Source organism: Artemia sp. Qi Xiang Cuo, chromosome 10, assembly GCF_049724085.1.
Source record: "Artemia sp. Qi Xiang Cuo chromosome 10, ASM4972408v1, whole genome shotgun sequence".
In the NCBI taxonomy this organism is placed as follows: Eukaryota; Metazoa; Arthropoda; class Branchiopoda; order Anostraca; family Artemiidae; genus Artemia; species Artemia sp. Qi Xiang Cuo.
This window is the reverse complement of record NC_142803.1, coordinates 70662038-70788125: the sequence shown is the minus strand read 5'-3', so window position 1 is coordinate 70788125 and position 126088 is coordinate 70662038. Positions and strand designations below refer to the sequence as shown.

At 35.5% G+C, this 126088-nt stretch overlaps 2 protein-coding genes across 2 annotated transcripts in view; both read left to right on the top strand.

The window, feature by feature from the left end:
* Nucleotides 1–6019: 6019 nt before the first annotated feature.
* LOC148948116 (uncharacterized) lies at nucleotides 6020–63770 on the top strand. The gene is made up of 4 exons (XM_089095698.1): nucleotides 6020–6120; nucleotides 34740–34863; nucleotides 47327–47541; nucleotides 57503–63770. The coding sequence occupies exons 1-4, from the start codon at nucleotides 6020–6022 to the stop codon at nucleotides 58503–58505; spliced, it is 1443 nt and encodes a 480-aa protein (XP_088951824.1). The 3' UTR covers nucleotides 58506–63770.
* A 56710-nt stretch (nucleotides 63771–120480) lies between these two features.
* Nucleotides 120481–126088, top strand: part of LOC148948115 (aminoacyl tRNA synthase complex-interacting multifunctional protein 1-like) — a 35888-nt gene continuing 30280 nt past the window's right edge. The window contains exon 1 of the mRNA XM_089096102.1: nucleotides 120481–120657. Coding sequence (XP_088952228.1) covers nucleotides 120481–120657 — 177 coding nt within the window. The remainder of the gene's footprint in view (nucleotides 120658–126088) is intronic.

The window sequence follows — 126088 nt, the reverse complement described above, 5'->3', positions numbered from 1 at the left end:
ATAAGAAATAAATATATGCCATTCAATCATTGCATTTTTTCTACTCGTAAACTAATTTTTTAAACTAAATAGTTACTCCCGCCCTCCTCCCTCAGAAAGTTCAGAAAAACACAATAGCCTTATCTGTAGTAAAGCATTTTTGTACTCATAAAATAATTTTTTAAAATAAAAAGCTAACCCCACCCTCCTCCCTCAGAAATTTCACAAAAACACAATATCCTTTTCTATAGTAAAGCATTTTTGTACTTGTAAACCAATTTCTAAAACTAAAAAGTTACTCCCGCCCTCCTCCCTCAGAAAGTTCAGAAAAAAAACACAATAGCCTTATCTGTAGTGAAGCATGTTTCTACTCTTAAAATAATTTTTTAAACTAAATAGTTACCCCCGCCCTCCTTCCTCAGAAAGTTCAGAAAAAAACACAATAGCATTATCTCTATTTATGCATTTTCTAGTAGTAGACTAATTTTTTAAAATATATCGTTACCCCCGCCCTCCTCCCTCATAAAGTTAAGAAAAACACAATATCTGTTTATCGCGTGAAGCATTTTTACAGTCGGAAACTAATATCTAAAACTAAATAGTTACCCCCACCCTCCTCCCTCAGAAAGTTCAGAAAAACACAATAGCCTTATCTGTAGTGAAGGATTTTTCTACTTGTAAACTAATTTCTTAAACTAAATAGTTATCCCCGCCCTCCTCCCTCATAAAGTTCACAAAAACACAATAGCCTTATCTGTAGTGAAGCATTTTTTCTACTCATTTGTTTCCCGAATATTTAACACATACCATTTTTCCATACCATCCAACAAAACCCAGTTCATCCTATCATTTTTAAGTACACATTCACGTATAAGTTAGAGCTAAAATATATAAATATACAAATTCAGACTGCACTTGTACGTCTGAAGTCCCTGGCATAGTATGAAGGGGGGGCTTATTCTGATCTCGAGCAGACAAGACCGATGAAGTATGAGAAAGTATCAATTCCCTTTTGGATTTTCTAGCTGGTTGCATCGTGGTTTGTGCAGAGCTGGCATGAGAGGGTCCCGGCTGATCCAGAGAACTTGTAATATAGCTAGCATATCTGATGATGGATGGTCTTGCAGCTTGCATCGATGTGGTATCACCCCATCTTGGTCTCTTTTCGGGGGGAGTGATTGTAGGAATCTTCCTCCTTCCTTTAAAATGAAGAAAAATTTAGTAAGGAAAATAACATGCCATTTACAGATAAATTGTTCTCTTAAATTTATTGTGATGTTTGTAGTGCTATAATTATTAGCACTATAGAAATATTTAAAAAGAAAAGCTTTTAGTAAAATTTTGGAAAATTTTTAGTTTGAGGGGAAGGGGGTTTCATAAACATCTCCCCATGAGATACATTGGCCTATATAGCAGATTCTGAGATTACTATCGCTCCGTATTTATTATCAATTTGTACACTATTATAAAGTATTATAATATAAAATTTTTATTATGGGGGGAAGGAGGATTTCAGAAACAACTTCCCATAATAAAATATGGTCTATACAGCAGATTCTGATGTGACTATCGATATGTATTTATTACGACTTTAGAAACAATTAAAAAGTCTTCTAAAATTAAATTTTTAGTTTGGGGGGAAGGGGGATTTCAAAAACATCTCCCCATAATATAATTTGACCTATAAAGTCAATTCTGATATTTCTAGCACTCTATATCTATTAGCACTTTAGAAATAATTAAAAAGGCTTAGATAAAAACACACAGAATGTGGCATCGTTCCATCTTGCCCCCCTATCAATTCTGAGTTTTTGGCTAGAATTAGACAAAGCCCATCTTAATCACCAAGCTTTTGTTTTCAGATACGACACGTTAAAGTTTGGTTCCAAAAAAGGACCCTTTTCTCTAATTATAAACACATATGGTTTTAATCTCTGTGATAGCAAGAGCCGGTGAAATTTGATTCCCAAAACTGTCACTTCCTTTGTAACACCGAAGCTTTCCATTTAAGCAGATAAAGAAAACGCATTTTTGATAACTGGAAAGAAGGACATTTTTGGAACGAAATAACTATTTCTATAGAGCAGGGTGGGGGTGGTTTTTGTTTACATAGAGGAAAAAAGCGTACTTTGCGTTTTCTAGCGAGTATACTCATTATATTTTAATGTTTTGCATTGTTGGAGAGGAGGGGGCTAAGTTCCCCTGAAATTTGAATTTACTAGTAAAACGATTTTTTTTTGGAAATAAAGAATGAAAGTGTACTCACATTGAAAATAGAAATATCCATTGTTTCAGAGTTAATAAAATCCAGTGTACTATGCTCAATATGCTAAAACATAATGAAAATTAAATTCCAATGCATGAACATTTTATACGGGGTTTCAAGGATGAATAAAAACGGATGTTGAGTTACATAATTTCATGCATGCCCTCAAAACATGTTTGACTACTTTATATCATACCAGTTTTTTTAAGAATGTGCACATGATGTCATGACGTACATTCATTGTGCAATTGACAACAGAAACAGAAAAAATCCTGTTTGGCCACATTATATTATTACGACCATACTCTCAAAACATGTATGACCACATTATACCGTGCCAAGTTTAAAAAACCTCGTCTTTAGTTTCATAACATGCATTATAGTGTGCCAACTTTTAAAATATTCACGCGTGAGTTTAATGACACAACCATGGGTTTTTCTTGCGCAATTCCAATGTATATTTTCATGTAGGTTTTCAATCTATTACACTTTTAACCATATTCTTGTAGGATTGAATGTAGGGTTGAAACCTTATACTAGGTAACTACTAATATATCCAAACAACCATAAAAAAGAAATCAATCGCCAAACAACAAATAAAAATAAAAAGAGACCATACCTGAGGCCTGGGAGTTATAGCGCAGAGAAGACCACCATAAAACAGAACTAAACATTTAGAACTAAACATTCAGGGGACATCAACTCCACAAAAAAAAAAAATTCTGTTTGATTCTTACTAAATGATCCTTCAGAATTCTCTTGAAAGTGCCAATTGAGTGGTATTGTTGTAATGAAGAAAATAAGGAGCTTCAAAACTGACTAGTGATGAGAGTACGGAAATCTGACCGCCCAATGGGAGTAGGATGAATGCGGATTTTATTTGACCAACAAAGAACATATGGAGCTGAATCAGAAATAAACTGAGGAGTTTTTTGAAGAGATTTTGGAAGATTGCCATGAAGCTGATGAAAAACAAAAGAAGCACAAGAAAGAATGTAGATAGACTGTAGATTTAGAAGCGGTGTTGGTGAATACCGGTTGGTGTCCATAACCAGACGCCGTGTTTTATAATAAATGACAGAAAGCGACCGCAGTGTAGAAGGAAAAGTAGACATCCATACTATGGGGCAATAAGAGACATATGACTGGACAAGGCAGAAAAAAAGAAGCTTTAGAATAGATCCAGGAAAGGTGTGTTTGAGTTTTCGAAGGACGCCCGAACTCCGTGAGACCTTAACCCTAATCATGGCTATATGGTGTCAAAACGAAAGTTTTTCATCAAGCAGGATACCAAAATACCAGATCAACTGATTCTCTGGTCTACACAAGGAGCACCTGAAGCTGTGTCAGTTGAAGAATAGCTACACCAATTCGAGAAAAATAAGAAAATGTGACTTCGTAACATTCAAGGCCAAGTAATTCGCCTCAAACCATGAAACTGCTCTCTCAAATATTGCCACCAGATTAGATCTGACATCACATTCCATCCTCCCTAGAGTCCCAAAAGTGCTGTCGTCAGCAAAAGCAACGAGGCAATCTTCATTAGAAGTAGCATTGGAACACGAAGGAACATCCGGATGACACAGATTGCAGCATACTAGAGGACTGATGTTCTTGACTGCTGAAATCAGATCATTGACATAAATCAGAAATAAAACGGGGCCAAGAACAGATCCCTGGGGGACGCCATATTCTAATTCACAAGGGCTCCGGAAAAGCGGATCAATTGAAATAAATCTACCAGAAAGATGTGATTCAAACCAAGAGAAAACATTTGATCTTATACCAATATGCGATAATTTCCAAAGAAGAATCTGATGAGTCAAAGAATCAAAAGCTTTACGAACATCCAAAAATAAAGCTGCCGGGATAAGACCAAAATCTATTGCCGAATGAATGAAATTCAAGAGAGATGCGCAAGCATGCTCTGTAGAGTGATTCGCTTGGAATCCGAACTGGAAATTATGGAAAAAATTTTTGACATATGAAAACTAAGAAGCCTGGATAGCATAGCCTTCTCAAAAATTTTGCTGAAAACAGATAGAAGACAAATTGGCCTATAATTATTAGGATCACTCCGGAACCCACCTTTAAACAGCACTATAACCTTAGCTCGCTTTAGTGATTCAGGGAAAATTCCTTTCACGAAAGACAGATTGACAAGCTTAGTCAATGGTGACAGAATAGCAGGAAGAACGGCACGGATAACCCTTGTAGGAATTCTGTCTGGCCCTGAAGACGATGAACCTTTAAGTGCATTTACGATCCGAGCTACCTCAAACTCAGAAACAGGGTTCAAGACCATTGACTTTAAACATGGGGGTCCAAGATAGGCTCTGAAATCGCAACGAGGAGTTGTAGAGCTCACAGATGAAGCAGTCGTTTTTCCTATATTATCAAAATAAGAAGTAATCTCTAGCTGAACAATTTCTTATCCTTTGACAATTTTAACGTCAACAATAAGCGTTGTTGGAACTGAAGGCGGAGGGGGAGTAGGTTTAAGTACAGAATTAATAATTTTCCATGTCTTCCCAACATCCTTTCCACACTCGGAAAATTTCCTGTGATAATACTGAGACTTGGCCTTCCAACACAGAGAATTAAATATACTCCTATAGGCCTTGAACCGCTGATGATGAGAAGCAGATGACGAAGCCTTGTATAGTTTCCACAGATAATTTTTCCTTTTCCAGATTTTATGGAGACCTGGTGTCATCCACGGATTCAGCAGTACTCTCCTTTTCGAGGCATGAGGCTTTGGATTCTGGTGGCAAACTTCTAGGATGCCTTCTTTTACTGAATCATAAAAGAAATCAAAAGAGCGGTTAAAATCCGATTCAGAATCCAAACTATCCCATGACTGATCAGTCAAACGAGATTTAAGTAGACTGATCTCACTAACACCAAAACGAAAAAATGGGAGATTAGATGGCGAAACTTTACGCTGCGATCGATTAGCAGTCCTATATTGTGAAATAGCAGGAAAATGATCAGAAATATCACTAACCATCACCGAATTATCTAAGACATCTAGTGACGAAAAAACATTATCAATAAGTGATGCATGCATCTCAGTAACTCGGGTTGGTATACAAACTGAGGGTAAAGTTCCCGCGGAAAGCATCATTGACAAAAATCTGCAGCCGAAGCAGAATTTTGATCCAGCAGGTTAAGGTTGAAATCCTCAGTAAGGATTAGTTCGCAGGGATGCTTTTGGACTAAGTCCAAACCCTCTTCCAGAATTTTCATAAGCGAAGGAATAGATCCACTAGGGGATCTGTAAACCAAACCGACAACTAAATTCTTACAACCTGACTTAATCTCAATAAAAAGGGATTCAAAGATTCCTTCCTCATTTCTACTCAAATCACTTCGAAAATTATATACAAGATGATCGGCAATATACAGGACAAGGCCATCTTTCGCCATCTGTTTCCGGTTCATACTCTCCACCCTAAATCTTTGGATATCTAAAAGAATATCCTTTTTTGAATCCAGGAAAGTTTCACATAATTCAATAACAACCGGAGTTCCACCACTGACGATCCGTTTCAGCTCATCAAAAGAGGAACAAAGTCCCTGAATGTTTAGGTGAAGCACAGAGAAAATACCATCTTGTTTAGAAGAAAATCACCACCAACATCTTTTTCTTTAACCAGGTGTACTCGACAGGTAGTACAAGCGATGTCTCTGGTCAGTTTTTTTAAGTGATAAAAATCTTCTCCATCTGCTTTCTCTGAGCCAGAAATATATAAATGACTTTTTTTTCAGAGTATGGACTTATTCCTTCAATGTCTACTTGTTGTTACAATTGGAGCTGGAGTTAAGGGTCATGGAAGGCTGATCGATCCCCCATCGAGATCATCTGCTTGGAGGTAAGAGAAATTTGACTACTGGTAGAGGTTGATTTTTAACTGCTAGGGGGAGATTAGACCCTTTGAGACAAAGAACCGATGTCCCACAGAGGTTGAGCATATAATAAACACTAGCATGTTTCACGTCTTTCATATTTTGTTATCTTCTTCAAGTCTTATTAAGAACGGGCAAGTATAGAAAGCTGGGAGAGGGCTCATTCGATTGCATATCGAAAAATCTGAAACCCTATTAAAGGCTGAAACTGATCGAAGGGCAATCAACCATCCTCTATTCTACATTTGTGGGCTCGGTAGTCTCCCAGCCCAAGTGGAATCCTATAAAGACTTCAACATCGCCATTTTAATCAGAACTGTCAAACGATCCACAAAATTTGGATATGGGGGTGAAATTATGCAAATAGACCCTTTAAAATAGAGGCTTTAATAGGCAGGTGGACATATTCCACCTTGTTGAAACTAATTTCATGCAAAAATTTTTGTGATCTGTGTCCTTAGAGGGCCCAAAGTAAGGCAGTCACACACAGTAGTTAGTTTTCCATATTAACAAATGGTGAATGCTGTATGGTCACCGAAATGGGTATTGTAAGGGTTTTTGAAGCGTAGTTGAGAGACTTTAAACAAAGATAAATAAAATACATAAATGAAATTGCAGATCATATATTTCACAAATGGCTTTCACTATCTTTACTGGTTTGCAGTAAAGGGTTTTTTAATTGAATTGGTATTTAATTGAATTGAGCGGTATTTAATTGAATTGAAAGGTATTTAATTGAATTGGTATTTAATTGAAAGGTATTTTAATTTAAAATCTAATAATAAACTTGAGCCTGAAATCACAATAAAGATGTCCAATTGGAAAGTACAGTAAGTCAATTTTTTCATAAATGGGACATTATGTGACATAAAAGTGATATTAGAGAGGGTACTGAAGACTTTTTGAACTAATGTGAGATTAAAAAATTGTTGCGCGAGCGTCTCCAAAACCAAATAGAATATTAAAAAAATAGAGTATTCTTAGGAAATGACTTCCGATTCTTAGCACAATAAAGTTTTTTTAGGGGTTGGCCCCTCCTCAACGCCTCGCTCTTTACGCTAAAGTTTTTTATTGTTTTAAAAAAAGAGTTGTGAGAAAGAGTCTAACTTTAGCGTAAAGAGCGAGGCGTTGAGGAGGGGACAGCCCCTTTCATATACGAAACAGAATAATCTCTGTTTGTTTTAAGTTTTAATGTTGCTCCTTACTTTCAGTTAAAAAAAACTTCATCACAAAACTCACCGTATATGATTAATGAAAAAGAAATTGCATATTAATTTTACTTTTATTTGGTTAAATGGCTTTCTCGAAAGTTGTTTAATTTTATTTACGAACGTTTTTATTAGTAATAAATATACGTAACTTACGAATTAACTTACGTAACGAACTTCTATATCCATATATTTTTAATACGTATATTAGGGGTTCTCCCCTCTAGTCAATACCTCGCTATTTACGCTAAAGTTCGAATTTTGTTCCAATTCTTTAAAAATAACCCATTAATCACAAAGGCCGTTAATTTGAATAAATAGCTCTTATGAATGTACTGAAAAATCTTTGGCTTACAGAGCGAGGTATTGACTAGGGGGCGAAACCAATCATATACTTAATAATTTCTGTTCGTTTTAAGTTTTGATGTGGCTCCTTACTTTCAGTTGAAAAACTTGTTTTTCTTTTTATTTAATTTCTGATCGTTTTTTGCTGGCGCCCCCTTCATAGCAATGCCCTTCCCCCATGAAAACTTCCTGCATGGAAATATCCTCCCGCATAACCCCCACCCCCCCACACTACCAGAAAAAAATCCCCCTTGAAAACGTCTGTATACTTCCCAATAACCAATACTAGGCTATATGTAAACATTGGGTAAAGTTCATAACTTTCAGCCCTCCCCCCGAGGACTTTGGAGGATTAAGTCATCCTAAAAGACGTATTTATTATATTTTCGACCATGCTGAACAAAATGGCTATCTAAAAATTTTGATCGGGCGACTTTGGGAAAGAAATGAGCGTGGGAGGGGGCCTAGTTGCCCTCCATTTTTTTGGTCACTTAAAAAGGACACTAAAACTTTTAATTTCCATCTGAATGAGTCTTCCCACGATATTCTGGGACCACTGGGCCGATACGATCATCCCTGGTGAAAAAAACAAACAAAAAACAAAAGACAAATAAACACGCATCCGTGATCTTTCTTCTGGTAAAAATTCCACTTTTTTTGCAGATAGGAGTTTAAAGCCTCTACAGTAGGTTTCTCTGATACGTTGAATCTGATCGTGTGATTTTCATTAAGGTTCTATAGTTTTTAGGGGGTCTTTCCTCCTTTTTTCGAAGATCAGTCAAATTTTCTCAAGCGTAACTTTTGATGGATAGGACTAAACTTGATGAAAATTATATATTTGAAATCAGTATTAAAATCTGATTCTTTTGATGTATCTATGGGTATCAAAATCCCGTTTTTTAGAGTTTCGGTTACTGTTGAGCCGGATCGCTCCTTACTTACAGTTCGTTACCACGAACTGTTTGATTTATTTTGCAGGATTTTTTATGCTGGTGATTACTAATCAAAGGTTAATATTAAGGGGATTCAGTACCTGAAAATCATTTGGTGAGCTTCAGCGTTGGCTGACTGTCTCAAAGATAAAGAACCCGAAGGCTTCCGGATGTTAAGCCGAAATATTTGGACTTTATTATTAGTTTTGTGTCAAAGGTTTTTATTTTATTTTCATTCTCTAATAAAAAGATTTTAACCGTTTCTAATAAATTTTTATTACAGTTGGAAAAGTAAGGAGTAAATAAACCTGTGACCAACAGAAATAGCCATAAAGCCATAGAAACGAGCAGATTTGACTACCAATAGGCCTAATTGTGGTGTAGCCGCCACATCTAATCTCTAAAATGACTCAGGCTAATTTGTGCTTCTACTGAAAACAAAACATTGAATAAATCGTTTTGAATAAATTGCTTATTGCACTTTTCCATTTAGATGGTAATGCTTTTTTCTGTAAGCGTGTTCATAACAAATTAGTTGTTCTGGCCATCAGTGGTATCTTTAAGACCAAGGAAGAGAATCTTGTGATTCTCTGTGACTAGCAGACAGAAAAAGACCGGTTCTGTGGTTAGCAGACAGAAAAAGAACAGTCACACAAATATTTCGCCTGTATCCAACAAGACATCCTCAGTATTGAAAAAGAAAGAATTTAAGACAAATGATTTAAAAAATAAAAGGAGAAATCTAAAATCAAAGAGGAATGAGAAAACGATCAAGCCAAAATATACAATAGTTGCTTTATGACTAAATCATGGAAGTACGGAGATTCCGTGGTTTGATATTTAATGTTACAGAACGAAAAAAATTGATACTTTTAACCAGGAGTGGAACCAGAATTTGTGTTTAGACGGGGGGTGGGGAGGCTGGGTTACCAACGAGATTTGAGATTCGCCATTTCTCATAACAAATCTCTTAAAACTTTCTCGCATGCCGACCAATGGTCTGCATAGCGGAGGTAATAATCTTCTGATTTTCTACCTTTGGCCGAGAGTGCGCCGCGTGGTTGGGGGCAAATCATCCAACGCTTCTCTAGTTTTTCCCCCACATCTCTACAAGTACCAATTTAGAGGTGGATTGACTCTGGCTATGCCTATAGAGTCACACCATTGACCTCCGTTCCAAACCAAATAACTAGCGACACCAAGACTCGAACCTCTGTCCTCGGAGTTTCAAGTCTAGCGTGCTAACCACTTGGCTAGGACTCGGCTCGACTAGAATTGTTAATCTCATACCAAGATTCATAATAAATGATTATTGCTCCCTATCTAGAAATCTCTATTTATCAAAAATTCATTTTTAGAGACTGTGTCATGGTGTTAAAAGTTATTTTAAATCATCTCAAAGGTCATTTTCGCGTAAAAGACAATTTTTAAAAATCGCGTAAAGCTATTTTCAGGAATTGCTCTGGTTTCAAATATTAGCAAGAATTCTAGCGTGAAGAAAAATAAAACAAAAAACAAACAAATTGGAAGTGACATTTTTTCCAGTTTTAAATATTAATACATATTCATAAATAATAAGGCATTTAGACAAGCATTTGGTGACCTAATTAGAAATGAAATCTGTTGCTTTAGTATTTAGATGGTAATGGTCTAAAATATAAAACACACCCGAGAACTTGTATTGCGAATACCCAGTTTTTCACGCTGTGTATACCAGACAATAACCTTCTGCTCGTTGAGAAACCAAATTATAGTTTTTTTTAATTAAATATTTTGTTTTTTATTTTGTTGGTATTTTGGTATATATTTGGTAATACCAACTATAAACAGTTGGTATTTTGGTCAGGTTAGGTTATTTTAGGTTGCACGCTCTGGGTGGCTCCCCTTCCATAATTTTTTGTGGTAGTTTGATGTTTGTTTTATATAATAAATAAGTACCGTTTAGATTTCCGTGGAAAATCGAGTGGGCCCCTACTTTCAGAAATCATATACACTAATTAGCGCGTGACAAGCATGGAGAAAATCTGGCAATTGTCGCGAAAACTATGCCAAGTGTGGCAGAAACTGTGTCCAGCGTGGCGGAAACTGTGCCAAGTGTGATGGAGCCCTGCGGCCATGTAGCATTCTGAGATGCCCACTAGGTTGCGTAAAATGGCCACGGCCGTGGAGAAAACTTAATTGGTGATTAATGAGTGACTTCGAACACGAGTGGTAATTTACGAAAATTTGGGGAGACAAGGATTTTTTCCTGTTTTGTCTCATGAAAAACAAAAAAAAAGATAGTTTTCAAAATCTAGAAAGGGCAATTTTGTTTTAATTTCGATGTTTTAAATGAAAATATAAAAGACCTATTTTTCAAAATCTAGGAGGGTAGTTGTCACTCCCCTCTGTCCTCAATTAGCCTCCCTAATTTCTGAGCACATAGTTCTTCTAGCGAGTATACATTTTATTGCCCCCTCTTAGTAAAATCCACGCGGGCAACGTTATCATTTTTTGATGATGTATTCGTTGTTTTGATAAAATATCAAACCGACACGTCTGCGGCTATTATCTCCTCCTTTTTAGGATGAGGAGGAGCGTCTGCGGCTCCTCCGATACGATGCGTCTGCTCCTTTTTATAGTGCAGTGCAGATAAGCACCCAGATCCGGTATTTGCCGAAGGCAGGGTTGCCATCGTCCGGGATTAATCCCGGTTTTCCGGGATTTTTTTTTTGCAGTCAGGGATTTTTTTTGTGTCCGGGATTTTTTTAGAAGCAAAATCGGGATTTTATTTTTGATCCGTTGGCAACCCTGGCCGAAGGTTCAAACGCGTCGGGAGAGGGGGAAACCTGAAAAGGAGAGGTGAGGGGGGAAAAGGATGGGGGAACCTGGAAAAGAAAAATAGGGTACTTATGCATTATGCAGTACCCATTACTTTAGACTGTACAAGGAAATACTAATGGGAACCCCTCAAACGGGTACTTGCAAGAGGTAAATTGATCGCAAAGCGTGGTTTCTCTTTGAGTTTACAATATTTAAACTGTTGTTTTTTTGGTTTTAGGGGGGGGGGTACCTAGGTTAGGTTCCGTATTTAATATATTTTATGCTTTACCCCCCACCCCCTAATGTGAAAATATATAGCCCAAATTTGTTTCTAAACTATTATATATTCATCCTATTTTATTTCATTAGCATTAACCAAACTTGACTTCTTTCGTGGGTACCGTATAATGCATAAGTACCAAAAATAGCCACATTCTGAAAAAAGTATGTCAAATTATGGGAAAAATTGCAAAACTATTGATATTTAGACAGTACAGACCCATAAACACCATATCCCCCCCCTGAACACACGCCTGGTAAAGTTAATTTACGCCTCGTAATACAACAGGACATCAGTACTATATCTCTGTGTTAATTATTTATGCATCGCAGCTGATTTAATTGTTTTATTGTGATTTGTTATAATAAAAATCAATGTTTTGAAAATATTATATTTTTCAAATAGTGCAAATAGTATTTGAATACTGCGCCAAATCTGAAACATGAAGCAAAACCAGGGGTTTTAGAGACATTTATCTCCTAGACATACAATAAGTCCATTTTTCGGATTTTTAGGCCTTACCTTTCTCATGAAAAGACATTTTTTAAAGGCTTAGTCATCCGTCCCGAGCAAAAAAACAAAAATTAAGCTTTAAAAACAATAAAAATGTCAAATTTTGTAAATTATACTTGAATGCAGTGCCAAATTCGGAAAATAAAATAAAAAGTGGGTGTTTCCGCATAGCAAGTTTTCCAGACATAATGCATCAAGGAGCAATTTTTTTCCGACTGATAAGGCTTTAACTTCACTGATGAAAAATGATATATTTTTAGTGTACCTTAGTCACAAGGCCCGAGAACAAAAAGTGCCAAAAAATCAGCTTTAAAAACACGCAAAATGGTAAACCATTCAAACAAGGTTTGAGTTAAGTGCCAAGTTCAGAAAAATTAAATATAAAACGGGTATTTTTGCAAAAATTTTTTGTAGACATAATGCAATATTAGGTATTCTATAGACTTTTAAAACTTTATTTCACTGATGAAAAATTATGTTTTTCTTTTTTTTACTCGGGCCCTAGTTAAGAGAAACTAGCAAAAAAAGAAATTATCTGCGCAAACCCTGGGCGAAAGTAGAACAAGTTAGGCCTTTTGTAAGAAGGGGAAAAGCTCAGTAGTTTGTTGAGTCGAAAAAGGGCCCAATGTAGAACTTCCAAATAAAGCTGTGGGCCACTAACCTTTAAGGAGTTTTTAGTTTGGAAGCCAAATACTTTATATTTAACTACTTGTGATGTAATTATTTTGCAAAAGGAAGTTACTGAAGCTTCCTGGTTGAGTTTATCTTCACGAATCGAATATTTTGTAAAAACAAGATTTTTTTCTTTGTTTTGTTAAAACGATTCAATTGCAGATAAAGGATATTTAAAAATATCCAACAAGCCTACTGCAAGCCCAATTCGCATCTATTTTTGGCCTACTGATATATTGGCAGCTTCCAACACCACTTTTATTACTTTGTTGTTAATTATATTTCTTGTTTGCTTAAGAAGCTAATACAACTGGTTTCCGGGCCCCACTAAGATCTATTGCGGCTGACACAAATTTTTAGTCAAAGGGAAAAAAAATGAAAAAAGGCACATAATGTATTCTTTCATTTCTTTTAATGACAAAATTGCAGTGATGCAATTTTTTGCAATAGATATTACAAATGAAAGGTGGCTAGTCTACTTCTCTAATGTGTTTTTAGTTACGAATTCGATTTCCTAATATTTGGTTTTGATACGGAATCCCCAAGTAGATGTCTGATATAAGATAACGTCGTCATTCCCTTTTATTCCAATAAAATCAACCAAAATCATGACCCGTAAGTTTGCCAAAAAAGTTAAATTTTGATACGTAGTATTTTTTGATTTTTTTAAATTTGGCTATTTTATTTGTTATTCTTTTTATCTTTTTATAATATGACCTATAAAATATTTTATAATTATGACCTATATTTATGACTTTTGTATTTTCTGACTGTTACCTGTTGTGTTTTGTTAGAGTGTTAACTATATGTTTTTATTGTATTTTTTTTAATTTATTTACTTATTTATTTATTTTTTTTTTACTAAGAAGTATGAATTCGGCCTACTATAAAAACTATATAAAACAGAAGTATGAATTCGGGTTTGTGATAGTCTTTTTGCCAATAAATATCTATCTTATATATATGAGCGAAAACACAGTGAAAACACAATTGTCGAGCAAAAATACGTTGAAATGTAGTGTTAAAAAACAAACCGCTCTGAGAAATGTACTGATTTGAATAAAACAAATGTGCAACCACAATAAGAAATAATACAAAATCTGGAAATGTTCGTTCTAATATAATAGGCGCTGCCTGGCCCTGCCGTGATGCCGCAAATTCCTCCCTTCCTCCCGATTCAAAGTTTCTGCCATGCTTATCTTCCCAAAAATGCAAGGATTTTGAACCTTTTTTTTAAGATCACGGAGATTGAATACGGGACCGAGTTCCAAAAAGGAAGACCACTAACGCCATCTATCCTTTGACGATTTATTTCTTTTTTAAACTTTACCAAAACAGTTTGATAGTTATTATATTTTTTTCATTTTAAAATATAGGAGAGGTTCAAGATAGCAGAATTTGGTCACCAGTAGGCCTACTAGCTTAAACTCAACTAGTTTAAGCAACCTGCCAATAATTTCCAAAACTTGCGAAAGCCTACTTTGTATAAACTGTATTTTAACCATATCACTTACACAGAAATTACCACTTCAATCCTGTAACGTTGTAGATTATTCAATATTTTTTTCAAAATTATTTTTTTTCATTATTTTTTCAAAATCATTTATATTTTCAAATGATTATTCAAAATTATTCAATATTTTTTAAAAATTTGGTAGTTTTTTCATAAAGTTGCCAGATTTCAGGCGCCAGATGCCATATTAAGTTGCCAGATGTCAGAGTGCTGGTAGTTTCTAATCCCTATATTACTGGGACGTTGGCTGGGGGGTCAGGGCCCACCCCCTGAAATCATAAATTTTTCCGTATTTCTTGGCAATTCCTATTCAACCCATTAAATAACATTGTTATTTTATTATTGGCCTCCTCCGAGGGAAAAAAAAATCGTATGTACGTGCCCATAAATTGCTGAAGATCTAATAACTAGTCTAATTTCTAATTGCCTTTCTAGTTTCCTATTCTAATTGCCTTTTTTTGTAATATCATCCCAGGCCTTTTCTCGTGAAGGTTACATAGCCATCATGGTTGCAGCGGTCGCTGCAACCTAGTAAAGAGCGAACCACAGCCCATAGTAACCGAAAGTAAAAAACTTTTTCGAAAAAAACTGCATGACGAAAAAAAATTGCCATCTGACACTGACTCAGGAATGGTAACTTATTTTGTTCGTCTTAAAAGTAAAAGTTTATTGCGAAAAGAAATTTATGGGGATTTCGAAAAAAGTCTGAAACCCCTCAAAAATGGCGTCAGATCAAAATGAAAAGTCTACCATTAGAATCAGCACTGTTAAAAACCTAGTTATGGGAAATTACAACCCCCCTCCTTCAACAAAAAGGAAAGTGAATTTTTTGCATGGGTAGCACTGATATGTCTCCCGTTTTTTATTTATTTTTGTTTTTCTAGCAGGGCTAAGGGGTGACCTGAACAACATAGAGAGATGTATTATAGACCATTCCAACGGAAATTAAATTTGCTGGTGCCCTTATTAAGTGACCAAAAAGATTGGAGGACAACTAGCCCCCCCCCCTCAAAGGCATTCAGTCACAATTTTGAGATAGCCATTTTATTCAACATACTTCAAAGGTCAAATATCTTTGGTTTTGGTGATGATATGACCCTCCATAGTCCCTGGGGAAAGAGTTGCAAACTGTATCGGTATCAGATGTATTTATATCCCGCGTATCGATATGAACGTATTTTTATTGGGCGTATATGTATCGCAGGTATCTAGATAGATTTTTAATAGCTAAGATAAAAGAAATTACTCATATCTACGTCCAGTGGCGTAATTTCGTCAAATTCCTGGAGCGGGGGGCAAGTTGGAGCCAATTTTACCTAATCAAGGGAAAATGATAGTGAAAACTGAAAAATGAGCCATATATTACCATAAAGACAAAGATATACTTAAGAAAACTGACCTGTTTCTCTGGATACTTGAATTATGCAGGCTTATCTTAGTTTTGGCAAGATTTTTTACAGAAACTAAATTTCAGCTGGGGGGCAAAATGAGGTCTGGGGGAAAACTTGGGTTTAGAGGGGTAGTTGCCTCCTCACTGTCCCATAGAAAATTACGCCCCTTTTTACGTCCTTCCTATAAATTCCACCATCAGCAAGCTCCAAATGGCACTAAAAACAGCACTTTGGGTCCCATGTCTCAAGTGGAAAAGCTGGGGCTAGTGGGCTACCAGAACTTTTTAGGGTGACGTTTAGTGGCTCATTTAAAAGCTGTTGCTCATATCTATATTATGTTTATCATTTCTACCATCCGTAAGTGTGATATAGCACTAAAACAACACTTTTGCATGTCACTTCTTAAGTAAATTAGAAATTATATAAAAAAATAAGTTTTCAATTAAAACTAAGGACCAACATTAAAACTTAAAGCAAACAGAAATTATTCCGTAAAAATAGAAAAGGTCATTGCAGTGGTGTTTCTAAATTAAATTTTAATAAAACACGATCATAGGTTAATTTTAAAAAAACAAGTTTTTCCGATGGAAGAAAGAGCGAAGTTGAAACTTAAAACGAACAAAAATTATTACTTCACGGCCTATCTAACATATATTAATAAAACTAATGCAAATAAATCAACTGGCGATATTTCCCTATGTTTGTAGAATTACAGAAAACTAGCGCTTTACTGAAAACACAAAACAGTATAGGAGTTTTGATATGGTAAATGAAACCTCTTAAAGACATTTTCAACAGTATAAAAGTAAAACTTTTTTAAATTGTTGCCTTATTTATTTTTTTCGTTTAATTTGGCATCACTTTTTTACAATGAGCTCAGTTCAATGATTGACTGTCATTTTGGATCTGAAAAGGACATTTCATGATTAGTTTGTAGACAAGTTCGAAGTTAAGGAACCTTATTAGTATTAGGACTACAGACTCGCTTTAGAATTTGTGTCACAACTTAAAATCTTCCGTTTTATAGAGAGAAGTAACTGGATTTCCAGAGTTCATATTACGCTTGATATGTTCTTTATTTCGAGTAATACCAGGTGAGAAAAGGATGTTACCTGATAAATCAATCCATTATTTTATATGCTGTGTAATGACTTTAAACTTATTATTTTTTTGCCTAAGTTTTTAAGATGATTTTAATTGTAATTTTAATTAATTAGTTTGTTGTTGTGATGCTACGTATTTACTTTTGACTCCTAAATCAATATTCTTGTTTTATACTTGGGTTTTGTGTTTTCAGTAAAGGGGTAGTTTTCTGTAATCCTACAGACATGGGAAATGGCACCAATTGGTTTATTTGCACTCGTTTTATTGATATATGTCAGAAAGGCTGTGATGTAATAATTTTTGTTCGTTTTAAGTTTTAACTTCGCTTTTCACTTCCCTGAAAAAACTTTGTTTTTTAAATTAATCCTTTTAAAGGAAGACTACCTCAAACAGTTCATGCGATGATAACGAACTGCAAGTAAGGAGCGACCCGGCTCAATAGTAACCGAAACTCTACAAAACGAAATTTTAATACCAATAGATGCATCAAAAGAATTGTATTTGTATGCTGATTTTAAATATATAATTTTCATCAATTTTATTTTTACTTATAAGAAATTACAAGCCAGTAAAATTTGCATAATTTTCAAAAAAGAGGCAAACACCCCTAAAAGTCATAGAATCTTAAATAAAATCACACAATCAGATTCAGCGTATGAGAGAACCCTACTGTTAAGTTTTCAAGCTCCTATTTGCAAAAATGTAGAACTTAGTATTTTTTGCCAGAAGAAAGGTCACGGATGCGTGTTTATTTGTTTCTTGTTTTTTTCCCCGGGGGTCATCATATTGACCCAGTGGTCCTAGAATGTCACGAGAGGGCTCATTCGAACAGAAATTAAAAGCTCTAGTTCCCTTTTTAAGGTACAAAAAATTGGAGGGCAACTAGGCCCCCACCCACGCTCATTTATTCCCAAATTCACTGGATCAAAATTTTGAGATAGCCATTTTGTTCAGCAAAGTCAAAAAATTAATAACTATGTCTTTGAGGACGAATTAATCCCCCACAGTCCCCAGGGGAAGGGCTGCAAGTTATAAACTTTGCCCATTGTTTACACATAGTATTAGTTATTGGGAAGTCTACAGACATTTTCAGGGGGAAATTTTATGGGGGGGGGGAGGGTTTTACGTGGGAGGATATTTTCATGGAGGAATTTTTCATGGGGGAAGAGAATTTCCATGATGGGGGTGCTGGATTTCCCAGCAGTATTTTAAAAACAATCAGAAATTAAATAAAATAAAAACAAGTTTTGCAACTGAAAATAAAGAGCAACATTAACTGAAAATAAAGAGCAAAAAAACTAAAACCGAACAGAAAATATTACGTATATAAGGGGCAAGGCCGTATCCAGGGGGGGGGGGGGGCGTTCCCCGGTTCCGCCCCCCCCCCCCGAAATTTTTGACCGAGTCGAAAATAAGTCGAAAATTAGTAAAACCTAGGCAAAAATCAGCAAAATTAGTAGAAAACTGAGTCAAAAATTATTAACCCCCCCCCCGAAAAAAAATCCTGGATCCGCCCTTGATAAGGGGGGTTGCCTCTCCTCAATAGCTCGCTCTTACGCTAAAGTTTTTTTTTAACTTTTTAAAGAGGTTATTATTCTAAAACAGCCTTTGTGATTCAGGAGTCCTTTTAAATAACTGGAACAAAAATCTAACTTAGGTTATTATAAGGTTATTATAAGGTAAAAAAAATTAATATGCAAATTTCGTTTTAATTATTCATGTACGGTGAGCCAAATTAAAAAAAAACCTGCATTAATTCAAAAACGTTAAGAAATTAAATTAAAAAAAGCAAGTTTTTTTAGGAACGACATTAGAACTTAAAACGAACAGAAATTATTCCGTATATGAAAGGGGCTGTCCCCTCCTCAACGCCTCGCTCTTTCCGCTTAAGTTTGAATCTTTCTCACAACTCTACTTTTCAAAACAATAAAAAACTTTAGCGTGAAGAGTGAGACGTTGAGGAGGGGACAGCCCCTTTCATATACGGAATAAGTTCTGTTCGTTTTAAGTTTTAATGTCGTTCCTTACTTTCAGTTAAAAAACTTGTTTTTTATTTATACCTTTAGAAGACTGCTGCTACAACCAACGTTTTTGGAAGCCTGGTTTTGATAAAATTTCGCCTCTTTTCGCACGCCAGGGCAATCAACCGTGTTCGTGGGTGTCATGCTCCTATAAAGTACGAAATTAAATATTTCCGGTAAAGCCGTCACAAATCGCAAGAAGTCATGAAATCTTAAGTGATCTGTCATTATCTTTTGTTTTTACTTTGTTGCTGATAAGACTGATAGTGAAATGCCGATCAGCAAACACTTTACTTGAGCAAAATTACGAATTGTAAGGATTGTCGTGTACATTTGTAGAAGAAACATATTAAATTCTCCTATTTAAGTTTCCCTATCCCAATGCTCGAATAGAATTCATCTTCTTCCTTTAAAAGTTTAGGTTAATTTAGGTTTAGGTAAGGTAAGGTAATTAGGTTTAGGTAATTTAGGTTTAGGTTTAGGTAAGGTAAGGTAATTAGGTTTAGGTAATTTAGGTTTAGGTAAGGTAAGGTAATTAGGTTTAGGTAATTTAGGTTTAGGTAAGGTAATTAGGTTTAGGTAATTTAGGTTTAGGTTTAGGTAAGGTAATTAGGTTTAGGTTAATTTAGGCTAACAAAAGCAATTCATAATTTCAAATATTATACTATGGCTTGGCAATCTAAGAACCGCCAGAGTAGGTGTGTACGATAGAAGGGAATCCTTTGGGTGCGTATCTCCAAAAAATCAAGATTTTTAGAATTGTTTACAGTTTTCCTACTGCCATAATAAGTTCCCTACAACGGAATGTTAATGAAGATAAATTCAGTGTTCTCTTAAAGAAAATTTACTTGCTATTTTAAATGTTAATTAGCATGCTCTGTCAGAGTATGTAGATTCGCAAAGTTGTTACTAGTAGCTTTGCACTGAGAAAATTCCCCACATCCTGTACTTACGATGCAGTAATCTGGAATCATTTTTTTAACAGCATAGTCATTGACTAGACTATCGATAAATTAAATAGATTTTGGGTGGCTTGTATCCCTCCTATTAAATATTTATTTTGCCTCTATAATAATGAGTAAAAAGCATGGAGCTTATAATATTAACCCCTTCCGTCACCGTGACCAGTTAGTTGGACAAAATTAAAAATGCTCTTCTTTTCCTAACTATTAGGAATTTCGTAAATATGATCGCACTAATATATTCTCCTGTTCGCTGGCTACAGCCTCAGGGGTGTAATCGCCTCAGTTTATCGCTAATTCTCACCCTGACAGCACGTGAACATCGACTTTATTGGAAACAATGGATTGGGAAAAACCAGGTAAAATAATTTTTTTCTCTGCTTCAAAAAGACATAAAATGATCGAAAAAAATTATTGTGTCAAAATATGGATCATTAGAAATAGACAGGTATTTTTTTATGGCCGAAATCACTTGAAGTATGTGCTTGAGGCTATGCTGAAGTTCTGTCCAATTATCTGGACTGCGCGACTAGGTTTAGAGAAATAAATGACGCATGGCTTGGTTTTATGGTAGTTTGGATGCCATCTACTATCTTGAAAAACGAATATTTTTATCGGAAAATTGAACAGATGTCATTGCTGCTTGTCATTTATTCCCCTTGTCCAGTTAAGTGGACAACGTGACACGTGCTCTTCCAGCGCACGGAAGAGCACGTTTGTTATGGCAAAAATGCCATAACAAACCCTCGGACGGCAAGTATTTTCCCCAAACGTCACTCCCCATCCAGACTACGGCCGCCTCGAGCTGTTTCTGAGCCCATCCCTGCGTTGTCCCCCATTCGCTGCGTTACTTCCAGATACGAAAGAACTTTTATCCCCTTCATTACAGAGAAAATGAATAAAATGTCTCAATAGTTTCTTTTTTGCCCTCTTTTGTTGTTTATTAGCTGATGGTCCTGCCCAGGTTCTTGCGCTCTGTTGCTTGCCCCCCCTTTCTTGACCAGCTTTTATTGTCTTTAACTCTTTTATTGATTTACTGTAGTTTAATTGCTGACACTTTCTTAGTATCCCTTTTAATTTAAATGCATTTATGTTTTGTGCTAAGTTTAGTTTGACCAGTTTTTAATGCATTTATGTCTGGCTCTAAGTTTAGTTTGACAAATTTTTGCTTTTTTTTAATTTTTTTATTGACTTTTTAAAGTTTTAACTATTGACTTTTATATGATTGTCATTATGGTTTTCTCTATTTCGTTGTTGTTCTTTGCATTTTCAGTGTAACCATTTATTTGTTGTTGACTCCAAACTCCGAATTCGGCCCTTTGTGGGCTTGTGATAGCGACTTTTTTGAAATAAATATCTCTCTCTCTCTCTCTCAGCGCCGCAACCAAACTCTACTTTTTGTAGGTTCATCAAGACGAAATACCATGCGCATCCAGCCAGATAAACTACTTGATTTCTTCGATGCAATTGGCAGTGACTTGTCACATATGGAAGTATCTGAAGATGACGATGAAGAATACTTATCAGAAACAAATGGAACAAAACTAACACCACTAAAGACACTCGATCCTTATGAAGTGTCTTCTGATTCAAGCGACCCCGATGATATGCCACTCATATCCCAGGCTGGGCCTAAGACCGTTACTCAACAGCGAGTGATATGGAAAAGAAAACGGTTTATCCCGATCATTCCAGCTTGGTCTGATACTGCAACAGCTGCCAACGAACAACTATCAACACCCTTTCAATACTTCTGTAAGTACATTGATAGCGATTTCTTCGATTTGGCTGCCATCGAAACAAATAGATACAGTATTCAGCAGAATGTAAATAATCCCATTGTAACCAATCCTACAGAAATGCGCAAGTTCGTTGGCATTCACTTGGTGATGGGCTGCATGAAATTTCCAAGGTACCGATGGTATTGGAGCCCGGCAACTAGGGTTTCCTCATTGCGGATGCCATGGGTCTAAACCGTTTTATGAGGCTGAGAGCCTGCTTTCACTTGGTTGACAACGAAACTGCCAAAGATCCGAACAACCGTCTCTGGAAAGTTCAGCCAGTTATAGATAGGGTGCTAGCACGATGCCAGCAGCTGCTTTCCCATGAAAATGTTTCTATAGATGAGCAAATGTGCCCATTTACAGGTCAGCTTGAGATTAAACAGTACATTAGAGGAAAGCCCTGTCCATGGGGGATCAAGCTGTATTTACTCTGCAATTCTGATGGCTTGGTCCTAAACTTTGACGTGTATCAGGGAAAGACGACAATCATTCCTGAAGAATACAAGGCATTGGGGGTTGGGGGTGGCATTGTCATGAAGCTTATGACAGGAAGAAAGATTCCAAAAGGGACCAAGCTCTACACCGACAATTTCTTTACGTCAATCCCCTTGCTCCAAGCTCTGAGACAGGAAGGATGGTATGGAACTGGTACTGTTCGCGCCAATCGAATGACTCGGTGCCCCGTCAAGCCAGAAAAAGAGATGAAAAAAGAAGGTCGAGGAGCAATGGAAGAAATTGTACTAGGTGCAGACGAGCTGGTTATAGTCCGATGGCTTGACAACAACATCGTTTCTATGGCCTCAAACTTGGTTGGGATCGGTGAAATAGGACATGCACGACGGTGGTCGAAAGCCGAAAGTAGATACATACAAGTTCCACAACCAGAAGTTATTAGAAGATATAATACCAGTATGGGTGGGGGTGGATAAAGTCGACCACCTGATGAGTTTGTATCGTACCTTCATCCGATCTCGAAAGTGGCCACTGCGATTGATTTTTCACATGATTGATCTAGCAGTCACAAATTCATGGATGGAATACATCAGAGACTGCCAATCCTTATCTCTGGGTAGAAGAGACAAGCTGGATCTTGTTGCTTTCCGGAAGGAGGTCGCCTGTGCCCTAATACAAGCACACACGTCAACACTTCGATCAGTTGGTCGACCAAGGGAATCAAACGTGGAAACAGAAGAGCAAACAACGGTAGGGAGGAAGCGGAAGATCAGCTGCAAGCCTGTGTCTGATGTGCGATATGATGGATATCATCACTGGCCTGTACATACAGGGGACAAGCACGCCCAGAGATGCAAGATGGACGGCTGCAAGCTAAAAACCACAACTAGATGTCAAAAATGCAATGTCGAGCTCTGCTTTCGGGGCGAAAGAAATTGTTTCAAGGATTTTCATGTAAAGTAAAGTGGTCACGTTGTCCAATTAACTGGACATCTATTTTCGTCATCCTAATAAATGAATTTGAGCAAATCACTTCGGTAATGGCTTACTTATGCTCTAAATAGTAGGTTTAAATCAGGGAATAATTTTTTTCACCTAGGAAAATAATTCGTGACGGAAGGGGTTAATGTTCTTTCTATCCTTACATACAGTTTTGCAAAAATTGGAGTATTAATGCACAGTTTGAAAGGTGAGTAGGTGAGTCAAAAGATTTTGCAACCTGAGACAGGGTTGCCACCCTGACCTAAGAATTTACTAAATACTCAACGAAAAATTTTAGATCGCGTGCGGCTACGCCACACGCGCACCATCAAGCATCGATTTTTACTATAGGAGGATAATCAATACGATTTTCACAATCTTTTTCCTTTTTTCTTTCGTTTTTATAGTATGATTGAAAATTCCGGAAACCTACAAGTTCAAAAATCCTGTTTTTGGATATATATATACATATATATATATATATATATATATATATATATATATATATATATATATATATATATATATATATATATATATATATATATATATATATATATATATATATATATATATATATATATATATATATATATAGATATATATATATATATGTATATATATATATATATAATGTTACATTTCTTCTTACTTTTAATTTCTGTCAGGAGGCTCCTTTTTGCTCAATAAAAATTTTGAAACTGAGGAGATTCACCTAATGATCTTGGGTGGTTGGATCTTGTTTTAATTCCATTAGACTCCCGATGATCAGAAATACAAGTGTCACTATAGCTTTATTTTTTGTTGGTAAGATTTGATACACAAAAAGCTGATTTTGTCGACCTTTAGACGTCGGAAGTGAATTATCTGTTTATGGAAATAGGTGACTGCTTGTCTGTCTCTGAAATAAACAAGCAAAGTTGTCAATTTCAAAACAAACAAGCAAAAATTGAAAATTATCACACGGTTACGATAATTTTTTTCCCTGAATTCATAGAGAGTAAAACAAAAGTTTTGTTTACTTATAAATCATGACTCTCTATCAGTTTTTACTAAATTTGGGGAAATTTACTAGATCCATTAAATTTACTAGATTTTTTTTTTTTACTAGATCTAGTAAAATCCTACTGACGGTGGCAACCCTGACCTGAGAGTGAATCATTCCTACTGCTCGAAAACTTGAGAAGGCGTCATAATATCTAACCGTCAGAACCACTGACGTCAGGACATCGACAATCCGTCATAACATCGACAAATAAAATCCGTTAGAACCACTAACCGTCAGGACATTGGCGGTTAGTCAAAACCGTCACGACATTGACGGTTAGTGACAGGACAAAAGACGGAAAAACTCGAAGTTCGGTTTTTAGTTCTCTGCTCTCCTCTAGCTGCGCATTTTTAACTTAGCACATTTTGAATTAGATGCCAGGTAGTGTGACCGAGATAGTTAGGCTCTGAGTTAACTTCCACCCCTCTTCACTGGAAACAAAAAATATACCTAAAATAGCACTTTGTGCTATCATTGGCACTTTTGGCACAAAAATTGCTTTTGTGCCATCATTAAATGGATGCGAACGTTCGCTTTTATTAGTTGTCCCCTCTTCCCCCAGGAAAGAAATCGAATCTGGATCAAACTAAATCCTGGATTCGCCACTGGTGTTAAATTTTAAGAGAATCAATAATTTAAGTAAGTGCAGCATATCAAAAATGTGCATGTTGAATTTTATGTATATTCTATCAAGACAGGTTTATTTCCCACTTATTTTAAAAGATAAACATTTTAAAGGAAAGTGTAAAAAAGAACACAAAGCAGCCCCCCCTCCTGTCTCTCACTCTCAATAATAAGCGTTCTCTCTTTTTAATCGACACTGGATGTAATCAACTGCCTTAATAGATTACTAAAAATAATCGAACTTCGATATATTTTCACCAGATTTTTTTCGTCGCAACTCATTTTTGTGAGATTTATTCAAGCCCATATTTTCCACTGACGATTTTCCGAAGGTCAACATATCGATTCAGCCATCTAAATCTAACTGGCTAAGTACCTTTCTCATATTGAAGTTTAATTACAAAACCATAATTTTTCATGCAAGGTTTGAATTTTGCCTGTAATGTCGGTTTTCACCATGTAATCGGTATTTTCACAATAAAGTATTATCCTATTTAAATATTGAATATTTCGTAACTAACATATTCAAAATTGATGATGAGTTGGATACTTTAAACAACAGTTGAATGCCTACTTGCAAAAATATGGATTTTTGAATACCGTATTATGTTTAACAGCTTTCACAATTACATTTTTAAAATCGCCATTTGGTATAGAAAAAGTTGTTTGACCAATTACAACCATTCCCTGAATGACCCCTAAAGAACCATGAGTAAAACCAGTTCAATATTTAAAAGTAGTGAGGGAGAGAATTTGGACCCCATGACTTTGCCCTCCAGCATACAGACTAAAACCAACCAAATCCTTCAATACGAGCTTCAGTTGAAATAGAACACCATGTGCTATATATTTTCATATCGGGTTTCAAACAGTTCGTGGTAACGAACTGTAAGTAAGGAACGACCTGGCTCAATGGTAACCGAAACTCTAGAAAACGGTATTTTGATACCAATAGATACATCAAAAGAATTAGATTTTAATGCTGATTTCAAATATATAAGCTTCATCAAGTTTAGTCCTCCCCATCAAAAGTTACGCGCCTGAGAAAACTTGGCTGATTTTCGAAAAAAGGGGGAAAGACCCCCTAAAAGCTATATAACCTTTAAGAAAATCACACCATCATATTCAGCGTATCAGAGAACCCTACTGTAGAGGTTTCAAGCTCCTATCTGCAAAAATGTGGAATTTTGTATTTTTGCCAGAAGAAAGATCACGGGTGCGTGTTTATTTGTTTTTTTGTTTTTTTTCACCAGGGGTGATTGTATCGACCCAGTGGTCCTAGAATATTGGGGGAGGGGGTCAATCGAATGGAAATTAAAAGTTCTAGTTCCCTTTTCAGTGACCAAAAAATGGAGGGTAACTAGGCTCCCTCCCACGCTTATTTTTTCCTTAAAGTCACCCGATCAAAATTTTGAGATAACCGTTTTGTTCAGCATGTTCGAAAATATTATAAGTATGTCTTTTAGGATGACTTAATACCCTGAAGCTCCCGGGGGAAGGATTGAAAGTTATGAACTTTACCCAATGTTAACATATAGTATTGGTTATTGGGAAGTATACAGACCACAGTTTATATAATTATCCAGTAAGCTTATCGCAGATCATTTCTGGTCTTCGTTCTCGGTGCGAACAAAAAGCTCCTCCCACTTCTTTCTTCACTTATGGATCAGTGTGTTTGCGTGTATCAATGAGAAATGGTTACAAAGTGCATTATTCGTAATAGCGGGTTTCCACTTGTTTCCGATTGTTTCGCGTCTGACTTGTCTACCCGTGAAAAGATCTGATGTCGCTTATGTTTCTATCTGCAAAAACGTTCTCCGGAGCATTCGCACCCCGGTCTGGGTTTTTATAATGGGTGAGATAGGGAATGATCATACTGGATAATTATATAAACTGTGATACAGACGTTTTCAGGGGATATTTTTTCTGGTAGTGGGGGGGGAGGGTTGGTCGGGGGTTATCTGGGAGAGTCTTTCCACGAAGGAAGTTTTCATGGGGGAAGAGACATTGCTATGAAAGGGATGCAGGACTTCCCAGCATTATTTAAAAAAGGATCAGAAATTAAATATAAAAAAACAAGTTTTTCAGCTGCAACAGAAGCAACATCAAAACTTTAAACGAACAGAAAATATTACATATGTGATTGGGTTCAACCCCTAGTCAATACCTCGCTCTTTAAGCTAAAGATCTTTTAGTACTTTCATAAGAGCTATTTATTCTAATTAACGGCCTTTGTGATTAAGCGGTCATTTTTAAAGAATTTGAACAAAATTCAAACTTTAGCTTAAAGAGCAAGGTATTGACTAGAGAGCGAACTCCCTAATATATGTATTAAAAATGTATGAATATAGAAGTTCGTTACGTAAGTTAGTTTGTAAGTTGAGTATATTTATTACTAATAAAAACGTTCGTAAATAAAATTAAACAAGTTTTGAGAAAGCCATTTAACCAAATAAAAGTAAAAATTAATATTCAAATTTTCTTTTAATTATTCATGTACGGTGAGCCAAAATCAAAACCTGCATTAATTCAAAAACGTTCAAAAATTAGAAAAAAAAGAAGTTTTTTTTAACTCAAAGTAAGGGACGAAGTTAAATCTTAAAACGAACAGAAATTATTCCTCAAGGAGGCACACTTGTGCCTCTATAAAGAGGCGACCCACCACAATGTTAAGCGATTTCAGGTCCTAGAGGTCGCAGAGAGACGGCGGTAATCGTATTTTGTAGCCCAAGCTCAAACTAAGAAACTTGCAAAATTTCATCCTCCTCCGACTTTATCTTCATGGGGTAAACTGGGCCGGAAGTTTCGACCCTCCCACCACAGCTCCCCTTTAACGTTGTCCGATTGGGCTGAAATTTAAAAGTTAAGCTTTACTGGGCCCAGGGAGCTTATCCTCGAAATTTCAGCTCAATCCGATCACTCCTTCCCTGTTTTCAAAAAACCAAATCTAGCCAATTAAATTTTATCATCATCATTTCTTTTTTTTCTTAGCCACGCCTACAGGCCCCAGTTGGCACCGGAGCCGGTTGAATGAGGACTCATTCGAAGCAGAATTCGACCTGTTAGGGCCTTTTGATATTTTCAGACCGAAAATATTATCCCCCGAATTTACATTTACGAAAAACTTCGTTTTCCTATAATAGCCCATGTTAATTTTTCCCACCACAACTCCCCTTTAACGTTGTCTGATCGGGCTGAAATTTAGAGGATAAGGTTTCTTGGGGCCTGGGAGCTTATCCTCGAAATTTCAGCTCAATCTGATCACTCCTTCCCTGTTTTCCAAAAACCAAATATCAAGTTTTGCTTGCGTCAAAAAGATTCATCACCTTACTAAAAAACAATTTCAGATATGTGTCTTTAGTGTAGCGGTGAGACTCCTGGCTGTCAGGCGGAAAACTCGAGTTCGATTCACCGTTAGATCAAATTTTTTATATACTGAATTTAAATTTTAAAAAAAAAACTCAGTTTCTTTTTTAAATTATTTGAAAAAAATTATGTTTTCTAAAGAGTTAAAGAGGCTGAGTTACAAGGTCGACCCTTAAAACACCCTGTCGAGAAAGAAAAGAATAATACACAATCATCTAACAGTTAGTCAAGCAATAATAAGTAATAAACTGTACAAAAACGTGCAGAAATTATTTGAAAAAAACTACGTTTTCTAAAGAGTTAAAGAGGCTGAGTTACAAGGTCGAACCTTAAAACGTACAGGGATTAGGAGGCACAGTTGGGGGGCTGCCGCCCCAAACCCCCGCTTTCACAGCCTTTACATAAAAAAAAGTTTTTTAAACTGAAAGTAAGGAGCGACATTAAATCTTAAAACGAACAGAAATTATTCCGTATATGAAAGAGGCTGTGCCCTCCTCAACGCCTCGCTCTTTGCGCTAAAGTTTGACTTTCTCACAACTCTTTTTTTAAACAATAAAAACTTTAGCGTAAAGAGCGAGGCATTGAGGACGGCACAGCCTCTTTCATATACGGAATAATTTCTGTTCGTTTTAAGATTTAATGTCGCTCCTTACTTTCAGTTTAAAAACTTTTTTTATTTAAAGGCTGCGAAAGCGGGGGTTTGGGGGCGGCAGCCCCCCAACTGTGCCTCCTAATCCCTGTACGTTTTAAGGTTCGACCTTGTAACTCAGCCTCTTTAACTCTTTAGAAAACGTAGTTTTTTTCAAATAATTATATGAAAGGAGCTGTCCCCTCCTTAACGCCTCGCTTTTTACGCTAAAGTTTTACTTTCTCACAACTCTATTTTTTAAACAATAAAAAACTTTAGCGCAAAGAGCGAGGCGTTGAGGAGGGGACAGCCCCTTTCATATACGAAATAATTTCTGTTCATTTTAAGTTTTAACGTCGTTCCTTACTTTTAGTTAAAAAAATTTGTTTTTTTTATTTAATCTGATTTAGGATCGTCTTCTGATCATATAGGGCCATGTTATAAATGATTGCTGAACAATGGGAGGGCCATACTCTATATTTGTGAACTCGTATGGGGGGTGTGCCACCATTTCGGTGAATCGTCACAAGCGCGAAACGTCATAACATCGAACCGTCAGAACCTCGAACCGTCATAACATCTTAACAAGTTTATAAGTTTATATAATAGTAATAAGTATATAATAGTTTAGAAACAAGTTTCGGCTATATATTTGCACATTCGGAGGGTGGGATAAAGCATAGCATATATTACATACGTAACCTAACTTAGATACCTTTCCCCCCCTAAACCCCCAAAAACTAAAGTTTTAAAATTTTCGATGTTATGACGGTTCGAGGTTCTGACGGATTTTTTGTCGATGTTATGACGGAATTTGTACTGCTCCTGACGTTCGCGCTTCTGACGGTTCGATGTTATAACGCCTTCCCCTCGTAGGGGTAGACACGGTCTCCAGGGTCCGGCAGTAAGGCTGATCAAAATCTATACGAGATCTTGATGTCAGTCGACAAGGTGTATTCTCACCATTCAACTTGAATTTAACTAAGAAACCCTTGTTTTAAAAATATTATTTTCGATTTGTCTGGGGCCTTGTCCAAGGCACTGCAGGCAAATATGTGCCCTTATTTTTAATTTTAACCTCAAATGCTTTATTAGTCTTCCGTAAACTCTTGACATACCAACGGTGGTGGAAATCAAGCATCATTTGTGAACTATGTATTTAGCGTGTTTTGATACAGGATGGTCATCTGATCATCTTAAATTAGATTGCTTCCTAAATTATCCCAGAAAGATCGGGAATTGAAAGGCCTGTAAACCGTTTCCATTTAGGAAATTAAGGAGGGGAAGGGAGGGTATAGAGAGATGTTAAGCCATGCCTGTTATTATGTAGAATAACATCTTTGCAAGATGTAGGATTCCACAAAGTATAACACGTTCTACCTATTGAGTAAAAGCCAGTCTCCATTTGACAGATTCTGCCATTCTGCCATCTTGCAGAAAAGGCATCGTCGAAGGTTGCAAACTGCCAAAACGGAGCCAGAAAAGAAGTCTCCGTTGAAATGAAATTTGCAGATTGGCGGTGCAGATTCGCAGAATCTGCCAAATGGAGACTTGCTTTAAGATTATTTATGAAGCCGTTGTTTTAAAATGAGCTATTTCGGCAAAGAGGTGCACGTATCTCGCTTCCTTCTTAGGTTTATTGTCATACTTTCAAAAGAAAATTGTGATATTTCTTTTTTTTTAGTTTTAGTGAGAGGCTCATATTCGGATGTAGGAAAACCCAGAGAAACAAAGGGAGCGGGTTGGTTGTGTGCTATTCAATCGGTTTCGTCAGCAAAAAGGGCATAAGATCTTAGAATTTAGGGTTGAATAGGTTCCTCCTCTGTACTTCTTATGAACGTCTGTTCTATAGGATGATGTTGGAACAATAACAAGTGAGATAATCGCTCTTTACTAAGTCATCCCCGTTGTGTTAACTGTGACTACATCTTGACATATATTAAATAAAAAAAACAAGTTTTTTTAACTGAAAGTAAGGAACGACGTTAAAACTTAAACGAACAGAAATTGTTCCGTATATGAAAGGGGCTGTCCCCTTCTCAACGCCTCGCTCTTTACGCTAAAGTTTTTTATTATTTAAAAAAAAAAGAGTTGTGAGAAAGTCAAACCTTAGCGTAAAGAGCGAGGCGTTGAGGAGGGGACAGCCCCTTTCATATACGGAATAATTTCTGTTCGTTTAAGTTTTAACGTCGTTTCTTACTCTCAGTTAAAAAAACTTGTTTTTTTTATTTAATTTTTGAACGTTTTTGAATTAATGCAGGTTTTGATTTTGGCTCACCGTACATGAATAATTAAAAAAAAATTGTATATTAATTTTACTTTTATTTGGTTTAATGGCTTTCTCGAAACATGCTTAATTTTATTTACGAACGTTTTTATTAGTAATAAATATACGTAACTTACGAATTAACTTACGTAACGAACTTCTATATTCATAGGGGGTTCGCCCCCTAGTCAATACCTTGCTCTTTAAGCTAAAGTTCGAGTTTTGTTCCAATTCTTTAAAAATGACCCCTTAATCACAAAGGCCGTTAATTAGAATAAGTAGCTCTTATGAAAATACAAAAAAATCATTGGCTTAAAGAGTTAGGTATTGACTAGTGGGTGAACCCAATCACATACGTAATATTTTCTGTTTTTTTTAAGTTTTGATATTGCTCCTTACTTTCAGTTGAAAAACTTATCTTTTTTATTTAATTTCTGATCTCTTTCTTCAATAATGCTGCGAAATCCTTCACCCCCTTCATAGCAATGTCTCTTCCCCCATGAAAACTTCCTTCATGGAAAGATCCTCCCATATAACCCCCAACCCCCCCCCTCCACCTACCAGAAAAAATACCCCCTGAAAACGTGTGTATACTTCCCAATAACCAATACTATATGTTAGCATTGGGTAAAGTTCATAACTTTCAGCCCTCCCCCCGGGGACTTCAGGGGATTAACTAATCCCAAAAGACATATTTATCATCTTTTCGACCATGCTGAACAAAACGGCTATCTACAATATTTTATCGGGTGACTGGGAAAAATGAGCGTGGGAGGGGGCCTAGTTGCCCACCATTTTTTTGGTCACTTAAAAAGGGCACTAGAAATTTTAATTTCCGTTCCGATGAGCCCTCCCACGATATTCTAGGACCACTGGGTCGATACGATCACCCCTGGGAAAAAACAAATAAACACACATCCGTGATCTTTCTTCTGGCAAAAAATGGAAAATTCCACATTTTTGTAAATAGGTGCTTGAAACCTCTACAGTAGGGTTCTCTGATATGCTAAATATAATGGTGTAATTTTCATTAAGGTTCTATAACTTTTAGGGGGTCTTTCCCCACTTTTTCTAAAATCAGCAAAATTTCTCAGCTCTTAACTTGTAACGGGTAAGACTAAACTTGATGAAACTTATATATTTGAAATCCGCATTAAAATTTGTTTCTTTTTATGTATCTATTGATATAAAAATTCCGTTTTGTAGAGTTTCGGTTACCATTGAGCCGGGTCGCTCCTTACTTACAGTTCGTTACCACGAATGTTTGATGTCTACTAATATAGCTTAGGTAGCAATTTCAAAATCTTTGTTTTTCGGCTTATTTGAATTCTCAGGATTATGAAAATAAAACTAAACCTTCTTATTTTGTCTTATTATAGTCATTATTTTGAAAGTTAAATCGAACAGTTCGTGGTAACGAACTGTAAGTAAGGAGCGACCCGGCTCAATAGCAACCGAAACTCTAAAAAACGGAATTTTGATTCCAATAGATACATCAGAAGAATCAGATTTTTATGCTGATTTCGAATATAATAATCAAGTTTAGTCTTACCCATCAAAAGTTACACGAAAATTTGCCTTAGTTTCGAAAAAAGGGGGAAACAACCCATACAAGCCTGAGAAAATTTGTTTTAAAAAAGGGGGAAACAACCCATACAAGTCATAGGACTTCAATGAAAATCACACCATTAGATTCAGCGTATTAGAGAACGCTATTATAGAAGTTTCAAGCTCCTATCTGCAAAAATGTGTAATTTTGTATTTTTTGACAGTAGATAGGTCACGAAGTTTGAATCTGTCACACAACATTATTTTTTAAAACAATAAAAAACTTTAGCGTAAAGAGGGAGGTATTGAGGAGGGGACAGTCCATTTCATATACGGAATAATTTCTGTTCGTTTTAAGTTTTAAAACGTTTTTTTTTATTTAATTACCATGTAGAAACAACTTTAACAGTCAACACCAACATGCTTGAGTTTTTTAAACGCTAGAATAGGCCATGTGTAGATATTAATACCTTCCTTTTGAAATCTATTTGGATTTACTTGATTTGCTGTTAGTGATGAAAATGATGACTTAAGTTTAAGGAGAATAAGTTTAAATTTAAACACAATATGTCTAATGGGTACTTATGCATTATAACTAAACCAGCGCTATACACGAAAGAAGTCAAGTTTGGTTAAAGCTAATAAAATAAAATAAAATAGGATGAATACATAATAGTTTAGAAACAAATTTGGGCTATATATTTGCACATTAGAGAGGGTGGGGGTAAGAATAGCATATATTAAATACGTAACCTAATCTAGGTACCTCCCCCCTAAACCCCAAAAAAGAACAGTTTAAATATTGTAAACGTAATGCGAAATCACGCTTTGCAATCAATTTAGATAGCAAATACCCGATTGACGGGTTTCCATGTCTGGTTTCCTTGTACAGTCTATAGCGCTGGTTTAGTTATAATGAATAAGTACCGTCTAATGTTATAATGCTGTATATGTTTTAAATAGCTAACTGACGACTCTGTACCTTTTTCATGCTTAAACTAGGGTGCATTGGGTTCCATCCCTTATTTAAACTAGTTCTTATGGCCTCTCCAGGGACGTACGCAGGGGGGGCCTCCGGGCCCCCCCCCACCCGAAATCTCACGTTTTTTTTCATTTTCCCATAATTTTCTTATTTTTCTCACAGAATAATGGGTTTGAAGGATTTGGCCCCCCCGAAACAAATTGGGCCCCCCCGAAACAAATTCCTGCGTACGTGCCTGGGCCTCTCCTTCCTTGAAAAATCAGAAAGTAGTTTGCTTGAAATTCACTCGTTTCGCACATAAGAGCCTTCCATAGAACTCCCTCCCCCAACAAGTCCTTTATCGCTCCCCCCTAAAATGTTGGCTATGTGCATCTATATTTCTACTTTTATGAGTTTCGTCTCCGAATATGGGACTTGTTATGGGGTTCAATACAAAGACAGTCTTTGGGGGACGGCCAAGGGGTCGTGGTCTACCACGGTTCAAAATTCATGAAGCATGGGTCGCAAAGAGAAACACTTTCAGATATGGAGTAAAACTAGTTTTTAACGTATCCTTACTCCCCTAGGAACTCCCCTACTCGTTTTTTTTAATCCCACCCCTTCCCCTGCCAAAAAATTATTTTTCTTGGAACAGATTAAAGCGTCTGTGCGTTAATTCTGCCTTAACATAACCCGTTGGGAAAACCATTATCTCATAAATCATGTGCTATAGTCAAGGCTGTACCCAAGATTTTTTTTCGGAGGGTGTTTTACTCAAAGATTTTTTTTTCGTGGGGGGGGGGGAGTTTACACAAAAAAACTAAAAAAACGCACATAAAATTTGTTTATTTCCATATTTTTTACGTTTTTACAAGCTAAAAAACATTTCGGGGGGGAGGGGTCAAACCCCCCTAACCCCCTTCTGGGTGCGGCCTTGGCTACAGTTCAACAAAGTAGTAGGGGATTCAGATTTGATTAAACCTGATTATTTTTACTGATACCAAAAAGAATGTTTTTTTGGGAAACACGGATCTTTTTTTGACATTTTTTCTTTGATCTTTGACTTTACAAAAATATGATATATTAATAGAGCGTTATTTGATTATTCATGAGATTTTAACTAATACCAAATTTTTAAAATAATTTTTGACTAACTCACCCATTTTTTACATTTTTCTTTTAGGTATGGATTCGGTACGCCAAATAATTTCAACGATCATGAAATCTACTGTGGTGGTTTTTCCAGACAACATTCTAAAAATAAAGGAAAATGCGGGCCCTGTGGAGACGCCTGGGATCTACCGGTGGTAAGTCGATGAACACTTGCTTACCGTTCAAGGGGTTGCCGACACTCCATCATCCGGTGTACAACTAGGAGTTCTACACCTGTCACCACGCCACGCCTCTTTGCACCAGACGCTCATTCTGCACCATGCTTGGCATGTGCGCCTTGGTGTACACGGTTTTTAATGTGGGTAACCCCTCCCTTAGAACATTTCAACTTGGCTATAAATCGCTTCATAGTCGTAGCTTTGATTATATTTGGTAAAACGAACATTTAGTCACATGCAGATAAACCGATGAATTACTCGGGAGAAATTGAATTACTTGGGGGAAACGGGGGGGGGGGCGGGGGAATTACTTGGGGGAAAAATACTTAGGCTAAACGGATTAGAAGTGAAGGCTGCTTTCTTTAGAAATCTTATTTTCTGGTCATTTTAAATTCAACGCTGAAGCTGCTCATTTAAAGGGAATAATTTTAGAATTATAGTAGCTCACCCCTGCTCTTTTAATTATTTTTTTTTTGGGGGGGGGGCAACGGTTTTTAGAAAAAACGGTACTTGTGCATTGTAACTAAACCAGGGGTATACACGAAAGAAGTCAAGTTTGGTTAATGCTAATGTAATAAAATAGAATAGGATGAATATATAATAGTTTAGAAACAAATTTGGCTTATATATTTGCACATTAGGGGGGTGGGGGAGCTGGGTAAAGCATAGCATATACTAAATACTCAACCTGACCTAGATACCTCCCCCCTAGACCCTAAAAAACAATCGTTTAAATATTATAAACGCGATGAGATCCACGCTTTGCCATCAATTTACCTAGCAAATACCGGTTTGTCTGGTTTCCTTGTACAGTCTATAGTGCTGGTTTAATTATAATGCACATGTACCGAAAAAACATATTTATGTCAATCTCCAAAATATTAAATGTGGTGTATCAAGCTAAGAGAGGAAAGGAAATAATAAATGATAAATAAAACCAAAAAGGGTGAGAAAACGAGGATTTTGTCAGCTAGTGGTAAAATATGAAGACGAAAAACCAGCAAATATTTCGACTAGGACCTCCGCCAAGTCGTCCTCAGTGCTAAAAAAAAACAAAAAAAAAAACAACAACAGGAATCTCACCTTTTAGAGTGTTTGTTCAGTTCTTGTAGAGTGAACTCTAAAAGGTTAGATTCTTGTTGTTTTTTTCTACTTTTGTTTTTTTTTAGCACTGAGGACGACTTGGCGGAGGTCCTAGTCGAAATATTTGCTGGTTTTTCGTCTTCATATTTTACCACTAGCTGACAAAATCCTCGTTTTCTCACCCTTTTTTGGTTTTATTTATCATTTATTATTTCCTTTCCTCTCTTAGCTTCATACGTCATGTATAGCCAGTGTGGTCTTAGAAAGTATTAAATTTGGTGCCTAGAATATTAATCGCTGAAGTCTACAAAGAAACACAATTGAAGCTCAATTTTTCAGTATGCAGGAATTCAGTTAACAGGGGTCAAAATCGAAAAAAAAACATAAAAATTACAGTAAAAAATAATTTTAACCTGATGAACTTTCGGCCTATCAAATATTCAGTTTGATTTTATTAGTTCTATCCAAGGCCGTCCAAGACAATTCGTTTTTAATTCGTTTTCAAAATGGACTAAAAAGTCGAAAATAATTTTCTCCTTGAGAATATATACATAAGTAAAAAGGAGGGGTGCAAAACAGATTGGACTTTACATAACTTGACCTTTTTAACTAGTTTTCCTCAACTCACTGACTTTTTTCATTTATACATTTGTAACTTAGATCAATTTGATATCTGTGTTATGTATAGCCCAATCCATTCTGTGCCCCTCGTTTTCACTTATATTTATAGACAGACCAGGATTAACTAATAAATCCACTAAACCCGGGCCGAGGGGCGCACAATGCCAGGGGGCTCAATAATTTATCACTGAGTGATTTTTTTGTTGACAAAACTGGACTGATATGATTTATCACATCAGTCTACCGGCGCAGTGTGCCATAGGCGCACTCCGCCGCCGCGCTGCTATTCACAGAAAAGTGATTTTAAAACAATACATAAATTCCGCGGCCGCCTATAAACTCAAACGCTTCATAAGAAAGGCAGCTGAGAGTTCGGTATCACCTCTTTTTCATTACTTTTGGCTCATCAGTTCAGTGCTTCCACTATCTCCGAATTTTCGGGGATTTCCCCGAAAATCTCGCAAAAATGGAGCGGCAAAAACGCTTGGGCCTAGATGCGTAAAGATAAGATAAGATAAGTTTTATTATTCATTAGATACACATACAATATTACGTGTTATTATTGCCCCAAAGGCTCATTGGCCTGTACAAAGGGGGAAGACATATGAATTGCATACTCAGAGATAAAAAACAAAAGAAAATTTAAAATGATCACTTACTCACATACGAAGGAGAAGAAAAGAAAATATGAATAAAACGAAAAGTATACAAAAAATAAAATAAATAAACTAAAATAATTAATTAGATTAAATAGACTCCAAAAAAAAAAAAAAAAAAAACGTAAATAAAAATAACTTCTACGAAGCCAAAGATTTTTAACAATTTTTTTAAACAAACCGAATGAGTGGCACCCTCGAGCTGATTCAGTCAACTTATTCCAAACAATATGACACGCCATTAGAGGATTAAAATCTGACCTTATGCAAGGCGTAAATGGAGTAAAAGCTATAAAACCGGCCCTGTTTATAGATGTTTCTATAAACAGAATTTTCTAGTATCTAAAAATGTAATATAATTATAATAAATAAATTATAAAAATAATATAATAAATAAATTATAATATTATTTACTTATTTTATTCAGTAAATTATACAAATTATAGAAAATATTATAAAAATAATTTAGATTCTGGAGAAAAAATTATTGTCTACTTTTTAGTCCATTTCAAGCGAGTTTCAAAATGTTTTGATATATTTATTATTATCTACATTTATTCTACATCTATTCTCTGATAATATGATGCAACTTCTAGATACAAACGTTCGGACAACTCAATGATCAAATTAAATATTTTTAAGATCAAGGTTAACTACCAGACATCCTTCATTAACATTTCAATACTCTGCTATCCTCTGCATTCAGTGAATTATGATCCAGTTGGAAACTATTTCGCGTATTATTTTTTTTGTAACGAAAGTAAACATATAATTAACCCTCAAGAGGAAAAAATCTGCTCAGGATGGGTAAACATACCAGTGATTCACCGTACACAAATTTGCTTCCGGCAGACGCTTGGGGTAAAAGTCGTTTCACTTCGGCTAAATTTAAATGCATACTTGCGGTATCTGAGGGTGTGTTAGTTACAAGTAGAACCAAAGAGTATGGGTCACCTATAAGGATGGGAACCGGTGCTAGTCTCGAAAAAAGCTACCAACGCCATCTAGCGTTTGGTGACACTCGGCATTATTTCAGTATAATAAGGAGGTACTAATGCATTATACGGGCCCACAAAAGAAGTCAAGTTTGGTTAATGCTAATTAAATAAAATAGGATGAATATATAACAGTTTAGAAATTTGGGCTATATATTTGCACATTAGGGGGGGGGAGTAAAGCATAGCATATATTAAAAACGTAACCTAACCTAGGTACCTTCCCCCCTAAACCCCAGAAAACAACAGTTTGAATATCGTAAACGCACTGAAACCCACGCTTTGCATTCCATTTCTCTATAGCGGTCTCTTGCAAATAACCATTTGGCGGATTTCGTCTCTCGTTAGTATATAACAGTGCCCACATAATGCACCAGTACCATATATTCTTTGGTGGGCCCGTATAATGCATAAATACCAATAAGGATAATAAATTTAATTTGTGTAATTGGAAAAATTTGGGGGTACCTTTGTAGAAAGCGGTAAGTCTATTTCGAAAACAGATACGGATTACCCGGTACTTATAAGAGCAGCTGTATAAAGATAGGCATTGCAAAAGGTTTCTCACTCCCGGAACTATATTTAAACTTAAGTTTTTTGGGGTTTAGGGGACTAAAAGGTACCCTAGGTTGGGTTAGGTTACGTATTTAATATATGCTATGCTTTACCCCTATCCCCCCTATTTATAGGATAATTTTGTTCATAAACTATTATATTTTCATTCTATTTTGTTTTATTTCTTTAGCATTAGCGAAACTTCAATTTTCACGCAATTACTGCTTTCTAAAAAAGTACAATTTGGGTAATAATAAGTATCTGATCTCAGTTTCTGACAAAAAAATGAGTACAGAGCTTGAAAATATGCCAATTTTCGCCTCCCGCTAGATGGTGTTGATAGTTTTTTTTGTGAACAGTAGCGCCAGTTCCCGCTCTTCTAAGCTACCCATACTCTGTTAATAGGACTACAATAGTTGAACACATTGTATCTGCTACATACGATTTAAAGAACCAAAAAATAATTTTTGCTCCCATTGATCCATCTTAGGTCTATTCATACCTGAAAATGTGAATTTCTAAAAAAATTCGGTACTTGTCTAGAATCCAGAAAACACGCGAGAAGTGAAGTTGCGTTGATTTTAATGAAATAAACCAAAGTAGGATGAAAATATATTTGTTTAGAAACAAATTTGGGCTATATACTTGCACATTAGGGGGGGGGGATAAAGCATAGCATATATTAAATACGTAACCTAACCTAGGTACCTTTTTTGCCCCTTCAACCCCCCCAAAAAACTAAAGTTTAAACGTTTTTCACGGAGTGAGCAATACCTCACAAGCAGCGGAAACCTGTTTTTCATTAGGATTTCGTTAGATGCGGTTCTTCGCGTGTTTTCTGGATTCTAGACAAGTACCGAAATTTCTTTTGGTTGTTTCAAAATTATAAAGTTATTAGGGAAGATCCATATTTTCGTCAGTGTTGTCACGTTCTATTATGAAAATAAATAAGCAAACTGAGCAATTAAAATTGATATTCCTTTCCGTCTGTGAAAATTCAAACATAACAGTCTGTGTATTGCAAAAAAGAAAACTACACCGGAATCGAAAACTGAACGGAATGTTACACATTACTTAACTATTCGATGCAGGCACGTAACCGGGATCCTTTTGGGAGGGGGAAATTATAAAAGAAAATCTTGGGGGAGGGGAGCAATCATATAAATTTATTTGATAAATTGAATAAGATTTACCCATGATTGCAAGAAAATTTAGGATTTCGTAGTAGGAGGCCGGGCCTCTATGTCTCCCTGGATACGCCCCTGGTGTGGTCGCTTATATTTTTAGCTTATTTTCGGTCGATTTTTCATTCATATTTCTTTTTGTAATTTTTTACCGGCTATTACCTAATACTGCCATAACTGCTTATGGAGTTCGATATGATTGTCCAAATTCAACTTTACCAACTCATATACTCATTTTTCATTTTCTCTGTCGTCAGTACTTTAAGAAAATAGTGAAAATTAGAATAGTTTAGATCATCAAACCAAAATATAATAACTCCATAATTTTGATTCTCGGAAAACAGCAATTAAAACATTTCAGTCTCCAGATTAGCTAATTATTCAGGCATAAAAAATGTAAACACATTCCGTCAACTTCTTCAAGAATAATAAAAACAGAAATTTTGCTCTCATGACATTTCTGTTCATGCCCAGATTGCTATATTTTCTCAATTATGATATTAAGTCATTTAATGTCGATAGTTCTAATTAAAAATTTATTTTGCTTAACTATTAGTGTAATATTGATTTTTTAGTAATTTTTACTTATGCTAGTTTTTTTTTTTACAACAATCGCTTTTCGCCCTCAACATAACGCGAATCGCGATCTCCTCTATTTTCCGGGTTCCACCTCGAACTACGAGTAAATAAAACAAATCCGACACATCATCTTATCCGTTCATTTCCTATGAAGAATGTGAAAAGAAGTAAAAGAAGTAATGTATGTATGTGTATTGAACAAGAAGAAAAAAATGTATATATATAAATAACAACAAATAATTAGTAATGTGTAAATAATAAATACGAATGCATAAATAAGTAATACTCGTACCAATACTCAAAACAATAATGATAAATAATTCAAATCAATATTAAATAGTATTACTTAGATATCGCTTTACTTTGAACAGTTCGTGGTAACGACCTGTAAGTAAGGAACGACTCGACCCAATAGCCACTAAACTTTAAAAAACGAAACTTTCATGTCAATAGATGCATAAAAAGAATTGGCATTTTATGCTGATTGCTAATGTTTAAATTCAATAAGTTTAATGTTACTCATCAAATGCTACAAGCCTGAGAAAATTTGTTTGATGTTCGAAAAAGGAAGGAACACCCCCCAAAAAGTCGAGCGATCTTAATGAAAATTAAATAAAAAAAACAAGTTTTTTAAACTGAAAGTAAGGAGCGACATTAAAACTTAAAACGAACTGAAATTATTCCGTATATGAAAGGAGCTATCCCCTCCTCAACGCTTCGCTCTTTACGCTAAAGTTTTTTATTGTTAAAAAAAGTTGTGAGACAAACTTTAGCGTAAAGAGTAAGGCGTTGACGAAGGGACAGCCCCTTTCATATGCGGAATAATTTCTGTTCGTTTTAATTTTTAATGTTGCTCCTTACTTTCATTTAAAAAAACTTGTTTTTTTTAATTTAATTTCTGATCGTTTTTTAGTTAATGCGGCTTTTATTTTGGCTCACCGTCATTGAATAAGTAAACAAAATTTGTATAAAAATTTTACTCTTCTTTTGCTAAATGGCTGTCCCTAAATTTGGTTCTGACGTAATTTACAAATTAACTTACGTAACGAACTTCTATATTCGTATATTTTTCTTCTGGCCAAAAATACGTTGCAGATATAGTTGCAGATATGAGCTTGAAACCTATGTAATAGGGTTTTTTGATACGCTGAATCTGACAGTGAGATTTTCATTAAAATTCTTTCACTTGTAGGGGAAGTTTCCTCCCTCTTTAAAAAATTTCATGAGTAATACTAAACTTAATAAAAACTATAAATTTAGAATCAGCATTATAAGCCCAATCTTTTTATACATTTATTGGCATCAAAATTCCGTTTTTAAAGTTTCGATTACTATTGAGCCGCATCGCTTTTTTTACGTATATGTTATTAGGTATATGAAGGGGTTCTCCCCTTAGCCAATACCACCCCTACTTTCACCTCCCCTTACTTTCAGTTCAAAAACTTGTTTTTTTATATTTAATTTCTGATTAAAAAAAAAATAATGATGGGAAATCCGGCGCCCCCTTCATAGCAATGTCGCGTCCCCCATGAAAACTTCCTTCATGAAAACATCCTCCCATATAACCCCCGACCCACCCCACCCCCCACTACCAGAAAAAATTAGCCCTGAAAACGGCGGTATACTTACCAAAAACCAAAACTATATGTTAACAACGGGTAAAGTTCATAACTTTCAGCCCTCCCCATGGGGGCTTTGAGGGATTAAGTTCTGTTATTAAGCCATTCAGATAATTTGTAAATTGTTTGCGGATTTTTTTCAATGCTTAAGTTCCATGATCTTTTCGCATTGACAACACGCCCATCCTTGAAGCAATTTTAAGAAGAAAAACGTGACTAATGCAATCATAAGACTCATTTTGCTTCCTTCAGTAGGGAGCTATCGAATCCGAACTGAAACCAAAAGAATCATTCATCAGCAAAAAAAGGAAAAAAAAAAAACAATGACGAAGCACGTCTATGTGAAACATAAAGACGGTTTAAATCCTTTCTTTGTAAACGAATAAATTAAGTCAAATAAATCAAGGCTTTTAATTAAGATGAATTAATAAATGCAAGAAAAAAAACATTTACGAAATTTCAGACGGAAATTAGTCAAGTGCAAAAAAGCTTTCTGCAAAGCTATGGTGCCATAAATTGCCGTATAAAGTTAAATTCCGTTCGTTTTGCGTGTTGATACTTCACAAATTTTACTTCACCAGCTTTTACTTCACAAACTTTGTTTTTAAATTAATTTACTTTTACAATGGAATATTGGAATTCCTTAAAGAATGTGGATCGAAGTCTGGAAAGGTTGCAAAAATGAAACCCCTGAAAATGACGTCAGTTTTGCTGTGACGTCGTTTTCGAAGGGTTTCAGCTCTTTTAAAAAATTCCTGCAAATTTGTTTTCATAATAGCATTTCACTTTTGAGGCTACTGTAAATAATACTTACCATTCCTGAATCAACTGCAAATGGAAATTTTTTCTCACCAACCATTTTCTTATACAATTTCTAACTTATGGGCTGCTTTGGGTCCTTTTAGCCCCTTAAGGGCTCAAAATGGGATTCCCCCTTGAAGCAATTACTGAATTACGAAAGAGCATAAAAAAGCATCAACTGATGTGCCCACTTCCATCCTGGCTAAATTATTTCGAAAACAGCATATTTACCAATTCTTGACCGTTTTTCAAATCATTCCAGGAAATCCTCTTCCCTCCCGTCCCCCTGTAAAATTTATTCTGAAAAATGTTGCTCCCAGCGGAAAATTCTTCCGTGTAAAATTGCCCCTGCAGAAAATCCCCCCCCCCAAAAAAAAACCTATTTCTCAGTAGTAAATACTTTGTGCTATTAGTACAGGCAAACTAGCCAAAAATATGTGTCGACCCCAAACAAATTGCAACAAAAATGATTTTTATACCATATTGTAGAGAAAAAAAAAACAACTTGCCAACATATCCAAAGTTGCACATTCTAGGTCGACGCAAAACTAATTTTTTTTTTGCTTTGGATGTCAATTTTTTCAATTTTTTCTAAAAAATGAACTATCGATAAATCTTCGTTTTTCTGTATATGAAGTACCGTCCCGATGTAAAATGAAAAGCTGAGCCCAAAAATGAAAGCAAATTTATGTACAATGTACCAGAAAAAGTTTCATAATAATCAATATGTGATTCTACCCTTCTCATCATTGTGGCCTCTTTTTCACCATACTATCAGAAGACAACTATTCTGACATAGAAGGATGAGCTGAGCCTAAAATTAAATTAACCTGATGTAATTTCTACTTAAAAAAAAATGTTTCATATTCATCAATTTGCACTTTTTGATTTTCGTTTGACATGTTTCTTTTAGCACTTATTGTCCACCAATTTGTCGATTGTTGGTAAAAACAAATTGCAACAGAAATGATTTTTACATCATGTTGTAGGCGAAAAAAAGTTTAACAAAATATTCAAATTTGCACATTCTAGGTCGACGTAAAACTTTTTTTTTTCTGTAGTTTCCTAATTTTTTAGTTAGTTTTTTAATTAGTTTTAAATTTTTAATTAGTTTTAATTAGTTTAAATTTTTTAATTAGTTTTCCCACTTTCCTAACAAAAAAAGATTAAGTTCCGGTAATTGTTCGTTTTTCTTGAATTAAATTATTATTCCGATGTAAAAAGACGAGATGAGTGCGAAAATGGAGTCATCAATACGAGATTTTTACGCTTGTCGTCGTCGTGACCCCCATTTTTCTTTTACCAGACCATCTTTCGCGGGCTAAATTATCGGTTTTGAGATATAATAATTAGTTAGCCTGAATCTGATCGTCGCTGGCTCCATCACCTGATGGGTCGGCCTAAAAAAGTGATTGCAAGGTGTTTATTAGAACATCAAAAATATTAGAAAAGGGAAATCATCTATGAAACTAGTGGACATTTGAAAGACAGAATCAAACTCCGAATAGTATTTACAACTTAATCTTTTGATTTATATGTCTAGACCTCGATTTTTTCTTCATCGTTATAGCCTTGAAGTCTCGGAGTGGTAGAGCATGCTATTACTTTACATGTTTCACATGATAAAGTACAAGCTATGTCTTTATTAAAGAAGTTACTCATTGACCTACATTCTAGTAGACAGGAGCACTAGTAGACATTAGATTAGGTTAATTTGATTTTTGGGTTCAGCTCATCATTTTATGTCAGAATAGTTGCCTTCTGATAGTATTTTGAAAAAGAGGTCACAATGATGAGAAGGGTAAAATCGCATATTGATGATTATGAAACTGTTTTGGTACATTGTACGTCAAACTTGCTTTCATTTTTGGGCTCAGCTTTTCATTATTCGGTACTTCATTTACAGAAAAATGAACATTTACCGACAGTTCATTTTTTTTAGAAAAAAACTGAAAAATTGACATGAAAAGCAAAAAAAAACTAGTTTTACATTGACCTAGAATGTGCAACTTGGGATATGTTGTTCAGCTTTTTCTTCTCTGCAACATGGTGTAAAAATCATTTCTGTTGCAATTTGTTTGGGGTCAAACTCTAGTTTGCCTGTTCTATATGCAAGAAGTATTTGCAAATTCTTTTACTATGGGAAAATCTCTTATTTTACATCCCTTTCCCCAGGGACCTTGGGGGTCATTTAATTCCAAAAGGCCAAGTTATCGGACATTTCAACTATGCTGATCAAAAGGGTTGTCTCAAAATTTTGATCGGATGTCTTTGAGGTAAAGGGGCGTGAGGGAGGGGGGGGGCTTCTTACCCTTGAATCTTTTTGATTCACTAAAAGGTACTATAACTTTTGATTTCCAATCAATAATAATAATAATAATTTATTACAAACCCGCTATAAAAAAGAAGCATGAAGAAGCGGAGCAAAACAAAAGAAAAGAGAAAATAAAAACGAACACAAATCAACCGAACATAATAATCTACTAAATACAAACAAATCACACTTCAACTATCAAGCAAGAAAGTCGCTGGGAAATCAAATAATAGTGCCCTGTGTTTCACGAGAGCTTGTTTTTCAAAATTCGGCATGAACTCAACAGGATCAGGTATATGATACTTTTCTAGCAGACCAGTGTTACGGAGGTAAAGTGGCAGACCAAGCAGAAACTTTAAATATTTGCAAAAGCCTGAACGGATTCGCAACATATCCGAATTCGATAGCCAATGCCAAACGGGTGAGATGTAGTGAGCAAAGGGAAGAGCGACGGCACGATACAACCTAGCAAGGATATGCTTATTAAATTTAAACTTCAGGGCTGCAAGTCTAGCATACCCAGACCGAAAACCCGACAGAACCTGGTCAACAAATAGAGCACGCGAGCTTCTGAGGTCGCTTCCATATGTGATACCTAGGTACTTCAACTTGCGGCTTGGAAGTACTACTTGCCCTGCAACGGTAACACGGGTAGCCTCGCGACGGGCAACTTCAGACGGCGCACGCGGGGGTTCAAATACAAGAAATTCTGTTTTAGCAGGGTTAATAACCAGACCAATATTAGTATAACCTCGACTTAGGAGATCGATATTAGCTTGAAGGTTACAAAGCGATGTGCTCACCAGTAATATGTCGTCTGCGTAGCACAGTAGGCTCACATCCATACATTCAGTGTTAAAACCACCGTTAATCTTTTTTGTTACCGACGAGGTTAGTGAATTGAAGAGTACAGGGCTTAATAACCCTCTCGATCTTCTAGGATCACTGGTTCGAAACTATCACCCCTATTGAAAACAAAACAAACAAATGAACACACAGCCGTGACTTTTTTGTGGCAAAAAAAAAATGCAAATTCCACATTTTTAAAGATGGGAGCTTGAAAACTCTACAGTTTAGGGTTGTCTGATATGCTGAATCTGATGGTGTTGTGATGGTATATAGGAGCTTGAAAACTCTACAGTTTAGGGTTGTCTGATATGCTGAATCTGATGGTCCGCCACAACGTTTTCGCCGGTACCTAAGGTTCACATGTTTGGCCCTACTTTTAACAGCAACTACTACAAAGAAAGGGAGATATTGTTTGCAAGTCGGGGTTTAATAATTCCACCAGTTTGGCTAATTCGCAACAATGTAGGGGGATAAAAAAAAATATTTCACTTTTTTTTTTAAATGAAGATATAAAACATTTTTTCAGAATATAAGGAACTGCAAATGCACACACCCTTCCTCAATTGGCACTATTCCACCCCTTTACTCTTCTCTTACAGCTATAGCTCTCAAATGTTTTCCAACTCTGCACCCCTTTGATTCTCATAATACGACCTCGCACCACCATTAAAGTAGGTTACATAATTTTTTGTTAAAATACTGCTTTGTTTATGTACAATAGTATGTAATTGCATAGAAATACTCTCTAAAACGATCCCCAGGGATTTTTGTTGCACCCAGTGATCCTTTTTGCACCCCATAGGTACTTATGACGCTTGTTGGGAACGCTTTCCTTTTATGGTGCAAAACTGTAAACAATTTGCGAAACTCAGAGGTCCTTGGTAAATGTTTGAGCACAAGTCCTTTTTCATAAGTCTAGTCAAGGAAATACGTAAAGGACGTTTTGAATCATCACAATCATCATTGAATCATGGCGTCTGAAGATTTTTCATGTACCTATAAGCTTTCTGTACCCTCTCAGAGTTAGAGGGTAGGTCAGGTCCGTATGTCCGATACATATGTATTTTCTTTTACAGAATTCTTTAGTAAATTTACAAGACCTTCCGTTAATATGTCCTCCTCTAAAGGAGAGGTTACTCAGCCATCGCATAGGGACAAGATTTTGATTTTATCATATTTTTAGCCTCGCCCCAATGAAGGAGGAGGAAAATATGGAACTGGAACAGTTGTGCGAACATATCAAAAAGGATCTGAAGTCGAATTCGGTATAGAATTGACAGCAAACCATCATGGACATTTCGAATTCCGAATTTGCCAAACGGAAAATCCTAGAGAACCAGAAACGAACGAATGTTTCGATAAATATGTACTGAAAAGAGCAGATGGAGAAGGAGAAAAGTGAGCTTTTATTGTATTTATCAATAAGACAAGGGGACTAAAAGGTCCCCCTTAAGAATCGCTTTAGAATAATTAAATGACAGACAGGTTCAACAGTGGCGGTTCTGGCTTCTCCTGTACCCAGGAAAAAATCTTGATTAGCACCCCACCCCCTATCTCCTGCAAAATTTTCAGGCCAAATTTTAAGAGAATTCCTATTGAGATGAGAGGGGTTTTATTTTCAACTAATAATTACATCATACTTAACTGGCACTTACCACATTTTTTAAATAACATTATCAACCAAACGTAGAAACGATAAGAACGTGTGACGTGCTATTAAGCCACTATTGTGGCTTGACAAGCGTCTAACAACCTTTCATCATAAACCAAACTCATTCACTCTTCTTACTCTTTTCTTACCACTCAATACAATTTAACTCTCCCGAATAATAAAAAAAAAAAATTATTAACAAAATTATTTGCGAATGAAAGATCTTGCCTTAAATGGCCTTAAATCAAAATGGCTTTAAAGATCTTGAAGATTCTTAAAAGATCTAAGTGATAAATGATCTTAAGAATCTTCAAAATCTTAAATGGCCTTAAAGATCTTTAGCCGAACTGGCCTTAAATCAACGAAGCCTCCTTCATAAATCCTGGCTTAAGTTTTAAGTTCTTACCACTTAAAGGGTTACCACCCTTTTTTTCTATAATTATTAGCTCATTCAAGTTGCTGATGGCACTACGAGTCCTGTTTAAAATCACTAGCTGCTTTTTAAAAAAAGGTGGTATTTTAAAATGAGTACTTGTATTGATGTAATTGACAAATTGACAAAAATAATAATCTGTACGAATGTATTGTATTGGTCAACCTACCAACGTAATTAATTTTTAATTAAAATTAATTAAAAATTAATTTCTAACTGGAATCAGTTGGCTGTCGAGACCCGACAAAAAAATCGTATATGATCCAAAATAAATAAGGAATGATACAAAAATTATTAAATATTTTTACTAGTAAAAGAAAATCCTTTAAAGGGGAGGATGTGGGGAGGGAGAGCGAGCACTACGATGGGCCTATTTTAGGTTTTAAATGAAAGGCTTTCTCATTCTCCTCTTTTGGCACATTTTGAAATGCTTTTTGTTTCCCAGGGGCCATCGTTCCCTGGGATATGCCCATAGCGAGGGTGCATCGTACTTATTCTCCATCAAATATTAGTTTACAATAAATAAAAGAATAAAAGCAGAATAGAATAAAAAAGAAAAGCGTAATGGTAACAAATATGCCACAAGTGTTCAACCACATGCCACCAAATGTTCATCAGAGAGATGCCACAAGCCAGGCACGTATTAACATTTCTTAGGGGAGGGGAATGATAAAAAAGACAAATTTTATTTGATAATTTAATTACGAAATCACTAAAAATTTTGAAAAAAAAAACTAGAAATTGGGAGGGAGCCTAGGTCATGATGTTAACCCCCTGCGCACGTCCCTGCTACCAGTCTAATCAGGTTTCAGCACTTTGGAATTATAAATCAATAAAAAGAAATATATATATATATATATATATATATATATATATATATATATATATATATATATATATATATATATATATATATATATATATATATATATATATATATATATATATATATATATATATATATATATATATATATATATATATATATATATATATATACATATATTTGTATAACACTTAATAAGAAGGAAACATTAGGGTAATAGGGTAGTTGTCTTTATCGTCACCGTAAAAATAGGAGTTTTTATCTCCCTCATAATTTGAAAAAAAAAAAATAGTTTGATTACAGATCTAAAACCGCATGCAGGGCTACAGATTTTTAGACCTTGTATGATCTTGCGAACTAATCCTTTTTTTTTATAAAGGATTCGGATTACAAAATTTCAAGCCGGTTGCGCCATCTCATTTTAATTGAAACCAAACTTAATATTTGGCTATTCATCAGAATTTGTATCTAGTATTACTAATAGCCGAGGGATTGGTAACTCTCCATGACCTTGTTTGCATCACGGAGCGCCCGTTGTTCTGCTATGTGTAGCACACTCAGCGCCCCGCGTAGGAACACTCCTCCCTTGCTGCTTCGCGCCAAAGTATTGTACAGCGCAGTTCAGATAAGGTTTTACGCATTGTCACAGCATATATCCCTATACCTATTCTGTGGCATGGTGTACAAGGATTTTGAAATCGGACATCCCATCACTAATAACAGTATATTCCAAATGTGAGTTACATTTGAAAATCAATAATAAAATTTTTTTTACGGTAAAAAGAGTAGTATTAAGACAGGTGTCATTTTCATTATCGTAGATAGAAGAGTAGTAATCTCCTCATATAATTTGTTATCAAAATACCCGTAAAATGAGAAAACCACAAAAAAAACTAAAAACAACATTCAGCTAAGTGGCTTTAGTGCACAGTTATAATGTCCGTGACACGTGGGAATAATCCACGCATAGTAAATGAAAAAGAAAATTTGATTATTAAAATGAACATAGGTCTTACGGATAGACCAGCCCTTTTTCAAATATTTATAATCAGGGACACTTCTTAACAGAAACCTAGGGAGGCTGTCTTCAAGTTAGCCTGCTAAGGTTCTTACCTCAAAACATTCAAGTTATATGTAAAAATTAATTAGTAAAGAAAAACATGCAATAATATATATATATATATATATATATATATATATATATATATATATATATATATATATATATATATATATATATATATATATATATATATATATATATATATATATATATATATATATATATATATATATATATATATATATATATATATATATATATATATATATTAAAATGCTTTGGTGTATTGTACAAAACAATGAAGTCGGTTAAATGAAGCCTACAAATAATTTTCTTTCATTTTCATAGCTGTTCATTTCGCATGGACACTGTAAATAGTATGAACTTAATAAAACTGGGATGGTGAATGTGTAGCCTTTTTATTGTTTTAAAGTGTACACAACTAATCTATTTACAAACTTATATAGAACAAAGATTACTTTTAGCAACCATCGGGCCAAGGCAACAATGCACCTGATAAATGGCGGCTGCAAATGCAAGCCTCTAATTCTCAATAGAATATTCATTTATTAAAAAAAAAGTCCTGTTTTGTATCGATTTGAATTTATTGAAAAAAGACAAGAAATATAATAGTGAATACCAAGATCCACGGTAAAAAGCACACAAAAAGCACAAATATTTCAACATAGTCTCCCCCGCAGTGCGTATGTTTGGTGCCTTTTTCTACGTCTTGAGACCTTGAGACTTTTTCATAAAAAAATCGATTTTCGTCATTAATTATACATCATCATTCAAAAACAGTTTTAAATCTACTTTAAATAAACCAATTGCCCCCCCTGAATCTCAGTTGACATATTATTCCAAATTTGGAGAAATAAGTAACGGAGAGTGGAGCCAATAAGTTGGCTGTGGTAATTAAAAAGGCGACATACACCATCTTTGGTACTTTCCAGGGGTGCTAAAAACGGAAAAATTGTCGGCTGTGGTCACTCTGAAAAAAGAGGCTAATGGAGATAAAGGGAACATATCTTAAACAAAATTTTTATACTCTTTCAGTGGTATAGATTAAATTGAAGTGTTCCGAGCGAATTCAATATTTTTGTCATTTTATTGTGTATGTCTCCTTTTTCCTTGACAAGAAAAGGAGACAAACGCCAGGTCTCCATGTTATAGCCCATAAGATAGTCCTCTTCTGTCATTCTGAATTGAACCAAGACCTGATAAAAAAAAAACACACGACCAAGGACGTATCCCGGATTTTTTTTTTAAGGAGGGGGGGGGTACACAAAAAAAGTAAAAAGCGCATTAAAGATTTCTTTATTTCCGTTTTTGCTACGTTTTACAAGTCAAACAAATATTTCGGGGTGGGGTTCAAACCCCCTAACCTCCCCTGGATACGGCCTTGGACGCCACTTAGAGATATATATCTCTTTTTTTCTTCGTAACGGTACGAGATTGGATAATTCATACTACACCATTTGATTCCCCGTGCTGAGTGTACCCAGAACAATTACATAATTCATTTTCGACCGAAATGACATATGTCACCCTTTTAAATCACGGGCGACGTGTGGGTGGTACTCGAGCAAAAAAAATTATCGGCATTCCTAATGTTATATGAGTGAAGGGCACTATTAACACGAACGAAATGACCGAGGGCTAAAGACAATGATTATTCCAGCATGGATATGCAAAAATTGGAGTCCGGTAGTCACGGGATGCTGTGTCATTAACACTTTCAGCATAAGTTCGCAACAATTGAACGGCTTTATTCTGTGGAACTTGCAATCTTCTAAAATTCCCATAAGAAGCACGTGACAAAAAAGCACAGTACTAAGAAGTATAAAGGCTTACCATTGCATAGTATAGTGTTAGACGGGCTAATAACGGTTAATCATGCTTCAACCTCCGTGTAATACTTCAACTTCTTGCAACTTCTGCTACAATTATTGCATGTCTCATAATTATCACTGGTTATAAATTAGGTCCCATTCGGACCAAACTGTACTTTGTGGTACAAAATGGTAGAAATTAAGGGTTCGTTGTTGTACAATCTCTTTTACTACTTAAAAAATGCATTAGAGTTTAAAATTACCTTTCGAATTATGCCATTTCAGGTATTCCACAATTACTGATTCGATACGTTTTGACACATATTGATAAATAGATATTTATTCAGATATAATAAACAAACAATAAAAAAAAAGGGATATACATCGCCCACCAAGGCTCAATGGCTGGAAAAATTGTTGGGTTGCACAAAATTCTCTTTATTATGATGTGATGTCTTCTGATGCATAAAAAGTGTGATAGAGTTTTAAGTGTTCCTACTAATGAGCCCTCTTCTAATGTCCTATGGTTGCTGGTCCAGTGGCGTGAATTCACCATTTTTTTTGGGGTGGAAGGGTGGGGGGTATAATTTTCAGTATCTAGGACCAGCAACCATATCATATTTGTTGTTTTTTCAATTTCTTAGATGAAAATACCATAATTTTTCCATTTTTCCGTAAGAAAAACCAAAAAGGTTTTTTTTTTTCAAGATATAGACGGAACAGAAATATATAAGGGGAGAACAGGTTACCTCGCTCCCCTCCCTTCTTTCCAAATGATCACCACTGTGTTGATTTTGATATATTGTATTCTCATAGGAAAGGGCGGATATTTTCTTTCAAGGGTTCTCAGACATATCTAATCTACGGGTGCAATTTTCGTAAAGAACCCATCCCTTTGGTTTTTTTTCTTTTTCCTTCTTTCTTTTGGGAGTGTTTTTCCCTTTGATGTAAAGTTATAAATACATTTTTATGCTAATTAATTTAGATGGGTAACTTTAAACCTAATAAATCTTATATATTTGGAATCAGTATAAAGTTGTTTTCAAACATCAGTTTAAAAAAAAATTTTGCTACCATTTTTTACCCCCCCCCCCCCCCGTTACTTCAACGGGAAAAATATTGAACTGAGGTTCAAAAAACAGATTTTATTAATTTTAGATTAATATTGGATTTAAACTAATATCTATTTTATAAGCATTAGCATTTTGTTTATTTAATTACCGTTTACCCAGTATCATATCAGTAAATGGGTTTATTTGCTTGTGGTTCATTGATACTCTTCAAATTTATCAGCAAAGTAGAGCATATCCTCGCAAACTATAATTATAAAGTCATTATTATCCAAAATTCAAAACAACTTTACCGTTAAACTTAAGGCTTTAATTGCATCAAGAGTCAAATATTTTGAATTTCTCATTTACCTAGTTTCAGTAACATTTAAATAAATGACTAAATTTGAATTTACATAGTCGTTAAATATTTACTTGGCTTTCTCTATGGGGAGGGGGGTAGAACACATCTGTGGTAAGGTAATTTTGCCAATGAATAGGGGAGTATACATTTAAAGGGGTTAAAAACTCCTAAAACGGCTTAAATATGGTATTATATTTTTCACAATTTAGGAAATGATTGAACTAAGAACAAAGTTTGTCCTTTTCGGCCAACCGTCTAGGGCTAAACGTCCGCGTTAAGGAGATTGTCCGCGGTTGGGATGGGAGGATGTCGTAAAGAAATATTTGAAGGAAATGGGAACTTCTTGGGACAGTGTAAAGAGGAAGACTTTGAATAGATTGGGGTAGAAGAGCAGCGTGCGTAGCTGCGTTAGCCTCAGGTAGCTTGGTGCTACAGTGAGTTGTTAATAGTAATATTAGAAGAACAAAATATGTTGAAGAATGGAGGTTGGAAGAAGGAGGAATGGAAGAAAGAGGTTATCAATTGTTCAAACTATCAGATATTGTCTTATTTTATTGCCAATCCCCCGGAACAATCCTATGGACATTCCTGTAAAAGAGATATATTTCCACTTTTAATCTTTTAATAAAAGAAAAAAAATCTTTAAATAAAAGAAAATTTAAAAGAAAAGATATATTAAAATATAAAAAAAAAAAATGTATTTTAAACTGTTCATAGTAATCAACGATGAGTGAAGATTAACTGTTGTCCGTAAAAGCGAAATCCGGTTACGATAATGCCCGGAAAAGCGAAATTAAAAAATAGAAATTTGAAACAATATATATGTCAAAAGAATCTGCTGGTAAGTTTAAATTATGAATTAGGCAAACATCACCGAGGGGAGGATAATTTAATAAATAAAAACATACATATAGCTTCTTTTAAAACTGATTCTAGATACATTTTAGCATGTCAGATAACAAAAAAGGGATTTGAGCCCGCTTTCTAGAGTACCTAAAAAAACCTAAAAAAATACCTAAAAAAAGTACCTAGACATTAGAATAAAACCATTGTTTTTCTCCCCAGATGATCTTAGGTCATGGCTGAAAACTACAATTTTCTGACAATTTTCTTTTGATTGTTTTATACTTTCTTCAATGTTGCTACGTTGAATTGGAAAAATAAAAAATCAAAGCTATTTATTTAAATTTGACAACACTTTTCGTCTATTGTTGATTCTCAAAGGAAACTATACTTTCAAAGGAAAGATACACCATCGTCAGCTGTCTTATGTCTTTAGCTAATTTTTCTGCTGATTTTTTACGCTCGTTATGTTTTTTTGAATTTGGTGCTCACTACTAGCAAAGTTAAACAATGCATATCGAAGTCTTTGTCATTAATGCCCGGGCCACATTATAGTCACACTTGTCGAAAAAATCAAAATTACGCACGACTACAGCGCCAGTTACGTTCGCCGTTCGTAATTTCTCTAGTTGAACATTGTTCAACTTTCAAACATAAATTTCTTGACTGACCTATCAGAGTCAAGGTCTAAGGCATAATTTTTAAAACTAGAAAAGATGGAAACTTAGAACAGCAGTTTTTCTATCTGGGAGAGGAATCTGAGAAAAGTTAAGAAGACTTAGTATTAGTAAAGAACAGTTGGAGACAAATTACTGTTGGTGCAAACTCATCAAACTAATTTCTGGCAATTTGAATGTTTTGCTTCTTAAATACAAGTGTGACGCTAAAATCAAGAAAATTGCCTAGTCATTCATGGAATTTTGCTATCCTTATCGATAGATGTGACACGTGCATGATTTTCCCAATTTCCTAATTTTCCAAAACGTAGATGGCTGTGTATGCTTCCATTTCACCAATTCAAACACTCAGTTAATGCTTTCTTTTTCTTTACTGCTTCAAGATATAGGCTTCCTGTGTAAAAGCTTCTTATTAATTTTATAAAAGCTTCTTATTAAAATTAAACGGCCCTTGTGTTTCAGTAGTCGTTCCTTTGGGACAAAAAGTAAAACTTTAGCGTAAAGAGCGAGATATTGAGGAGGGGGCAACCCCTCTTTTATATGGAACAATTTCTGTTCGTAAGTTTAATGTTGCTCCTAACTTTCAGTTGAAAAAATTTGCTTTTTTCATTCAATTTCTGATTGTTTTTCAAATAATGTCCATAAATCCAACTCCCCCTCCATGGAAAATCCCCCCGCCGACAAATTCCTCTATGGACACTTCCTTCGACGTAAAATACCCACACCCCCTCCCCCCACACACACATAGTTTCTGGAAATGCCCTTCGAAAAACTTCTTGCGGGAGTTTGTTAGGCTACTTCTCAGTAACAAATGCTATACGTACACAATGGGCAAGTTTCATAACTTGTAGGAAGACGGAAAAATCGCAGAGAAGAGATAAACGAGGATAATAACAACCAGTGAAAAAAATAACAAAAATTTAAGATACCCTTTCACCGTTGCTTTGAAAGGGTCTTTGCTACTTTAGTTTCAGGGTTTGTTTTAAGCTTTGGGTTTTCTTTTATCTTTTGCATTTTTACCTGTATTTTTTTATTATTTGAACGGAAGACGGTCAACCGGAGGTCCTGGCCGAAATATTTGAATCATCCTCTTCGTTTTTTCACTGGCTGTTATTATCCTCGTTCCTCTCTTCTTTGCGATTTTATCGTTTTGCCATGATTAGCCAGTGTGGTCTCAGGAATTATTTATAACTTACATAGCCCTTCCCTAGGAGCTGTGTGGGGTCATATTGTCCATAAAGGCATAGTTAATAGACCTTTCAACTAAGCAGAACAAAATGGCTATCCCAAAATATCGATCGGGTGACTCCGGTAAAAAAAAGGCCGTCGGGGGGGGGGGGGCTAGTTGTTGATTTTCGGGTACTATTGAGCCGAGTCGCTCCTTACTTACAGTTCGTTAAAACGAACTGTTTGATTGAAACGCACTTTGAAAATCTGCTCTGTTTTTTTATACCGAGAAATACGTGGCTGAAAATAGTTGAAAAGGAGAAAATTTCTCTAGTTTTAAGAGTTTTAAGTTTTAAGTGTAGATCATTACCAAAGAAATATAAGAAAAAGTAATAATTGTTCTCACTCGGCGAATTAATATATACGAGACTAACGGTGATTTAAGCATCTTTTCATTTTGGTGCAAGTTTCAGCAGTTTTCTTGTTACATAATTGTTTCAGAAGAAATATAAATCCTTAGGCTATTTTCTTGAAAAGCATGGCTGGAAAAAAAGTTTCTGTGGCAGCCGTATCAAACAAGAGGTGGTATGAAATTGTAAGAGGCCTCATTAAAACTTAATTTTTATTTTTAGTACAAAACTTGTAGTTTCGGCAAAGTTTGCTCTGACCTTTGGTAGTCTAACCTTTTCAAATGACAAAAAAGGTTATAAATAGTAGGTTACATAGTAACCAAAAAAGGTTACATAGTAAAATTTTTGGTAATTTTTAGCCTGAAAAACCACCAATTTGACCTTAAACATATGTTGCTGAGGTTCCGCTCCTCGGGCATGGTTTTGGCAGCTATTAATGGCTTCAAGTCGTAAAATCTTGGTAGTGCATTGGGCAAAATACCGTGCCTCATGGTCAAACACTGGGCTGGACGGCCAGTGGGTGGACGGTGACTAAAATTAGCAATAGCAGGACCTATTTGCCCTTGCTGCTCTAAGGGGCTCCACGAAAAGGTTCTCGCCACTACCCCCAATTTCTATGATGGAAATTTTTATTCATCATCTATCTTTACAATATATTTGAAGGTTCAGCGTTCTTTTAAGTTTGTTTACACATTTCCTATCCGACTGGATTGGTGCGCTGGATTTAGGATTCTCTGTCCGAGAGGGCTAGGATTCGAATTCTAGTATATCCAATTATTTGGTTTGGGACGGGGGTCATTGGCTTGACTCAGTAAGCTCAGCCAGATTCGACCCAATTCTAATTGGGTACCTAGAGAAATCTGGGGAAGGTAAACAGGAAGGGTGTGCGAAAGTATAGGATGGTTGGCCGCCAATCCCCCCATTGGCTGAAGGGCCAAGAAACGGAGATCAGCACCACCGGTAGGGACTGTAAAACTCCAATGCCGTATTCCTTGAACTTTTTTTTTACTTTTACACATTTTAATAGATAAAATTACTTTTCAGGTGGCAGCCAGGACCTGGAAGCAACGTAGTATTCAAACCGACATTTCGATTGCCAGATGATTTAACTTGTTTAAACTGTGTCCTACAGTGGCGTTATATAGCTGGCAACAACTGGGGCATGTGTCCAGACGGTACTGGCAAGGTTGGATGCGGCACTCAGGAAGAATTCCGTGCCTGTGCTGACATTACAATCACAGACGATGGTCTACCAGATAATACCACCACCACTATTGCTCCTATTCCAAAACCAAGTACCAGAGTACCTCTTACAGGTCGCCCAAGGCCACCGTATGTGCCACCACCGAGAAGAACCAAAACTCCACCAACAACGATGACCACTGTGGCTACAACTACAGAAAATCTTACAACTTCAGAGCTGCCAGTTACTACACCTACAAATCCTGGGGTATATGAAGGATATGATCATGTGCCACATTTGGCACCTTATGTTGCTGGATTGGTTATATTAGGAGCGCTGCTTTTTACGCTATTGTTTTTCTTATGCATTATTGTCTATTTCTATAGAGGTCATGCTTATGTAAAAGCATTTATAAAAGATCATGGAAAAGAAAGAAGGTTTTGGCTAACAAAAAATGTGACATCACAATATCCGTCGTCTGTTAAGACAATAGATAAAAGCGTGCCCGTATTCACTGCACCAATTACAATCTCCCACTCAGTGGTCTCTGTCCCTCTTCACTCACCCGTTGTGGCTCCTACTGTATCAGAATCTATGCCTGCCTCACCTCCACGAAAGCTGAACTATTCTCACAGTAGGGCTAAGAAGAGGGCTCCAGAACCTCCTCCCCGTAACCCAACAACAGCACTAACTGTTTCAGATGCCAATTCTGCGAGCAATAATATTCCAAAGTACCCTGTAGCTATTAGTGAACCTATGAACGTAGCGATTAATGGTGTGAGTGTAGAACGTGACAGCCAATTGGAAATTACTGACATCTATGTGCCTCCGAGTCAATTTTATTCAGGGGATAGTACTGCTTAAACTTATGGTGATAATATTATTGTTAAGAAGTAACTAAGCAGTTTATCTGTTGTAAGTATTGTATTTGCCAGCACTCGTGGCTTGTGAAAAAAGGACTTGTTTCCTTGAAATTGATCCAATAAGATATAGAGGTCGTCTCTCTCTTATTAATATCAATAGCTTCAAAAACTTTAAGAAAACAATATAAAATTATAAAAAGGCATTAAATGCTTATAAGCATGTTGTGAAAACTCGATAGTTGACCTTGTAAACCTAATCGCATATAATTTATGATACAAAGAAAAGAAAAAAGTGGGGAGATAAAAATTGAAATAAACAAGTTTCAATTTTAGCCGAAGCCTTGACAAAATAACTTTAGCATTTAATGAACAAGTTGATACTTGCAAGTTGATACTATTAGGCTGATGCAATGTTTCAACTCTGCAGCTCAAAGTCCATGGGGGAGAAGGGGGGGGGGAGTTCCAGGTTTGAATCTACCCTGAAATGTGAAAATTATGTCTAAAATACACATTTTTTGGTTATCTAATGGATATAAGTTCCTAAAATGACATTGTTATTGCTGAATACCCTCCTTAAATGTATGACTCGAAAACCTTCCCCCTGAATTTAAATTCTGGTTGTAACTTTGATCAAGTGACAAACCAAAACTCTCAAGAAGAACTTCCACTTCTTCCATTAAATTATGCCATTTTTGATATCAATGATTGAAATTAACCTTGAAAAACAAGATTATAAGAGCTTTGTTGTTTCTCCCTAGAGAACTAGATTTTTTTTATCTAACCCAAGTAAAAGCGTGCTTGAAAAATCAATATCATTGTTACCCTGTGGGTAATGAAGGGGGGGTCGGCGGTTTAAGTATGGTTGATAGGCAATGGGGATGCTGCTGGACTTATAGCTGAACGGGAAGCCAAGATTTGTTATTTAAATAATCCAGATAAAGAAGTTAAAAAGAGTAGTTGCAAAAGCTTTCCAAATCTAGTGAATGCGGCAATACTGAATTTTATAACTTTCTTTTTAATAACTTTTTGATATTTTTTTCTTGTGTCAGTCTATGAATTTTCAACTGCTTTTGCCTGCTGTCATGGCTTTCTAACCGCATTTTAGTGAACTTGATTTTGCTTTCTTAATCTTACGCCAAATCTGACAGAAGAGGGAAAATTTTGTCAAGCTAAAACGATTGAGTTTTGTCTGGTGTGGGTGACTAAAATAGTGAAGTATATCCAGAAATTTCTTGTACTTTCCAGTCATTCTAGCTCTTTGAAGTCTTTCCAGAGATTTTCCAAAAAAGGTTTTCCTAGTAAGACAATCTAAAAGAATATCAATTCACAGAGAAATAGAGAATTTGAGTGTCGTGACTAAGAAACTTTTCTTGCTTTTTATTCACCTACAACTTCACACAAAATAACCAGTCAGGTGTTTACTAGGTTAAAATGGTTTCAGGCTTAACCAGCAGGCTCTGCCGCGTTCAGGTGGAATTTTAATCTCACGTTACTTGTCAATCCAAAAATAGGGAGTAAATCTGATTGAGTGAAATACGTCACAGAGAAGAACATGTGGAAACAAGACGCAATTTTAATTCGGAAGTCTAGGAGTGTAATTTCTATATTTTCCTTTGAACAATAATGCATATTCACCTGTACTTTACTTCCAAGAGGAATTTTTATTATTTTAAACGCGATTTTACCGTCAAGAGAAGCGATTTTTTTCATTTTAGTCAAAATAAGAAGCTAACCAAATATTCAACCAGATGAAGACATATTTTCATTGGATGATGTAGAATCCAGCTTCCAAAGTGAGTCACACACGACCTAGCTTTTTAATCAGCTTTAGATTCCAGTTTTAAAATGGACGTCATTGTCAAAGCTAGGCAGTGACAGGTCAAAGTGAAAATGCCTTCGTGTGGACGGATATTCCATTTATTCTCGGACCACCCAGTACAATTATGTTTAAAAATAAAAAACAAAATAAATAATAAAAAACAAATAATTAAACAAATAATAATAAACAAATAATAATTAAAAATAAATAAAAAACAAAATAAAGACAAGTTAAAAAGCTCCTATTGATATCCTATTTTTGGTGCGCATTCAATTATTTTTTATTTTTTTTGAAAATCTTTTGGGAAGGTTAAAAATTTCCATTTTCTTTTCAACATACTTGTCGGATTTCACTTAACGTCAAATGATCATTTCCTATGACAAAATTTACCCCCCACAGCAAGCCTGTATCCAGGGCTGGGGTTTTTTTGGGTTTGACCCCTTCCCCTCTCCTAAATTTTTATCTGAGTCGTAAAAACGTAATAAAATGCTTATAAACAAATTTTTTATGCGTTTTGTATATTTTTTTGTAATACCCGCCCTCTCCCCGAGAAAATACCCCCCCCCCCCTGAACAAAAATCTTGGATACGGCTTTGCTCCATAGTTAAAATGTGGGTTAAGTGTGCTTACTAATTTGCTTAATATTAATTTTTGTTTCACTTGTATTGTTCACTTGAACACTGTTGACTTTTTTATTTGTTTTTCTATTGTTGACTTTTTTATTTGCTAAAAAAAGGTATACACAAAAACAAAACTCAAAAAACGCATACAAAATTTGTTTATGTCCATTTTTGTTATGTTTGTACGAGTCAACAAAACATTTCGGGAGCGGTTCAAACCCCCCTAACCCCCCTCTGGGTACGGCCTTGATCATAGGCATCACATTTAGGGGTGGGGGCACGCTTTTCAACATCCAGATTAAGTTCTCTTGCATATAATTATCTTATTTTCTTTTACTATACAGTTTCAATCATCTTCTTGGTTTATAGTTTAAATGATAATTTCCATGAGACTCCGTTGAAGTTGTATGATTCAAGTCTAATACTTTGTATCGTAAAACTCTAGTATAATGAATTATTAAAAATAACAACAAAAAGTTTCAAAAAGTATTGTCTTATTTGTAGTTATTATTTTATTTCCTTCAACAAATATTATATTCAACAAATATTTTTCTATATTCAATCAGTTATTATTCAACAAATATTTTTTAGTTCAGTATTTGGTTTGATATATGAATGTTTATTTATTCGGACTTTAAAGGCTAGAATTTAATTCAGATATCATTAATGGATAGATGAGGGGGAGTTCTGACTGTCAACAGTAATCTAAAGGAGAGAAATTATTAGTTGTCAGTTGTCGTTTTGTTGGCTGTAAGCGTGAGTTGACTATACTTTGAGCCTGGGGTGAGGTATATTCTATCCTTTAAATTAAAATAAATTTCTCAGGCCGAAGTTCGGGTGTAGTTGGAACCCAAAAACTCTCCCCCAAACATTAGCACAGAACTGTTCTTGAGTCATCAATATTGCTTGATAGGGAGAGTTAGAGAGATAGAGAGATGCGAAAGAGATATATCTGCTTTCTCTAATATTTTACTTGTTCTTGTAGAAATATTTCAACCAAATCGCTAGACGTATTATTAATATATTTTGTTTTGTATATATCCTTAATAATGGAAGCTGTTTGACAGCACTTTTGTGTGTTACATTTTTCAAAGCGCAAAACTTGTGTTTCAAATTATCGACTATTAGTTTTTACATTAGTTAAGTCTCTTGAAAGTTGTGAGAAAGTGTCACCTACTTTCTGACTAAGACTTGACCTGACGTTACTTTTTCTTTTTAGCTTGAGGTGGAGATGAGGTGCAAACTTTTGTTAAAGTTAAAAACGAATTCCTAAAACTTTAAAGAAAGTTTGAGTATTTTTGCAATCCAAAACATTTCCTCCTTAGGTCTTATGGTACAAAACTGTTTTTAGCCATTCCATTATACATTGGGGTGGGAACAGGGTACATAATTATCCAGGAACGTCGTTTCGGGGGGAGGGCAAGGGGGCAGTTTCCCTCAATAATTTGGAGAAAAAATTATTATTATATAGCCCATGCCCCTTGACTATGTGTCAAGGGGCATGTTCAGCCAAGTTCAGCCAAAATTAGAGCATATTCGTGACACTTATCCTGTTAAATCGTATTTGACAGAACTTTCGTGTTTAAAATATTCCAAAGCACCAATTTTCTATTTAAAATTAACGACTACGAACACCAATTTTTATATTCGGGTAAATAATATATTCTTAAATGATGCTCTCATTTGCCCAGAGACATATAGCAAGTCAAATAAAACAAAAGGGACAAGATTTACGTATGCCTAAGTACTATAGCCTCTGGTATTCAATACAATTGCACAGTTTCCCCGTCTGAATTTTCCAACAAACTGAACCCTCTTCTTACTTAACAATACTTAACAAGTGAATCAGTGGCTACCTAGGCCGTATCCAGGGGTGGGACTAGGGGATTGGAACCCTCCCCCTCCCGAAATGTTTGTCTGACTCGTAAAACGTAACAAAAATAAATATAAACAAATTTTGTATGCGTTTTTGAGTTTTTTTGTGTGTCTAGAATGTTCAAAAGGCGTTATCTACTTAATGACTAAGACTTGACCTGACTGGCTCTTTTCCTCTTTAGACGCGGCCGTTTTTTCAACGATTCAGTATTATTGGCGTACTTCGTTTCGTCGGACGGATTATCAGAACTCTTGGCTACTCGTTTTTTGGCTAAGTTGGCACTTATTGGCTCAATTTAATGCTCCCTGTTTTAGTGGTTCTCAGATTTGCTTGTTGGCCATTGTCACGATAAAATGATAACTAATTAATTTTAATTAGTGAGCTGCAATTCCATTTTACTTCGACTTGACTTCAAATCGAATGCTTCGATTTAGTGACCATCCTGAAAAGTAAAGGACTGTTAGAGACATCTTTTTCTGAAGCGAAAGAGATCAAATTGGCTGCTCTAATTCAAAAGGCGTTATGTAAGACATTGACGAAGGGGGTATTTATAATCCAATCTATTAGACGAAGTATGTTGCATCGATAGATCTAATTCTGGCTATTATACATTTCTCGTTCTCGTTTTTTCCAGTTTTACTATTCTCGTTTAAAATTTATTTATAACGTTTAAAATTTAAGACGGGCAATATATTACCTTTTGAATTAGCGCAAGAGGAATAGTAAAGACATTGTTTTGGGACTTTGACAATTCCTATGCTACTTTGATCAACTGACGTGACAAAAATCAATTGTAATCCTAGATTTCTCTGTGATAGCTATTTATAAGTTACGTTGTGAAAATACTTTAGTTTGTACAGATAGAAAATTTTGCTGGTTTTAAGTTGTGTGCAGATTCCAATGCATTATTTTGTAATTAAACGTTTTTCTCTAATTATACGAAGATTATGTAAACAATTTTTCTATATTATTTTTGGTGTAGGTCAAATGGGGAAGGTAAGTGGACGGTTTCAATTGACGGTAAGTGGATACAGTGGTTAAGTGGACGGTAAGTGGAAAGTATGTGGTTTCAATGCCTCTCTCCAGCAAATAATACTGCATGTCACTACTTAATACTCGTTTTCTTATGCTAATTTGAAATAAAAATAGTTTCTTCACAATTTCATTGGTTCATTGGCTATATATTTGTCCATACACCCTCAGTGAAGGTCCATCTGAGGATCTGGTGCCCCAATCCATCAAGGATACAATAGGAACGTATGGACACATAGCTAGTTTTGATTACCTACAGGAGAGTCTATAACTCAAGGTTGGGTTCAAACCCTGGAGGTCCCTAAGACCTGAAATTTTAGAGGATCCCCCCCCTCCCCAGAACAGTCCTTGTTTTATCGAATCAAGTACACTAGGGATCCGATCCCAAATGTAGGTCGCTTATTTAAATTATACAATTCTGGATGAAGACCCGTAATCAAATAATTGGTCTGGGGGAGGGGAGGGCGAGGGACTGGGGACACTTGTTCAACTATATATACAAGTGCCAGTGACTCCTTACTTAAACTAGATTTTTATTATTTAAGAGCACAGATCTTCATAATCAAATCAATCTGGATTGGAAGGGAATACACCCCTCTTCCCTTCCTTCTGGATGTTTCTCCTTCCGAATCCTTCTGGATATTTGATGATATGAACACTAAGGAGAAAGATTTTCCTACCAACCCAGCTGTGATGTAAATGGTGACAGTTCTTCTCGATGGCGACAATTGCTCGATGAAAAAATACTACTAATTTTGATAATTTTTATGTTAGGAATACATTGCTGTTAGACATTTCAACTATTATGCAAAGGTTCTGAAATGTCACATCCATTTCGTTTCTACTAGGTTTCTACTTCTCTTGATGAATAAAGAAGACCAGCGCCCAGCCAGCAGCTCGTGAAGTTTCTAACTCGTAAATAGGCCCAAATCTGACATAAATTAAAGCTGGGATTTGAGAAAGACTGATCAAAACATAAATGTTTGCGGTCAACAATGATCTCTCCAGTGGCACGCCCCTGCTGCTATTTTTTGTCCCCGCACTGCCGACCTTCCCTTATCGGCGCGGCTCCGGGGTCTACTTGTGTAACAGAAACCTCAAAGCAAAAATATACAAATATAAGGCAGCGTCATTCAGCCAGGGGGCTGGAGCCCGCCCCCTGCCCCCCTTATGGGCGCCCATGGTAGACAGTGACAGGGTGAAGGGAGCCATTATTAATAGACATATGAAAAGGAGAAATAAATCTGACTTTAATGGTTTTTGACGTCCTATTTTCTTTGTTCAAATGACAATAAACCAATCAATAAAACGAATAATGAGTTTTTATGAATCATCTTGACAGGCATTTATATCATGACTTTAAAAAACAAACGTATTACAACAATGCTGAAAAAGTAAAGATTCTAACTTGTGTCTTACCGAATGATATTACCTAATATTTGTAGAATACTGAAAAACTGAGTACGGTGGTTTGGTTGTACGAGGGTTCAGTTGCGCATGGGTTCAGTTGCACAGGGGTTCAGTCACATGGTGGTTCAGTCGCACGGGGATTCAGCTTCAAGGGGGGTCAATTTCACATGGGCTCAGTTACACGAGGGATTAGTTACTCGAGGGTTAAGTTGCCTGGGGGTTCAGTCACAGGGGGGTTGAGTTGCAAGGGGGCTCAGTTACAGGGGTTCAGTTACACGGTGGTTCAGTTGCAATGGAACCGTCTACCAGCGTCATAGCTTCCCGGAAGGTAGTTACCCTTCCAAAATTTCAGCTTTAAATAAGCCCTAGACAATAATAAATGATGATCTTTACTTTCAACATCAATAACAGCACTCCTGTGTACCCTAATTCAGAAAGACAGGGTTTGAGAGAAACTTGTGGGAATCTTTCTTGCTATTAAATAAAAAAAAACAAGTTTTTTTTTAACTGAAAGTAAGGAACGACGTTAAAACTTAAAACGAACAGAAATTATTCCGTATATGAAAGGGACTGTCCCCCCTTAACGCCTCTATCTTTACGCTAAAGTTTTTTATTGTTAAAAAAAAAAAAAAAATAGAGTTGTGAGAAAGTCAAACTTTAGCGTAAAGAGCGAGGCGAGCCCTTTAATATACGGAATAATTTCTATTCGTTTTAAGTTTTAACGTCGTTCCTTACTTTCAGTTAAAAAAACTTGTTTTTTTTATTTAATTTTTGAACGTTTTTGAATTAATGCAGGTTTTGATTTTGGATCACCATACATGAATAATCACAACAAAATTTGCTTATTAATTTTACTTTTATTTGGTTAAATGGCTTTCTCGAAACTTAATTTTAATTTTATTAAAATTAACTTAAGTTTAATTTTATTTACGAACGTTTTTATTAGCAATAAATATACGTAACTTACGAATTAACCTACGTAAAGAACTTCTATATTCATATATTTTTAATACGTATATTAGGGAGTTTTCCCCCTAGTCGATACCTTGCTCTTTAAGCTAAAGTTTAATTTTGTTCCAATTATTTAAAAATGACCGCTTAATCACAAAGGCCGTTAATTAGAATAAATAGCTCTTATGAAAGTACTAAAAAATCTTTGGCTTAAAGAGCGAGGTATTGACTAGGGGGCGAATCCAAACATATACGTAACATTTTTTGTTCTTTTTAAGCTTTAATGTTGTTCCTTACTTTCAGTTGCAAAGCTTGTTTATTTTTATTTAATTTCTTATCGTTTTTTTAATAATGCTGGGAAATCCGGCCCCCCCTTTCATAGAAATGTCCCTTCCCCCATGAAAACTTCCTACAAGGGAAGATACTCCCATATATACCCCGACCCACCCACCCCCACCCCCACTACCAGAAAAAATCCTCCCTGAAAACGTCTGTATACTTCCCAATAACAGATACTATATGTTAACTTTGGGTAAAGTTCATAACTTTCAGCCCTCCCCCTGAGGACTTTGGGGGATTAAGTCATCCTAAGAGACATAGTTATCATTTTTGACCATGGTAAACAAAATGGCTATCTCAAAATTTTGATCGGATGACTTTGGGAAAAAAATGAGCGTGGGAGGGGGCCTAGTTGCCCTCCATTTTTTTGTCACTTAAAAAGGGCACTAGAACTTTCAATTTACGTTCCAGTAAGCCCTCCTACGATATTCTAGGACCACTGGGTCGATACGATCACCCCTGACGAAAAAAAAACAAAAAAAAAACAAAGAAACAAATAAACACGCATCCGTGATCTTTCTGGCAAAAAATGCAAAATTCCACATTTTTGTAGATAGGAGCTTGAAAACTCTACAGTAGGGTTCTCTGATACGCTGAATATGATGTTGTGATTTTCATTAAGGTTCTATAACTTTTAGGGGATCTTTCCCCCTTTTTCCAAAAATAAGCCAAATTTTCTCAGGCGCGTAACTTTTGATGGGTAGGACTAAACTTGATGAAGCGTACATATTTGAAATCAGCATTAAAATTTGATTCTTTTGATGTATCTATTGATATCCCGTTTTCTAGAGTTTCGGTTACCATTGAGCCGGGTCGCTCCTTACTTACAGTTCGTTACCGAACTGTTTGAAAATTATAAAATTTTGTTTGATTATGACTTAATTGTTTTAAATATTGTAAAACAAAGTGTATTTCGGGGCGGATGAGGAAAAAAAGTTGAAAAAAACAACAAGAGAAACTAAGAAATCAGAAAAGTTATAATAATTGAAATATAAAACAAATACATACAACATATACAGTTGTCACTTTCTAAATCATCCAAATTACCAAGAAAAAAGGTCTGTTTTGGCAGTCCCGGTCAGTTTGCCCTTAAATTTCGATTAATAGATTATCATAGGCAGCGCAATAGCGCTGCCTAAGTAAAGAACGATGTGGGACCAATGTATTATTTATTTATTTTTTCTTGGTCTTAGACTAGGGCACTTCGTATCGAAGAAGTTATCGTAGAAACTTCAAAATGGCTCATTCGATTGGAAATTGTAGTGGCTTGTGCCCTTTTTAATAGTGGAAAGTGATTGGAGGGCAACTAGCCACCCACGCCCACCAGTCCCCCAAACACATCCAATCAAAATTTTGAGATAGCCATTTTGTTCAGCGTAGTTGATTTCCAGATAGAAAATATGTTTTTGAGGAGGACACTCCCCCACAACCCTCAGGGCAAGGGTTTTATGTTATGCCCTGGGGGCATATAAGAACGGTGTTGGCACAAGGTATTATTTTTTTTTTCCTTTAGAGCAGGCTACTTCGTATCGAAGAAGTTGTCGTAGAAGCTTCGAAAAGGGCCCATTCAATTGGAAATTGGGCCCTTTTTAATAGTCGAAAGTGATTGGAAGGCAACTAACACCCCTTCCACGCCCACCATTTACCGAAACACATCCAATCAAAATTTCGAGATAACTAATTCGTTTAGCTTAGTTGATTTCTAAACAGAAATGATTTTTTAGAGGAGAAAACTCCCCTACCGCCTTAAGGATGAGGGTTCTAAGTTATGCCCTGGGGGCATATAAAGTTTTTATAGAAGATAGTGTCGTAGGAGCTTCAAAAAGGCCCCGTTCAATTGAAAATACAAAGGGCTAGTGCCATATTTAATAGTCGAAAATGATTGGAGGGCAGCTAGCCCCCCCCCCTCACGCCCACCTTTTCCCCAAACACATCCAATCAAAATTATGAGATAGCCATTTTGTTCAACGTAGTTTTCAGTTCTGGAATTTAGGTCTTTGAGGATGACAAACCCCCCACCCTGCCCTTCCTCCCCAAAGCCCTTAGGGTAAGGTTTGTAAGTTATGCCCTGGGGGCATATAAGGTTCTTATAGAGCGCGTTGTCGTAGAAACTTCAAAAAGGGTTCGTTCGATTGGAAATTGAAATGGCTAGTTCCTTTTTTAATAGTTGAAAGTGATTGTAAGGCAAATAACACCCCTTCCACGCCCGCCATTTCCCCAAACACATCCAATCAAAATTTTGAGATAGCCATTTTGTTCAACGCAGTTAAAAGTTCTGGAAGTTATACCTTTAAGCAGGACACTCCCCCCACAGTCTTCAGGGAAAGGGTTATAAGTTATGCCCTGGGGGGATATAAGGTTTTTATTGAAATCTTTGTCATAGAAACTTGAAAAAGGGCCCATTCGATTGAAAATTCAAAGGGCTAGTGCCCCTTTTAATAGTCGAAAGTGATTTGAGGGCAACTAAACATTCAATCAAGGTTTAGAGATTGCCATTTTGTTCAACGTAGTTGAAAGTTCTGGAAATTATGTATTTAAGGATCGCAAACCCCCCAGAGCCCCCAGGGCAAAGGTTGTGAACCTTATATGCCCTGGGGCATATAAGGTTTTTGTAGATAGGGTTGTCGTAAAAACTTCAAAAGGTGCTCATTCAATTGGAAATTTAGAGGGCTAGTGCCCTATTTAATAGTCGAAAGTGTTAGGAGGGTAATTAACCCCCCTCTTCACACCCACCATTCACCCAAACACATCCAGTCAAAATTTTCATATAGCCATCTTGTTCAACGTAGTAGAAAGTTCCGGAAATTGCGTCTTTGAGGATGACAACAATCCCCCCCAGCCCCCAGGGCAAGGGTTTTAAGTTATGCCCTGGGGGCATATAAGGTTTTTATAGAAAGTGTTGTCGTAAAAACTTCAAAAGGGCGAATTTGATTGGAAATTGAAAGGGCTAATGCATTTTTTCATTGTTGAAAGTGAGTGGAGAACGACTAACACCCCTCTCACCCCCACCATTTCCCCAAACACATCCAATCAAAATTTTGAGATAGCCACTCTGTTTTACGTAGTTGAAAGTTCTGGAAATTAGGTCTTAGAGGATGACAACCACCCTAACAGCCCTTAGGGTAAGGGTTGTAATTCAAGCCCTGGGGGCATATAAGATGTTTACAGAAAGCGTTGTCGTAGAAACTCAAAAAGGGCTCATTCGATTGGAAATCGAAAGGCCTAGTGCCTTTTTAATAGTCGAAAGTGATTGGAAGGCTTGACGTTTTTATAGTAAAGATCGATGTGGGTATAATGTATTATTTTTTGTTGTTGTTGTTATTTAGACCAGGGCACTTCGTATCGAAGGAGTTGTCTTAGGAACTTCGAAAAAGGCTCATTCGATTGAAAATAGAAAGGGCTGATGCCCTTTTTAACAGTCAAAAGGGATAGGAGGGCAACTAATCCCACTCCCACGCCCACCCTCTTATTTTCCCATTATCTTTAAAAACTAAATATTGCCTTAAGATTAAATCAGTAGTAAATCAAGCTTTACTCCTACTCTTGAATATTAATTATAATTAGAATAGTTATAAATAATAATTAGAAAATAGCTTTACGCCAGCTCTTGAGTATATTTGGAAGACCGGCGAATTTTCTAGAGGAGCCGCTGCTCACTTTTGCCCCCTTCCCTTTTTTCATTTAGCTTTAAGCCTGTTCTTGAGCATTAATGATTAAAATTAGCATGATTAAACACTGGCTTTACCCTGCTCTTGAGTATTTTCGGAAGAGGAGCAAGTTTTCTAGAGGAAACAACATCCATTCTCACCCCCTCCTTTTCATTTAACTTCACGCCTGCTTTTGAGCATTAATAATTAGAATTATAATAATTGAAATGAATATTAGAAATTAGCTAAACATGCTCTTGAGTATGTTTAGCTCACATTTCATCCTATGTTACTATCAAAATTATAAATCACTGCTTACTTTACACAACTTCAGCTTTTAACCTTGCTAAAATATATTCCAAAATCCTATTTCCCTTTAATAGTCATCCCTTTAACTTATTTACTATCTAGCTGACGTTGCTCATGGAACCCTGTTTGTGATGTCACAACTTTGCTTATCATAACCCCTTTAAGGGTAGCATACAAGTACCAGGGGGTATAAGATAACAGTGTGTTGATAAACCATTTAAATATTATTAATAATTAGAGAAAGGATTTGACAAGAGATAGACCAGTAAAAAAATCCGAATCATTTTTAGAGGACAAATTATGTTATGAGAAGATGTTTTTATTTTTATAGGTCCATGCGCTCATAAAGTTTCTGTTGAGTTTATAGAAACATAAGTACGGACTTCCTGTAGTTACGGACTCTCCATAAAACATTTAAAAGTGCGAAGATGCACCTTAGTCAGGGGGGGAAGTTCTGTTTGGGGTGGATTTGTAAAGGGAGAATCTTCCTTTTGTAGGGAAATTTCTGATGAAATGTTACACTAGGGGTATTGACAGAATTACTATACGAAATTCTTTTTAATTGTTTTACATTCTCTTTGCCAAATTTTTTAGATGGAGATGTTCCGAGGACTTTTTCCCTTGCGTTTTGTTTTCTGGGAAATAATTTCCACTGAAGGGGACATTTCTGGAGTGACCGAGAAACCGATATACAGGTTAAAGTCTTATTCCAATGAAAAAATGCTAAGGAGAATTTTTCAGGGTGAATTGTCCACAAGCAATTTTACAGAGAGGGGGATTCTCAACGAGGAAAGAATTGTCTGGAGGGAATTTGACGGGCGAAGTGCACTTTACGTTGGATGAAATTTCCACGGAGGAGTTCCGTGAGGGGGAGGGGTATATTTCATAGAGGTTGAGCCAGATTTAGCGGCATTATTTGAAAACGAACAGAAATTATACCACACATGAAGGGTTGTCCCTTTCAATACCTTATTCTTTACGTAAAGTTTGACTGTTTACTAAAATTGAAACACAGGGGCTGTTTAATTAGAATAGGAAGCTTTTTAAAAGTGCTAACAGCTTTAGCGTAAAGAGCAAGGTATTGAGGAGGGGCGACCCTTCATGTCCGGAATAAATCTGCCAAAACTAATACGCCAATTGTGTTTTAATTTTTCACGCACTGTGAGCCAAAATCAAACCAGCATTAGTTGAAAAACTTTCAGAAATTAAATAAAAAACAAGTTTTATTAACTGAAAGTAAGGAGCGACTTTAAAACTTAAAACGAACAATAATTATTCCGTATATGAAAGGGGCTATCTCCTCTTCAACCCCTAGCTCTTTACTCTAAAGTAACGAAAAGAGCAAGGCATGAAGGAGGGGACAGTCCCTTTCATATACGGAATAATTGCTGATCGTTTTAAATTTTTATGTCGCTCCTTATTTTCAGTTAAAAAAAACTCGTTTTTTCACTTAATCTCATAAAGACGATACTTTTGTCAACATATGAAGAACCATGTATATTGCAGTCATATCTGTCTGGTTTATATGCAAAGTAACACAAGAGGCGAAAATTAACGTACAAGAGAGTAGTGAAAAATTATGGTATACAAAGAATATGTGGCAGGGATAGTCACTAGTGATAAATCACTAGGGGTGGCACCATGATTGGATGATTTTCGTGGATTTGGGGAAACAATTTTTTTTTTGGGGTGGTACATAGATTTTTGGGAAAAACCTCGAAAATTTGGGAATAGTGCAATCCCTGCTTGATTTCTAATTAGGAAAATCGAAATACTTAACCACACGAGAAAAGAAAAGCTTCGACTTTGCGGTTGACACAATAACGAATTGCCGCAAAATTAATTCAAAGGCAACCAAACACCGCTGCCTCTTCCGGTGGCGGCGCGCGTGCAGCGCACCGGCGACGTTTTGACACTTCAGCGACGGTCAACCGAGCCTCTCGTTGGCGGCGTTCGGTTGATGCGCCGGCGTGGTGCTGAGATCTAGGTAAGACACAGAGCGCTACGAATATCAGACATTAGAGAACAAATTATTTTATGGGAAGATGTTTATGAAATCCCCTTCAACCCAAAATCAAAATTTTCTAAAATTCTACTTTAGAAGCTTTTTAAATATTTTTAAAGCACTAATAGACAGAGCGCTACAAATATCAGAATCGACTTCAGAGGACGAATTATGTTATGGGAAAATGTGTTTGAAATCCCCCTTCCCCCCAAACTAAAAATTTTCCAAAATTTTACTTTAGAAGCTTTTTTCAATATTTCTAAAGCGCTAAGACATAGAGCGCTACAAACATCAGAATCGACTTTAGAGGAAAATTTATGTTATGGGAAGATGTTCTTGAAATCCCTCTTCCCCCAAAACTCAAAATTTTCCAAAATTCTACTTTATAAACTTTTTAAATATTTCTAAAGCACTAGTACATAGAGCGCTACAAACATAAGAATCCACTTTACAGGACAAATTATGTTATGGGAAGATATTTCTGAAATCTTCTTTTGCCCCCCTCCCCCGGTCCCCCTTTTTTTAAATATTTCTAAAGCGCTAAGAAATAGAGCGCTACAAACATCAGAATCGACTTTAGAGGACAAGTTATGTCATGGGAAGATGTTTTTGAAATCCCCGTCGCCCCAAACTCAAAATTTTCCTAAATTCTACTTTAAAGGCTTTTTTAAATATTTCTATAGCGCTAAGACATAGAGCACTACAAATATCAGAATCAACTTTAGAGGACAAGTTATGTCATGGGAAGATGTTTTTGAAATCCCCCTTCGCCCCAAACTCAAAATTTCCAAATTTCTACTTTAGAAGCTTTTTTAAATATTTCTAAGGCGCAAAGACATAGAGCACTGCAAACATCAGAATCAACTTTAGAGAATAAGTTATGTCATGGGAAGATGTTTTTGAAATCCCCCTTCGCCCCCAACTCAAAATTTTCCAATTTTCTACTTAAGAAAGCTTTTTTATATATTTCTAAAGCGCTAAGACCTAGAGCGCTACAACCATCAGAATCGATTTTAGAGGACAAGTTATGTCATGGGAAGATGTTTTTGAAATCCCCGCCCCAAACCCAAAAATTTCCAAAATTCTACCCTAACTCAAAAATTTCTAAAATTCTAATTTAGAATTTTTTTTTTAATATTTTTAAAGCGCTAAGACATAGAGCGCTACAAATATCAGAATTGACTTTCGAGGACAAGGTATGTTATGGGAAGATGTTTTTGAAATCCCCTTTCGACCCAAACTCAAAATTTTCCAAAATTCTAGTTTAGAAGCTTTTTTAAAAATTTGTAAAGCGCTAAGACATAGAGCGCTGCAAACATCAGAATCGACTTTAGAGGACAAATTATGTTATGGGACGATGTTTTCTCAAAATATGGGGCTGAGCATAGGTAACGAATAGGTACTATTTGAAAGATAAAGATGGCTTTAAACGATTGTTTGCCTGTTATTTCAAGCAAAATAATGGACCTCTGTCAACTCTAAATTCTTGGTCAGCCTTCTTAAGACCATTGGCGGGCGTGCCTTGTTTGCCTCTCATTACTAGGCAATCTAACGGTCTTGTGTCAATTTTAAATTCTTGGTCAATATGCCTGAGACTCTAGGCAGGCATGCCTTTCAAAAAATTAACAAACAAGTATGTGTCCAATAAGAGAGTCATGCATAATCCCGCCATTTACCCGTGCCCAGCCATTTAAACATTTGCCTCTCATTGATTCCGTTGATTTTGAATTGAAGTTATCAAGTATTTTGCAGTAGGTTGCATAGGTTGCATCAAGACATGGCTAATTGTAGAAAGAAAAAGCCAAGACAGATAGTCCAAGTAATTGAGAGGAAAATGTTTAAATAGCTGGGGCACGGGTAAATGGCGGGAGCATGCATGACTCTCTTATTGGCCACATACTTGTTTGTTAGTTTTTGGAAAGGCACGCCTGCATAGCGTATCAGGCATGTTGACCAAGAATTTAAATTTGACATTCATCCCATTCCCCCTTCATAATCTAAAATCTGGTTGATAATTTGAAATATAGAAAATCTTATTTTCCATGGGGAGGTATTTTCCGTGGGGGGGGGGGGTATTTTCCGCGGGGTGAATTTTCCGCGGGGAGGCATTTTCCGGGGGGAGGTATTTTCAGGGGGGTATTCGCCTAGAACCTCAAATTTGATGGTATGAATTTTGTTATAATCTTCGACTTTTAGGGGGTGTTTCCCCCTTTTACGAAACTGAGACAAATTTTTTAGACAGGCAAATTATCAACCAGATTTTAGAGTATGATTCCGGTGCAACATGTTTCAACGAAATGGTCAGCTTAGATTAGTATAAGCAGGCGCACCGCGAGCCGGTTGCTGACCACTGCCCTGCCCTCCCCTGCTATGAAATCCCCTTGCAGCTAACCTTTCCACCCTCGAAAGAAAATTTTTATATAAGTTCCAGCATTTTTTACATATTTTAAATCGCGGATGTAAAAAAAAACCAAAAAATTTTCAACATTATAGGATTAAGCTATTTGAATGTTTTATGTGGTGACCCAACTCGAAATGTTAAGGGATTTCGAAAAAAAAAATAATCAAAACGAATATAGATTATTGGGTACTTGTGCATTATAAATAACCCACCGCTATAGACGGTACAAGGAAACCAGACAAACGGGTTTTTGTTAGATAAATGGATCGCAAAGCATGATTTCTTATTGCGTTTACAATATTTAAACTGTTGTTTTTTTCGGTTTAGGGAGGGAAAAAGGTACCTAGGTTAGGTTACGTATTTAATATATGCTATTATTTACCCCCCACCCCCTAATGTGCAATGATATAGCCCAAATTTGTTTCTAAACTATTATATTTTCATCCTATTTTATTTCATTTCATTAGCAGTAACACAACTTAGCATCTTTCGTGTATAGTGGTGGGTTATTTATAATGCACAAGTACCGATTATTTTATAGTTAAATATGTACTTTTGCCCCCTCTCTCCCCCTCCCTATTTACACTTCAATAGCGTCTCATAGCTTCAAGAATGAAGATTGCTACACTAAACTATTTGGAAAAAAACATTTGACTTGCTTTAAGAACAAATGGGGTTAGACACCGTAAATTGCCAAATTTTTATTTACAACGTTTTAAAAATTAAATTGTAAATAATACCCATAAAAAACAAATTAGTTGGGGTTATAAAGCTCCGATATATATTTCATGAAATGGTGCATTCTCGAGGAGATTAATATTTTTTTTTGAAATAGTGCTCTGCCAGATATCCTTCCATATGTTCTTCTCTTCTGCCATATTTGGGTATATTGTCTCGAACTTCACGCCAGTGTTTCTCGATGTTTTGGGTGTGAGCACCTGTTGCAGGGTCAACAAAATTTATGCTGTGGTTGACACGTAAACGCTGATAGCCCTGGCTAGCCAGGCAATCGTAGGCCCACCAACAGTCACTGATAATTGTTGTCCCTTGCAGGATTGGGTTTTGGATAATTCCCAACAACGTGGCACTACTTCTATCCGGTACGAAAACCATGAATGAATTACCAGTCCCTTGCTCTATTCCACCAAATACCCAAACACCCTTGACAATCCGACCACAATTATATTTGCGCTTTCCAAATTTGGCTTCATCTATCTCAACAATGACTCCTTCTCCTCCCAAATGAGCGGAGTTTGAATGACCTATGTACATACAAACCTCTCTGCAGAACTGGCTCAAATCCACAAAGGTTTTCGCACAGCAAGTAACATTATTGACCATGAAACCCTCCCTTGGTGGCGGTATTTGAAGCCAAATCCTCAAAAAACGGAAAATTTGTAGCAGAGAAAGGCGTGAACCGGCCACCTCGGATAGGAATAAGCCTAGACTTCTGGCAACGGAAGGAATTTCTATATTTTACGCAAATGTGGCCACAGTTATCACAATTCCTGCTTCTCAATAACATACCATGGTTATAATACAACTCTAAGATGCCCCAACAGTAGAAAATAGAATAATACCATAGCAGAAATTTATTTCTCAAAAATGGCAAGACATATTTCAATAATTGTCATTTATAGACTGAAGCTACAACTTGTTATATCATTTGCGGCTTTCATAATTGTTTCATTGTTAAAGGAAGGGAATAGTCAAACAAAGATAATAGTGAATTGGGTCATGAATATATTGGAAAGATAGGTCAACTTATTATGCGTTCTTTGTGCATTTGAAATATTTGCTTCCTAACAGATGCAAATATCCTAGTGTTGGGCTAACATGGTTGACCCAACGATTCGGCCTGTTTAGTCCAAGGTTGCATAAATTTCACTTTGGCAGAAACCGTAATGCTTCCGGTACTGATGTTTGTTCAAGAAAACTTAAATGAAAGAATACATTTACTTTATACTTGGATGTTTTTTTTTTAGTTAACTACATTTCCAGTTACCTTCTGTAATCTTTTAGTGGCCCTATACCTAGAGAGAATTATTTTCTGACTTAAAACTGTCCAAATACTTTACCCCCGGGGAAAATATCCCCCCATGAAAAAAAGCTAGGATTTTACAAAATTTTGAGTTTGGGGGGAAGGCGGATTTCAAAACATCTTCCCATGACATAATTTGTCCTCTGAAGTCGATTCTGATATTTGTAGCACTCTATCTATTAGTGCTTTAGAAATATCTAAAAAGCTTCTAAAGTAGAATTTTAGAATTTTTTTAGTTTGTGGGGAGGAGAGATTTCAAAAACATCTTCTCATAGCATAATTTCTCCTCTAAAGTCGATTCTGATGTTTACAGCGCTCTATATCTTAGCGCTTTAGAAACCACACTGCCTTTCCATGACGATAAATAAAAGTTCAAATAGGGATAAAATCCTTTTAATAGACAGTGATGATAGAAATTCCCAAAAATACCAGATATTTCGGTCACATATACAGTGACCGTCATCAGTAGTAAAACTAAAATAAAACAATTTAAAACAAAAGTTTATATACTAAATCAAATAACACTACATATTGTTTGAATCTCTAATTCTTTTCAAAGCAAAGGCGGACGCTATTCTCTTTGACCTTCTTGGATTCGGTTCATTAGCGTTCAATGATATAACATTTGGACAAAGGTCAACTACATTGGGTGAATTAACTTCACTCTCTCAGATTTTAATAAATTATCATAGATAGAGTTCAGCCCATATTCACCTGTATCTCGATTCAAAGCAATATTCTTGAATAAGATTTTCTTTATTTCAAGAATTTCACGAAAATTTTGCTTTAAACCCCGATCCATAGAAATCAAAGAGACATTCTCGAACAAAATAAAATGGTCTGGAAAATTATAAATATGTTCAGAAAGGGCTGAAGTGAAATCTTCAGACTTAGAAACTAGCTTTAAAGCCGAAGAAATAGAATCTTTGTGTTGTAATAATCTCATGTCCAAACTCTGGTTAGTACGTCCCACATATGAGCTTCCACAAGTACATGGGATCTGGTAAACCCCACTTTGTTGCCCCATTGAAGTTAGATCCTTCCCAGAATTTAGAAAACTACCCAAAGTATTATTACTCTTTAAAGCTACCCTTAGACCATTGCTATGAAAAATTCTTTTAAGTTTTTCACTTAGCCCGGGGACAGATGGTAATGAACAAAAAACGTCCTTCTCCCAAGTTGTCTCCAAAACTTCCTTAGAAATCTCTAGAAACCTTTTTCTTCTTTTTGAAAAAGTCTGGTTAATTAAAAATTCTGGATACTTGTTACTTATTAGTATTTTCCTTAGAAAAGACAACTTCTCCTCAACAAATTTTGGAGAGCAAATACTAAAGATCCGATCAGTTATAGAAATGATCGAACCAATTTTTACTTGGCGAGCGTGACCGGAACTATAAGACGAAAATCTATTGTTATTTGTCGGTTTTCTGTAAATTTTAAAATCCAGACTATTTTGATTTTTCAAAAGAAGAACATCAAGGAAAGGAAGTTTCCCATTCTCTGCCAATTCAACAAAATAAAATGGTCTGGAAAATTAAAAATTTGTTCTGAAAGGGCTGAAGTGCAAATCTTCATGATCCTATACTGAAACTAATGTCATTTATATAGCCGAAGAAATAGAATCTTTGTGTTGTAATAATCTGCATTTAACGCAAACTCTGGTTCAGTACGTCCCACATATGAGCTATTCAGCAAGTACATGGGATCTGATAAACCCCACTTTGTTGCCCCATTGAAGTTAGATCCTTCCCAGAATTTAGAAAACTACCCAAAGTATTATTCACATCTTCTAAAGCTACCCTTAGAACCATTGCTTTGAAAAATTCTTTTAAGTTTTTCACTTTAGCCAGAGTACATATGGTAAGGAACAAAAAACATCCTTCTCCCGAAGTTGTCTCCAAGACTTCCTTAGAAATCTCTAGAAACCTTTTTCTTCTTTTTGAAAAAGTCTGGTTAATTAACCATTCTGGATACATGTTACTTATTAGTATTTTCTTTAGAAAAGACAATTCCTCCTCAACAAATTTTGGAGAGCAAATACTAAAGATCCGATCAGTTAAAGAAATGATCAGAAGCCAATTTTTACTTGGCGAGCGTGACCGGAACTATAAGACAAAAATCTATTGTTATTTGTCGGTTTTCCTGTAAATTTTAAAATCCAGACTATTTTGATTTTTCAAAAGAAGAACATCAAGGAAAGGAAGTTTCCCATTCTCTTCCAATTCAACGGTAAACTTTAAATCCCCTCCCAAACAATTAAGATGTTCCAAAAATACTTTTAATTCCTCCTCACCATAATCCCATACTGAAATAATGTCATCCATATATCGGCCCCAGAAAATATGTTTTAAAAAATATGAATCTAACGCAATTGTTTCAATATTCTCCACAAAAATATTAGCTAATAAAGGGGATCAAGGGGCCCCCATAGGTAAACCATTTATTTGTTCGAAATACTCCCCTCTAAATTGAAAAAAATAAGAGAACTTATTGCACAACCTTACTAAATACATAATTACAGAAACTTCCAAATCTGTTTTGCCACTAATCAAATCCAAAGTTCTTAAGAGCTTTCCTTCTAGAAGAGTTTCGGCTGCTTCTACATCAATATTTGTGTACATTGATACAATGTCGAAGCTTGAAAGCAAAGAATTCGAAGATATTTCTACTGTTTTCAGTTTTTCAACCAAAGTCGAAGAATTCTTAATAAACGAAATTTGTGTAGACAAAAGTGGTTTACAGATTGACACTAACCATTTGCTCAAAACACTTGTTGGTGACCTTGTACTTGACACAATTGGTCGTAATTGTAGGTTAGGCTTATGAATTTTGGAAAGTCCATATAATTTAGGGCACAAGGAACTGCGTGGTAGGCATTTGTAATAGAGTTGAGGTGTAATTTTTCCTTCATCCTTTAAGCACTTCAGTTCTTTCTTAAACTTATTTGTAAAAGAGTCTGTTGTATTATACGATAGCTTATTGTATGTCTTTTCATCCTCTAGTAAACTTCTTAATTTTGAATCGTAGTCCTCAGTATTGATCACAACTAGAGTGTTACTCATATATGCTTTTGTAATGGTAATTGAAACATCCTTTTTCAAGTTTTTAAGAATTTTCATTTCTTTGATGGTCGTACTAGGAAAATTCGGTTTCAATACAAATTTAGACAGGGTTTTTACGGTAGAACCTCTTACTAAGCTAACATCTTTTATTATATTTGCGTTTTTATGCAAACATGTTTCTATTGAAGAGATAATGTCTTCCACGGGGACTTTATCCGGTTTAAAACAAAATTTTGGATGCTTTTCAAGCACTGAGTGTTCTTGCATCGTTAAGGTTCTTGATGAAAAATTAAACACACTTGGTCCTAAAATTGACGATGTTTTTACCACATTATTTGTTGATAATTTAGAAAATTTTTTTAGCAATCTTTCTCTGGAAATGCGAAAGTCATGATTGAAGTGATTTTTTCCTGTTTGTTGAATAAAACAAAAGTCACTTACACTAACCTTTTTTGATATAAGATTTTCCAGGGAAAGTTTATCTCTCACTATTAAAGCTCTTTTTCGACTTTTATCCTTAATAATGTGATTTACAGCCTTGAAATGTAAGCTTCGTTCAAACTTTTCTTTCTTGAAAGTGCCCAAATGTAAATTGAATTTTAGTTAAGGTGGTACAATTCTCATCTTCTTACATCGTAGAAGAAAATCCTGTTGGTTGATAATATTTGCATGCTTTTTCTGAGTGTTTATATATTTACCCACAATTTTGGTCAAATCATCCCCATAAATATGACGTAGATAATTTTGGAGACCACACTGCCTTTCCATGACGATAAATAAAAGTTCAAATAGGGATAAAATCCTTTTAATAGACAGTGATGATAGAAATTCACAAAAATACCAGATATTTCGGTCACATATACAGTGACCGTCATCAGTAGTAAAACTAAAATAAAACAATTTAAAACAAAAATTTATATACTAAATCAAATAACACTACATATTGTTTGAATCTCTAATTCTTTTCCAAGCAAAGGCGGAAGCTATTCTCTTTGACCTTCTTGGATTCGGTTCATTAGCGTTCAATGATATAACATTTGGACAAAGGTCAACTACATTGGGTGAATTGAACTTTACTCTCTCAGATTTTAATAAATTATCATAGATAGAGTCCAGCCCATATTCACCTGTATCTCGATTCAAAGCAATATTCTTGAATAAGATTTTCTTTATTTCAAGAATTTCACGAAAATTTTGCTTTAAACCCCGATCCCTAGAAATCAAAGAGACATTCTCGAACAAAAGAAAATGGTCTGGAAAATTAAAAATATGTTCTGAAAGGGCTGAAGTGAAATCTTCAGACTTAGAAACTTGCTTTAAAGCCGAAGAAATAGAATCTTTGTGTTGTAATAATCTCATTTCCTAACTCTGGTTAGTACGTCCCACATATGAGCTTCCACAAGTACATGGGATCTGATAAACCCCACTTTGTTGCCCCATTGAAGTTGGATCCTTCCCAGAATTTAGAAAACTACCCAAAGTATTATTACTCTTTAAAGCTACCTTTAGACCATTGCTTTGTAAAATTCTTTTAAGTTTTTCACTTAGCCCGGGTACATATGGTAAGGAACAAAAATCCAAGAAGGTCAAAGAGAATAGCTTCCGCCTTTGCTTTGAAAAGAATTAGAGATTCAAACAATATGTAGTGTTATTTGATTTAGTATATAAACTTTTGTTTTAAATTGTTTTATTTTAGTTTTACTACTGATGACGGTCACTTTATATGTGACCGAAATATCTGGTATTTTTGTGAATTTCTATCATCACTGTCTATTAAAAGGATTTTATCCCTATTTGAACTTTTATTTAGCGCTTTAGAAATATTTAAAAAAGCTTCTAAAGTAGAATTTTGGAAAATTTTGAGTTTGGAGCGAAGGGGGATTTCAAAAACATCTTCCCATGACATAATTTTTCTTCTAAAGTCAATTCTGATGTTTGTAGCACTCTGTCAATTAGTTCTTTAGAAATATTTAAAAAGCTTCTAAAGTAGAATTTGGGAAAATTTTGAGTTTGGGGGAAGGGGGGATTTACAAAGCATCTTTCCATGACATAACTTGACCTCTAAAGTTGATTCTGATGTTTGTAGCGCTCTATGTCTTAGCGCTTAGAAATATTAAAAAAAACATCCAAAGTAGAATTTTGGAAAATTTTGAATTTGGGGCTAAGGGGGATTTCAAGAACATCTTCCCATGACATAACTTGTCCTCTGAAGTCGATTCTGATGTTTGTAGCGCTCTATGTCTTAGCGCTTTAGAAATATTTAAAAAAGCTTCTAAAGTAAAATTTCGGAAAATTTTGAGTCTGGGGGGAGGGGGGATTTCAAAAACATCTTCCCATAACATAATTTGTCCTCTAAAGTCAATTCTGATGTTTGTAGCACTCTATGTCTTAGCGCTTTAGAAATATTTAAAAAAGCTTCTAAAGTAGAATTTGGAAAATTTTAAATTTGGGGCTAAGGGGGATTTCAAGAACATCTTCCCATGACATAACTTGTCCTCTGAGTCGATTCTGATGTTTGTTGCTCTTTATGTCTTAGCGCTTCAGAAATATTTAATAAAGCTTCTAAAGTAGAATTTTGGAAAATTTTGAGTATGGGGGAGGGGGGATTTCAAAAATATCTTCCCATAATATATCTTGTCCTCTAAAGTCGATTCTGATGTTTGTAGCGGTCTATGTCTTAGTGCTTTAGAAATATTTAGAAAGCTTCTAAAATAGAAATTTTAGAAATTTTTGAGTTTGGGTACAATTTCGGAAAATTTTGAGTTTGGGGCTAAGGGAGATTTCAAGAACATCTTCCCATGACATAACTTGTCTTCTGAAGTCGATTCTGATGTTAGTAGCGCTCTATGTCTTAGCGCTTTAGAAATATTTAATAAAGCTTCTAAAGTAGAATTTTGGGAAATTTTGAGTTTGGGGCGAAAAGGGATTTCAAAAAGATCTTCTCATGACATAACTAGTCCTCTTAAGTCGATTCTGATGTTTCTAGCGCTCTACGTCTTAGCGCTTTAGAAATTTTATAAAAGCTGCTAAAGTAGAATTTTAATTTTGAGTTTGGGGGGAAGGGGATTTCAAAAACATCTTCCCATAACATAATTTGTCCCCTAAAGTCGATTCTGATATTTATAGCGCTCTATCTATTAGTGCTTTAGAAATATTTAAAGAGATTCTAAAGTAGAATTTTAGAAATTTTTGAGTTTGGGGCTGGGATTTCAAAAACATCTTCCCATGACATAACTTGTCCTCTAAAATAGAACTCTCTATGTCTAAGTGCTTTGGAAATATTTAAAAAAGCTCCTAAAGTAGAATTTTGGAAAATTCTGAGTTTAGGGCGAAGGAGGATTTCAAAAACATCTTCCCATGACATAACTTGTCCTCAAAAATCGAGGGCTCTATGTCTTAGCGCTTTAGAAATATTTAAAAAAGCTTCTAAAGTAGAGTTTTGGAAAATTTTGAGTTTGGGGGGAGGGGGATTTCAAAAACATCCTTCCATGACATAACTTGTCCTCTAAAGTCAATTCTGATGTTTGTAGCGCTCTATGTCTTAGCGCCTTAGAAATATTAAAAAAGCTTCTAAAGTAGAATTTTTGAAAATTTTGAGTTTGGGCTAAGGGGGATTTCAAGAACATCTTCCCATGACATAACTTGTCCTCTAAAGTCGATTCTGATGTTTGTAGCACTCTATGTCTTAGCGCTTTAGAAATATTTAAAAAAGCTTCTATAGTAGAATTTGGAAAATTTTAAATTTGGGGCTAAGGGGGATTTCAAGAACATCTTCCCATGACATAACTTGTCCTCTGAAGTCGATTCTGATGTTTGTAGCTCTTTATGTCTTAGCGCTTCAGAAATATTTAATAAAGCTTCTAAAGTAGAATTTTGGAAAATTTTGAGTATTGGGGGAGGGGGGATTTCAAAAATATCTTCCCATAACATATCTTGTCCTCTAAAGTCGATTCTGATGTTTGTAGCGATCTATGTCTTAGCGCTTTAGAAATATTTAAAAAGCTTCTAAAATAGATATTTTAGAAATTTTTGAGTTTGGGTACAATTTCGGAAAATTTTGAGTTTGGGGCTAAGGCAGATTTCAAGAACATCTTCCCATGACATAACTTGTCTTCTGAAGTCGATTCTGATGTTAGTAGCGCTCTATGTCTTAGCGCTTTAGAAATATTTAATAAAGCTTCTAAAGTAGAATTTTGGGAAATTTTGAGTTTGGGGCGAAAAGGGATTTCAAAAAGATCTTCTCATGACATAACTTGTCCTCTAAAGTCGATTCTGATGTTTGTAGCGCTCTACGTCTTAGCGCTTTAGAAATATTTAAAAAAGCTTCTAAAGTAGAATTTTGGAAAATTTTGAGTTTGGGGGGAAGGGGGATTTCAAAAACATCTTCCCATAACATAATTTGTACTCTAAAGTCGATTCTATTATATGTAGCACTCTATCTATTAGTGCTTTAGAAATATTTAAATAGATCCCAAAGTAGAATTTTAGAAATTTTTGAGTTTGGGGCTGTCCTCTAAAGTCGATTCGGATGTTTGTAGCGCTCTATGTCTTAGCGCTTTAGAAATATTTAAAAAAACTTCTAAAGTAGAATTTTGGAAAATTTTTGAGTATGGGGGGAGTGGGATTTCAAAAACATCTTCCCGTAAAATAACTTGTCCTCTAAAGTCGATCCTGATGCTTGTAGCGATATATGTCTTAGCGCTTTAGAAATATTTGAAAAGCTTCTAAACTAAAAATTTTAGAAAAATTTGAGTTTGGGTAGAATTTTGGGAAATTTTGAGTTTGGAGTGAAGGGGGATTTAAAAAAAATCTTCCCATAACATAATTTGTCCTCCAAAGTCGATTCTGATGTTTGTAGTGCTCTAGGTCTTAGCGCTTTAGAAATATTTAAAAAAGCTTTAAAGTAGATTTTGGGAAAATTTTGAGTTTGGGGGGAAGGGGGATTTCAAAAACATCTTCCCATAACTTAATTTGTACTCTAAAATCGATTCTGATGTTTGTAGCGCTCTATCAATTAGTGCTTTATAAATATTTAAAAAAGCTTCTAAAGAAGAATTTTGAAAAGTTTTGAGTTTGGGGGAGGGGGATTTCAAAAGCATCTTCCCATAACATAACTTCTCCTCTAAAGTCAATTCTGATGTTTGTAGCGCTCTATGTCTTAGCGCTTTAGACATATTTAAAAAAGGGGGGAGGAGGGGGGGGCAAAGGGGGATTTATGAAATATCTTCCAATAACATAAATTTATCCTCTAAAGTCGATTCTGAAGTTTGTAGTTCTCTATATCTTAGTGCTTTATAAATATTTAAAAAAGCTTCGAAAGTAGAATTTTGGAAAATTTTTAGTTTGAGGGGAGGGGGATTTCAAAAACATCTTCCCATGACATAACTTGTCTTCTAAACTCAATTCTGAAGTTTGTAGGGCTCTATCAGTTAGTGATTTAGAAATATTTAAAAAGTTTCTATGGTAGAATTTTGGAAAATTTTGAGTTTGACTAGAATTTTGGAAAATTTTGAGTTTGGGGCGAAGGGGGTTTCAAAAAAATCTTCCCATAACATAATATGTCCTATAAAGTCGATTCTGATGTTTGTAGCGCTCTATCTATTAGTGTTTTAGAAATATTTAAAGAGATTCTACAGTAGAATTTTAGAAATTTTGAGTTTGGGGCTGGGATTTCAAAAACATCTTCCCATGACACAACTTGTCCTCTAAAATCGAACTCTCTATGTTCTTAGCACTTTAGAAATATATAAAAAAGCTTCTAAAGTAGAATTTTGGAAAATTTTGAGTTTAAGGCGAAAGGGGGTATCAAAAACATCTTCCCAAGACATAACTTGTCCTCTAAAATCGAGGGCTCTATGTCTTAGAGCTCTAGAAATATTTAAAAAAGCTTCTAAAGTAGAATTTTGGAAAATTTTGAGTTTGGGTGGAGGGGGATTTCAAAAACATCTTTCCATGACCTAACTTGTCCTCTAAAGTCAATTCTGATGTTTGTAGCGCTCTACATCTTAGCGCCTTAGAAATATTAAAAAAAGCTCCTAAAGTAGAATTTTGGAAAATTTTGAGTTGGGGCGAAGGGGGATTTCAAAAACATCTTTCCATGACAATAATTTGTCTTCTAAAGTCAATTCTGATGCTCTTAGCGCTCTATGTCTTAGCGCTTTAGAAATATTTAAAAAAGTTTCTAAAGTAAAATTTTTGAAAATTTTGAGTTTGGGGCTAAGAGGGATTTCAAGAACATCTTCCAATGAAGTAACTTGTCCTCTAAACTCGAGTCTGATGTTTGTAGCGCTCTAAGTCTTAGCGCTTTAGAAATATTTAAAAAAGCTTCTAAAGTAGAATTTTGGGAAATTTTTAGTTTGGGGCGAAGGGAAATTTCAAAAACATCTTCATGCGACATAACTTGTTCTCTAAAGTCGATTCTGATGTTTATAACGCTCTATGTCGTAGCGCTTTAGAAATATTTAAAAAAGCTTCTAAAGTAGAATTTTGGGAAATTTTGAGTATGGGGCGAAGGGGGATTTCAAAAACATCTTCCCATGACATGACTTTTTCTCTAAAGTCGATTCTGATGTTTATAGCGCTCCATCAATTAGTGCTTTAGAAATATTTAAAAAAGCTTCTAAAGTAGAATTTTGGGAAATTTTGAGTATGGGGCGAAGGGGGATTTCAAAAACATCTTCCCATGACATGACTTTTTCTCTAAAGTCAATTCTGATGTTTTTACCGCTCTATGTCTTAGCGCTTTAGAAATCATTTTAAAAACGAGGGAGGGGGGAGGGGGCAAAGGGGGATTTCAGAAATATCTTCCAACAACATAATTTGTCCTCTAAATTCAATTCTGATGTTTGTTGTGCTCTATATCTTAGTGCTTTATAAATATTTAAAAAAGCTTTTAAAGTAGAATTTTGGAAAATTTTGAGTTTAGGGGGAAGGGGGATTTCAAAGACATCTTCCCATGACATAACTTGTCTTCTTAAGTCAATTCTGATGTTTGTCGGGCTCTATCAATTAGTGCTTTAGAAATACGAGGTATTAAAAAAAGTTTCTGAAGTAGAATTTTGAAAAAATTTTGAGTTTGACTAGAATTTTGGAAAATTTTGAGTTTGGGGCTAAGGGGGTTTCAAAAAAATCTTCCCATAACATAATTTGTCCTCTAAAGTCGATTCTGATGTTTGTGGCACTCTATTTCTTAGTGCCTTAGAAATATTTAAAAAAGCTTTTAAAGTAGAATTTTGGAAAAATTTGAGTTTGGGGGGAAGGGGGATTTCAAAAACATCTTCCCATGACATAACTTGTTTTCTAAAGTCAATTCTGACGTTTGTAGGGCTCTATTAATTAGCGCTTTAGAAATATTTAAAAAATTTTCTAAAGTAGAATTTTGGAAAATTTTGAGTTTGATTAGAATTTTGGAAAATTTTGAGTTTGGAGTGAAGGGGGATTTCAAAAACATCTTCCCATGACATAATTTGTCCTCTAGAGTCGATTATGATGTTTTTAGTGCTCTATCTATAAGTGCTTTACAAATATTTGAAAAGTAGAATTTTGGAAAATTTCGGAAAATTAATTTCGGAATTTTAGAAAATTAAAGTAGAATTTTGGAAAAATTCGAGTTTGGGGGGAAGGGGGATTTCAAAAACATCTTCCCATAGCATAATTTGTTCTCTAAAGCTTTTTCTGATTTTTGTAGCGCTCTATGTCTTAGGGCTTTAGAAATATTTAAAAAGGGGGAGGGGGAGGGGGCAAAGGGGGGTTTCAGAAATATCTTCCCATAACATAATTTGTCCTCTAAAGTCGATTATGATGTTTGTAGCGCTCTATTTCTTAGTGCTTTAGAAATATTTAGAAAGCTTCTAAAATAGAAATTTTAGAAATTTTTGAGTTTGGGTACAATTTCGGAAAATTTTGAGTTTGGGGCTAAGGGAGATTTCAAGAACATCTTCCCATGACATAACTTGTCTTCTGAAGTCGATTCTGATGTTAGTAGCGCTCTATGTCTTAGCGCTTTAGAAATATTTAATAAAGCTTCTAAAGTAGAATTTTGGGAAATTTTGAGTTTGGGGCGAAAAGGGATTTCAAAAAGATCTTCTCATGACATAACTTGTCCTCTAAAGTCGATTCTGATGTTTGTAGCGCTCTACGTCTTAGCGCTTTAGAAATATTTAAAAAAGCTTCTAAAGTAGAATTTTGGAAAATTTTGAGTTTGGGGGAAAGGGGATTTCAAAAACATCTTCCCATAACATAATTTGTCCTCTAAAGTCAATTCTGTTATATGTAGCGCTCTATCTATTAGTGCTTTAGAAATATTTAAAGAGATTCTAAAGTAGAATTTTAGAAATTTTTGAGTTTGGGGCTGGGATTTCAAAAACATCTTCCCATGACATAACTTGTCCTCTAAAATAGAACTCTCTATGTCTAAGTGCTTTGGAAATATTTAAAAAAGCTCCTAAAGTAGAATTTTGGAAAATTCTGAGTTTAGGGCGAAGGAGGATTTCAAAAACATCTTCCCATGACATAACTTGTCCTCAAAAATCGAGGGCTCTATGTCTTAGCGCTTTAGAAATATTTAAAAAAGCTTCTAAAGTAGAGTTTTGGAAAATTTTGAGTTTGGGGGAGGGGGATTTCAAAAACATCCTTCCATGACATAACTTGTCCTCTAAAGTCAATTCTGATGTTTCTAGCGCTCTATGTCTTAGCGCCTTAGAAATATTAAAAAGCTTCTAAAGTAGAATTTTTGAAAATTTTGAGTTTGGGCTAAGGGGGATTTCAAGAACATCTTCCCATGACATAACTTGTCCTCTAAAGTCGATTCTGATGTTTGTAGCACTCTATGTCTTAGCGCTTTAGAAATATTTAAAAAAGCTTCTATAGTAGAATTTGGAAAATTTTAAATTTGGGGCTAAGGGGGATTTCAAGAACATCTTCCCATGACATAACTTGTCCTCTGAAGTCGATTCTGATGTTTGTAGCTCTTTATGTCTTAGCGCTTCAGAAATATTTAATAAAGCTTCTAAAGTAGAATTTTGGAAAATTTTGAGTATTGGGGGAGGGGGGATTTCAAAAATATCTTCCCATAACATATCTTGTCCTCTAAAGTCGATTCTGATGTTTGTAGCGATCTATGTCTTAGCGCTTTAGAAATATTTAAAAAGCTTCTAAAATAGATATTTTAGAAATTTTTGAGTTTGGGTACAATTTCGGAAAATTTTGAGTTTGGGGCTAAGGCAGATTTCAAGAACATCTTCCCATGACATAACTTGTCTTCTGAAGTCGATTCTGATGTTAGTAGCGCTCTATGTCTTAGCGCTTTAGAAATATTTAATAAAGCTTCTAAAGTAGAATTTTGGAAAATTTTGAGTTTGGGGCGAAAAGGGATTTCAAAAAGATCTTCTCATGACATAAATTGTCCTCTAAAGTCGATTCTGATGTTTGTAGCGCTCTACGTCTTAGCGCTTTAGAAATATTTAAAAAAGCTTCTAAAGTAGAATTTTGGAAAATTTTGAGTTTGGGGGGAAGGGGGATTTCAAAAACATCTTCCCATAACATAATTTGTACTCTAAAGTCGATTCTATTATATGTAGCACTCTATCTATTAGTGCTTTAGAAATATTTAAAGAGATCCTAAAGTAGAATTTTAGAAATTTTTGAGTTTGGGGCTGTCCTCTAAAGTCGATTCGGATGTTTGTAGCGCTAGAATTTTGGAAAATTTCGAGTTTGGGGGGAAGGGGAATTTCAAGAACATCTTTCCATAGCATAATTTGTTCTCTAAAGCTTTTTCTGATTTTTGTAGCGCTCTATGTCTTAGGGCTTTAGAAATATTTAAAAAGGGGGGAGGGGGAGGGGGCAAAGGGGGGTTTCAGAAATATCTTCCCATAACATAATTTGTCCTCTAAAGTCGATTATGATGTTTGTAGCGCTCTATTTCTTAGTGCTTTAGAAATATTTAAAAAAGCTTCTAAATTAGAAGTTTAGAAGAAAATTTTGAGTTTGGGGGGAAGGGGGATTTCAAAAACATCTTCCCATAACATAATTTGTCCTCTAAAGTCGATTCTGATATTTGTAGCGCTCTATCTATAAGTGCTTTGGAAATATTTGAAAAAACTTCTAAAGTAGAATTTTGGAAAATTTTGAGTTTTTTGGGGAGGGGCATTTCAAACACATCTTTCTGTGACATAACTTGTCCTCTAAAGTCGATTCTGATGTTTTTACCACTCTATGTCTTAGCGCCTTAGAAATATTTAAAAAAGTATCTAAAGTGGAATTTTGGAAAATTTTGAGTTTGGGGGAAGGGGGGATTTCAAAACCTCTTTCCATGACATAACTTGTCCTCTAAAGGCGATTCTGATGTTTGTAGCGCTCTATGCCTCAGCACTTTAGAAATATTTATAAAAGCTTCTAAAGTAGAATTTTGGGACATTTTGAGTTTGGGGCGAAGGGGGATTTCAAAATACATCTTCACATGACATAACTTTTTCTCTTAAGTCGATTCTGATGTTTGTAGTGCTCTATCAATTAGTGCTTTAGAAGTATTTAAAGAAGCTTCTAAAGTAGAATTTTGGAAATTTTTGAGTTTGTGAGGAGGGGGATTTCAAGTACATCTTCCCATAAGATAACTTGTCCTCTAAAGTCGATTCTGATGTTTGTAGTGCTCTATGTCTTAGTGCTTAGAAATATTTAAAAAGCTTCTAAAAAAGAATTTTAGAAATTTTTGAGTTTGAATAGAATTTTGGAAAATTTTGAGTTTGGGGCGAAGGGGGTATCAAAAACATCTTACCATAATATAATTTGTCCTCTAAAGTCGATTCTGATGTTTGTAGCGCTCTATGTCTTAGCGCTTTAGAAACATTTAAAAAAGCTTCTAAAGTTGAATTTTGTAAAATTTCGAGTTTGGGGGGAAGGGGGATTTCAAGAACATCTTCCCATAACATAATTTGTTCTCTAAAGCCGATTTTGATGTTTGTATGTCTATGTCTTAGGGTTTTGTAAATATTTAAAAAGGGGGAAGGGAGGAGGGGGCACAGGGGGGTTTCAGAAATATCTGCCCATAACATAATTTGTCCTCTAAAGTCGATTCTGATGTTTGTAGCGCGCTATGTCTTAGTGCTTTAGAAATATTTAAAAAAGCTTCTAAATTAGAGTTTTAGAAAATTTTGAGTTTGGGGAGAAGGGGGATTTCAAAAACATCTTCCCATAACATAATTTGTCCTCTAAAGTCAATTCTGATATTTGTAGCGCTCTATCTATAAGGGCTTTAGAAATATTTGAAAAAGCTTCTAAAGTAGAATTTTGGAAAATTTTGATTTTTTTGGGGAGGGGGATTTCAAACACATCTTTCCGTGACATAACTTGTTCTCTAAAGTCGATTCTGATGTTTGTAGCACTCTATGTCTTAGCGCATTAGAAATATTTAAAAAAGTATCTAAAGTAGAATTTTGGAAAATTTTGAGTTTGGGGGAAGGGGGGATTTCAAAACCTCTTTCCATGACATAACTTGTCCTCTAAAGTAGATTCTGATGTTTGTACCGCTCTATGCCTTAGCACTTTAGAAATATTTGAAAAAGCTTCTAAAGTAGAATTTTGGGACATTTTGAGTTTGGGGTGAAGGGGGATTTCAAAAACATCTTCACATGACATAACTTTTTCTCTAAATTCGATTTTGATGTTTGTAGCGCTCTATCAATTATTGCTTTAGAAATATTTAAAAAAGCTTCTAAAGTAGAATTTTGGTAATTTTTGAGTTTGGGGGGAGGGGGTGTCCTCTAAAGTCGATTCTGATGTTTGTAGCACTCTATGTCTTAGCGCCTTAGAAATATTTAAAAAAGTATCTAAAGTAGAATTTTGGAAAATTTTGAGTTTGGGGGAAGGGGGGATTTCAAAACCTCTTTCTATGACATAACTTATCCTCTAAAGTCGATTCTGATGTTTGTAGCGCTCTATGCCTTAGCACTTTAGAAATATTTAAAAAAGCTTCTAAAGTAGAATTTTGGGACATTTTGAGTTTGGGGCGAAGGGGGATTTCAAAAACATCTTCACATGACATAACTTTTTCTCTAAAGTCGATTCTGATGTTTGTAGCGCTCTATCAATTAGTGCTTTAGAAATATTTAAAAAAGCTTCTAAAGTAGAATTTTGGAAATTTTTTAGTCTTGGGGGAGGGGGATTTCAAAAACATCTTCCCATAAGATAACACGTCCTCTAAAGTCGATTCCGATGTTTGTAGCGCTCTATGTCTTAGCGCTTAGAAATATTTAAAAAGCTTCTAAAGTAGAATTTTAGAAATTTTTGAGTTTGACTAGAATTTTGGAAAATATTGAGTTTGGGGCGAAGGGGGTCTCAAAAACATCTTACCATAACATAATTTGTCCTCTAAAGTCGATTCTGATATTTGTAGTGCTCTATGTCTGAGCGCTTTAGAAATATTCAAAAAAGGGGGGGAGGAGGGAGGGGAGCAAAGGAGGATTTCATATATATCTTCCCATACCATAAGTTGTCCTCTAAAGTCGATTCTGATGTTTGTAGCGCTCTATGTCTTAGTGCTTTAGAAATATTTAAAAAAGCTTCTAAAGTAGAATTTTGGAAAATTTTGAGTTTGGGGGGAAGGGGGATTTCAAGATCATCTTCCCATAACATAATTTGTCCTCTAAAGTCGATTCTGATATTTGTAGTGCTCTATCTGTTAGTACTTTAGGAATATTTGAAAAGATTCTAAAGTAGAATTTTTGAAATTTTTTAGTTTGGGGCGGGGATTTCAAAAACATCTTTCCATGACATAACTTGTCCTCTAAAATCGAGCGCTCTATGTCTTTGCGCTTTAGAAGTATTTAAAAAAGCTTCTAAAGTAGAATTTTGGAAAATTTTGAGTTTGGGGCGAAGGGAGATTTCAAAAACATCGCCCCCTGACATAACTTGTCTTCTAAAGTCAATTCTGATGTTTGTAGGGCACTATCAATTAGTACTTTAGAAATATTTAAAAAAGTTTGTAAAGTAGAATTTTGGAAAATTTTGAGTTTGACAAGAATTTTGGAAAATTTTGAGTTCGGGGCAAAGGGGGTTTCAAAAACTTCTTCCCATAACATAATTTGTCCTCTAAAGTTCATTCTGATGTTTGTATCGCTCTATTTCTTAGCGCTTTAGAAGTATTTAAAAAAGCTTCTAAAGTAGAATTTTGGAAAATTTCGAGTTTGGCAGGGGGGGGGGGTGAAGGGGGATTTCAAGAGCATCTTCCCATTACACAATTTGTTCTCTTAAGCCGATTCTGATGTTTGTAGTGCTCTATGTCTTAGCGCTTTAGAAATATTTAAAAAAGAGGGGGAGGGGGGCAAAGGGGGATTTCAGAAATATTTTCCCATGGCATAATTTGTCCTCTAAAGTCGATTCTGATGTTTTTAGCGCTCTATGTGTTAGTGCTTTAGAAATATTTAAAAAATCTTCTAAAGTAGAATTTTGGACAGTTTTGAGTTTAGGGGGAAGGGGGATTTCAAAAACATCTTCCCATGACATAACTTGCTTCTAAAGTCAATTCTGATGTTTGTAGCGCTCTATGTCTTAGTGCTATAGAAATACTTAAAAAAGCTTCTAAAGTAGAATTTTGGAAAATTTTGAATTTTGGGGGAAGGGGGATTTCAAATACATATTCCCATAACATAATTTGTCCTCTAAAGTCAATTATGATATTTGTAGCGCTCTATCTATAAGTGCTTTAGAAATATTTGAAAAGATTCTAAAGTAGAATTTTTGAAATTTTTGAGTTTGGGGAGAAGATTGCAAAAACATCTTCCCATGACATAACTTGTCCTCTAAAATAGAGCGCTCTATGTCTGAGAGCCTTAGAAATATTTAAAAAAATGCTTGTATTTTGATTCTGATGCTTGTAGCGCTCTATGTCTTAGTGCTTTAGAAATATTTAAAAAAGCTTCGAAAGCAGAATAACTTGTCCTCTAAAGTCGATTCTGATGTTTGTAGCGCTCTGTGTCTTAGCGCTTTGGTAATATTTAAAAAAGCTTCTAAAGTAGAACTTTGGAAAATTTTGAGTTTTGGGGGAGAGGGAATTTCAAAAAAATCTTCCCATAACATAACGTGTCCTCTAAAGTCGATTCTGATGTTTGTAGCGCTCAATGTCTTAGTGATTTAGAAATATTTAAAAGGCTTCTAAAGTAGAATTTTGGAAAATTTTGAGTTTGGGGGGAAGGGGGATTTCAAAAACATCTTTCCAGGACACAACTTGTCCTCTAAAGTCGATTCTGATGTTTGTAGCGCTCTATGTCTTAGCGCCTAAGAGATATTTAAAACAGCTTCTTAAGTAGAATTTTTGATAAATTTGTGTTTGGGGCGAAGGGGGATTTAATAACATCTTCCCATGACATAACTTGTCCTCTAAAGTTGATTCTGATGTTTGTAGCGCTCTATGTCTTAGCGCTTTAGAAATATTGAAAAAAAAATTCTAAAGTAGAATTTTGGGAAATTTTGAGTTTGGGGCGAAGGGGGATTTCAAAAACATCTTCTTATGATATAACTTGTCCTCTAAAATCAATTCTGATGTTTGTAGCACGCTATGTCTTAGCGCTTTAGAAATATTTAAAAAAGCTTCTAAAGTAGATTTTTGGAAAATTTTGAGTTTGGGGCGAAGGGGAATTTCAAAAATGTCTTCCCATGACATAACTTGTCCTCTAAAGTCGATTCTGATGTTTGTTGCACTCTATGTCTTAGCGCTTTAGAAATATTTAAAAAAAGCTTCAAAAGTAGGATTTTTGAAAATTTTGATTTTGGGGCGAAGGGGGATTTAAAAACATCTTCCCATGACATAACATGTCCTCTAGAGTCGATTATGATGTTTTTAGTGCTCTATCTATAAGTGCTTTACAAATATTTGAAAAGTATAATTTTGGAAAATTTCGGAAAATTAATTTCGGAATTTTAGAAAATTAAAGTAGAATTTTGGAAAATTTCAAGTTTGGGGGGAAGGGGGATTTCAAAAACATCTTCCCATAACATAATTTGTCCTCTAAAGTCAATTCTGATATTTGTAGCGCTCTATCTATAAGGGCTTTAGAAATATTTGAAAAAGCTTCTAAAGTAGAATTTTGGAAAATTTTGATTTTTTTGGGGAGGGGGATTTCAAACACATCTTTCCGTGACATAACTTGTTCTCTAAAGTCGATTCTGATGTTTGTAGCACTCTATGTCTTAGCGCCTTAGAAATATTTAAAAAAGTATCTAAAGTAGAATTTTGGAAAATTTTGAGTTTGGGGGAAGGGGGGATTTCAAAACCTCTTTCCATGACATAACTTGTCCTCTAAAGTAGATTCTGATGTTTGTACCGCTCTATGCCTTAGCACTTTAGAAATATTTGAAAAAGCTTCTAAAGTAGAATTTTGGGACATTTTGAGTTTGGGGCGAAGGGGGATTTCAAAAACATCTTCACATGACATAACTTTTTCTCTAAAGTCGATTCTGATGTTTGTAGCGCTCTATCAATTATTGCTTTAGAAATATTTAAAAAAGCTTCTAAAGTAGAATTTTGGAAATTTTTGAGTTTGGGGGGAGGGGGATTTCAAAAACAGCTTCCCATAAGATAACTTGTCCTCTAAAGTCGATTCTGATGTTTTTAGCGCTCTATGTCTTAGTGCTTAGAAATATTCAAAAAGCATTTAAAGTAGAATTTTAGAAATTTTTGAGATTGACTAGAATTTTGGAAAATTTTGAGTTTGGGGCGAAGGGGTTCTCAAAAACATCTTACCATAACATAATTTGTCCTCTATAGTCGATTCTGATGTTTGTAGCGCTCTATGTCTGAGAGCTTTAGAAATATTCAGAAAAGGGGAGAGGGAGGAGGGAAGCAAAGGGGGATTTCATATATATCTTCCCATAACGTAATTTGTCCTCTAAAGTCGATTCTGGTGTTTTTAGCGCTCTATGTCTTAGTGCTTTAGAAATATTTAAAAAAGCTTCTAAAGTAGAATTTTGGAAAATTTTGAGTTTGGGGGGAAGAGGGATTTCAAAATCATCTTCCCATAACATAATTTGTCCTCTAAAGTCGATTCTGATATTTGTAGTGCTCTGTCTGTTAGTGCTTTAGAAATATTTGAAAAGATTCTAAAGTAGAATTTTTGAAATTTTTTAGTTTGGGGCGGGGATTTCAAAAACATCTTTCCATGACATAACTTGTCCTCTAAAATAGAGCGCTCTATGTCTTAGCGCTTTAGAAGTATTTAAAAAAGCTTCTAAAGTAGAATTTTGGAAAATTTTGAGTTTGGGGCGAAGGGGATTTCAAAAACATCGTCCCATGACATAACTTGTCTTCTAAAGTCAATTCTGATGTTTGTAGGGCACTATCAATTAGTGCTTTAGAAATATTTAAAAAAGTTTCTAAAGTAGAATTTTGGAAAATGTTGAGTTTGACTAGAATTTTGGAAAATTTTGAGTTTGGACCGAAGGCAGTTTCAAAAACTTCTTCCCATAACATAATTTGTCCTCTAAAGTCGATTCTGATGTTTGTATCGCTCTATTTCTTAGCGCTTTAGAAATATTTAAAAAAGCTTCTAAAGTAGAATTTTTGAAAATTTCGAGTTTGGGGGGGGAGGGGGATTTCAAGAACATCTTCTCATTACAAAATTTGTTCTCTAAAGCCGATTCTGATGTTTGTAGCGCTCTATGTCTTAGCGCTTTAGAAATATTTAAAAAAGGGGGGAGGGGGAGGGGGTCATAGGGGGATTTCGAAAATATCTTCCCATAACATAATTTGTCCTCTAAAGTCGATTCTGATGTTTATAGCGCTCTATGTCTTAGTGCTTTAGAAATATTTAAAAAAGCTTCTAAAGTAGAATTTTTGAAAGTTTGAGTTTGGGGCGAAGGGGGATTTCAAAAACATCTTCCCATGACATAACTTGCTTCTAAAGTCAATTCTGATGTTTGTAGCGCTCTATGTCTTAGTGCTATAGAAATACTTAAAAAAGCTTCTAAAGTAGAATTTTGGAAAATTTTGAGTTTGGGGGAAGGGGGGATTTCAAAACCTAGTTCCATGACATAACTTGTCCTCTAAAGTTGATTCTGATGCTTGTAGCGCTCTATGTCTTAGTGCTTTAGAAATATTTAAAAAAGCTTCGAAAGCAGAATAACTTGTCCTCTAAAGTCGATTCTGATGTTTGTAGCGCTCTGTGTCTTAGCGCTTTGGTAATATTTAAAAAAGCTTCTAAAGTAGAACTTTGGAAAATTTTGAGTTTGGGGGGAGAGAGAATTTCAAAAAATCTTCCCATAACATAACGTGTCCTCTAAAGTCGATTCTGATGTTTGTAGCGCTCAATGTCTTAGTGCTTTAGAAATATTTAAAAGGCTTTTAAAGTAGAATTTTGGAAAATTTTGAGTTTGGGGGGAAGGGGGATTTCAAAAACATCTTTCCAGGACACAACTTGTCCTCTAAAGTCGATTCTGATGTTTGTAGCGCTCTATGTCTTAGCGCTTTAGAAATATTTAAAAAAGGGGGGAGGGGGAGGGGGTCATAGGGGGATTTCGAAAATATCTTCCCATAACATAATTTGTCCTCTAAAGTCGATTCTGATGTTTTTAGCGCTCTATGTCTTAGTGCTTTAGAAATATTTAAAAAAGCTTCTAAAGTAGAATTTTTGAAAGTTTGAGTTTGGGGCGAAGGGGGATTTCAAAAACATCTTCCCATGACATAACTTGATTCTAAAGTCAATTCTGATGTTTGTAGCGCTCTATGTCTTAGTGCTATAGAAATACTTAAAAAAGCTTCTAAAGTAGAATTTTGGAAAATTTTGAATTTTGGGGGAAGGGGGATTTCAAATACATATTCCCATAACATAATTTGTCCTGTAAAGTTGATTCTGATATTTGTAGGGCTCTATATATAAGTGCTTTAGAAATATTTGAAAAGATTCTAAAGTAGAATTTTTGAAATTTTTGAGTTTGGAGTGGGGATTGCAAAAACATCTTCCCATGACACAATTTGTCCTCTAAAATAGAGTGCTCCATGTCTGGGAGCTTTAGAAATATTTAAAAAAGCTTCTAAAGTAGAATTTGGGAAAATTTTGTGTTTGGGGCGAAGGGGGATTTAAAAAACATCTTCCCATGACATAAATTGCTTCTAAAGTCAATTCTGATGTTTGTAGGGCTCTATCAATTAGTGCTTTAGAAATATTTAAAAAAGTTTCTAAAGTAGGATTTTGGAAAATATTGAGTTTTGCGAGAGGGGGATTTCAAAAACATCTTTCTGTGACATAACTTGTCCTCTAAAGTCGATTCTGATGTTTGTAGCGCTCTATTTCTTAGCGCCTTAGAAATATTTAAAAAAGCTTCTAAAGTAGAATTTTGGAAAACTTTGAGTTTGGGGCGAAGGGGGATTTCAAAAACATCTTCCCACGACATAACTTGTCTTCTAAAGTCAATTATGATGTTTGTAGCGCTCTATGTCATAGTGCTTTAGAAATATTTAAAAAAGCTTCTAAAGTAGAATTTTGGAAAATTTTGAGTTTGGGGGGAGAGGGGATTTCAAAAACATCTTCCCATAACATAACTTGTCCTCTAAAGTCGATTCTGATGTTTGTAGCGCTCAATGTCTCAGCGCTTTAGAAATATTTAAAAAGCTTCTAAAGTAGAATTTTAGAAATGTTTGAGTCTGGGTAGAATTTTGGAAAATTTTGAGTTTGGGGCGAAGGGAGACTTCAAAAATATCTTCCCATAACATAATTTGTCCTCTAAAGTTGATTCTGATGTTTGGAGCGCTCTATATCTTAGCGCTTTAGAAATACTACAAAAAGCTTCTAAAGTAGAGTTTTGGAAAATCTAGAGGTTGGGGGGAAAGAGGATTTCAAAAACATCTTCCCATAACATAATTTGAAAGCTAAAGTTAATTCTGATGTTTGTAGCGCTCTATGTCTTAGCGCTTTAGAAATATTTAAAAAAGAGGAGGGGACAGGGGGAGGGGGGGGGGCAAAAGGAGATTTCAGAAATATCTTCCCATAACATAATTTGTCCTCTGAAGTCGATTCTAATGTTTGTAGCGCTCTATGTCTTAGTGCTTTAGAAATATTTAAAAAGCTTCGAATTTAGGAAAATTTTGGAAAATTTTGAAAAGAATTTGGAAAATTTTGAGTTTGGGGGGAAGGGGGATTTCAAAAACATCTTCCCATAACACAACTTGTCCTCTAAAGTCGATTCTGATGTTTGTAGCGCTCTATGTCTTAGCGCCTAAGAGATATTTAAAAAAGCTTCTTAAGTAGAATTTTGGAAAATTTTGAGTTTGGGGCGAAGGGGGATTTCAAAAACATCTTCTTGTGATAAAACTCGTCCTCTAAAGTCGATTCTGATGTTTGTAGCACTCTATGTCTTAGCGCTTTAGAAATATTTAAAAAAGCTTTTAAAGTAGATTTTTGGAAAATTTTGAGTTTGGGGCGAAGGGGGATTTCAAAAACATCTTCTTGTGATAAAACTCGTCCTCTAAAGTCGATTCTGATGTTTGTAGCACTCTATGTCTTAGCTCTTTAGAAATATTTAAAAAAGCTTTTAAAGTAGATTTTTGGAAAATTTTGAGTTTGGGGCGAAGGGGGATTTCAAAAACATCTTCTTGTGATATAACTTGTCCTCTAAAGTCGATTCTGATGTTTGTCGCACTCTATGTCTTAGCGGTTTAGCAATATTTAAAAAAGCTTCAAAATTAGAATTTTTGAAAATTTTGAGTTTGGGGCGAATGGGGATTTCAAAAACATCTTCCCATGACATAACTTGCTTCTAAAGTCAATTCTGATGTTTGTAGCGCTCTATGTCTTAGTGCTATAGAAATACTTAAAAAAGCTGCTAAAGTAGAATTTTGGAAAATTTTGAATTTGGGGGGAAGGGGGTTTTCAAATACATATTCCCATAACATAATTTGTCCTCTAAAGTTGATTCTGATATTTGTAGCGCTCTATCTATAAGTGCTTTAGAAATATTTGAAAAGATTCTAAAGTGGATTTTTGGAAATTTTTGAGTTTGGGGCGAAGGGGGATTTCAAAAACTTCTTCCCATGACATAAATTGTCCTCTAAAGTCGATTCTGATGTTTGCCGCACTCTATGTCGTAGCGCTTTAGAAATATTTAAAAAAGCTTCTAAAGTAGAATTTTGGAAAATTTTGAATTTTTGGCGAAGGGGGATTTCAAAAACATCTTCCCATGACATAACTTGCTTCTAAAGTCAATTCTGATGTTTGTAGCGCTCTATGTCTTAGTGCTATAGAAATACTTAAAAAAGCTTCTAAAGTAGAATTTTGGAAAATTTTGAATTTTGGGGGAAGGGGGATTTCAAATACATATTCCCATAACATAATTTGTCCTCTAAAGTCAATTATGATATTTGTAGCGCTCTATCTATAAGTGCTTTAGAAATCTTTGAAAAGATTCTAAAGAAGAATTTTTGAAATTTTTGAGTTTGGGGGTGGGGATTGCAAAAACATCTTCCCATGACATAACTTGTCCTCTAAAATAGAGCGCTCTATGTCTGAGAGCTTTAAAAATATTTAGAAAAGCTTCTAAAATAGAATTTTGGAAAATTTTGTGTTTGGGGCGAAGGGGGATTTAAAAAACATCTTCCCATGACATAACTTGCTTTTAAAGTCAATTCTGATGTTTGTAGGGCTCTATCAATTAGTGCTTTAGAAATATTTAAAACCGTTTCTAAAGTAGAATTTTGGAAAATTTTGAGTTTGGGGAGAGGGGGATTTCAAAAAAATCTTTCTGTGACATAACTTGTCCTCTAAAGTCAATTCTGATGTTTGTAGCGCTCTATTTCTTAGCGCCTTAGAAATATTTAAAAAAGCTTCTAAATTAGAATTTTGGAAAATTTTGAGTTTGGGGTGAAGGGGACTTCAAACACATCTTCCCATAACATAATTTGTCCTCTAAAGTTGATTCTGATGTTTGTAGCGCTCTATGTCTTAGCGCTTTAGAAATACTATAAAAAGCCTCTAAAGTAGAATTTTGGAACATTTAGAGTTTGGGGGGAAGGGGGATTTCAAAAACATCTTCCCATAACATAATTTGACCTGTAAAGATGATTCTGATGTTTGTAGCGCTCTATGTCTTAGCGCTTTAGAAATATTTAAAAAGCTTCTAAAGTAGAATTTTGGAAAATTTTGAGTTTGGGGGGAAGGGGGATTTCAAAAACATCTTCCCATAACATAAGTTGTCATCTAAGCTTGATTCTGATATTTGTAGCGCTCTATCTAATAGTGCTTTATAAATATTTAAAAAAACTATGAAGTAGAATTTTGGAAAATTTTGAGTTTGGGGGGAAGGGGGATTTCAAAAACATCTTTTCATGACACAACTTGTCCTCTAGAGTCGATTCTGATGTTTGTAGCGCTCTATGTCTTAGCGCCTATGAGATATTTAAAAAAGCTTCTTAAGTAAAATTTTGGAAAATTTTGAGTTTGGGGTGAAGGGGGATTTAAAAACATCTTCCCATGACATAACTTGTCCTCTAAAGTCGATTCTGATGTTTTTTAGCACTCTATGACTTAGCGCTTTAGAAATATTTAAAAAACTTCTAAAGTAGAATTTTGGAAAATTTTTAGTTTGGGGGGAAGGGGGATTTAAAATACATATTCCCATGACATAACTTGTCCTCTAAAGTCGATTGTGATGTTTTTTAGCGCTCTATGACTTAGCGCTTTAGAAATATTTAAAAAACTTCTAAAGTAGAATTTTGGAAAATTTTGAATTTGGGGGGAAGGGGGATTTAATATACATATTCCCATGACATAACTTGTCCTCTAAAGTCGATTGTGATGTTTTTTAACGCTCTATGACTTAGCGCTTTAGAAATATTTAAAAAACTTCTAAAGTAGAATTTTGGGAAAATGTTGAGTTTGGGGCGAAGGGGGATTTCAAAAATATCTTCCCATGACATAACTTGTCCTCTAAAGTTGATTCTGATGTTTTTTAGCGCTCTATGACTTAGAGCTTTAGAAATATTTAAAAAACTTCTAAAGTAGAATTTTGGTAAATTTTGAGTTTGGGGCGAAGGGGGATTTCAAAAACATCTTCTTATGAAATAACTTGTCCTCTAAAGTCAATTCTGATGTTTGTAGCACTCTATGTCTTAGCGCTTTAGAAATATTTAAAAAAGCATATAAAGTAGATTTTTGGAAAATTTTGAGTTTGGGGCGAAGGGGGATTTAAAAACATCTTCCCATGACATAACTTGTCCTCTAAAGTTGATTCTGATGTTTTTTACGCGCTCTATGACTTACCGCCTTAGAAATATTTAAAAAACTTCTAAAGTAGAATTTTGGGAAATTTTGAGTTTGGGGCGAAGTTGGATTTCAAAAACATCTTCTTGTGATATAACTTGCCCTCTAAAGTCAATTCTGATGTTTGTAGCACTCTATGTCTTAGTGCCTTAGAAATATTTAAAAAAGCTTATAAAGTAGATTTTTGGAAAACTTTGAGTTTGGGGCGAAGGGGGATTTCAAAAACATCTTCTTGTGATAAAACTCGTCCTCTAAAGTCGATTCTGATGTTTGTAGCACTCTATGTCTTAGCGCTTTAGAAATATTTAGAAAAGCTTTTAAAGTAGATTTTTGGAAAATTTTGAGTTTGGGGCGAAGGGGGATTTCAAAACATCTTCTTGTGATATAACTTGTCCTCTAAAGTCGATTCTGGTGTTTGTCGCACTCTATGTCTTAGCGGTTTAGCAATATTTAAAAAAGCTTCAAAATTAGAATTTTTGAAAATTTTGAGTTTAGGGCGAATGGGGATTTCAAAAACATCTTCCCATGACATAACTTGCTTCTAAAGTCAATTCTGCTGTTTGTAGCGCTCTATGTCTTAGTGCTATAGAAATACTTAAAAAAGCTTCTAAAGTAGAATTTTGGAAAATTTTGAATTTGGGGGGAAGGGGGATTTCAAGTACATATTCCCATAACATAATTTGTCCTCTAAAGTCGATTCTGATATTTGTAGCGCTCTATCTATAAGTGCTTTAGAAATATTTGAAAAGATTCTAAAGTGGATTTTTGGAAATTTTTGAGTTTGGGGCGAAGGGGGATTTCAAAAACATCTTCCCATGACATAACTTGTCCTCTAAAGTCGATTCTGATGTTTGTCACACTCTATGTCTTAGCGCTTTAGAAATATTTAAAAAAGCTTCTAAAGTAGAATTTTGGAAAATTTTGAGTTTTTGGCTAAGGGGGATTTCAAAAACATCTTCCCATGACATAACTTGCTTCTAAAGTCAATTCTGATGTTTGTAGCGCTCTATGTCTTAGTGCTATAGAAATACTTAAAAAAGCTTTTAAAGTAGAATTTTGTAAAATTTTGAATTTGGGGGGAAGGGGGATTTCAAATACATATTCCCATAACATAATTTGTCCTCTAAAGTCGATTCTGATATTTGTAGCGCTCTATCTATAAGTGCTTTAGAAATATTTGAAAAGATTCTAAAGAAGAATTTTTGAAATTTTTGAGTTTGGGGTGGGGATTGCAAAAAAATCTTCCCATGACATAGGTTGTCCTCTAAATTAGAGCGCTCTATGTCTGAGAGCTTTAAAAATATTTAAAAAAACTTCTAAAATATAATTTTGGAAAATTTTGTGGTTGGGGCGAAGGGAGATTTAAAAAACATCTTCCCATGACATAACTTGCTTCTAAAGTCAATTCTGATGTTTGTAGGGCTCTATCAATTAGTGCTTTAGAAATATTTAAAAAGTTTCTAAAGTAGAATTTTGGAAAATTTTGAGTTTGGGGAGAGGGGGATTACAAAAACATCTTTCTGTGACATGACCTGTCCTCTAAAGTCGATTCTGATGTTTTTAGCGCGCTATCTATTAGCGCCTTAGAAATATTTAAAAACGCTTCTAAAGTAGAATTTTGGAAAATTTTGAGTTTGGGGCGAAGGGGGATTTCAAAAACTTCTGCCCACGACATAACATGTCTTCTAAAGTCAATTATGATGTTTGTAGCGCTCTATCAATTAGTGCTTTAGAAATATTTAAAAAAGCTTCTAAGGTAGAATTTTGGAAAATTTTGAGTTTGGGGGAAGGGGGGATTTCAAAACCTCTTTCCATGACATAACTTTTCCTCTAAAGTTGATTCTTATGTTTGTAGCGCTGTCTGTATTAGTGCTTTAGAAATATTTAAAAAAGCTTCGAAAGCAGAATAACTTGTCCTCTAAAGTCGATTCTGATGTTTGTAGCGGTCTGTGTCTTAGCGCTCTAGAAATATCTAAAAAAGCTTCTAAAGTAGAATTTTTTGAAATTTTGAGTTTGGGGTGAAGGGGGATTTCAAAAAATATCTTCCCATGACATCAACTTGTCCTCTAAAGTCAATTCTGATGTTTGTAGCGCTCTATCAATTAGTGCTTTAGAAATATTTAAAAAAGCTTCTAAAGTAGAATTTTGGAAAATTTTGAGTTTGGGGGGAGAGGGGATTTCAAAAACATTTTCCCATAACATAACTTGTCCTCTAAAGTCGATTCGATTCTGACGTTTGTAGCGCTCTATGTCTTAGCGCTTTAGAAATATTTAAAAAGCTTCTAAAGTAGAATTTTAGAAATGTTTGAGTCTGGGTGGAATTTTGGAAAACTTTGAGTTTGGGGCGATGGGGGACTTCAAAAACATCTTCCCATGACATAATTTGTCCGCTAAAGTTGATTCTGATGTTTGTAGCGCTCTATGTCTTAGCGCTTTAGAAATACTATAAAAAGCTTCTAAAGTAGAATTTTGGAATATTTAGAGTTTGGGGGGAAGGGGGATTTCAAAAACATCTTCCCATAACATAATTTGACCTCTAAAGATGATTCTGATGTTTGTAGCGCTCTATATCGTAGCGCTTTAGAAATATTTAAAAAAGAGGAGGGTGCAGGGGGCGGGGGGAGGAGGAGATTTCAGAAATATCTTCCCATAACATAATTTGTCCTCTAAAGTCGATTCTGATGTTTGTAGCACTCTACGTCTTAGCGCTTTAGAAATATTTAAAAAGCTTCTAAAGTAGAATTTTGGAAAATTTTGAGCTTGGGGGGAAGGGGGATTTCAAAAACATCTTCCCGTAACATAATTTGTCATCTAAAGTTGATTCTGATATTTGTAGCGCTCTATCTAATAGTGCTTTATAAATATTTAAAAAATTATAAAGTAGAATTTTGGAAAATTTTGAGTTTGGGGGGAAGGGGGATTTCAAAAACAACTTTTCATGACACAACTTGTCCTCTAGAGTCGATTCTGATGTTTGTAGCGCTCTATGTCTTAGCGCCTATGATATATTTAAAAAAGCTTCTTAAGTAAAATTTTGGAAAATTTTGAGTTTGGGGTGAAGGGGGATTTAAAAACATCTTCCCATGACATAACTTGTCCTCTAAAGTCGATTCTGATGTTTGTAGCGCTCTATGTCTTAGCGATTTAGAAATATTTCAAAAAGCTTCTAAAGTAGAATTTTCAAAAATTTTGAGTTTGGGGCGAAGGGGGATTTAAAAACATCTTCCCATGACATAACTTGTCCTCTAAAGTTGATTCTGATGTTTGTAGCACTCTATTTCTTAGCGCTTTAGAAATATTTAAAAAAGCTTCTAAAGTAGAATTTTTGGAAATTTTGAGTTTGAGGCGAAGGGGGATTCCAAAACATCTTCCCATGACATAACGTTTTCTCTAAAGTCGATTCTGATGTTTGTAGCGCTCTATCAATTAGTGCTTTAGAAATATTTAAAAAAGCTTCTAAAGTAGAATTTTGGAAAATTTTGAGTTTGGGGGGAGAGGGGATTTCAAAAACATTTTCCCATAACATAACTTGTCCTCTAAAGTCGATACTGATGTTTGTAGCGCTCAATGTCTTACCGCTTTAGAAATATTTAAAAGGCTTCTAAAGTAGAATTTTGGGAAATTTTGAGTTTGGTGCGAAGGGGGATTTCAAAAATATCTTCTTATGATATAAATTGTACTCTAAAGTCGATTCTGATGTTTGTAGCACTCTATGTCTTTGTGCTTTAGAAATATTTAAAAAAGCTTCTAAAGTAGAATTTTTGGAAATTTTGAGTTTGAGGCGAAGGGGGATTCCAAAACATCTTCCCATGACATAACGTTTTCTCTAAAGTCGATTCTGATGTTTTAGCGCTCTATCAATTAGTGCTTTAGAAATATTTAAAAAAGCTTCTAAAGTAGAATTTTGGAAAATTTTGAGTTTGGGGGGAGAGGGGATTTCAAAAACATCTTCCTATAACATAACTTGTCCTCTAAAGTCGAGCCTGATGTTTGTAGCGCTCAATGTCTTACCGCTTTAGAAATATTTAAAAAGCTTCTAAAGTAGAATTTCGGAAAATTTTGAGTTTGGGGGGAAGGGGGATTTCAAAAAACATCTTCCCATAACATAATTTGTCATCTAAAGTTGATTCTGATATTTGTAGTGCTCTATCTATTAGTGCTTTATAAATATTTAAAAAAATTATAAAGTAGAATTTTGGAAAATTTTGAGTTTGGGGCGAAGGGGGATTTAAAAACATCTTCCCATTACATAACTTTTCCTCTAAAGTCGATTCTGATGTTTGTAGCGCTCTATGTCTTAGCGATTTAGAAATATTTAAAAAAGCTTCTAAAGTAGAATTTTTGAAAATTTTGAGTTTGGGGCGAAGGGGGATTTAAAAACATCTTCCCATGACATAACTTGTCCTCTAAAGTTGATTCTGATGTTTGTAGCGCTCTATGACTTAGCGTTTTAGAAATATTAAAAAAAAACTTATAAAGTGGAATTTTGGGAAATTTTGAGTTTTGGGCGAAGGAGGATTTCAAAAACATCTTCTTATGATATAACTTGTCCTCTAAAGTCGATTCTGATGTTTGAAGCACTCTATGTCTTAGCGCTTTAGAAATATTTAAAAAAGCTTCTAAAGTAGAATTTTTGGAAATTTTGAGTTTGGGGCGAAGGAGGATTCCAAAAACATCTTCCCATGACAACTTTTTCGATTCTGTCGATTCTGATGTTTGTAGCGCTCTATCAATTAGTGCTTTAGTAATATTTAAAAAAGCTTCTATTGTAGAATTTTGGAAAATTTTGAGTTTGGGGGGAGAGGGGATTTCAAAATCATCTTCCCATAACATAACTTGTCCTCTAAAGTCTATCCTGATGTTTGTAGCGCTCAATGTCTTAGCGCTTTAGAAATATTTAAAAAGCTTCTAAAGTAGAATTTTAGAAATGTTTGAGTCTGGGTAGAATTTTGGAAAATTTTGAGTTTGGGGCAAAGGGGGACTTCAAAAACATCTTCCCATAACATAATTTGACCTCTAAAGATGATTCTGATGTTTGTAGCGCTCTATGTCATAGCGCTTAAGAAATATTTAAAAAAGAGGAGGGGGCAGGGGGAGGGGGGGGGCAAAAGGAGATTTCAGAAACATCTTCCCATAACATAATTTGTCCTCTGAAGTTGATTCTGATGTTTGTAACGCTCTATGTCTTAGTGCTTTAGAAATATTTAAAAAGCTTCTAAAGTATAATCTTGGAAAATTTTGAGTTTGGGGGGAAGGGGGATTTAAAAAACATATTCCCATTACATAAATTGTCCTCTAAAGTTGATTCTGATGTTTGTAGTGCTCTATCTATTAGTGCTTTATAAATATTTAAAAAAATTATAAAGTAAAATTTTGGAAAAGTTTGAGTTTGGGGGGAAGGGGGATTTCAAAAACATCTTTCCATGACACAACTTGTCCTCTAAAGTCGATTCTGATGTTTGTAGTACTCTACGTCTTAGCGCCTAAGAGTTATTTAAAAAAGCTTCTTAAAAAGAATTTTGGAAAATTTTGAGTTTGGTGCGAAGGGTGATTTAAAAATATCTTCCCATGACACAACTTGTCTTCTAAAGTCGATTCTGATGTTTTTAGCGCTCTATGTCTTAGCGATTTAGAAATATTTAAAAAAGCTTCTAAAGTAGAATTTTTGAAAATTTTGAGTTTGGGGCGAAGGGGGATTTAAAAACAACTTTAGAGGACATAACTTGTCCTCTAAAGTTGATTCTGATGTTTGTAGCGCCCTATGACTTAGCGCTTTAGAAATATTTAAAAAAACTTCTAAAGTAGAATTTTGGAAAATTTTTAGTTTGGGGCGAAGGGGGATTTCAAAAACATCTTCTTATTATATAACTTGTCCTCTAAAGTCGATTCTGATGTTTGTAGCACTCTATGTCTTACCGCTTTAGAAATATTTAAAAAAGCTTATAAAGTAGATTTTTGGAAAATTTTGAGTTTGGGGCGAAGGGGGATTTCAAAAACATCTTCCCATGACATAACTTGTCCTCTAAAGTCGATTCTGATGTTTGTAGCACTGTATGTCTTAGCGCTTTAGAAATATTTAAAAAAGCTTCAAAAGTAGAATTTTTGAAAATTTTGAGTTTGGGGCGAAGGGGGATTTAGAAAATATCTTCCCATGACATAACTTGTCCTCTAAAGTCAATTCTGATGTTTGTAGTGCTCTATCAATTAGTGCTTTAGAAATATTTAAAAAGCTTCTAAAGTAGAATTTTAGAAAATTTTGAGTTTGTGGGAACGGGGAATTTCAAAAACATCTTCCCATAACATAATTTGTCCTCTAAAGTCGATTTTGATGTTTGTAGCGCTCAATCTATTAGTGCTTTAAAAATATTTAAAAAGCTTCTAAAGTAGAATTTTTAAAAATTTGGAGTTTGGGGTGAAGGGGGATTTCAAAAACATCTTCCCATAACATAATTTGTCCTCTAAAGTCAATTCTGATGTTTGTAGCGCTCCATCTATTAGTGCTTTAAAAATATTTGAAATGCTTCGAAAGTGGAATTTTAGAAAATTTTTAGTTTGGGGTGAAGGGGAATTTCAAAAGTATCTTCCCATAACATAATTTTCCTCTAAAGTCGACCCCAGCACCGTGCCGGCGTATCAACCGAACGCCGCCAACGAGAAGCTCGGTTGACCGCCGCTGAAGTGTCACAACGTCGCCGGCGCGCCGCACGCTTGCCACCGTCGGAAGAGGTGGCGGTGTTCGGTCGACTTCGAATTAATTTTGCGGCAATTCTTTATTGCGTCAACCGCAAAGTCGAAGCTTTTCTTTTCTCGTGTGGTTAAGTGTTTCTATTTCCTGATTAGAAATCAAGCAGGGCTGGTACTATTTCCAAATTTTCGGGGATTTCCCCAAAAATCTATGTGCTACCCCCAAAAAAATTTGGTTCCCCGAATCCCCGAAAATCATCCAATCATGTTGCCACCCCTAGTGATTTATCACTAGTGACTATCCCTGCCAAATATTACTTTGTATACCATAATTCTTCACTACTCTCTTGTATGTTAATTTTCGTCTCTTGCGTTACTTAGCACATAAACCCGACATATATAATTGCAATATACACGGTTCTTCATATGTTGAAAAAAGTATCGTCTTTATGAGATTAAGTAATAAAAACAAGTTTTTTTTAACTAAAAGTAAGGAGCGACATTAAAACTTAAATCGAACATCAATTATTCCGCATATGAAAGGGACTGTCCCCTCCTCCACGCCTTGCTCTTTACGTTACTTTAGCGTAAAGAGCTAGAGGTTGAGGAGGGGACAGCCCCTTTCATATACGGAATAATTATTGTTCGTTTTAGGTTTTTACGTCACTCCTTACTTTCAGTTAATAAAACTTGGTTTTTATTTAATTTCTGAACCTTTTTCGACTAATGCTGGTTTGATTTTGGCTCACAGTGCATGAAAAATTAAAACACAATTGGCGTATCAGTTTTGGCAGATTTGTTCCGGATATGAAGGGTCGCCCCTCCTCAATACCTTGCTCTTTACGCTAAAGCTGTTAGCACTTTTAAAAAAGCTACATATTCTAATAAACAGCCCCTGTGTTTCAATTTGAATGAACAATCAAACTTTAACGTAAAGAATAAGATACTGAGGAGGGGGCAACCCTTCAAATATGACATCATTTCTGTTCGTTTTTAAATAATGCCGGTAAATTTGGCTCACCCTCTATAAAATATACCTCTCCCCCTCACGGAACTCCTCAGTGAAAATTTCATCTAACGTAAAGTGCACCTCCCCCCGTCAAATTCCCTCCAGACAATTCTTTCCTCGCATAGAATCTCCCCCCTCTCTGTAAAATTGCTTGTGGACAATTCTCCTTAGCATTTTTTCATTGGAATAAGACTTTAATCTATATATCCGTTTCTCGGTCACTCCAGAAACGCCCCCTTTCGTGGTAGTTATTTCCCAGAAAACAAAACGCACGGAAAAAAGCCCCCGGAACATCTCCATATAAAAAAAATTGATAAAGAGAATGTAAAACAATTAAAAAGAATTTTGTATAGTAATTCTGTCAATACCCCCAGTGTAACATTTCCACCAGAACATTCACTGATCAGAAATTTCCCTCCTAAAGGAAGATTCTCCCCTTAGGAATCCACTCCAAGCACAACTTCCCCCCTGGCTAAGGTGCATCTTAGCACTTTTAAACGTTTTATGGAGAGTCCGTAACTACAGGAAGTCCGTGCTAGTGTTTCAATAAACTCAACAGAAACTTCATGAGCACATGGACCTATAAAAATAAAAACATCTTCTCATAACATAATTTGTCCTCTAAAAACGATTCGGATTTTTTTTTACTGGTCTATCTCTTGTCAAATCCTTTCCCTAATTAATAAAGTTTAAATGGCTTATCAACACCACTGTTGTCTTCTACCCCCTGGCGCTTGCATGCTACTGTTGAAGGGGTTACGATAAGCAAAGTTGTGACATAACAAACAGGGTTTCATAAGCAATGTCGGCTAGATGGTAAATAAGTTAAAGGGATGACTATTAAATGGAAATAGGATTTTGGAATATATTTTAATGAACAAGGTTAAAAGCTGAAGTTGTGTGAGGTAAGCAGTGATTCATAATTATGATAGTAATATAGGATGAAACGTGAGCTAAAACAACTAGTAATGTGCAATAATTTGGGGGGAGGAGTGGAGGTAGGTACTTCAAAGTACCTTACCGGGACATACCTTAGCATGTAGATTCATCCCTGAAAGTTTCATTTTCCTAACCCGACCCCTTTCCAAGATAGCCAAAAGTAACTAAAGTAGAATTTTACTAAAATAGAGTAGGCATACCTAGTATACCTAAAAACGAATCCAAATATGAAACAGAACTTAAAATCTAAAACGGATTTACAATCGCGACTAAAACATACTAAATCCTGTAAAATTCACCGTATATGATTCCAATTCACTGTATATATAATAGGCAGTACGATCTTTCCCTATCTCACCCATTATAAAAACCCGGACCAAGGTGCGATTGCTCCAGAAAACGTAGTAACATAAGCGACATTAGATTTTTTCACTGGTAGACAAGTCAGATTTCTCTTGAACGCGAAACTTGGCTTCAACGTTGGAACACTAAATTTTGAAGACACTAATTTTAAATTAATTTATTCCAATACATATATGAAAATCGGAAATTAGTAGTGCAATGTTATTATTAGATGTTTTTAGGAATTAAAAGTAGGTTTCGAAGTCTCAAGTTGGTTTCAAAGGCATTTTGAGAAAGTTTCTGCCAAAATACGTGTTCCAGGGTAATTTTACCGCTGATGGCAGATCAAATGAGAGGAGCTGTTTGTACGCGCCAATATATATATATATATATATATATATATATATATATATATATATATATATATATATATATATATATATATATATATATATATATATATATATATATATATATATATATATATATATTTATATGGCGCGTACAAACAGCTATATATATAATTAGTTCAGATGTTTATAGGAATTACCAGTAGGTTTCGAAGTCTCGAGTTGGTTTTAAAGGCATTTTGAGAAAGTTTCCGCCAAAATACGTGTTCCAGGGTAATTGGACCGCATATATATATATATATATATATATATATATATATATATATATATATATATATATATATATATATATATATATATATATATATATATATATATATATATATATATATATATATATATATATATATATATATATATATATATATATATATATATATATATATATATATATAATTTTATCAGTTGTATCAGCCCTTTAAGTCAAATTTTTGACCAAAGAGAATAGGAAGCTTAGAAGTGTTAGCTATACGGTGATTTAACAAGGGAAGGCAGGGATATGATTGTGTGAATGTCGTGTCATACTTGTGATCATAGGCAGCACAATCGCGCTGCCTAAGTAAAGAACGATGTTGGCACAATGTATTATTTATTTTTTTTTTTATTTAGACCAGGGCACTTCGTATCGAAGGAGGTGTCGTAGAAACTTCGAAAAGGGCTCATTCGATTGGAAATTGGAGTGAATTGTGCCCTTTTTAATAGTCAAAAGTGATTGGAAGGCAACTAACACCCCTTTCACACCCACTATTTCCCCAAACAGATCCAATCAAAATTTTGAGATAGCCATTTTCTTCAGCGTAGTTGATTTTCAGATAGAAATCATGTAATTATGTTTTTGAGGAGGACACACCCCACAGCCCTCTGGGAAATAAGGTTTTTATAGAAAGTGTTGTCACAGAAACTTCAAAAAAGGGCTCATTTGATTGGAAATTGAAATGGCTAGTGCCCATTTTAATAGCCGAAAGTGATTGGAAGGCAACTAACACCCCTTCCATGCCTATCATTTATCCAAACACATCCAATCAAAATTTTGAGGTAGCGATTTTGCTCAAAGTAGTTGAATTGTTCGGAAATTATATCTTTGATGATGGCAATCCCCCCAAAACCCTCAGGGTAAGGTTTTTAAGTTATGCCCTGGGGGCATATAAGGTTTTTATTCAAAAGCTTTGACGTAGAAACTTGAAAAATGGCTCATTCGATTGGAAATACAAAGGACTAGGGCCCTTTTTAATAGTCGAAAGTGATTGGAGGATAACTAACACCCCTCTCACACCCACCATTTCCACTAAAACATTCAGTCAAAATTTTGAGATAGCCATTTTGTTCGACGTAGTTAAAAAGTCCGGAGATTATGTTTTTGAGGATGACACTCCCCCCAGAGCCCTCAGGGGAAGGGTTGTAAGTTATCCCTTGGGGGTATATAAGTATTTATAGAAAGCGTTGTCGTAGAAACTTCAAAAAAGGCTCATTCGATTGGAAATTCAAAGGGCTAGTGCCCTTTTTAATAGTCAAAAGTGATTGGAGACCAACTAAACCCCTCTCATTCCCACCTTTTCCCCAAACACATACAATCCAAATTTTGAGATAGCCATTTTGTCAACGTAGTTGAAAGTTCTGGAAATTAGGTGTTTAAGGATGACAACCCCCCCATAGCCCTCAGGGCAAGGGTTGTAAGTTATGCCCTGGGAGCATATAAATTGAAATGACTAGTGCCCTTTTTAATAGTCGAAAGTGATTGGAAGGCAACTAACACTCCTTCCACGCCCACCATTTATCCAAACACATCCAATCAAAATTTGGAGATAGCCATTTTGTTCAAAGTAGTTGAAAGGTCCGGAAATTATATCTTTGATGATGACACTCCCCTACAGCCCTCACGGTAAGAGTTGTAAGTTATGCCCTGGGGGTATATAAGGTTTTTATTCAAAATCTTTGTCGTAGAAACTTGAAAAAGGGCTCGTTCGATTGGAAATTCAAAGGGCTAGTACCCTTTTTAATAGTCGAAAGTGATTTGAGGACAACTAACCTCTTTCTCATGCCCACCTTTTCTTCAAACACACACAATCAAAATTTTTAGATAGCCATTTTGTTGAACGTAGTTGAAAGTTTTAGAAATTAGGTCTTTGAGGATGATAACCCCCTCAGAGCCCTCGGGGCAAGGGTTGCAGCTATGCCCTGGGGACATATAAGGTTTATATAGATAGTGATTTTGTAGAAAATTCAAAAAAGGCTCATTCGATTGAAAATTCGAAGGGCTTGTGCCCATTTTAATAGTTGAAAGTGATTGGAGGATAACTAACACCCCTCTCAAAACCACTATTTCCCAAAACACATCCAATCAAAATTTTGAGATAGCCATTTTGTCCGCCGTATTTAAAAAGTCCAGAAATTATGTTTTTGTGGATGACACTCCCCCCCAAGCCCTCAGGGCAAGGGTTGTAAGTTATGCCCTGGAGGTATATAAGGTTTTTTTTTTATAGAAAGCGTTTTTGTAGAAAATACAAAACGGAATCATTCGATTGGAAATTGAACCCTCTCACCTAAATTTTGAGACAACGATTTTGTGCAACGTAGTTGAAAGGTCCGGAAATTATGTCTTTGAGGATGACAACCCCCTTACAGCCCTCAGGGCAAGGGTTGTAAGTTATGCCCTGGGGCATATAAGGTTTTTTTAGAAGGCGTTGTCATAAAAACTTCAAAAAGGGCTCATTCGATTGGAAATTAAAAGGGCTACTGCCCTTTTTCATAGTCGGAAGTGACTGAAGGGCAACTGACCCCCCTTTCCCCAAGCATATCCAATTAAAATTTTGAGATAGCAATTTTGTTCAAATTGCTTAATTATTCTGGACCTTAGTCCTTTAAGGATTACACCTCCCCCCTCCAGCTCCCAGAGACCTAGGTTTAAGGTGTACCTATAGAGCATAGTTACCTCTAATTTAGATTTTTGCCATAGAAACTTCAAAAGGGCACAATCTATTGAAAGCTGACAGGGATTTTGTCTTTTTAATAGTCGAAAGTGAACGTAGTGCAACTAAAGCCCCTCTTACGCCCACCATTTGCCCAAACACATCCAATTAAAAGTTTGAGATAGCCGGCTTGTTTAACGTAGTTGAAAGTTCTGGAAATTAGGTCTTTGAGGATGACAACCCCCTCACAGCCCTCAGGGCAAGGGTTTTAAGTTATGCCCTGGGGGCATATAAGGTGTTTATAGAAAGCTTTGTCATAAAAACTTCAAAAAGGGCTCATTCGATTGGAAATTAAAAGGGCTACTGCCCTTTTTCATAGTCGGAAGTGACTGAAGGGCAACTGACCCCCCTTTCCCCAAACATATCCAATCAAAATTTTGAGATAGTAATTTTCTTCAAAATAGTTAATAGTCCTAAAAATCATGTCTTTGAGGATGACAACCCCCTCCCCCCAGTCCCCAGGGAACGGGTGTTAAGTTATACCCTGAGGCATATATGGGTTTTATTGAAAGCGATGTCGTAGAAACTTCAAAAGGGCTCATTCGATTTGATATTGAAAGAGCTAGTGCCTTTTTTAATAGTTGAAAGCGAATGGAGAGCAACTAACGCCCCTCTCATGCCCACCATCTCCCCAAACACATCCAATCAAAAGTTTGAGATAGCCGCCTTGTTTAACGTAGTTGAAAGTTCTGGAAATTAGGTCTTTGAGGAATACAACCCCCTCACAGCCCTCAGGGCAAGGGTTTTAATTTATGCCCTGGGGGCATATAAGGTGTTTATAGAAAGCTTTGTCGTAAAAATTTCAAAAAGGGCTCATTCGATTGGAAATTGAAAGGGCTAGCGCCCTTTTTAATAGTCGGAAATGATTGGAGGGCAACTGACCCCCCTCTCACGCTTACCATTTCCCCAAACACATCCAATCAAAATTTTGAGATAGCAATTTTCTTCATTGTAGTTGAAAGTCCATGAAATTAGGTCTGTGAGGATGACAACCCCTCCCCCCAGCCCTCAGGGCACCCATCATTTCCCCAAACGCATTCAATCAAAATTTTGAGATTGTCTTGTTTAACGTAGTTGAAAGCTCTGGAAATTAGGTCTTTGAGGATGACAGCCCACTCACAGCCCTTAGGGCAAGGGCTGTAATTTACGACTTGGGGCATATAAGGTGTTTATAGAAAGTGTTGTCGTAGAAACTCAAAAAGGGCTCAATCGATCGAAAATTGAAAGGGCTAGTGCTCTTTTTAATAGTCGAAAATGATTGGAAGACTTGATATTTTCAAACCGTTCGTGGTAACGAACTGAAAGTAAGGAGCGACCCGGTTAGATAGTAACCGAAACTCTAAAAATTGGAATTTTGATACCCAATGATGTGTCAATAGAATCAAATTTTTATGCTGATTTCAATATATAAGTTTAATTAAGTTTAGTTTTACCCATCAAAAGTTACGTGCATGAGAAAATTTGCCTTCTTTTCGAAAAAGGGGGAAAAACACCCCAAAAATCATAGAACTTTAATGAATATCACACCATGGGATTCAGCGTATCAGAAAACCCTACTGCGGAAGTTTCAAGCTCCTATCTGCAAAAATGTGGAATTTTGTATTTTTTGTCAGAAGAAAGATCACGGATGCGTGTTTATTTTTTTGTGTTTTTTTTTTTATTATTTCCCCAGGGGTTATCTTTTCGATCCAGTAGTCCTAGAATATCGGAAGAGGGCTCATTGTAATGTAACGTGAAAGTTCCGGTGCCCTTTGGAGGCGACCAAAAAATTGTTAAACCGCTTAGCCCCCTCCCACGCTCATTTTTTCCAAAGTCCGATAATCGAAATTTTGCGATAATTATTTTGTTCAGAATATTTGAAAATTTGACTAATGCTTATTTGTAAATGCCATAGTTCCCCAGAGTTCCCGGTAGAAGGGCTGCAAGTTCTTAACTTTGCCCATTGTTTACATATAGTATTGGTTAATGGGAAGTATAAAGACGTTTTCAGGAGGGATTTTTTTTCTGATGGGGGAGGGGGGTGTCGGAGGAAGGGGTTAGGGTTACGGGGGAGGATCCTTCCATGGAGGATGTTTCCTTGGGGAAAGGGGCATTTCTATGAAGGGGGCGCCTGATTTCCCAGCATTATTTAAAAACGATCAGAAATTAAATAAAAAAAACTAGTTTTTTCAACTGAAAGTAAGGAGCAACATGAAAACTTAAAACAAACAGAAATCATTATGTATATGAGGTGGTTCACCCCGTAGTCAATACCTCGCCCTTTTCGCTAAAGTTTTTTTTAGTAGTTTCAAAAGAGCTATCTATTCTAATTAACCGGCCAAAAATTAACCGACAAATCAACTAATTAACCGACTATTCTAATTAACCGACAAAATTCAAACTTTAGCGTAAAGAGTAAGGTATCGACTAGGGGGCAAACTCCCTATAATATAATAAAACATACGAATATAGAAGTTTCTTACGTAAGTTAATTCGTAAGTTACGTCAGAACAAAATTTTGAGAAAGCCATTTAGCCAAAAAGTAAAATTAATATGCAAATTTCGTTTTAATTATTCATGTACGGTGAGCCAAAATCAAAACCTGCATTAGTTCAAAAACGTTAAGAAATTAAATAAAAAACAATTTTTTTTTAACTGAAAGTAAGGAGCGACTTTAAAACTTAAAACGAACAGAAATTATTCCGTATATGAAAGGGGCTGTCCCCTCCTCAATAACTCGCTCATTGAGCTAAAGTTTGAATCTGTGACACAACATTATTTTTTAAAACAAAAAAAAAAAATTAGCGTAAAGAGCGAGGTATTGAGGAGGGGACAGCGTATACGTTTACGTATACCTTTCGTATACGGAATAATTTCTGTTCGTTTTAAGTTTTAATGCCGCTTCTTACTTTCAGTTAAAAAAAACTTGTTTTTTTTTTATTTAATTATAGTAAAGATCGATGTGGGTACAATGTATTATTATTTTTTTTTATGTTTAGACCAGGGCACTACGTATCAAAGGAGTTTTCGTTGGAACTTCGAAAAGGGATCATTCAATTGAAAATAGAAAGGGCTAATACCCTTTTTAATAATTGAAAGTGATTGGAGGCCAACTAGTCCTCCTCCTGCGCCCACCCTCCCATTTGCTCATTATGTTTAAACACTAAATGTTGCCTTAAGATTAAATCAAAATGTACTGTGTTAAGGCTAATTCCCAATAAGGCATCTCAGCAGTATCCCAAGAACGACTGAGGGTATTATGTTCAAACTTTAGGGGCTACTTCTGCTCTTAAAATTTAACCAAATCAAAATAGCGTAAGTGTATTAAATTTGTATTTAAATAACGTAAGTGTAATTAAATTTGCATATTAATTTACTTATTTTTGGCCTTATGGCTTTCTCAAAATTTTGATCGTACAAATTCGAGAAAAAAGGGCGGGGGAGGGTTTCTAGTTGTCCTCCAATTTTTTTGGTTCCTTATTTATTTATATATTTAGAATCAGGATTATTAGCCGATTCTTTTGATATATTTATTGACATCGAAATTCCGTTATTTAAAGTTTCGATTACTATTGAGCTTTATTGCTTTTTTTTATTACGTATATTTTATTAAGTGTATGAGGGGGTTCTCTCCCTTGTTAATATCTCGCTCTTTACGCTAAAGTTCGAATTTTGTTCGAATCACAAATCCCTGAATCACAACGGCCGTTTAATTAGAATAGATAGCTCTGTTAAAAGTACAAAAAAAAGTTTAGCGTGAAGAGCGAGGTATTGACTAGGGGGAGAACCCCCTCATATGCGTAATAATTTTGGTTTGCTTTGAGTTTTAATGTTGCTCCTTACTTTCAGTTGAAAATAATTGTTTTTTTTATTTAATTTCTGATCGTTTTTTAATAATGCTGGGAAATCCGGTGCCCCCCTCATAGAAATGTACCTTTCTCTAAGGAAACATTCTCTATGGAAAGATCCTCCCCCGTAACCCCCTGCTCCGACCCCCCCCCCCACCAGAAAAAAAATCCCTCTTGAAAACGTCTGTATACTTCCCAATAACCAATACTATATGTAAACAATGGGCAAAGTTAAGAATTTGCAGCTCTTCCCCGGAGAACTGTGGGGGATTACGTCCCCCTCAAAGACATATCTATTAAATTTTCGACTATGCTGAACAAAATAGCTATCTCAAAATTTTTATTGGGTGACTTCGGAAAATAATGAGCGTGGGAGGAGGTCAGTTGCCCTCCAACTTTTTTGGTCACTCAAAAAAGGCACTGGAACTTTTAATTTCCGTTTGAATGAGCCCTTTTACGATATTCTAGGACCACGATATTCTGGACCACGATATTCTGGTTCAATACGATCACCCCTGGAAAAAAAAAACAACAACAAATAAACACGCATCCGTGATGTTTCTTCTGGCAAAAATACAAAATTCCAAATTTTTGCAGATAGGAGCTTGAAAGTTCTACAGTAGGGTCTTCTAATATAGTCAGGGCGCCATGCTTGACTATATCGCTTATTTCAAGAAGGGGGTATGACGGAATGGGGTTATTATGAGACATATAAGCAAAAGATAGTCTAAAAAAATGCTGATACCGAAAATAAAAACGGCACTTCAAAACAAGGGGGGAAGTCTATTAAATTTGAATCTGAACTTCAGATTTCCCAAAAAGCTATCTAGCGAGCAAAAGCCGTAAACGCTGGTTTCGGACGTCATTTTCCGGTGTACTTTAAAAGAAAAAAACAGGATCGGTGTTGTTTTGACTGGTGTTGTTTTAGTATCAAGACCGAATCAAGACAACAGAAGTGGAGAAAGAAGTTCCTGGCAATTGTTTTTGGTTAATGCAGTGGAGGTTGCATAGCATGTGATGTTATTTGGGATTAAGGCCTTATTTGTATGTCATCACTTGGTCTCATTGGGTAATTTCTCTATTAACCAAAAAGTCTTGAGTGAAAGGGCATTCCTCTGAAGCCGATATTAGAGTTCTCTATGTTAATCTCTTCGTCTCCCCAAAAAGCCTGATTTATAGAATCTAGAGGATCTATGGGGTCCCACCAATGACTTATCTTCTAAATTTGGTACAGGTGCAGTTTAGTTCTCCCTGATAAAAACAACTAGTTTTTTATTGCATATTTTTCAATCAGTTGGACAATAATCATTCAGTCAATAATCAGATACTGTCTAGTTGAAATAGGATACAAACAAATGACTTCTTACTATATAATCTGTTTCAATTAGTAGGACCTCTGCATCCTATACTACCATGGAAACTAAGGATCTGCAACTTTATCCTAAATTTCTTAAAGGAATATCCAGAGGATATTCTTAAGCGAACACTGTATCTAAATTGTTATATTTATATACAGTACTGAATTCTGAATTGAATGGTGTGTTTATTCCTTAGCCATTTTATCAGGGTCCTATATTGCAAATTAACCAAAAATACGAGCAGACATATTATTGACAAATAGAATTGTGGGTAATTTGATGGTAGTGCCCAATGTTGCAAATATCTTTTTAACTAGGCTTTGATAATTGATAGTTTTTAAGATATACTATGTGGAATATAGCTACACAGATAGTAATTATTTAGAGTTATACAAAGGACTGTATTGTTTACTCTACAAAGGACTACAAAGGATTACAAAGGACTGTACTGTATTCTTTACTCTGTTGTTAGATGGTTTCCTTGTTGTTGTTTTTTTATGGAGCTTAGAGTTTCCAGTCTTACTAGTCTCCTATTCTCTTGGCCAACATCTATCTGACAACTAAATTGCTATACGTGATAATATTCCACTAATTCAGCATGTAATCCTGCAAGGGCTTTCCTGTACCCTAATGAAATTATATTCCTTCAGTGACAGCTCTGGGAAGCTTGAATGGACAGTCTCTAGGGACAATGAACTCCTACTGTCCACTAATGGGTGGTGATGAGGACAGCAAAGCAAATCTTATAGAATGTATGTTTGACCTTTGGACCAGTTATGACCGCAAAGCCCTTGCTTTCTCAGTGTACCTATCACGAGGATTTGCAGATAGAATTGGAGTAGTTCAGCTGCTTCTAGGTAACCAGACTGTAAACTGCGAGTGATTTGCGAATGAACTGAGCAGATTATATGAAGAAGCGGATACCCGTGTCTTTCTTCCGGGTTTCTGCACCAGGACGGGGTGCACGGATGTAATTGTGGAAGCAAATGACACAGACATTGGGGTCATGTTGCTTTAGTCTTTTAAGACGATTGAAAAGCAAAATCATGCCACTCCTAATGCTTTGGTTCGCTTGCGGGACAAAATCATTTCGATCGCTGAACTTGCAAATAGACTCCCACCTTCTCTAGTGAATTCAATTGCATTTTTGCACTCTTTCACCACTTTTGATACTGGGAGCTTCATTTTCTCCAAAAGAAAGAAGACGATCCTTAGAGCGGTTGTGCCGTGGTTACCTCGAATATCTACTCTTACTGAACAGATATTGGAACAAATCGACCGAGTAGTTGAGCTTGAGGAAGATATTATGAAGATGTGGTGCAAGATTTTGATCGCCTCCTTTATAAAATCAGATGGATTTTCATGTTTGAAGAACCTCTGCTTTCACTTGTTCCCTCGCCGGAAAACACTGAAGAGCCTGCCTCCAACTGACGACTCGTTTGCCTTACATGTAAAAAGATTCATTGACCAGTGGTTCAGTATTCTGCAGACCCATAAGCCTCACTATTCTTACCTTTTCTCCGCTTGATATTGGATGGAAGACGGAGGAAAGATGGATGGAAAGTGTTCATTAAATCAATTCTTTCTGCTTGGTCATCCACTATTCAGAAAACTTCGCCATATTGGAAGTGTAAATCTTGTGGACAAAAATGTCCATGTGCAGATAGAGGTTGCGATATTTTGTGCTCTTGTTGTGGGAGGTGCTGCAAGGCCAAGGCTGATTCAGAAGAGGAATAATTGTGCGTGACTTGAAATGGAGGGATACTAGGAAAAAAACCGTAAGGAATTTTAGAATGCGAGTATTAAATGAATAGTGTAAATTCTGACTTCGTTTAGTTTCTGTACCTGCGTCATTGCTGCCATTTTTTCTCACTAATCGTGTTAGTTGTTATAAAGACATTCTATGGCCTCTAGGCATTTCTATCTCGTCTTTGAACGAAAAACTGCATCTCAAACTTTGTGGAAAATGAATTATCTTGCATGAAACACCAAAATATAATAAAATATCAAGTTTCGGAGTGTTCCACCCCTCGCAAGCGAGTGCTGTTGATATTTTTCAAATCAGCATGGTCGATTTAGGAGGGTAGGCTAACTCTCGTACCTGCCCCATTCCGTCGTGATATGTTTCACATTTGCAACGCCTGGCGCCCGGACAAAAATTCCACATTTTTGTAGATAGGTGCTTGAAACCTCTACAGTAGGGTTCTCTGGTACGCTGAATCTGATAGTTTGCCTTTCATTAAGATTCTATCGCTTTTAGGGGGTGTTTCCCCCTTTTTTTGAAAATAACACACATATTTTCATGCTCATAACTGTTGATGGGTAAAACTAAACTTGATGAAACTTATATATTTGAAAATCAGCATAAAAATCCGATTCTTTTGATGTATCTATTGGTATCAAAATTTAGTGTTTTAGAGTTTCGGTTACTAAAAATTAGTTGAAAACGCTTCATTGAGGTTATCCAAAAATAAACACGACAGGCTTTAGGCTTTTTCTTCCTCAGAAGTTTTGCTTTAAGGTCCTTAAGGTAAGGACATAACGTCTAAGAAAAAAGATGAAATGCTGTTTCGGAAACATTTTTATTGTAGCAATCAAGAACGCATTCTGTGCATAATGGATGTGCATCTTTTCATCCGGACACAATTTAGATGAAAATCTTTAGGCTGATATTATCATAGAGAAAAAAAAAATTGAGAATAGAGGCCAGATTCCCTCTAGCTTCTGCTATTTATGATGCTTATTTCCAAATCGTCATGACAAAGTTTTTGCACACGATCTGAAATGTATATTTAGCCATATTGAGTTCACTGTTTACGAACATAAGGCGGAACAGGCTCCTCCAAGTGCGGTATCTGATCTTTACATGACCTGAATGCTAAAGAGTGCCGAATGGCAAGTACTGCTACCGCTGAAATCCACAGCGGTCCGTATACAAAATTTAATGTAAGAGCAAATATAAACGGAGCATAAAATAACAATGAAAATGCAAGCGCTGTGCGTTGTGTTCGAGGCAAGCGTTTGCTCAAGAGCCAAGATTTTTCTTAGGAGCAAGTTGATCCTTTTCTGGTTGCGATTTTATAAATCTTGGTGGAGCTTGGACAATTTTTTTTCCGGGCGAGCGTTCCAGGGGCAATTATTTCTTGGGGATAAGTATCCCCGAAGCAAATTTTCCAGTGTCAAGTTTTCCAGCGGCTGACCTCCTTTAGAGCAAAGTTTTTGGGGAGAGGTTATCCAGGTGTAAGTTTTCCTGGGGTAAATTTACTATCAATTTAGTTTTTAAAGGATTTTTGATTCAGTTCAGTTCAGTTCAGTTCAGTTCATTTTATTTAACATCAAAATACATTTAACAAATATTCCAATACCCGCCCCAAGAAAGATACCAAAAGCACTTGTGACTGGGCGGGTACATACACTAAAAAACAACACACACAAATTACATACAAACACTAAAAAAAAAAAAAAAAAAAAAAAAACAATCTCTCATCAATTCATTTAATAATAATAAAGATAAAATAAAATAATAAAAAAAAAAAATATAACTATATTAACATATTAACTAAAAACAAAAATATGAACCTTGACCTAACAAATATCTTTTCAATTTATTTTTAAATAGCCCCAGGTGCTCAGCCTCCCGAATGCTCTCCGGAATAGAGTTCCACACATTAGGTCCTGAAAATTTAGTATGGAAGCCGGCCCTGGTTCCACTTCTATTCGGAACAATGAAATCACTAGCATGACGAGTTTCATAATGGTGCAGAGACCTATTGTCATTAAAATAATCACGAAAAACCTCTGGACTAACATCATTCCAGCATTGATAAGCAAAAATTCCTATTTGGTAGTCTCGTAACTGTCCTACATTCAACACTTGCAACTTGTTGAAGCAAGCTGAAGTGTTATTTACACCTTCAACATACCCACCAATAAGACGCATCGCTCTATTTTGAAGAGTCTGAACACGTTTAAAATTCACATAAAAATTACTTGCCCATAACATACAGTAGCTCATTATTCAGTAGCTCATTACAGCAAATATATTCATGCGAAATCCTTTAGCCTCCTTCACAAGTGGGGATGGTGAAAGATCGTTTTATGCCGCTCAAAACGGGTGCAAACCTTGGAAGGGACTTGGAAGTCTCCGACCTATGTGTTCCAAACGTCTTTTGTTTTTCAGGTTGTTTTTAGGTTAGGTTATCCTGAAGAATTCACACTGGGTTTGGGGAAGGAATTTGCTCCAGTTCCTTATAACTGGATGTAACTCTTAACAATATTAAGACTTTTTTTTTTAATTTGAGGTTCTGTTAGCCTTTTGTAATGTTTTAAAAGCGAAACTGGGGGGGGGGGGGGATGAAAAACGTGTAGGCGTCATAGGGTATAAACTGTAATTAGCCATGCGTGGAGTAGGTGTGCCGTGCACGGATCTCAGTTTTCCTTGCGCAGCACTGCGTGGCAGAATTGCATCACGAATGGTTGAACAAGTGGCACTGCAATAGTACACCTTGAGCTAAAATTAAGAAACAAAACAATAATTTTTGCTAGTCTTGGAAATAGTACCAAGGTTGGGTTAGGCCTTTAAACTGTGAGATCCATCAAATAATTGACAAGCTAAATATAAAACCGGATATTTGGTCTAATAGCACTAAACAAGAAACTTCCCATATTTTTAACAAGGTGGAGAAAATTAAAAAAGTTATAAGGAATGTCATCGTTATTTTCTTGATTGATGAGATTTTTAAAAAAAAATCAATTTTTTGCAAACCTTAGCCTTGAAACAGCATCCTACAAATATGATTTTTCAGGTCAAGTAATAAATTGGTACATGACAATTCAACGGGTATATCTACCCAGTCTATTAAATACGATCTGCCTTCTCTTATTTTTTTATTTTTTTTTTTCAAGATAATTAAAACTTTTTTTTACAATGTTTATATCTCGTTTTCTCCAAAATACAACAGTTAATGGGAGAAGGGGATGAAAGGGCATTTGATTCCCGTCAATTTGCCCCCGCACTAGATTTAAAGAATATCTTTTTCGGTAGTTTCGTTAAAAATACCTTTGTTGGCGTTTGATGGAAAACGCCTGTTTTTGGTTTTTCTTTTGGAAAAATCGTCGCTGTTGATGTTGAAAAATATTTTTGCCACCCCTTCCACTAAATTCTCGTGAATTGCCGCCATTGTCCAACTGCAGGCAATGTTGAAATCTAGAGCTTCTTACATAAGTTTCGATTGAGGGCTAGCCACTCTCAGAAACCATGTACACCAGGCTACATGTACCAAGCGTAGCGGAACTGTAAACAGCTTTATAGGGAGTGTGCCAAGCACTTTGAGGGCTGTGCAAATGTGGTAGAACTGTGCGGCACATGTGGCGTTCCGAGATGTACACCAATTGGCGGGAAGCCAGCAGCCCTTTATTTTCGATTGTCTTCTTAAGATCCTACGCTCAATCTACAAGAAGTTGCTTATTAGTAAAAGTTGAAATAAACTGAAACATTTTTTCTGTTTGTGTACTCTCCTGTGAGGTTCAAGGTCTTCATTTAAATAATTTAGGATTGTTTGTGTTATGATTTATTTTTCATTACAATTTATAATAAGAGGTGTTGTAGAAGAATGTCCGTTGTTCATACACATAGTAGAGGGGCATATAGGCCTGGTTCTCCAAAATTGTCTAGTTTTTATAATTTTTCTCTATGTTGTTTGATTTTCAACAAAATCTGCCTTTATTTTGTTTTTTTTTTCTGGACTTGGATCTCCCTAAACGTAACCCCATACCCCAAAAATAAGTTCACGTTTACGTTTCTCCTTTACCTTGCAGTTTATGCTGTCTAACCGCGGTAAAATCTTCTTCAAGGGTCCATATTCATGGCCTTTTCTCATTTTTGCTAACCGATGGTGGCAATTAGGCACTTTGGGTGTTTTTTTTTAGCATTTGTGCCAGGTTTTTTATTTTCCCTCCCTCAAGCACGTTCAGCTAGCTGAAAGAAATAATTTAGTCTGTTGAAGTGCGGAGAGAGCAGTGCAATTTTATCACAATTTTAACTAGATTTTACGGAAGTCTTAATAGATTTTACTAAATTTAGCTGCCAATTCCCCACTTGATAGACGCCTTCCCTTTCCATCAAGTTTGACTCACAATTGATATACCTTCTGATATATCTGGAATCGAGAAAATTCCTAAAGCCCACTATTCGACACCTCTCTCACCCCTCAGATAAATAGCTGACAAAATAAAAATGGATGCACTGTCTGTAAGCAGTACCACTATCATCGTAACTCAAACAAGCTACAGCCAATTGC

Bases quoted from the DNA above. Each gene is read 5' to 3' on its own strand.
- LOC148948116 (XM_089095698.1), top strand. From the start codon at position 6,020: ATGGACTTATTCCTTCAATGTCTACTTGTTGTTACAATTGGAGCTGGA. The intron at 6,121-34,739 runs GTAAGAGAAATT...TTTTTCTTTTAG, and splicing joins TCGAGATCATCTGCTTGGAG to GTATGGATTCGGTACGCCAA. The intron at 34,864-47,326 runs GTAAGTCGATGA...TCATATTTTTAG, and splicing joins ACGCCTGGGATCTACCGGTG to CCTCGCCCCAATGAAGGAGG.